The 144,179-nt window shown below is 38.5% G+C and overlaps 6 protein-coding genes and 1 long non-coding RNA gene across 9 annotated transcripts; 5 read left to right on the forward strand and 2 right to left on the reverse strand.

Moving 5' to 3' along the window:
- The first annotated feature begins 3,693 nt into the window (after positions 1-3,693).
- On the forward strand, positions 3,694-14,214 carry LOC594804 (ileal sodium/bile acid cotransporter). The gene is made up of 6 exons (XM_030987279.1): positions 3,694-4,153; positions 9,176-9,452; positions 9,787-9,980; positions 10,619-10,823; positions 11,329-11,684; positions 12,257-14,214. The coding sequence occupies exons 2-6, from the start codon at positions 9,183-9,185 to the stop codon at positions 12,408-12,410; spliced, it is 1,179 nt and encodes a 392-aa protein (XP_030843139.1). The 5' UTR covers positions 3,694-4,153; positions 9,176-9,182; the 3' UTR covers positions 12,411-14,214.
- A 2,118-nt stretch (positions 14,215-16,332) lies between these two features.
- LOC594805 lies at positions 16,333-30,686 on the forward strand. The gene is made up of 10 exons (XM_030987280.1): positions 16,333-16,442; positions 17,628-17,988; positions 18,646-18,769; positions 19,141-19,246; positions 20,838-21,070; positions 21,412-21,554; positions 23,861-24,032; positions 26,742-27,008; positions 29,656-29,891; positions 30,352-30,686. The coding sequence occupies exons 2-10, from the start codon at positions 17,641-17,643 to the stop codon at positions 30,619-30,621; spliced, it is 1,899 nt and encodes a 632-aa protein (XP_030843140.1). The 5' UTR covers positions 16,333-16,442; positions 17,628-17,640; the 3' UTR covers positions 30,622-30,686.
- Positions 30,687-34,246: 3,560 nt separating this feature from the next.
- LOC100889665 lies at positions 34,247-54,130 on the forward strand. 2 transcript variants are annotated; one of them, XM_030987281.1, is made up of 8 exons: positions 34,247-35,222; positions 43,781-43,940; positions 44,531-44,670; positions 45,851-46,036; positions 46,681-46,797; positions 47,801-47,887; positions 49,223-49,379; positions 52,457-54,130. In XM_030987281.1, exons 1-8 carry the CDS (start codon positions 35,016-35,018, stop codon positions 52,651-52,653), a joined length of 1,251 nt encoding a protein of 416 aa, XP_030843141.1. In that variant the 5' UTR covers positions 34,247-35,015; the 3' UTR covers positions 52,654-54,130. The 2 variants fall into 2 exon arrangements, with proteins under 2 accessions (XP_030843141.1, XP_030843142.1); XM_030987282.1 differs by lacking the exon at positions 46,681-46,797.
- Positions 54,131-54,373: 243 nt separating this feature from the next.
- On the reverse strand, positions 54,374-58,260 carry LOC100889596 (leucine-rich repeat and immunoglobulin-like domain-containing nogo receptor-interacting protein 1). Its single transcript, XM_003730678.3, has 2 exons — positions 57,880-58,260; positions 54,374-57,204 (listed from the first exon to the last, which is right to left on the reverse strand). Exon 2 carries the CDS (start codon positions 57,195-57,197, stop codon positions 55,278-55,280), a length of 1,920 nt encoding a protein of 639 aa, XP_003730726.2. The 5' UTR covers positions 57,198-57,204; positions 57,880-58,260; the 3' UTR covers positions 54,374-55,277.
- A 7,088-nt stretch (positions 58,261-65,348) lies between these two features.
- LOC587186 (kelch-like protein 14) lies at positions 65,349-78,480 on the reverse strand. Of its 2 annotated transcripts, none has more exons than XM_030987283.1 (3): positions 78,374-78,480; positions 67,122-67,894; positions 65,349-66,661 (listed from the first exon to the last, which is right to left on the reverse strand). In XM_030987283.1, exons 2-3 carry the CDS (start codon positions 67,823-67,825, stop codon positions 65,434-65,436), a joined length of 1,932 nt encoding a protein of 643 aa, XP_030843143.1. In that variant the 5' UTR covers positions 67,826-67,894; positions 78,374-78,480; the 3' UTR covers positions 65,349-65,433. The 2 variants fall into 2 exon arrangements, with proteins under 2 accessions (XP_030843143.1, XP_030843144.1); XM_030987284.1 differs by having other exon boundaries at positions 78,410-78,437.
- Positions 68,547-72,569, forward strand: LOC105443205 (uncharacterized protein K02A2.6-like). Its single transcript, XM_011676134.2, has one exon. It carries the CDS (start codon positions 68,547-68,549, stop codon positions 72,567-72,569), a length of 4,023 nt encoding a protein of 1,340 aa, XP_011674436.2.
- Positions 78,481-83,167: 4,687 nt separating the features above from the next.
- Positions 83,168-103,047, forward strand: LOC115924789. The gene is made up of 3 exons (XR_004064440.1): positions 83,168-83,201; positions 94,014-94,181; positions 102,729-103,047. It is a non-coding gene; the product is annotated as an uncharacterized LOC115924789 (long non-coding RNA).
- The last annotated feature ends 41,132 nt before the right edge of the window (positions 103,048-144,179 follow it).

Genomic DNA, 144,179 nt, shown 5'->3' on the forward strand with positions numbered 1-144,179 from the left:
AGAAATTTGGCCCATTCTTCGTAAAGTTACAAGCACTATACACAGAAAGATGTATATGGGACTACCCTATCTCTCTCACACGACCATGAGAGAAATAAATTTACCAAATATATGAATTAGTAGGCGGTTTCCCGGCAATTTTTTTATTATCATGTATTAGTCAAAACATATTCTTTCACATGATTGGTAATGAGAGCTTCCATTTCATTTTTTGAAATTGGGGCGTTACCAATACTGGTCTTTACCTTTAATGATTTTAACTCTTAAAATAATGGGTCTGTATGGGCTATAAACAAAAAAGAGATCCAGTGCAAATACACAGGGCCCTTTTTTGTAATAAAAGAATCGAACCAAGTTTGGTTACACCACAATTTGCCCAATCAATATTACAGTATGTTAAATATGGAAGTACTAGTGTGTTGTACAATAAAAAATAACGCAGTATGGGGCAAAAGAAATTTCAACTTATTTATGATTCCAACACTTTTGGTTATACACAAGTCACATAACGTAAGTGATCATCCCATGTTAAATGTTTATCAATAAATATTCCCAAAAACGTTGATTTCTTTTTTGTTCGATTGGCATGTTATCAATGTTAAGATTAATTCAGAAATTGGTTAAATGAGAATTGGACGATAATAACTAATTTCATGCGAGTCGTCTTTTTTAATGATCGGAATTACCTCCGCTATCTTAAGTAAATCTGGAAAAAAAACCTTGCAATAAAGCCTGATTAATGGGTTAGTGGATGAGCAATAATATGTATTATTTGTTTTAAAAGTGATGTACTAATTTTATCACAACCTTGAGCTTTAGACATGATTAATGTTTTAGTAACGTTCATTTCATTTGGGTTCGTGGAACTTTAAAAAAATGATTGTTGGATTCGACTTGATAAAAAGTCACTATAATGAATGTTAGGCCGGACTATCAATTTTACTTGCAAGTCGGGACCCAATTTTAGTGAAAAATGAATTTAAATGAATTAAAATGATTAGCATAAATACTAGAGTCTTCAATTATAACATTAAGGTAAGCTCATCTTTTGGTAAAGGTTTTTAATAACTTTCCAAGTGGCAAAAGTGTTACAACTAGATCTCTTTAATGTATTTGAAAAGTGTAAATTCCGGGATAGTCGAATTAGTTCCGTTAATTTGTTACGGAATTTTGTATAAGTTGTAAATTTACATCAGTTGGATAACGTATATATGTTTTATACATACGATTTCTAGTTTGTATTGATTTAAGTACACCTTTCGTTATCCAATGGTTATTTGGTTTATTATGTTTACGTTTAACTTTTGCTAGAGGAATATTTCTATCATAATAATTTTGTAATTTATTATTAAAATTTTCATAGGCAATATTCACATCATTTACATTATATACGTCTACTCATTCCTCTACAGCTAAATTTTGCTTTAATAATTCAATATTACGAGGGGTTTCTTTTCTATACATAATATTAATATGTGGTTTGGAAATTTCATGTTCACATATTAAAAAAATAGGTTAATGGTCAGAAACTTCTTGGGCATAATAATCCCCAAGTTATTTCTTTTGTAAATGCATTTGAATTTTTGTTAATCAATACCCGTTGAGGAGTGTACATTGATTCTGGTGGGCTCATTTATATATGAACAAAATCTCTATCTATACATCAAATGAGTAAGCCTGTCAGAATGTCTACTATTAGGGGTAATTTTCAATTACTTAAAATAACTTTGTGTGAATTGTTATAATGACAAAATTAGGCCTATATACGTAAGACGCGTGCAGATTGCATGACATGTATTACAGTCTGAGGAGTAGCTACTTCTGCATGGGCACATAACCCACCCCATATGATTGAGAGAGAGAGAGAGAGAGAGAGAGATAGGGGACAGTCTATCTAATATTTCCAATGCCCCCCCCCCCGTATGACGTCATCAAAAATCTATTTTTAGAATTTCTCCATTTTTTCCCCTTCATTTTCCGAAAGAGTATCAAAAATATAGTCCAAATGTTGAAAGCCAGTTGAATATGTTAAGTATTGGCTGAGATATGACCATCTGAATAAAAAGATTCCCTATATAATAGGAGTTCAGTGTTATATTGCTCTGGTTTATAACTTTACGAGCCACATCAATATAACACTGAGCTCCTATAGGAAATCTTTTTATTCAGATGGTCATATCTCAGCCAATACTTAACATATTCGATTGGCTTTCGACATTTGGATGTTATTTTTATGCTCTTTCGGAAAATGAAAAAAAATTGGGAAATTCTCTAAAAAAAAATGTTATGATGTCATAGCTTCGGTACTCTATATGATACATCCCAACGGCTTTTAAAGGGCAAGTCCATCCTGATGTAAAGGTCGGTTATAATAGAAGCAGAACAAATAAGAGGAACAGGTCAGCTAGTGAAAGTTTTGGGCAAATAAACGACTCTCTCTCTCTCTCTCTCTCTCTCTCCCCTCTCTCTTTTCTCTCTCTCTCTCTCTTCTCTCTCTCTCTCTCTCTGTCTCCCTCTCTCTTTTCTCTCTCTCTTCTCTCTCTCTCTCTCTCTCTCTCCCTCACATCTTTCTCTTTGTCTCTCTCTCTCTCTATATAATATTTCTCCCTCTCTGTTATGCCTCTTGTTCGCAATCTGTGCAATATGCTGTGCAATCACAATAGCTGCCTTTTCAATATAGTTATAATCAATGTTTCCTAGTTTGCTCATTTAAATATATTTCAATTCTTAATTGTCAATTCCTAATTTTAACTTCACTTTTACTTTATTTTATTTCATTTTATATATGTTTTTATTAATTATTTATATATTATGTTGTTCATCATGCTCGTTATGATTATTTTCATAATATTTCATTCATTTGATTTCAAATCCGCTCTTCTTTTACTGTTGTAATTGTTTAATTTGTATTGCGTCTTAATTTGAATTGTATATTATTTTGTATGAGATTTTTATTATGTAGGCACGGACTTGCTGAAGAACAGCCATTGGCTAAAGCAAGTGATCCGTGTTGAAATAAAATAAAATAAAATGAAATGAAATGAAATGAAATGAAAATGAAATGAAATAAAAGATAAGAAAGTTATAAAATTTTGAAGGTGCGATCAATCAAACACAAATTGGCAACTCTATGACGTATCTTGCAAGCTCCTCTCCAACTTGCACTGTACTAGAAAAAAAATCAATCATACATTCACCCTAAATATAATTATTACAAATATGTATTTTACACAACCACAGTATGAAACCAATCTATTCCGTCACCAAAGTCTATTAAGAAAATCAAAGTTAATGCAATTTTCTATACAAGGCAAATTTGAGAAGAGCTCGCAAGATAGGCTACGTCACATAGTGTTGACAAGTTTGTATTGTGATATGTTAAAACTTTCACAATCCTCCCCCCCCCCTCCCTTCTCATTCACTGCTTTTAATAAAACCAACTTAATATCTGGGTAGACCGCCCCTTTACCCAACTCTTGAACTATTCTTTATTAAACTACATGTACTCTGTATCACCCCATCACATGAATGGAAACCACATCAGGCGTAAACATAAACAACTCACAATCACGGATTGGTTTTTCAATAGTTTTCTGTCCATTGAAGCTACACTAGGAAGTACAGTGAAAGCAAATCTCTCCATGTACGTGTGTACATAGAGATGATACACATACATTGTAGGCTAAATGACGATGTACATGTAATATATAATTATATGTTAGGCCTAGATACTAATATATGAACTGCTCCTTTTAATACACTTGCCTTTTGCGGAATTCAGTGCTCGTATTTGAAACATTTTATTGTATTTATCAGCTCACAGGAACAAACAATATGAAATATGTCAGATAATTATTAATAACAGCGTGCTGCATAGCGAAAAGTTGTTGACTCTGAAGCCGACAGCGCGTGTATAAAAGTACCAGTGAATCCTTGAGCCTTGCATGCTGTGTATGTGTACGTACTGGACTGGAGTTTAGGATGTCTGCATTATATTAGTTGTGAATTAGCCGTTAATGTGATATTGCAGTACTTTGTCCACTACACGAGTTGACGACTACTACCCACGTGGTAATGCAGATGCAATTTTCCAGTATTTTGCACAACTTTAGAGAAGGATCTACGGATAATTGCAGAAGATTTTGTTAGACAGGTAATCACCTCATTGTATCCTTGTGTACAGTTTTATACAGTAATCTTGTGCTGATATGCTGCATGCAAATATAGATCAGTAGATGTAGATGTCGAGTCTTTGAATGAAGGTTGTGCATGTATCTCGTATATTTTTGCAGTAAATCTTTTCTTCATCTGCACATTAATCGTGTCACCAGACGTAATTCGTATTAATTGCTGCAGACTTTCCCCTCTAAGTCTAATTCAGTCGAATAACAATTGTACATGCACGCAGCACTGCGCTGTAGTCAAAATTGAGTTCATGTATGGTCCTCGGTCGATGCAAGTCCGAAGTCGGGGGAGGGGTCAGGGGGAGAAGGTATATGAATAGACAATGTCGTTGACTATTAGACCTATTTAAAGCTTCCAAGTTGTACAATAATAATTCAATGTATTTTACATGGGTGTCGATACTTACGTAATACCTATTCATCAGGGGGGATGAATGAATAGATCATCCCCCCCTGATGAATAGGTATCAGTTACGGATCGACACCCATGGTATTTTATATCTTTAGCGCAATATTGTTTTCGTACTGCTTTGTCATCCGGGAACTTCAACTGTTGAAACATTAATATAAATTATGGCTTGATTATCGAGACTCAGACAAGTTGTTATTTCTCGCTATATAGATCTCTTGATAATAATAATAAAAATAATAATACTGGTAATAATATAATATTGCATGGCTTTGTTTGCGTGTGACGATACTATATAAATATCGCTCTCGCTATATGATCGAGTATGACAATATTGGACTAGTCTTATACTCTTCCAATATTGTCATGGCCCCAGCAATATATTCTTGTATCACCTCAAAGCCATTCAATATTATATAAATATACCAGTGATGTATCACTAGTCTGCTAGCACAGACTCTAATTTGCTCGAGAAATATAATTCTTGTATCACACTCAAAGGCCAAAGCCATATGAAGCACAGATGTACACTAAATTATCTACAAAAGATCGTGTAGACTCTGCTGCTTGAGTACTGTAACTTTGCTAATCGCTGGCTGAGCCTCAGGTTGTGATCTAGTCAGAGCAAGGCGCTTGGAAGGGGGTGTCCCGGATGTGCAGCTGAAGGCGGAAGCCTCCAAATCCATACCTATGTTTAAAGGTCACTTTCACAGAAAAGAGTACTTAATATAAAGACTTTGGATAAAGAAAGGAGAGATTATTTCAATTATTTCTGCATCTGCATTGGATTTGCACTAGTAACTTATTTTGTAGGCCTTAATTTTTAAACGGTGCTATCTTAAAATTGTGGATTAACCAAACAAAAAAATCATACTCCGATTTTTGAGCTTGTATACCCATGGTATACCAGAGGGTTATTCGAGCTCTGCAACATCCCCCCCCCCCCCCCCCCTGGTTCATTTCGAGTATATTTTTTTATATTCTGTCTCCTGTCAATTACCATGTATTGCTACAGTCACACGGCCATGTTACGGACCTGCGGATGCCTGCGTATATTTGGATAATGAAAATGCGTAATTTTTAACCCCAATACGGAAATTTGAGCAAAAGTTACCTATATTCTGCGGACGATACGGATTAGTTACGGATGTTACGTATGAATTACGGATGTTACGGGTAAAACCTGCGGATGAACCCATCCGCTGCCAACCCGCTGACACATGTTACTGACGACTTACGGATGACTTACGGATTTTACGGATGACTTACGGACGATACGGATGACTTACGGACGATACGGATGACTTACGGACGATACGGATAAGTTACGCTCGTGTCTGCGCATGTCGGCTTCCTCTGGCGTCCGCACCATCCGCATATAAACCCACGTGGATCGGAGCTTGCTTCAGTCGCATTTCATCAAGTCTGAGATCTAGTTCCAGTTATTCAACAGTTTCTTCATAACGCGTTCTATCTCATGCTGATATTTTAATTTCTTTTTAAATGATGAAAACGATAAATAACCATTTAAACACCTAGTTGAAAATATATAATATTTAGCATATAAAATATCAAAATTAAAAGAAGAATAATTTCCACCTGGTATGCCAAATACAAAATCATTAAAAGATAACATTATTTCACTTTTGAGAGTGTATTTTTCAAAATCATCTAAAAATCGACGATTGAAGGGGCATTCCCAAAATAAATGGGCAATAGTTTCAGAGTGTTTTGAACAAAAAGAACACAAATTTAATATACCAACAGTTTTCAGATACTTGTTAACACCAAGGATATTATGAAGAATTGTATATTGTAAATATCTAAGTTTTCTTGATAAAGAACATTTAAAAGGAATCATATAAATTTTGTCCCAAGTAACAATTGGTTTTGAAACAATGTTCCTCCATTTGTTTTGTGAAATAGGAGTTTTAAAGATTTTCTCAACACAGATTTTATAAATAAATTTACATCCTTTCGTTACCTTGTTCAATTTTTTTGTTGTCAAATTTAAGCATCAAGAGTTGCATGATTTGTCTGTTTGTTATGTTTGGCCAACTGCTTAGGCCATGCGCTGCTGCCAGGGAACTGCTCCGGCGGTGCCATTGTAGTAATGCTTGAGGTACAGGCGCTGGCGCTTGGCAATCTTGGTGGTGTAGTTGCCAGCAAGCCTCTGTTGCATGTCATCCAGCACGCCCCCCTCTCTCCATGCACCCGGGATGATGTTGTGCTGGTCGTCCTCTCTGTCCATCATGCCATTCTGCTCAGCGGATGCCTGGTCTCTCAGGAGGTTGTGGATGCACAGGCAGGCGAGGACGATGGTCTCCACTGTGGAAGGCACCTGTGCCATAGCACTCAGAAGACACCGGAATCTGTTTGCAAGAATGCCAAAGGCATTCTCCACACATCTCCTGGCTCTGGAAAGTCTATAGTTAAATATCCTCTCCTCCATGGTCAGTGGCTTGGCACCAAAAGGCTTCATCAGGGTGGTGCGTAGTGCAAATGCAGCGTCAGCAATCACGAAATAAGGGATGTCTCGATCGTCATGAGGCAGTGGCTCATCTGGTGGTATTCCAATGTTCTCATCGTCAATTGCCTCTTTCAGACTGCACGTGTTCCAAATCTGGGCATCAGAACTCGCACCACCTGCTCCCACCTCCACCCACCGGAACTTGTAGTTGCCATCAACCAGGGCAAGGAGTACAATCGAGTTGTACCCCTTATAGTTGTAGAACTGGGAGCCACAGTTCGCGGGTGCCTTGATGCGGATGTGCTTGCCATCTAAGGCTCCCAGGCAATGGTGGAAGTTCCACCGGTCGGAGAAGGTCTGGGCAATGCCCTTCCACCCCTCTGGAGTAGATGGGTTGCTGATGGTCTCCTCGCCATACTCAGCGTAGATGGCCTGACACACGTCCAACACCAAGAGTGAGATGGTGTTGTGGGGTGCATAGAATAGGTACATCAGGCTGTGGTAGGAGTCCCCACTGGCAAGGTAGCGCATGGTGATGGCGACCTTCAAGCCTACTGGAAGGGCCTTCCTGTACCAGGTATCATACTTCTGTAAGCGAGGAGTGAGGCGGGTGACCATTTCGGCAAACATGGCAGGTGTGATGCGGGTGAAGTTGCGGAAGCCCTGAACATCCTCATTGCGTAGCAGGTGCATCAGGTTACCATAGGCACCCTGGTGTGGTCGCAATGTGATCCAGTGACGAACCCAACACATCCTCTCTTTTCTCCTTTCAAGGATGGCTTGCATCTTGGCCATCAGGATCTTCATCTGCATCTGATTGTGTTGGATGGCCATCAAACAATCCAGCAACACAAGGCGGCGTTCTCTCTCCATCTTGAGTGACCTGTGAAAGTCTACAGTTGAAGAACTGACAATGATGAGGATGCTGGCAGCATCCAGGGTTGCATACCCAAGTGAAGACCATTTGGCATGGGCGACATCCGCCGAAATGAAAGAAGACATAGGTAAAAATTCCGCATATTATCCGTATCTCAACCGTAACATACATATCCAATCCGTAACATCCGTATCCCATCCGTAATATTCGTATCACATCCGCAAGCATACGCAATTACCGCAAGTCCTATCGTAAGATCCGCAATATATATGTCAAAAATACGTTAAACATACGTAACTCCTACGTAATAGTGTTTACGTACCCCTATGTATCCGCAGGCATCCGCACACCCGACAAAGTGTGCGGATCAGTTACGTATCTAACGTATCCTGCGGATGAGTTTACGTATCTTACGTATGAGTTACGTATTTTACGTATGGATAACGTATATTCTGCGGATGCTTACGTATATTTCATCCGCAGCAAAATTTTGAGATTTTCAAAATTCCGCTGCGGATCTGCGTATGTCTGCGGATCCTGCGGATTGAATTACGGATGGATACGGATGCTTACGGATGATACGGATCCTTGCGGATGCTTACGGACTTTTATCCGTAAGCATCCGCAGCTACCGTAAGTGGCCGTGTGACTGTGCCATGAACACGTGTGACCGCTGTTTAATATAGAACCTGGTTGAGTTTTGTGACGAGTTTGATTTGCCTTTGGCTAAAAGTTACGTACCAAGAGGGAAATGCCGGGGTATGCGTGTTGTACGTGCCTAAATCGTAATTTAGAAATTCGCCGTTTTTGAATATATATTTAGGCTGCATGTCGAACTAAAGAGAACTCTATAGAACTCTATTCTGCATAATCATAGTAAAACAATATTGTTAAGAAGCATATGAGCTTTGAGGTCTTCAGCCGGGCCATTCTGTTATGTGTACTCGTGTTTTAATTGATGAGCCTTTATGAAATAAAAAAATAAACTATTTTGAATTACTTATCTGCAAAGTTAAACACATCATTCAGAAACAGGACCCTAAATACATATCGGCTGTATCCCGTGTGTGTTTTTTTTAAGGGGGCGTGGATGATGGTGGGGGGAGGGGGGGGGGGGGTCTCATTGTAACTTGATCAGTGGGGCATTGGGGTAAGGTATACATGCATATCAATGATTATTGTTTGAAAACGTCATAGTAGAACCAATCATCGTGTACTGTCACTCTATTTCACAGATATCTAATGGCCTCTACCTCGCCAACGAGAACAGCGGAAGCGATCTACGCCTCCTTGTTGACCTCCTCTCCATCTGACGTCACAGGTCAATACCTTGTCGATGAGGGTGTCACGGCCAACCTAACGGGTTTAGACGATGGTAGCGGTAATGGCACGACGAATGGAAGGGACATTGAGGCCCTGAAGCTTGCAAACCAATGCGTGTTAATGGTCACGCTGGGTCTAACTATGGTCGGGATGGGAGCCGCAATCGAACCCAAAGATTTCAAAATAGTCGTAAGTATTTAAAATAACTAAAAAACAGAACAAAAAGAAATAACCTCAAAACGAGGGGATAATAACGTTCAAGTTGAATGGTCGATGTCGGACCAAATTTACCAACAAGTTAGCCAAATATTTACCGCAGGCAACAAGTTCCTCATCTAAAATTAATTGCCGACAAGGATTAAACTCTTGTTGTTTTCCAACAAGCAGGGAAAAGAAGTTATTTTGAAAGAGATAATCAATATGACCTACAGATCATTATAATAAGTTAAAGTTTGCCGCCTAATATTCATTCAAGGATGTTTCTCTCTTATCTCTTTTTGTTGGTTCTGCAACATACTTGTAGCTTCGCCGACCAGTCGGTGTAGGTATAGGCTTCGTCTGTCAGGTGATTCTGATGCCTTTGATCGGATTCATCCTGGCTCTTGTTCTTCGGATGGAACCGCCTCATGCTCTAGGTGTACTCATAGCAGCCTCAAGTCCAGGGGGAACAACCTCAAACCTCTTCACCTACTGGACGGATGGTGACGTTTGTCTGAGGTGAGACTGACATGTATTGGGATGTCTTTACTACTACAAGAATTCTGGAAAGCAATGACGACTCTGTTAATAGTAGAGATGTCTTCGAAAGTTGAGATTTAGTTAGGAGCTATGTGACATACGTCTTGACAGTATAGTTAATGGCAAGAATTTATGCTCCTTCATTCTCTTTCGAAACTTATTTTGATATGTTAGGTGAAAAGGAAAGAGGTTATATATTTACATAAATCCGTTGTGAGATATTTGAAGGTTTCATTTCCAAGCGATTTGAATACTAGTGTTTACGGTATTAAAAATGTGGGGCAAACGTGAAAGTACGGCAAATGCTACTTGGTCCAGTGCTGAGCTTCTAACATCATGGGGCATGTCAAAACCTTGGATCCGACACTCATCTAAACTCTTCAAAACCCTAAGTCTGACCTAGAAACCAGTCTCTACCGAACTGATAATCGTAGCAAATTTTGAATCACAGCAAACGCATGTCAACAAAAGTTCCTCTAATTATCACCAAATTGACTTTTGAAAAAAGTTGTTACTCAATGTTTTAATGTATTTGTTATATGTAAATCTGACATTTGCATCATAGCCCCGATCATGTTAACTCGTACCTTAACTTTTCTATTCTTGTCCAATAAAAGCGTGGTGATGACAACGATCTCGACAGTGATCACGCTGGGCTCGATGCCCCTCAATCTCTTCATCTACGGTCGACGATGGACGGATAGAGGAGCTGTCATCCCGTACAAGGACATCATCATCGCACTCGTTGCGTTCATTGGCCCCGTCGGTCTCGGCATGCTGCTGAGATGGAGGTCGAAGAAGTGGGGCATCTTCGTCGGCAAGGTGATTTGATTAGAATGATGCTAAGTCAGGTGCCCTGTTGCGCGATGTTTGAACATAATTATGAATTATCGTAATTGGATTCACAGGCATGTTTCGATCAGGGCCCCCATTTTAATTTAGAGTTTTGATTGATCTGGATCAACATCAAGTCATCAATCAATCGCAAACTTACTTCTCTTTAGTTACTATTGATATCAAGTTACGATCAATTTGATTCAATAGCAAATGATTATGACAGGGAGCCCAAGCAGATCCGAAGTTTGCGGACCGACCTTTAACATCACCATCCGAAAGGCTCAATTGAAAATTGACAAAATAAAGTCAAATGTTACCTCGACTGATGAATATTTTGCGTATTCCTAGTTAACATCTTTTGCAGTTTCCATTTCTGGTTATACTTTGATCTCCAATAATAAGCGAAATCATGTATGCCTTTTCATCCTAATGTAATTTTGATGCGGACGGTATTCAAACTGAAATAACGTCCTCACATCTCTCTCTACAGCCTCTGGGAGTCATCGGTATGCTCGGTATCATCACCAGCATCATCATCACCGTGTTCATCAACCCCAACATCTGGGCGTCATCGTGGAAACTCTACGTCGCCTCTCTCCTACACATGTGGATCGGCTGGTCACTCGGCTACACCCTCGCCAGACTTCTCCGACAACCGCACAAGCAGTCCCGTACCATCGCCTTCGAGACGGGCCTCCAGCAGATCGGTATAGCGATGACGCTGATTTCGTTCTCGTATAAGGACGACACGGAGCTATTCCTTGGAGTCATCGTCTATCCGATGTTCTTTGGACCGTTCAGTATCATCAGTTTTGGCTCGTGGACGTTAGCCTACAAGATATTCAGGTACAGTTAAATGGTAGCTATTTGTGTAATGTTTGAATCGTCTTTAGCGCACCGCAGACCTTACGACCCGAACATGCCAAATGCGACTCGATTATGAAAGAAACTGAAGTAGAATATGGACTTTCAAAAAACGTAGCCTGGCTTGAAATACAGACATACAGAAGTTTTTCTTCTTGTTCTCATCAGAGTTAAAGGCTAGAAAGAACAGAGAGCCGAATTCTAGCAATATGAACGGAACTAAGGAGCATCGATCGCTTTAAATTTCAAAACTGCAAATCACGTCCAGTTAAGGTCCCAGATGGTCATACTAATATCATTGCTGCTACCTTGTTTGGCGTTCAACAATAAGGGATAGAGCAACGTCGATCTGGCGCTGCTCAGTGGCTGCCGGGCTCACGATCAATCGGGCAAAAAGAAGTTCCATTTATGTTTAACTTATTAAAATTTGGAATGGACTTTAAAAGAATATTATTATTACTATTATTAATATCATTTGAAATCATCATGATTCCATTCGTCTCAATTCAAATGTTCAGCTTTTCTCTTCCTTTTTTTGTTTTTCTTTTCTTCAGACATTTCCGACCCGAAACGGAGAGCGAGGTCGGAGATGACGTCGGAAGTGATCATGGAGAAGATAAGGTGGTCGAGCTCCAAGGAAATCGTGATGAAGAGAAGAGTGAAATGCAGAACCTAGAGCAACAAGAGACGAAACAACCTTTTCTCTAACCCTTGTAGTTCTGCTGTTGAGCCCTTTACTTACGAAGCGTCATGGCGATTACGATATTACCTGCGCTAATCTAGACTACTACATGCGCCATTAATATCAACGCAGTGTCTGCACTTTTCATGAAATATTCATATTTTTATATATGATACTCACACGGGCGGGCGACAAAGACTCCGCTTGACAGTACCTGACGGAGTCCTGCGTCAGGAAAATGACGCCTGGTAAACAACAGCATTGCGTTCTGTCTAACGCAGGCCCATAGAGATGTGGTGTTGAAACAGATTGTATTGAAAGGAGTAAGGATCTTCTTTCTCTATTGGTTGAATTTTTGGATGTGTCTCAGTGGAATGGTTTCGACACTGTCTTGACTGAGGTTGCGAAGCCTGGTGTTCAAGCCCCGGCCCGGCACTAATGTCTTTCGACATAACACTGTAATAACTACATTCCTCACTTGATGACTAGTAGAGAAATGGGGACCTATTAAAGATGTGTGTGTGTGTGTGTGTGTGTGTGTGTGTGTGTGTGTGTGTGTGTTTGTAATTGTGTTTTTACAGAAGTGTATTAATCAGATATGATTATTTACGTCTGGGGGCCGACCTTTAAACTTCACCATCCGAAAGACGTGACTCAGTTTCGAACCTGCGTGCTCGGCTGAATCTAAAGATGATGGCGAGCGCTGTTTTAAAGTATCGTGGTGTGTGTGTGTGTGTGTGTCTCTCTCTCTCTCTCTCTCTCTCTCTCTATCTCTCTCCATCTCTCTAACTCTCACTCTCGAATTCACCCTTTCTCTCTCTCTCTCTGTATTTTTGTAAATTAGCTACTGGCTAAAATTGACGACTGGGCGTAGATATTTCGTACTCATTATGGCAGTCATTAAACAGGGTATAGATGCATCTTGAAGCTACCTCACTGAATTCATTCTAAACCTTGCGGTAGTTTATCATCTCGGAGTTCAGGAACGTACTTAGGTTTTTAGATATAAGTACTGATAAGTGAGGAACGATGTTGTATAATGATGGCCCCGTCCTATAAAGAGTTGCGATTGTTTCGAATCAATGGCAACACGGAATTGATCGCAACACCTATCTCTTAAGTACACAGTTGCGATTAATTTCAGGTTGCGATTGATTTGAATCTATCGCAACTCTGTCAAATGCAGGGCTCTGAATAGCTTTTGTAATATCAGACGGGTTAGACTGAATACCATAACAATATTCATAATTCTACTATTATTACAAAAAAACCTGGTTGGAAGGAAACAACTGTAGATTATCATACATGTATTCTGTTATCGAATACATCTACGATTATTTGAACTATGCTGTCTTTGAGATGTCCATGTGCCTTGCAAATAATCACTTGATTTTTTTTCTCTCACTCTATCATACTCACTATTTGGTGCTATAGTGGTTACATCATGTCGAAGGTTTATCTGTCTTGTTTTGTTTTGTTTGGGTTTTGGGTGATGCTAATCTTTTTTGTATGACTATGCAACTTTCTATATTTTTTTGTCAGCTCAGATACCTATGGACGTATAAAAGTACGCATACCTTTTATAACTTTTTCATCTTTTTTCATGTGCTTTGCAAATAATCATGTAATTCTTTTCTCTCACTCTGTCATACTCGATATTTGGTGCTATAGTGGTCACATTATGTCGAAGGTTTATCAGTCCTTTTTTGTTTGGTTTTGGTTTTGGGTGATGCGACTCATTTTTTATGACTATGCAATTTTCTATTCTTTTTTTTTTCAGCTCAGATACCAATGGACGTATAAAAGTATGCTACCTCTTATATACACGAATGATTGACACTGCGTGTTTATTTCGTCTCTGATAATTTTATACTGACGGCATGATTGTCATCATGTAATTTGAACTAGATATAGATACCCGTCAGATGCATCTTCAAACATAGCATATAATTTATCCTTGTGACGAATAATCTACAAGTCCCAACTTAATTATAATCAATAAAAACGGTGCTTATAAAGCGCTTACCACCGAAGTCTCTAAGCGCTATTAAACTTGCCTTGGCCCTTGCTTTCTCCTACACAAATCATGCACCTCTCCCGATATTTCTGCAAATCCAATGCAGCGTACCCGTACAGTAAAGGTGACCCGACCTTTACATTAGACTCCAAGCACAACAACGAGACAGACAACACTGAACAGACTAAACTAAAGTGACATTATATTACACCGGATGGTCTTTTTTACCATTGACGTCGCTTTAGAGTTGAAGTCGGTTCGGCATGTTGACTGGGGTGTCCGTATATGTTGGGTTGTCATTTTGCGTTAGGTTAGGGATTGGAATTAGATATATGTTTGGTTCCGGGTCAAGTTAGATATTCGATTATTGTAGGAATTCACCACCAAGCTACATGTACTGTGATATCGTAGAGGTGTCGTGGTCGAGTGGATACGTCGCCGGACTGTCGATCGCAAGATCCGCGGTTCGAGTCCCGCCGCGACACTAATGTCCTTTGGCAAGACATTGATCTACATTTGCCACACTCCACCCAGGTGAAGTAAATGGGGACCTGGTAGGAATGGTAGGAAATTATTCCTTGAAACGCAGCGCGTGACAGCTGCACTGCTAAAGCCAGGGTTATGCTGCATTATTGTAAAGCGCTTTTAGAGACTTCTGATAAAGTAAGTGTTAGGCGCTATGTAAGCAAATATAATTATTATATTGCCGGAGTATGTGTCTTAGAACTCTATTTTGTAAAACAAGAATTTAGGGGCGCCCCATATTTTCATTATTCTGTATCCGCCACTGTATGCAATCAAAGAAACAAAGGACGAAACCCCCGACTTAAGAAAATTAAATTAATTAAAACGATGGATTGATGACTAAAATCATTAGCAATAGGTGAGGCTTAAGAGAGTCGGCGTAAATACGCTGTAATGATAATTGAGGTTGCATTAGGGATAATTATCCTGCATATAAGATGTTGCATTATTTTCTCCATCTCATTAAGCGGGGTAAACGGAGAGTGTCTCATTAAATGACGGTACATCGTATCATTAATTCCAGTGCGTTCTCGTTACTATAGAGATACACAAGATTACCCTTATATTAGCAGTGTTGCATATATTTAGAATCACTTTGCTATAAGCATAATTTCTTAGAAGAGTGTGAGAAAGAGAGGGAGAAGAGAGAGAGAGAGAGAGAAGGAGGAAATGAAAAGAGAGAGGGGGATAGAGAGGATGGGGGATAAGTCCGGTATAGTGGACAAGGAGTTGCTGTCGTGAGATGTAAGTTACAGAGAAAGAAGAGGAGACAGAGAGAGAGAGAATAACAACAACAAAATAGTGTTATAAAGAGGGAAGAAGAACACGTGACTGAGGTTAATAAAGGGCGGGAAGGAAAGGGAGAACTTAAAATTTAACACCGTGGAGTGAAGAAAAAAAAGTGACAAATGACACATGGCTTAAATGATAACAATATTAATGAAGAAAAAAAACTGGTGCAAATGCGAACTTGCGAAGATATTCGACAACAGAGGGAGTTTTCCAGATCCATTTCCGAGGGAAGATCAATATTATTTTATACAACTAAAGGTAGAATTTTCATCGATTTTCGATGTCAACTTTCTCACCTTCGCCTGCCCCTCCCTAAATAGACACCCTCCCCGTTCATTCCCTTTATACCAATACCAAGTGAGAGTGGAGCACTGTGTTCGGCCCACAAATCATCTTAATCAATAATGAGAGAAAAGGAAAGTCGATAAGAAGGGCTCTAGACTGATGCAACTTTTGAGTCTTTAGAATAGCACAACCAAATGAAATCAATACCACGAATGCGTACTACATTTCTACGAGTATGTATACCAAACATCAAACAAACTTGTGACGTGAGCGTGCAGGAGGCCATGATGGAAAATAGCCTCAACTCCTGATCTGCTTTAAAGTAGATTTTTATTCTGGATCTGGATGATAATATTCCATCTTGGGCCGTGGATGACCTCCCACGTTGATTCTTGATATTTTATATTTTTAATCCGAATCGCAAGACGTCTTCTAAAAGGTGAGTTCTTACATCAAGTACGGTGTTAAGGTAGCCTGACTTACACTTGTTTAAGATTTCTTGTGCACATTATCCATTCTAGTTTTGTCATGAATTATAATTAGCAATCATCAATATTTAGTATTATTTTGATTACAATTACATGCAACTTAAAGGTAATACAAAGTTTTGGTATAGGGCCATGAATTTGATTCAAATGAACATATTGGAAGCATATGCGATCCTACAATATTCAGTGATCGCTGTCGTGGTTGAAATCTAGTCTAAAGTTATGATATTGTAAATAATAAACTCTTTATGTTGTATAGCTCCCTCTCAAGGTCAAGATATTAATTAAGCTATAAAACAATGTTTCTCGACTAAAATCGACCGATTAGCTTTTCCCGTTTGGAAATTATATATCCCAACTACATATTTTGAGATTCTCATGGTCGAAGCTACCATTGTACGGCCGTAGGCGCTATTTAAAATTTACCGGGAGCACCGGTAAATTTTTATATTCAATTTTTCTCAAAAGCAGAAGTGTTTTAGGAGCTAAATTTTCGAGTCCTTATAATACATCCACAGGGGCATCCAAAATATCAAAATTGTAAAGAATCACTATTCACCCAATTTTTCAAAATTTCTCAAAACTTTGTATTACCTTTAACAAAACAAACAGATATTATATCATATTTGTCAAATGTTTGCATAATTATTCGTGAAACAGATCGGTACCATTCGGCAAAGATTTGTTTTTCTTATGTTAAAAGGTTATTGTACAATCATAAGAATGTTATCCTACTTTATGTGATTAATACTCCAAATCTAGAGAATTACAATTCACTTATCGTCTACACTGATTTCAGCGGCTTTATAATCATTACATTTGAATAGGTAATCACACACCCATCATCCTCGAAACATCGATTTCTGAATTAAATTACAATCTGCTTTGAATGGACATCAACCTCTATTTCTCCACCCCCTCTCTCTCGCTCTCTCTATCTCTCTCTCTCTCTCTCTCTCTCTCTCTCATTCTGTCTCAGTTTACCATCCTCATTACAATCATCATGCACCATCACAAACATTTTGTTTAACCCCATCATCGTCGTTATCGTTGCCATCACCATCTCATCGTCGTCATCAACATGATCTTTCTTATCATCACCATCCAATTGTCTTATTGTCAACGAAACCCTATAGAAATCTCACGAGCATGCCTCTTCGCGGCGCCCTCCTCCTCTGCCTCCTGGCTCTCCTCCTCCCCGTCTCATGGGGGCAGCTTCAGCGCATCGAGTGCCCCAAGAAAAGCGGCAAGTCGGCGCATTTTTACGCCATCGCCGACACGGCCATGGAGATCCCATACAGCGAGGAGGTCAACGTCACCGTCTTCGACTGCTCGAGACGATGCCGAGACGATCACGGCTGCATGAGCTATGGATACTCTAAGCGGCTCGAGTCCTGTCAGCTTTACGACTACGACAGAGAGACAGGACCCGGGTTCTTGGTGACGTCATCAGATTACATCTACTACGACACGGTGGATACGAAAACCTCGAAACCGGTAGGTCATCCCCCTCCCACCCCCCCCCCCCCCCCCTCCTCCCCCATCCACCCCCATAAATCCCTCCGTGCTTCAACCATTTCTTTTTAGTGGAGCGCTTTATTATACAAATGTAAAATTATAATGTCGTTCTCTTCTACAATCTACATTCAGCGTTTTTCGTGCCAACCCCCCTTCTTCTTCATGCCAATATTGCCTTTGTTTGATTTTTTAATTGTAGTACTAGTTCTCGTTCAGCTTTTTACCCTTTTCGCTGTATTTTCTTGTTGTTGTCCTTTGTAAAATCATCTTACTTTTCAGAGTGCTTTCTTGTTATCCTAAATACTTCCTTGCTGTAATTTTGAAAGTGTAGGGCTGTAGCAGGCGCGTACACAGGGGGGGGGGGGTTAACCCCCCCCCCCCCTTTGGTAATTTTCTGTGTGTAAACCCCCCCCCCCCTTCGGAAAAAAAATATTCAGCGGCTGGCTGAGTCGTTGCGAAATTTTCGGCCTGATTTATAAATGTTAAACCCCCCCCCCCCTTGAAAAAATCCTGCGTACGCGCCTGGGCTAGGCTATGTTTTACCATTTGTATTTATATCTTCTTCTTTATTTTCTATTGTCTAATCATTTGTTGTTATTTCTTACTCACTATTTTTATATTTGGGGTTGGATTTAGCACTACATGGGATCATGTAAGCACCACCGGTGTGAGAACGGGGCAGCCTGTAGGATGGATTGCTCCGAGAGGGGCTACTATTGCGAGTGCACAGAGGGGTACAGAGAAGAGTTCTGCCAAACGGGTAAGGGAGGAGAGACAGAGGGAGAGAGAGAGAGGGGAGAGAGAGAGAGAGAGAGAGAGAAGAAGAAACATTTAAAGAGAGAGGAGAGGGAGAAAGGGGAGATATAAATAGAGAGTGAGTTAGTGAGAGAAAGTGAGAGAAAGTGAAAGAGAGTGAGAGAGAATGATAGAGTGATAATAAAATATTTATGTGAGAGAGGATAAGAGGAGAGATTGACAGAGAGACCATAGGAAATGGGAATGTGAGAGGGGGGAAAGATGTTTAAAAAAACAGATGGGAGAGAGAAAAAGAGAAGGAACAATCTATCTATTTGAAAATCAAAACTATCTTTTTGGAAAATACTGTGTTTTTTGTTCATATTTGTCTCAAAGCTTACATAAACGAGCCTCGTTTGGTAGAAGAAATCATTTCTGATCGAGGGAGAGATGGCGTCGGATTCACTTTCAACAACATGCATTTCCTGGCAATTTCATCTCTGTAAGTTTTCTTCTCACAAGACAGTGTTCATTTAGTCTAAAGCCTCGGTCACAAATGCCATTATGAACTGCTACGAACGCCATCCGAACGATTTTCAGACAATGGAAATTCGGGAAGACAATGAAAAAGCAGGGAGATTCGTACGAACGATGCGTTCGTACGAACCTTTGTGACCATATCTTTAGGCTCAACATATTCAAATATAATGTAGCAAGTAGACATGTTATCATTAACCTTTGTAAAGATTTATTGTAGCATTTTTTTTATTTTCTAGGCCATTATGGCTGGCATATCCGCTAATTAACTGCATAGGGTTATACCTCAGTCACACCGCCAAACCGACTCCGAACCGACTCTATACCTACCCAAAACCGACTCTAAAACGATTCCAAACCAACCCAAACCGTCTCCGAACGTACCCCTAACCGACTCTAAAGCGAAACAAACCCCAAACCGACTCTGGCTTTCGTTTTACAGATACAGGGGAGCGTTTCACAAAACTTGTCATCAGTGACAAATGACAGTTTTTGTTATAAGCTACTGACATCCTTGCTTCTGATTGGTTATCAGCAGATTTGTCACTGACTTTTGTCATTTGTCATTGAAAAAAGGCTTTGTGAAACGGGTCCCTGGTATACAATTTGGGGAAGAGGTCGGTGGACTCTGCATTTTCGATGAAAATTGTATTCAGGATTTACAAAATTAGCAAATTTGAGCAAAGAAATGCAAAATATATCGTGGTTGGCGAACCTACTTGCGTAAAGAAACTACTGCACTGTCCAATAATTAATAGTGTGTAGTCCACAATCTGTCAGATTCGAGTTTTAATAATTTCTATAAACGCAGGGGCGGATCAAGTTTTTTTGCCAAGGAGGGGGGGGTGGACCCAGTGGCGGATCCTGAGGATTTTCCAAAAATCGCGCCATTTTACTGTTTTCCTTTTCTTTTTTTTTTTTTCCTTTTTTCTTCTTTTCCCCCCTTTTTTTTATAGTTTTTTTTTTTCACTTGGCCGCTCAAGGGGGGGGGGGGGGGGTTAAACAGCCGAAACCCCCCTCCCCTAGATCCGCCCCTGAAACGCGATCTCCCCCTACATCCTGAAAACCGAAGATGACGTGATCCCTGCACTTCTACGCCCGTGGAAGAAAAAAAAATCTTAGGCTAGGCGTACGAGTTCAATTTTATTTTTATAACGCCATCTTCGGCGGCTTACAGCATGTGTAGGGAGTATTATAGAGATTAAGTATAAGAACCGGCCAGTTTCTGGACAAGGTAGTGTGATGGAGTGCAACGAAGTGCTACACCAGCGCACCGCAATCATTGATGAAAGTAATGCTGGGAGGAGAGACCTGGGGGAGGGGGGGCGTTTCACAAAGTTTTTTTTCAATGACAAAAAAACACAAAAATCAGTGACAAATCTGTTGATAACCAATCAGAAGCAAGGATTTCAGTAGCTTATAACACAAATTGTAATTTGTCACTGATGACAAGTTTTGCGAAACGCCCCCCCCCCCCCCCCCGGGCCTACATCTCATTTTGTCCCTCCCAGGCACAAATGACTCATGCAGTTTATTTGACAATCTTGATCTTACAGAAACACAATGGATCCTTCGGGAAATTCCGCCCAGGCTGATCAAGTAATTCTTCGTTATGATTACACCACGGAACAGTATGAACCGATGCAGACTCTAGCTGGGTTAGGGATGGGTTACTTCATGGCTGATTTTCAGCTCACTGGGAAACAGTACTTGTTCTTATGTAACTACAAGGCATGGGGCGGGACACAAGACACCGATTCCTTTTTGTGGGTCTACGATAATAGTTCCGGTAAGTATTGTGTCCTGGTGTTTTGTTTTTATTTTTATTTCTTTTCTTCTTCTTCCTCGATATGTTCCGTTCTTTCTTCCTTCCTTTCTTTCTTTCTTTCTTTCTTTCCTTGTTTTTGTCTTTTTTTGTGTGTGTGTTTGTGTGTGTGTGTGTGTTTGTTATGTTGTTGTTTTGTTTTTGTTGATTCTGTGAAATATCTCCCGTACGATATTTTTATTTCAACATTTATCAAAAAAATACTAGCAATATCCCACGATCTGACAAAATAATGACTGATGCTTCTTTCTGGAATATTTTATGAAATCTTTTTCTTCCCCCCCCCCCCCCCCCCCCCCGTTCAGATTCATTCACTGTCCATCAGACCATTGCTACCAAAGGATGTTTAGCACCAGCTAGCGTCAGGTCCTCAGATGGTGGGTTCTATCTTTTCCTGGCTTTCTATTATGCGCCATCCACGTACAGCCAAGAATCCCCGGTCTTCAAGGTGAATTTCATAGACAGTATAGCCCGAATTCACAAAGGAGGTTTGTCGACAAACCTAGGTTTATCTACGTCATAATTTATGACGCGTTATGACGCGTTTTTTACAAACGTGGTAAAAACGCGTCAAAACGCGTCATAATGACGCACGAATATGTCGACGAACCTCCTTTGTGAATTCGGGCCTATGTTATTTTTTAGTACCACAGCGAGCCCAGATTCCAGTATGAACTCATTTACATACATAACAAGCTACGAAAGCTTGCAAAGAAGTCACAAACAATTAGTCTTTGATTATTTATTGCTTTGCCTCACTATTTATAAAGGAAAAAAAATACTAAGAGACTCGAACCCTCATATCCAACGATTTATTACGCTATCTATACCGATTGAGCTAACGATGGGTTGCTGAAATGTGAGTTTGCCTAATTATTTCAATCCTATTAACAACATTACCGGTTTCCATGTGCGCACGCGCAGGTTTCCTTCGTGAGCTCAATCTGGGCTCGCTGTGGTACGAAAAAAATAAGACGCAGGAAATAAGACGCAGACAGTATAGTGAACGGGCGGATGTCGGGAGGGGTGCACGTCCATCCTGTAACCCCTCCCTTGAAACGTGGCACATTTTGATACCAAACTCCTAGTATGTGCTCCCCCTTGAGGTGATGAGAAGCCTTTTTTTTTTTTCCTTGTCGGAAAAAATATTGAATTTGTGCCCCCTCTTTTTAAAGGTTCTGGGATCCGCCCCTGCAATAGTACGTGAGTTCAAAGAAGATCAAAAAGTTATAATTTCCCATACGAAAAATATCAATACATCATCAGCATCTTCCTGGGCGACCTGTAATTTGTCACGAATTATAATTAGCAAGCATCAATATTTAGTATTATTTTGATTACAATTACATGCAACTTAAAGGTAATACAAAGTTTTGGTATGGGGTCATGTATTCGGTTCAAATGAACATATTGGAAACATATGCGATCCTACAATACTCATTGATCGTTGTCGCGGTTGAAATCGAGTCTAAAGTTATGAAATTGTAGATAATAAACTCTTTATGTTGTATAGCTCCCTCTCAAGGTCAAGATATTAATTAAGCTATAAAACAATTTTTCTTTACCGAAATCGACCGATTAGCTATTCCCGTTTGGAAATTATATATCACAACTACTTATTCTGAGAATTTCATGGTCGCAGCTACCATCGTACGGCCGTAGGCGCCATTTGAAATTTATCAAAATTTACCGGGAGCACCGGTAAATTTTTATATTCAATTTTACTCGAAAACAAAAGTGTTTCAGGGGCTAAATTTTCTAGTGCTTATAATACACCCACAGGGGCATCCAAATATATAAAAATTGTAAAGAATCATTGTCCACCCAATTTTCAAAATTTCCCAAAACTTTGTATTACCTTTAACCTAGCCGATTTCCAGGTACCCAAATACACCTGGGTGGAGAGTTGTAAATTTGATTTTATTTTATTTATTCATCATCAATAACATCAGTGATTAAACATTTGAATACATCGTGAATGGTACATGTTCATAAATGAATATTATAGATCATATTAAAGAAAAACCTAACAAAGTATTGATATGCTAGACATATGCCTTTTCTCATAGAATATAGAAGGTGATGAAAAGGAGCCAAATAATAGCACATGTGCTAGTCGAGTCTGGCCCCTGTTCTTAGCACACACTTGGCAAAAATAAATATATCATTATCAAAAAATAAACTTGACAGTAGAAGTATACATGTTGAGTAATACCGTAGCACAATTTCTACACTCCAAATATAATTATGAAGAGGATATACCAGGTTAAAAAGTCATAGATACATGTATCTACAGATTATTTATACAAAAATTAAATGTGGATTAATATCTTGTCAAAGGACGTTAGTGCCGGGCTTAGATTGAATTCTTAACCTTAACATTGCGAGAGTCAAATTAATGAACCACTATGGGTGGTATTCTCGAAAGCGGACTAACTTTAGTCCATGGTTTAATCCAACGACTAACTATGGAATGCCAAGTGTCCATATGAATATGTTTTTGAATAATTTAATCTGTCACTAAATTAAAATAAAATGTAATAACATATTAAATAAACAACAATATAACTATGATATAATGAAGTTATCATGGTAATTTAGGGACATATCAAATTATTCAAAAGTATATTCATATGGACACTTGGCATTCCATACTTAGTCGGTGGATTAAACCATGGACTAAAGTTAGTCCGCTTTCGAGAATACTACCCTATGGATTTATATGATTGTTTTGTGTTTTTTGTTTGTTAACAGTGGTACCCCCGTTACGAGCGCTTTGTGGAAGTGGAGACCATAGCTACGACGGGGGTGTTCATACCAGACATGTTCGAGATGGAAGGAACGGTTTATGTCGGTATACCGAATTGGCGAGATAGTTCGGGTTTTACGACTGCAGCCGAAGTATGGGAACGTTCGGACTCGTATGGTAAGTCTATGCATTCATCATCGTTAACATTGAGAAAATACATGAATACAAGCAAACATGAGTACATGAGAGGGGGAAAAGCCCAATTCAATCAAACAGGTTTTTGAGTTATCAAGAAGCATTTTTTTTAAAAGATAAACGAGAAGTCATTGTCATTTTTTGTTGTTGGACGTCTTGCTTTAAAGATACTATGTCCCTTTTGCAGCCAACATCAAATTTTGCAGAACTTTGCAGGAATTATGAATATGTCATGTATGTCCTATCTGTGAAATTTAAACGTTAGCAGTGTCCTAATATTCAAATTATGCAAGGAAACCCGTTTACTTGCTAGACTTCACAGTCAGACACTATAAAGTGACTGACTGGCTTTTTTCTGAGCTGTAAAGGGTACATGAGCATTTGTCTACATCAATCAGGTATGACATCAATAACCCACTTCTTGTCATGGCCAAAATTAAACTGATTGAATCTTTGCGCAGCATAAAACGTACGACTATTCGGTACAATGGTCTGAAAATCCGACTATTACTTACTGGCTCTATAGCTCTTAAGTCGATTCGACAACTAATAGTCGTTATTTTCACACTAATAAATAATAATGATAATAATAATAATAATAATAACGTTTTATTTACCCAGGGTAGCCACTTCAGTTATGAAACTGCTCTCCCAGCGGGCCCTGCATAACATAACATGTTACTATTACCCTTCTCCAATCTAATATGCTGAGCGCCTAGCTAGAAGGCAGAAGGTCCCATTGTTATAATAAGTCTTTGGTATGACTCGGCCGGGGATCGAACCCACGACCTCCCGTTCATGAGGCGGACGCTCTAACCATTGAGCCACCATGCCATTTTAATGACATTTTAAAGCTTTTTTTTTTTAGGGAAGTTCTAAATTAGTATTATCTTTCAAATGCCGTTGGAATTTAACCTTTTCATTTTTTGGGCCTGCGAATGGGAAGGATCCGGTAACTTTGTCTCTGATCCTGAAACAAAGTCCTAGATTTAGCTCATGCTGCAATGATAATTATTAACCTTTAGGTCAGTCAGGAACCCCATGATTTTTACAAGCCGATCGCCTGTCTGATTATCAAGATATTTATGAATGGAATTACAAACGGTTTTCATAACACTACAGTCTATTGGGGGGAAACGAGTATGCACTGTAAACAAAATAATAGTCGAAATAACTCAATAAAATTGAGGAAAAGAATTGCCTTATTTTTATTAAGTAAATATTACCTACGGCATCTTAAGTAGAATTTACTTATTTTGCTGAATAAATTTTTACTCAGTTAAATCGAGTTACATTAACGTAAATAATTTAAGTATTGTAATCATTTTAGATAATTAAAAAAAAGCTATGATAGGATTACATATTGCACGATTTGGTACCCATCTAATCTAACAAGTAACATCCACTAATCACTAACACTACTTCTATTTAAGATTTAACCGTATATATATATATATATATATATATATATATATATATCTACCACCATCACAAACTATTACATACGCTTCAATTCGACACATAATTGAAAGGCTCCAAATTTTATATATACTTGATCGTAGCATCTTAAAAGGAAAATTGGTTGACAATTTCCTGAAATATCAAGTTTTGATTTGTTTTTAACTGGGTAACAATTAAAAATTGTCTTGTCTTTGCTTAGCCATGTTAAATGAATTAGTAAATGTTTTAAAGTCCTTAAATTTTCATTCAACCACAAAAAAGAATTGTTTTATTTAAAAAAAGAGTTTAATTTGGTCTTAAAGGTAAAGACCAGTATTGGAAACGCCCCAATTTCAAAAAATGAAATGGAAGCTCTCATTACCAATCATGTGAAAGAATATGTTTTGACTAATACATGCTGATAAAAAAAATTGCCGGGAAACCGCCTACTAATTCATATATTTGGTAAATTTGTTTCTCTCATGGTCTGTGAGAGATATAGGGTAGTCCCATATACATCTTTCTGTGTATAGTGCTTGTAACTTTACGAAGAATGGGCCAAATTTCTTATCATTTTGATGATTCCAGAACCTTGCAGATGCTAGATGCTAGATGATCAACCTTTTCTGATCGATTCCACAACGTTTCTTTCACAATGCATTCGCATGACCATAACTGGTCTTTACCTTTAATGAATATTCATAAATTATGTAAATATTTCTATTACGCACTGCATCGGTCCTTACTTTAAAAAGATAAGAATAATCAACATAAATTGTTTGAGTAATACGTATAACTTCTGATTTTGAGTTAAAATTACTAAATTAATACAAGCTGAAATTGGTTAAAGTTCTTATGTATTTGATTTTACTTAAATATTCCACGTATGTTCTACTACATTAAAAGTTTGAGTTAGCAAGACTTAAATTTAGTGCGTAAGTGGCAAAACTAATGTTTTCAAGTAAATTCTACATGGAGAAAATACGTAAAAATTACCAATGAACAAATTCTTTTTTAAAGTGTGGTAAAACCGGTCACTCAAAGATTTTTACTTTTTTGAGGCACTTCTTGATCATTTTGGAGCGCAATTTTTTTAGGGCTTCAATATTACACCATGTCAAAGACACTGATAACACGTAGGGCCGTGTATCTCAGATTTAACATTGTTAAAATATAAGACCGATATTTCATTTTGATTAATGGTCTGTCTAGTTTATTTATCGGTATTTATTATCTTGTGTTTAATTACAGATCTCTACCGCGGTTGTTACATCGATGGAACCAACCGAGCTTTGGACGGTGAAAATTTTTCTTCGGACTCGATGACGGTCACGATGTGCATCGCGTTCTGTCGAGATCGTGGCTACCCCTACGCTGGACTCCAGGCGCAATCACAATGTTTCTGCGGCGACGAGAACTATGACGAGCACGGCAGCGCCAGCGACTGCAATCAGCAGTGCGCGGGGGATAGTTCAGAATACTGCGGGGCTTCATGGCGAAATAGCATCTATATGACAGGTGAAAGCAATGGATGGGGTTCTAGGCATATAAACAGTCAAACCTGTCTATAGCGACCGCCCAAGGGAAACACGAAAATTGGTCTTTGTAGACAGGGGGCACTGAATATAACGCAGGTTTGACTTTAATAGGAACCCAGGGCAGAAATCTCCCGCCTTGAAAACAAATGCAACAAAGCAAGCGTTTAAAGGGCTAGAAACAAAATAATAGTAGCTCATATTTAATCCAACACCACCCCGCCGGGAGGCGAATTTGCGATTCCCAAACCATTCAGCTATGGGAAACATTTTGAGCAACGTGATTGGTTAAAAAAGTTATAAAGACACGCCCACATCGACGCGAGCCATCTCATCATGGCGGTGCGAATGTGTCTGGGGCCAAGTCAGAGTGAACCATCAAATCTTCAAAATGATTTTCCAAATCTGCATGTAGATCTAAGTCATAGAGATATATACTTATATCTCTATGATCTAAGTAGATATTTAGACCCTGTATTTAATTATTTTATTATAAAGTCGCCATGATCAGATCCGTGTCTATGACTTTTGGAATGATGTTTGCATGAATGGGCTTGCACATAAACAATGGATAACAGTGGGCCTGTGTGTGCCTGTAGCTAGCTCGCGTGTGAAGTGCATTGTACCTAACAACATATAGCGTATGTGCAGTCCTGAGTGTTTTGTTGAGCCTAGCCATGCATTGTTTGAACATAGACAATAACACAAGTTACATGTAGATGTAGATGATAGATCTTTTGAGTTAGATACAAGTATGTTCTAATGAAATATAGATATCGATTGGATGATTTTTTTATTTTTTTATTTTTTTAGATCTAGACCCTAGATCTATAGACCTATGATAAAAAATAAAAAATGGAACATTATTTATTGGGGGAAGAGGGGGGGGGGGCGAGTCTAACTTTACTAGTCTAGATGTCTTTGTATAAATGAGAGCTTGAGTCTGAGGGGAAAAAGGGGTTGCAGAGAGGCCCAGCAGTTGTTCTAATAATCAGAGTTTGATAAAAGGATTAGGCATTACAAAATTTCCAGTTCAGAAATCCTCAAACAGATTAAAATGGTAAAACTAGAGAAAGTTTCCAAAATTAAATTAATTAATCTCGACCCATCTCACTGACCTATCTCTCTCTATGTGTTACTGATACACACCTTCAGTAGCAGAATTCTAAGGCATGTGAGTAGTTTGCAGGCACATAACTGTGCAAAATACAGAGTCTGAATCGTGAGACTACAATAGGCCATTTCATGTAGATAGACTTCCCTCAGACATGATATCTTTCGTAAAGTGTCAAATTAAAGTCTGTGCTTGCAGACTAACATTGTGAGTGTTTGCGTGTCTGTGTCAGCTGTGAGCGAGCCCGAGCGTGCAGTAAAAGAAGTAATATTTATTTCTTCTCTCGACCAATCACGTTACTCATAAAGTCTCCCAAAGCTGAATGGTTTGGGAATCGCAAATTCGCCGCCGGGAGAGGGTCAATGTGATCCTCCAACTCTTGTTCTCATTAACAGTTAATATCGGGGGTGGGGGTGAACCTTGGACCCTTGGCCAATGTTATTTTAGATCCACCCCGGTTATATGCTATAGACATTGGTTTGACCGTTTTGGACGGGCAAACCTTGTCAAAGTTTAAAAGGTTATTTTTCTCCTTCTTCTGCTGCTTCTTCTTCCTTTTCTTCTTCTTCGTCTTCTTCTTCTTCTTATTTTTTCTTCTTCTTCTTCGTCTTATTCTTCTTCTTCTTCTTTTTCCTCTTCTTTCTTTCTTTCTTTTATTATGTTCATGAATTTTGAGGAAATATTTTCAAGATCGCAAACAACATCAGAAAGCTTAGAGGAAACGGAAAAGTATACTTCAATACTTTTCTTATGTTTATAATCACTACGCATATAATTCGATTAGGTCAATAATACCAATAAAGTAACTGTTAGAAGGGGGCCGATGTAGTGGTTTACCTGTGCATCCCCAATCAGTTATCATATAAAGGGGGACCCGAGTGTGAGAGTCCTCGAGGGTCACATCCGGGGTCACATCAGTTGACTTTACCCCTCCAAGGCACCCCTGACGCCAAACTTGAGTTCTGGTAAAAAAAATATAAAAAAAATAAGAAAATGAATTCTCACAGAATCAAACGAAACTTACACTGAATGTTTAAGATTAGAAATAAATGTCATTTGCCAAACAATGTTGGTAGAAATGTATATTGGCTGAGTAATAAGCATAGAAAGATAAGGAAATCAAGGTAAGTAGGCCCGACACAGTGTAGTCCCATATACATCTTTCTGTCTACAGTGCTTGTTACTTTACCAAGACTGGGCCAAATTTATTATGATGTTGATGACTCCAGAACCTTGCGGTGCACACCAATACTTACATGCTACATGATCAACTTTTTCTGATCCATTCCACGTCTTTTCTTTTACAATGCAATCGCATGACCAGGGACCCGTCTCACAAAGCCTTTTTTCAATGACAAAAATCATTGACCAATCTGCTGATTAACCAATCAGAAGCAAGGATTTTAGTAGCTCATAACAAAAACTGTCATTAATGTCACTGATGACAAGTTTTGTGAAACGCCCTCCAGAACTCAACTTTATCTTTAATGTCAGAATACTATTTCCATCATTTCAGAGCCATCGTGGAGCCAGACCCAAGTCTTCTCCGATTCGCCAGCCCCCGGTCCCATGAATCTTCATTACTACTCGCACGATGGATCGCACTACCTCGTAGCGACTCGCCATCATGACGGCACTAGCTGCGACCAGAACACGGAGGTCTATGTATGGAACGCCGGCTTGAAAGAATTTGAGGATCACCAGACTATTGCATTCGTCGACAGCTGCCCGATAGGGGTTCATGTATTCGAGGTGGGTTTTCCCATTTCTTCGAAAATAAAAAAGGAACACCCCTCCCAATTAAGACTCTGACAAGCAACAATTAAACAACCCCGCCCAACCCCCCCCCCCCCCCCACCCCCCAAAAAAGCGGATTATCGCTCTTGGGCGGGGGCACACAGTCATATTCATGCATATTGCACCTTTTTAAATATAAATGTCTGATATTGTTTTTGTAACCACTGTTTAAGCATTAAAAATCGCTTAATCTTTCTCAAGTTTCTTGGTACGCCTAGTAATTTTATCCTTTAGAAATGAAACCGCGGCATCCACTATTCTTAGTAGGTCTAATACACATGTGATTTTGTAAAATAATTTTATTCTATATGTATTTTAATTTTGTCTCAATATGCACAATTTTCATTGTTCTATTTCTTGTACATGTATATACTACAACAAAATAATTCTTCGATCACTCTCACTTGAATTTCAGAGAGGCGGTGAGAAGTTCATGTTGAGTGAGAATGCACGCAAATTCTTTTCTACGACGGAGGACGATCACTGGGCCGTGGCGTGTCGAGTCTTCCGTCTGGTTGATACGATGTGGGTGGACTACACGACCGTCGATGGATTCAACGTCTTGTCCTTCACAACCTTTGAGCGCGATGGCGAACTCTATATCTTTCAGAGTGGCGGACGAAACGAGACCAATCCTTACGAGAATTACAGCGAGTGTACCAATAAGATTTATAAATGGGTTTAAAGATAAAGTTAAGTTCTGGTCATGCGATTGCATTGTGAAAGAAACGGTGTGGAATCGATCAGAAATAGTTGATCATGTAGCATATATATGTAAATATTAGTGTGTACTTCAAGGTTCTGGAATCATCAAAATGATAAGAAATTTGGCCCAGTCTTGGTAAAGTAACAAGCACTGTACACAGAAAGGTGGATATGGGACTATACAAACATGTGGCATAGAAATGAGGCCCACAATATGAAGGCATTTTAAGAGCCATGCTTTTCAGGGAACATTTTTTTCTCTGATGTTCTTCCACAATGTTTATTGCATAATAACAATGAAAAAGCTCACAGATTATTTTCCCCCCGGAACTCAACCTTCTCTTTAAAAGGTAACACGGTTGCAAATACTTTCGAAAAAATAATCCTAAGGCAATTTCAATAGCCATTCGCGCCTCCTCTTGAATATCCAATGACGTAATCCCATGATTTAATAGGACGTACACGATGTTTTGAAATTGCTCTTGAGTTGATACATGTATTTTTAAAACAGTTGTGATCGTGTATGATAATGAGCAAGACAAAGATTATTCTCGTAATTACGAGAATAATGGATTTTTTAAAACCCAGTTTGTGTACAAAATCTAACGCACATAACTTTGAATGAAAATTTGCTAATCACAAGTCATGTATAATTAAAACATTAACGCTACATTGGAAGGGGATATTACATCAATGCAAAAGAGTCTTGAAGAACAAAAATTCAGTGGCTCTTCACCGCAGATGGCGTTTTACACTAAACCTGTGCAGAGCCATTGGCATTTATTTTGTAAATGGAATTGAACTAAATTTATTTTCTTCTGCAACGTTTAAATTCAATTACATTTCAGCAATATAAAATATGCCAATTATAACCAGTTTTTTTAATGTGTCTACAATATAATAATAATAAATGATGACATTAAAACAAATTTTAACTGATAACACAATACCAAGAATTATTTATTAAGAAAGTTTCAGAAGACCATTAGGAAAGTTTGGCCAAGGAGATTATTACAGCGAGCGCTCTACTGCTTTGTTGGGCAAGCACAAAACAAATTAATATACGACATACTGTGACTATTAAAGTCGAGTTGGCCAAACTCGATGGCCCGAATTCACAAAGGAGATTTGTCGATAAACCTAGGTTTATGTGCGTCATAATTATGACGCCTTTCGACGCGTTTTTACAGACCAAGGTTTGCAAAAACGCGCCGAAACCGTCATAATGACGCACATAAACCTAAATTTGTCGACAAACCTTCTTTGTGAATTCGGGCCTTTGTATTTATGACTCTGATCCCGTTTTGTCCATACACGCGTGTATTACTGAGTGTACTAAATTAGCATTATTTTTGTTTTCTTCAATCGAATAGATAGCGTGTCGTTTTCTAGTAGATTGTAGCATGCAGTGTATATTTAGCTCAATTACGGTGGTTATGCTGTTGTATGTCACACAAATCTAAAAATGCCCTACTTCAAAAATGAGATGCGATTCATTTTGTTGGCCTGAAAATCAGCTGTATATGTTGATGTCGCAAAGAAATACCAATGAATTTAAAGATCATCCATGATCATACATCATCATAAAAGTATTTTGATATAATAATTTTTTCAACGTACTACATCCATTCAACATTTATATTCACATGTTTTCGACAGTGGCATCGGTAATGGATTTTGAATGGGAAGAAAACAGTTTGCCAAAAGGTTTCGCACAGAAAAAAGAAGAAAGGAAAATGAGCTAAAGACAAGGATGTAAAAAGATCCTCCAATATTTGTCGACAACAACAACAACAACAACTGAGCGAGATTATGATTGTACAGAGTATTTGAAATTAGCTTATAGAAGAATGATATACGGAACTGTAAATAAATAAAACTTCCATACATTATATCGCAATCGATTCTTATCATTTTCATTTTGAGTGATGGTGTGACTTATTAAATTTGAGATCGCCAAAAGTTTAAGGCATTGTTATGTCAAGCTATCCAAGACTAGTATCAGAAACAAGACAAAGGGGCAACATTTAGATACATGACTTTCCTCATTCCCCCCCCCCCCCCACTCCGTGAACGGAGGGATACCATGAGTGTACCCAAAATGTCCGGTAAAGGGGTACTTTTCACGCACCAAAGTCCGGCTCGTAGTACACAAAATTCCGGCCCGTATTGACTTTACACACCGGACCTTAGGGGGGGGGGGGTTCAAAAGGAGGGAACAATGCGTACCCTAAACGGAATGGGGGGGAAGTGGGCCTTATTCGATATTACTTTGGTGTGCTATTTAAATACCTGAAATCGTTGTGAAACCATGTAAAATCACAAAACAAGTCATGTTGGGGTGACATGACCCCCGCCCCCCCCCCTCCCAACACAAAACTCTCTGTCCCCCCCCCCCCTTGTATTTCATCCACCTGATGCGACTTGTGTATACACCCCTCTCTCTCTCTCTCTCTCTCTCTCTCTCTATCTCTCCACACGACGGGAACACACTTGGCTACGCGTAGTTTCTGTTATAAATGCCTAGCCCCTGAAACGACCCCTACCCCCTCCTCAACACACACACACAGACGAAAATCATTCACTCCCTCACATTTCATCCACGTGCCCCACCCCAGCCAACCCTCAAAGAAAAATGAGAAAGAGAGATAGAGAGAGAGAGAGAGAGATAAAAGAGGGGGAAGAGGAAGGAAGAAAAGATGGGCTGATGTCCTTGTGTTCTTTTCTTTTGTTCTTCTCTTTTGTTCTTCTCTGTTGTTCTTCTCTTTGTTCTTTTCTTTTGTTCTTCTCTTTGTTCTTTTCCTTTGTTCTTTTCTTTCTGTTATTTTCCTTGTCAGACAAGTTTATACCAGCAAAGACCTGATGACCCCTCCCTTTTTTCTTCTTTTTCTTCTTTTGCTTGTCACAGAAGTTTAGAACTTGTCCCCCCCCCCCCCTCTAGATAATTCTGTATCCGCCACTGTCTTTGATCCAATCCCTAACTGTACAGCTGATCAATAACATAACTCCCTGCTCCTAACTCGATCTCACAAGACCGGAAAAGAGCTCCCGTTCATGAGCGATGCTGAATTAGGTCACACTTTACATAGGTGTTATCCATGGAGAATCCAGGATTTTCGGCTATTGGGGGGGGGGGGGGCACGCCTAAAAGCTCTGTGACAAGGGGGGGGGGTCATAGTAATTTGGTATCCCTTTTTCCAAAACAATTCTCTGACAAGCACATAAGTAAGTATATAAATAAATAAATTTGTAAATAAATATTTTAAATAATAATTAGATAAAAAAGATCAATCAACAGATAAATTTATATACTTGGGGTTATATGTTTTCACCCCCCCCCCCCCCAAAAAAAAAGAAGTTTCATGACAAGCACAAGAAGAAGAAAAGGGTTTTCACATTTCAGGAGCCAATGGACTTTAGGTTACCCACTGGCGGCACAAGTGGGGGTGTATTGTCTTTTTATACTCGATGTGTACTTGAGATATGCCGGGTTTGAATTAGCAGGGGCATTTGCCCCACGCCTCACCCCCCCCCCCTCCCCCACACTCCCTTCCTCTTGATCTGCCATTGATTATAATCAAGCTAATTAGGTATGATTAGTCCAACACGGCTAGCTTGCATACCCGTGAGTTTATCATCAAGCTATTACTGACCTGTACATTGTTTTACTTTTTTAATTACTAGAAGATACACAGACGATTCTCAACTCACACCAGCCGTCTGATTTCAAACGCTTTGCCAGAAAGTGGGATTTGGAGTGTGGTGGATATAAAGGCACTCTTTAAAATTATATGTAAAACGCCGGTTAAAAAAAAAAATTCAAGAGAATAACAAGATTGGTTTCAGATGTTTAGGTTAAGACTAGATTTAACGAACTTGACGCGAATCTTGATAGTTTGGACGATTAGACTTGCAATTGTTCGCTGTCTTTCGAAGAACACGTTGTGATAGCTTCTAGCGGGTGTGCCGTGGTGCTCTTTTGCGGGTAAAGAGTCTGGATCACGGAGGCTAATTGGGACTACCGGGGAAGGGGACCAGTGCGGAAGAGGGTACTTTTCAAGTCACAATCGAACAAGGGGCGGTGGCAATGACTTGCCAATAGATACAACATAACCGCATAAACCTGGGGCAAACTTTTTCTTCTTCTTCCTAGTGCACCGTGCATGCATCTAAAGCATGTGATATGAGAGGCATCCCTGCTTGTGTGTATAGCCATGCATCCCTATACACACATACACACACAGTCGGGCTACATTAACTTGCTACGTACGTGTGTGAACTTTTCCCCCTTCTCATGTGCAGCAGGCGACTCAACTCAAAAGTAAAGCGCGTGTACATAGATCTATCTCTACCGAGTTGATTCGGGGAATCAAAATGGCGGCGGTGGAAACTAGAAGAGTTAAAAATGGCGGCGAAGGTTCGCATAGAAGACAAGAAAGACCAGTAACTTTCGCCGAGTTTGGATTGGATTTAAAACCTTACTTCACCGAATTCAAAGACCATGATAGACCTTCAACCTTCGCCGAATTCGGTGTTGACGTCGAGAGAGATAGACCTACAGTTGATACCTTAGTCGGACCGGTAAATTTATTTTTTATTTCTTCCAACGTTAACTTTCATTATTACATGTATTAGTAACATTGTAAAACTCCTTTTTCAGAAGGTTTGTTCATTTTGTACAGTTATAAATTATATATCGGCATTTCTTTTTTTCTTTTTCTTTTTTACTTTGATTACATAATAACTATGTTAGATTCGTTCACTTATTTTGACCAATAACGAGACCCTTTGTTTAAACGGTCCGTGATATGTAATCTCTAGCAGTCTAGCACTTTTGTTGTAGTTGCTGTTAACAAAAATTAGAAAACATGGTTTACTGTCATACCTTGCGTGTAATATAATTGCATGGAGCTGTAAACCCCATTATAATATTTATAGGCGTCTTCCTTCTTCTTATATTTCTGCTTCTTCTCCTTCTTCTCCGTCTTCTTCTTCCTCTTCTTCATCTTCTACTTCTTCTTTTGTTAAACTTAAAATCTCAACAATTTTTTTTATGTTGTATAATTATGGCACATCATATTTTGATGCATACATCATGTACATGTGTATGGTGATAGATCAGATACATGCTAATATATCAATCATTTGATGAAATTTGTCGGACTCTACTGAGCTTATGTAGTTTCAGTGTGTAGGCATATGATACACGAGTCAAACCATTCAAATATCCAAAGAGATTTGTACAGTGGGTCACCCTGAGATATATACGAATATGGCACGATGAGTTCAATGCTCACTGATAAAGTTGAGCTCTGGCCGTGCGATCACATTGTGAAAGAAACGGTGTAGAATCGATCCGAAAAGGTTGATCATCTAGCATATAAGAATTTGTGTGTATTGCAAGGTTCTGGAATCATCAAAATGATCAGAAATTTGGCCCAGTCTTGGTAAAAGTAACAAGCACTGTACACAGAAAGATATATGGGACTACACAAACATATGGCATAAAATGAGGCCCACATTTTTAAGGTATTACTGTTACATGTCATATTTAGAATATGAAGGCATTTGAAGAGCCATGCTTTTCAGGGAACATTTCTATCTGATATTCTTCCACGTTTGTAGAAGTGTTGAAGTCGAGTGGTTTGAGCACTTGACTTGAAATTCGAAGGTCGTGGTTTGATCCCCGACACGGTACTAATTTCCTTTGGCAAGATGTTAACCTATATTTGCCACTCTCCATCCAGGTGTTAAATGGGTAACCGGTACCTAGGATGCGAAAGTTAATGTGGTTGGATGAGCAAGTGGTGCTTGTAATGCTCCCCAGGGAGTGGAGAATGTGCATACAATGTGTGCGGGTAAGCCTGAATCCGATGACCGGGGTAATACTGCGCCTAGAAACAAAGTATAAGGCGCAATATAAATAATATGAGCTATTATTGTTATTATTATTTGCATAATAACAATGAAAACGCTCACAAATTATTTTTCACCTCTCCCCAGAATTAATTGCTACAAAAAAGGGGGAGTAGGGGTGGATGGCGCACTCATATACAGCCCCGCGTACTGTAGACCCATTGCAAGTATTTATTTTCCCCTAGGCCTTCAAACTGGGGACTTACACCGGTTTTTATCCTAAGATGTACACGCCACTTTTATCTTGTTTATATTTCCATTATATCTTCGTCTCTCGGAAATCCATGTTTATGCCATAGTATGCTACCATGCATCAAAACATACTTTTAAAGTTGGACTCTGGATTTCGGAAGTAATTACTTAAAACCATTGGACTGGTTCGATTACACTGATCATATCAGTATTCATACACTATTCGATGGTAATATCTTACCCCTATAGGAATTAGGAAATCACCATCGTTAAATACATTCGAATATATTTTTAAATGTTAAAACTTTTCATTTTAAGCACAACAGGGGCCCGTCTTAAAAAGAGTTGATATCAATCGCAACTTTGTACATAAGAGAAAGGGGACTGCAAACTTACGACTGATTGGAGGATTTACGACTGATTCGGATCAATCGCAACTATTTATAAGACGGGGCCTAGAACCTCTTGCAGCACAGTAAAATATAATAGTTTACATAGTTTCTTCGTTTTTTAGGATTTAAATTTTACTTTTGTAGTTCATGAAGATTGTTGTTTCATCATGATGACACAATCATCTTCATTATCATATATTATTTAAAAAATAAAAAATAGGGTTTGAAAATACGAAAATGATTTATTCTCGGTGATTTTTAAAAATATATGCAGTAACATGAATTAGATGAATAATGATACCCAGAGGTTATGATTATTGCTTCGGTTTGGTTTCTAACAAGCGACAAGGCAGTGAACGATTAATTTCTCGCTACCACAACCGGGATCTACCAAAATAGATTTACCCTGTTCTTTATTGTCTGTAGCTAAGCCCATCTTCCTCTGTCTTTGTCAGCTGCTAAGTATAATAGTATATCAAACCCTGATGGAGATAAAGGTATCTGAGATAGCTTAGGGTATGGTTTTCAGTCGTCATCATGATTTATGGATGCTCATGTGCTAAAAATCACAATTACTAATGATCAAGATTAAAATGAAATATATCTGAAAAAGGTCCTTGTACTACAACAACTACTACTACTACTACTACTACTACTACTACTCCTCCTACTACTACTACTACTACTACTACTACTACTCCTACTACTACTACGTACTACTACTACTCCTACTACTAATACATTAAATCCTGCTTTATTGACCACCTGTCTACAAAGACCACATTTTTTGTTTCCCTTGAAAATGGTTTCTCATTGAAACATGTAATAAAGGACCCTGTACATAAAGACCATCTGCCTATACAGACCAGTTTTCTTGTCTCCCTTGGGTGGTCTTTATAGACAGGTTTCACTGTACTGCTGCTGCTACTACTACTACTACTAGTAGTAGTACTACTACTACTACCACCACTACCACCGCCACTAATACCACTTCTACCACCACTACTATACCACTACTATACTACTATTATTACCGGTAGCAGCTTCACCGTTATTCTTGTTCTGTAAAAATTGTTATTACTAACATTATTAGCACCATTATTTTCAATACTTTTTGTAATGTTATTATTATTATACCTATCTTACAATATAATGCCAATAGTTTTCACACAATAGTATACAATGCAAGAAACGTTAAATAATGTGCATAAATGTGTTGTTCAAACTTTTTGTAGCGCAAAATATCAACCAGTTCCCTATAGGTCATCCAATCAGTGAAAACAGCATAATCCAGATGAGAATTATGAACACATGTGGTTCCACCTTCTAAGGGTGCGTTTATGCTTGATTTTGAAGGTAGAATGAGCGATCGTAAACGCTCATCGTAAACGCTCATCGTAAACGCTCATCGTAATCGCAGATCCACGGTGTACTGTTAATGCTCACTTCTCTGGCTCCTCCAGGCAAATCTGGCTGGGTGGCCTTGCAGGTGGATTCGCAAACCTGCACTGCGCATGCTACGTAGACCCACTAGAGGTGAGTGCGTTGACCCCGTTTAAACGCGTTTACAAAATGATTGTGCGTTTATGCTTCCCAGAATCGCCGATTTTGCAGCATCGCCGATCGTAAACGCACCTTTTTGTGAGTTTACGATCGGCGATCGTGATCGCCGTTTTTCAGTGATTCTACAAAAATGAGAAAGGACGCAACCGTGTTTTGAACTAAACGCGTAACAGATGCCTGATTCTGGCCAGAAAAAGTTGAGCATAAACATACCCTATGAAGGCTGTGCCAAGTTTGTGCGAACTTTTTCTTCGGAAAGGGAGCTCCCTTAAAGCCGCAAAAATGAGTAATATTTCATCCAAGGTCGCAATGACGGTTTCAGGTTTATGAAGATCATGTAGTAAAACCCTCTCTATCACTTAAAATAGCAGGTTTCATTTTTTCGAAGAAATTTACATCGGTAACGTGATCAGGTTCCTAGATGCCATCTGACCTATAACCCTAGACAAAGATAAAAAGTCTATTTCATTCACGGATTACAGTAAAGTTTATTTTTAAATAGTAAATCCCACGTTTGTGAAGTTTGTTTCGTTTTGACTAAGTATTACTTTGGATTAACTATTTGAAAATAAACTTTACTATGGGTCAAGGTTATTCTAATGACTATCAGTATCTAAAGTTGGGTGTTTTTTCGTGGGTTTTCACAGGAACCAAAACCATAAGTATGATTATCTTTTTAAATACAGGCCAAAGACTGAAAGCAACCGTGACAATACTGTCAAATTTGGGGCCTAAATGCTTTTATTATTGTTTTTTTTTTTTAATTATTTTTGAGAACGCCAAATCGTCACCATACTTGAAAATTTCACAATGATGGTGCATAAATTATCTGACATTATTCTACACTTTTTATAATGATGACAATAATCTTATATGGCACACAATCCGTCACGACGTGACGCTAATGGCACTCCAACACATAATCATTGATGACTTTTCTTTTTTTAAAAGAGAAACGTTTCGTGAGCAAATGAATGGGCTTTTGTTGAGGCTTTGGGCTAAAAAAAAATCTACCCTCATACGGCTACAAATTCTTAATCATATATTTGTTTGAATTGCACACGAATTTCATAACACATTGACTTGCTAAATTTTCAAATGATCCTAGTTTGTGTTTAGCTTACTTAACTCCATAACAAATCATGAAGGTTTATCATTAGGATGCAGTCGCGGTGGAAATACATTTCTAAAACATCTCGCTTTGTCTTCGCTTTGTCTTACTCATTTTGAATAATAATAAATTCTCTGTTCTATTTTTATTCTGAATTTTACCTTGAAGTCTCGACGCAGCTTAATTAGTGTGTGTATGATTTCCTTTATTTATGGCAGCTTAAAAGTGCCACCCAGATGTCGAGATAATTCATCTCATCATGTCGACATACTGTACAAAAGATGATCAGATGTCAAGATCTAGGATCTCATCATGTCGACATCCTTCAAAACAGATGATCTGATGACAAGATCTATATGATCTCATCATGTCAACATCCTTCAAAACAGATAATCAGATGACAAGATCTATATGATCTCATCATGTCAACATCCTTCAAAACAGATAATCAGATGACAAGATCTAGGATCTCATCATGTCGACATCCTTCAAAACAGATGATCTGATGACAAGATCTAGGATCTCATCATGTCGACATCCTTTTAGAACAGATGATCAGATGACAAGATCTAGGATCTCATCATGTCGACATCCTTTAGAAGAGATGATCAGATGACAAGATCCCGGATCTCATCATGTCCACATCCTTCAGAATAGATGGTCAGATGACAAGATCCCGGATCTCATCATGTCGATATCCTTTAGAACAGATGATCAGATGACAAGGTCCAAGATCACATCATGTCGACATCCTTCAGGACAGATGACCAGATGACAAGATCCAAGATCACATCATGTCGAGATCTGATGTTTGAAAACGAACATGCGCGCACATCGTGCACGTGCGCATGCATGCAATAATGCACTAGCTATAGCGCATGGCACTGCATCTGATCATCTCTTCTAAAAGATGTCGACATGATGAGATCCTAAATCTTGTCATCTGATTATCTGTTTTGAAGGATGTCGACATGATGTGATCCGGGATCTTGTCATCTGATAATCTGTTCTAAAGGATGTCGACATGATGAGATCCTAGATCTTGTCATGTGATCATCTGTTCTAAAGGATGTCGACATGATGAGATCCTAGATCTTGTCATCTGATCATCTGTTCTAAAGGATGTGGACATGAAGAGAACCGGGATCTCGTCATCTTATTATCTCTTCTAAAGGATGTCGACATGATGAGATCCTAGATCTTGTCATCTGATCATCTGTTTTGAAGGATGTTGACATGATGAGATCCTAGATCTTGTCATCTGATCATCTGTTTTGAAGGATGTCGACATGGTGAGATCCGGGATCTTGTCATCTGATCATCTCTTCTAAAGGATGTGGACATGAAGAGATCCGGGATCTTGTCATCTTATTATCTCTTCTAAAGGATGTCGACATGATGAGATCCTAGATCTTGTCATCTAATCATCTGTTCTAAGAAATGTCGACATGATGAGATCCTAGATCTTGTCATCTGGTCATCTGTTCTAAAAGATGTCGACATGATAAGATCTTGGATCTTGTCATATGATCATCTGAATGGCACTTTTAAGCTTCCATATTTATTCGTTTAGTTCGAAATCAAGATTATGATGTACGCGACTTCTTACATACGCCCAACTTCATGACTTAATTGCACAAATATAAAATTATGAGGGGAATTTCTTGCTTATATCAAACACACATTCTCAATGTAGATGATGTAATGTGTCGTCGCTTCTGAAACGATTAATAAGTCAAGATGGATTAAAGGAAATGTGGATATCCTGAATCTGCACTGTCTCTTATTCCTCGTTTGGCTCTATCCGTTGAGCTATAACATTATGAATGTGGTGTATCCAGCATACAGGATGAAGCCGGCGTACGCCCCCGTCGTTTGAAAGGCCATGTTTAAAGGGAGTGTAGCTTGGCAAATACTGGTTAACGCCATCTACGTCTTATTTTGGACAACTGCACGTAAAGGAATGGACTTGATTAACGGTAGTCAGCGACTTAATCTCTGCATGGTCAGCGTTCGCGAAACAGACCGAAGTTCTCATCACGCTTCGGTTTCGCGTATGTTGCATGAACGTGATTACTGCGGTCGAGTCGTACCCGATTGGCCCCGAGTCAGGCCATGGGAAAGACACGTAGTCTCGTCAGGTTCCACTTCCTTTAAGTAAATCTTTACTAGCACTTTAACTCACAATGACTATGCAAATATTTGCTTTTATGAATGTTTAGCCCTCATGCTCTCTTCATAATTTTACCTCAACCCTTCCGTATCGAATACATGAATGATTACGTAAGGGGGTATAGATCCAAGCCGGCAAGCTACTTTTACTCGTTGGAGAACATGCATAAAATGTTTTTAAGTTTGTGATGTTATTAGTCTATATTTCATAATGATTATGAATATTATATGTTAATATTTACTTCAAATTATTCTTATTCTTTTCATTGAATACTGTTTGTGTCTTTGTATCATTATATGGGCTTATGGCAATCCCCTTTAATAACAAATTCCTGTGGCCTGCAAAATGGAATTGTTCGTCTAATACAACATATAAAATGACTCCTTATCACCCATAAATTATGAACCATATTGTAAATTAACAATTAATCGATTTGGTGCTGTATTTTCAAGGATGTATGAGGTAGGGAAGGGGTGGTATGGTGCAGCAGCCCCCTAGTACCACTGGGAATGTGTAAGTTAGGAAGAAAGCGTAAATATTCGGGCAAAAGGCATCACCCCCCCCCCCCCTCCCCCTCATCATGAAAATGTTTCGCCTACGTGTGTTTTTATGTTTAGAATTATAATGCTGAGTTTAATATACAGCACTACTACAGAACTTTTGTTTGTAAATCATTTTATTGTAACTAACAGTACTGTTCCCCCTATTAAGCCTCAGTGTGAGGGAGGGGGGGGGGTGTCATGTACAAATTATCAATACACTATGAATAGTTAGTATGTGTCATTCGTGCGCTATTTAAACATCTGCCTTCAAATACATTGATGTCTTGTAATGTGCCCGTCTGGACAAATTACCGTAGTTTGCCAACAAACATTATAGTGTGGTGCTAATTACCAAGTCCGGCCGCGAGCTATGTGTGTCTTAATATAGAAGTGTCTCGTCCTTTTACTCACCGCGAGGGAAAACCCCTTGAAAGAACCCTCCTGCCTCCACCTCCTCAAATTAATAAGGAAACTATCCAATTGATAGACGTCAAGGACGGTCGTTTTCTCAATGACAACGATCTGCGAATGATAATGATTGTAAAATATATCTTTCTACAGTTCCGTTTGATAATATAAATACTAATTTTATAAAAAATTGAAGTGGAAATTGAAAAGTAGCAAGTGATGATATGAATCAGGGGAAATGTGATAATTCATCCATATATATATATATACTACACATATTTTTGTATCCAAAAGTCAGTAGCAATATTACAAATGAATTTGATTATTTGTGTCAATATAGGCAGTACTAATAGTGGTAGAACAGTAGTAGTAGTAGCAGTAGTGTATTAGTAGTATAAGAAGGAGTGTATTAGTATTAGTATTAGTATTAGTATTATTATTAGTAGTAGTAGTAGTAGTAGTAGTAGTAGTAGTAGTAGTAGTAGTAGTAGTATTAGTGGTAATAGTAGTAGTGGCAGTAGTAGTAGTAGTAGTAGTAGTAGTAGTAGTAGTAGTTGTAGTAGTGGTAGTAGTAGTAGTAGTAGTAGTAATTATGGTAGTAGTAGTAGTAGTAGTAATTATGATAGTAGTAGTAGTAGTAATTATGATAGTAGTATTAGTAGTAGAAGAAGTAGTATAGCAGTAGAAGTAGTAGTAGTAGTATTAGTTGTAGTAGTAGTAGTAGTAGTAGTAGAAGTAGTAGTAGTAGTACACTGTAGTAGTAGCATATCATCATTTTAATAAGCATCATTATTACTTATTATCATCAATATTAATCAACCTGTTCCTATCATCTATTGCAGTACCGGAAGTTTTCAAAGCTGAATCGTGAAGAGAAGATTTTTTTGACCACCTGTCTACTGACCATTTTAGCCACCCTTGGATTGACCGCTGACCGAGTGGCCATCGTAGAGGCGGCTTCAGATGATTTCACATTCGCCATCTTACTTCTTATTAATATATGTGAGTAGATCGGAAGTTCAAGTTCTTTTATTTCATATCCATTAAAACATACATGTATATATTACGCAATGAGCATAAAGTGAACTCCCCCCCCCAAAAAAAAAAATGTTCAGGCGAGAATTCCGCCGGTCCTAAGGAGGAGGGGGGAGAGACGGGCCCCTTTTACCAAAGAGACCCCCCCCCCCCTCCCTTGATCTTTTTCTCTCTTTCTCTCTCTCTCTCTCTCTCTCTCTCTTTCTCTCTCTTTCTCTCTTTTTTTTTTCTCTCTCTCTTTCTCCCTTTCTCTCTCTCTCTCTCTCTCTCTCTCTCTCTCTCTTGTATCGAAGGGGGATGCCGCAACCCTTCCCACCTCCCCCAGTATCTGCCCATTGTCTTGACATCCATACACTGACTTTTGTGAGGCATATTTTTTTCTGATATAATGACAGGTTTAAACATTTTCTTGCTCGCTCTGGGTAACAGATACAAGGGAAATGTAAATTCACAAATTGAGGCTTAATTCATAGTCCATGTCATGTTCTTGTTCACGTTATTTTCGATATGCCGATGTCAGTTCTAAGATTGTTCACGTTTTTCTTCTTCTTTTCTAGTGTTCTGTTTATTCTACGTGGTCAATGGAGTCCTGGGCGAGCACGCCTACGAGCTCTTCGTCTTTGCCTTCAGTATGTCTGTCATTTTCGTCTACTGTATCACAAACTTCTTAGAAACATCAGATGATTCGGTTGAGTTGGTGAGTAGAGCGATTATGCTCTTTTAGAAAGGTTGTATTTCACGAAGGGGTCCTGCCCTGAGTGGGGACTTCGCTGGAGTATCTTAAATGAGGAATGTTGGATGAAATTTTGCCGAATTTACAAGCAAATTTATACCCTGCGTAAATGCATGTGTACAGTACAAATGCTAACAGGAGTGGATATGGTGCACACTTACGTGCGAATTGAAACTCATTGATCTTGTGCGATAATTGTTTTTGTAGTTCTCTTGATATTAATACCGATATCATATTGATGGTAGTTTACGTTTATATGACACATTACGTTGATACTCAAATGCACAGACAAGGTGTGAGATTACCGCTGATCACTAGATTTCACTGGATTACACTTGTTTGTTTGTTAATTTGATTTGATTTCTTCATTTTTCAACATAATAAAAAGTAATAAACAAACTAGGTACATATATATTGCTAAAAATATGACTCATTGCGGATGTAGTATCGAAAATAATATCGCTAGCGATATACGTTTGACGAAGTGTTGCAGCGGCGCACGAAACGTCGTGATCTTTTGACCATACATTGCGAGAAAAACGAATATTACTATTTTTGCGATATTATTTTCGATCCATATTATTGTTAACAAAAGTCAAAATACATATATAATCATATCATGACATAAATCGATTAAATAATTATACCTTTGAAAAACACATAGGTGACCAATCATTTCAATATTGAAACATTTAGGAGACCGCCATAATAGCTTGAACGTGATGGCGGCCTCAGGAAAGGAACCTTCATGGGCGACCAAACTTGTAATATAATATAACCCGAAAGAAATCGGTTGCAACAGACATAATGATCATGATTATAATTATTAGAACATCCACTCTAAAATGAACACAAATGTGCACCATCTCCACTCCTTAGAGCGCCTTCCTACCATGTGCATGCATTTAGGGTATTGCCATACGTCACAGTGGCTTTTGACGATCCTCACCGGTACACGTTCACTCGTGGTTTAGAGTCGGGTGGCAAAGAACGTAGGTGCCGCGGTTGGGTCTCGAACCATAAACCCTTTGTTCCACAACCGGGTGACTGATAAATGAGACCACTCGACCACAACGCATCGATTGAGATAATTCAGTAATAACGAAGTGACTTTAATATTATTTTTCTTTGTTTTATTCTACAGGCTCGCCTGATAATCGTCTGCATATTCTTCCCGTTCCAAATTGGTTACAGTATCACTATGGGAGTGAAATACAAGCGAGCCAAGAATCTTATCTTCAGAACCGTGGGCGCCAATCTTTACCTACAGGACCTGTGCGGGAATATGTACCTTTTTGTTGATCTATTAAAAGTTGACTTACAGCTAGAGGTAAGGATGTATACATTTTTCCATTAATTTCTCTCTTTCATATCAAACTGGTTCCCGATCGCCGCTGCATGGGGCGTTCAAAGGGGGGATCGGGGTGTGGGGGATTAGGGTGTGAGGAAACGTTTTTTTTTTTTTTGTCGCTTAATAAATTTCGCTCAAAAATGTCACTCAAAATAAATAACTCAATAATATTTTTTTTTGGCAAAGTATATATGTTTATTACATCCCGTCCCTTGTCAGAACATTTTAGATTCTGAATGCCCGATTAATTTCTGACAATTTTGTGTTTGCTTTGAAATGCATGTGAAACTTGTCAGCCCGTCCGTTCTGTGTAGTCCGCCCATCTCCGCCTTCATAGTGAATTCTGTCACCCTGGTTGTACTCATTGAGGCGGCGAATCAGTGTTTTTAATTCATCTTTAGCTGTCCGTTTTGTTATGAATTGCATGTAACAACTGTAAAAAGCACAACATGATTTCCTAACCTTCAAACATGACTTAAAATCTTTATCATTATTACTCTGTGGGGTCACATCTCCAATTCACATAAAAGTTACAGGATCAAAAGCTTGTTTTGACTTTAATATCATTACAATTCTTTCACTCAATTTCGTTTAACTTTCTTTCACTCAATTTCTTTTAAAAGACCAGCATGGTCATCCTCGTCCTCGATGACGGGATCAACATAAATGGTTTTGAGAAGATCGTCCTAAGTCTGGGACTGCCTCTAGGATTAATGTGGAACATTCTCGGCTTTCTGGCAGTGAGTATATATAGACCAGGGGGGTGTTTCACAAAGACTAAGATCGACTTTAAGTTGGACTTAACTATGGCAGGCCATTTATGCCACTGGCCGCTCTCACCATTGGTCTCTCAATTATGATCTTTAGATAATATTTTTTCCTTCAACAATGAACTATCAACAAAGGTAAGTTCTGTAGATTTGGGACCACAAATTGTACGTTCCTTAAGAAGCCAATGCCAGGAATGGTTAAAGGGAACTAGTGGCATGAACGGCTTGCCATAGTTAAGTCCAACTTAAAGACGATATTAGTCTCTGTGAAACACTCCCCAGGACCCTGTTTCATAAAACTTGATAACAATAACAATTAACAAGCTACTGTTATAAGCTGAAATCGTGGCATCTCATTGGCTTAGAGCAAATTTGTCATAGCAATTTAGCATTTGTCATTGGTAACAAGTTTTATGAAACGGCCCATTTCTATCCCTGTTGGCATAAACAATGAATGGGCGTCCCCCCCCCCCATTAAATTTAGAGTCCCTGATCTACACGCTTTGTATATGTTTACCAATGATAGCAACAACAAAATGTTCATCTCTGAATTGAATACGTCATCCTTAGACTAGTTGTAGGTAGGTCAGGCAAGCCTCAGACAAACTTTCTGGTCGTCAAGAAAAGCATTACATCGTCTTCGAATGTCTTGTTTTTCCGTTCAGATGCACACTATGAAAAGAGTCGAGTATTATGGCACTTTGAACTTGGTATTCTAATGTCCTTTGGCAAGGCATTGATCTGCATTTGCCACACTCAACCCAGGTGATGTAAATGGGTACCTGGCAGGAATTAATTCCTTGAAATGCTAGAGCGCCGTAGTGGCTGCCTTGCTAAAGCCAGGGTAATAATCGGGGCAGCGCCAGGAGCGTCACAACGTGACGGACATGTGCGCTATATAAGAAGCCACCACCGTTATTATTATTATTAACCATCTCTTTATTATATTTCGTGTTTTCTTATTCTTTTGCAGTTACGATTTGAAAATAGAATATTGGTTGTGCTCTTTCTCGCGACGGGTTGGATTTTACCCGCCTTCATCACCTACAAGTTCATCGACGTAAGAAGCCTTTATAATCAATATCTGGAAATATTGTTGTTTTGTTGTTGTTGTTTTTGACGATGATGTTGTTGATGATGTTACTGATGATGATGATGATGATGAGGATGATGATGATGATGTTGTTGATGATGATGATGATGATGATGATGTTGTTGATGATGATGTTGTTGTTGATGATGTTACTGATGATGATAATCATGAGGTTGTTGACGATGATGATGATGATGATCATGATCATGAAGTTGTTGATGATGATCATGTTGTTGTTGATGATTTTGATGACGATGATGATGTTGATGAGGATGATGATAATGATGCTCATGATGATCATGAAGTTTTAGATGATGATATTTTTGTTATGATGTTGAAGTTGTTGATGATGTTGTTGATGATGATTATGATGTTCATGATGATCATGATGATGATGATGTTGATAATGATGTTGATGATGTTGTTGTGTAATCGCTGTTGTTATTGTTGTTTTGTTATTGTTATGGAGAGGGTGGGTGCAATGAGGTCAATAGTAATACTTTCACAGCTAATGCCTTTCTCACTAAATGCTTAATTGAATGTCTTTTATTGTTAGAAAGTAACTTTTATTTACAATTGGTGCAATATCATGTTTAGAGTGTTTTTATTAAAACGGCAGCGAGGGAGTGTCGTCAATCATCGCTCTTATTGTAGTGTGTATTTTGGGGGGTAACGAAGACATTTCTCTACCCCAAAATCGATGGCGTATTCAGGAAATAGAATTAAAGGGGTGCCTCCAGGGGCCAAACTTTGACTTTCATTGAAAGGGATGCAACCAAAGGACTCAACGCCCCCTGTGCATTGACACACAACTGCAAACAAAGGAACTAAACATTTTCATATGGAAACTGATAGTTTTTTTTTTTTTTTTTTTTTTTTTAGTTTTTTTTTTTTTTTTGGGGGGGGGGGGGGGAGGGTGTTTTGCGTTCCATGTGATTTCAGCAATGGACAATCAAAGCCGATAAGCTAATCCCTATATACAGTGTTGCCCATAAAGTTGGAATATTTTTCTAACCTCTTTTCATGATAATTATGATTGTGACGATTATGGTTTATTCTCGATAGATAAGTTTCTCGGAACTTTATTGACCAATCTCCATGAATTTCTAGGTTACTTAATAGTGTTCTGAGAGGATATAAACTCTGTCTATTAAGAACACATCATATTTTAACAGTCACTTCATGATAAGAGGTCAACAAAAAATTATCCAATTTTTTTTGGCAACAATGTAGTTATCATCGTATATTCCTGGCGTTACCATTAGTGTAAATTCTTGGTTCGCTTGTTTGGTATTCCCTTAGTTATCGATGCGATGGGAGGAATGGCCGACCAAAGCTGACAAGCTTCTGCCTACATGTATCATTGTCTGTGGTATACTGGGTCTCATCATCCGGGTCTTTCTGGTCGTCGTCTGTGTTCATCTCACTATGAACTTTGGTCATGGACTCGGAGAGAAAGGTACGTAAGAAATCTGTTAAAGGGATTGGATAACTTTGTCTCAGATTCTGAAACAAAATCCTGGATTTAGCTTATACTGCCATGATAATTATAAACCTTTAGGTCAGTCAGGAACCCGTGACTTTTACAAGCCGATCGCCTGTCTGATTATCATATTTATGATTGAAAATCGAAATTTAAAAATTCGTTTTCTTAACGGTTTTTATAGCACTGCAGTCTATTGGGGGAAATGAGTATGGCAAAACCGGTCACTCAAAGATTTTTACTTTTTTGGATGCATTCATGGTCATTTTGAAGCACAATGTGTTTAGGGCTACAATATTGCACCATATCACAGACACTGATAACACGCAGGGCCATGCATCTCAGATTTAACATTGTTAAACGATCCCTTTAAGTATCTTGTCAGCTCCTCTTAAAGGAAACCAAAACCTTCATACTAAATTACAGTTTATTGCAAAGTTTAAGATATTTGAAAAATATCAGTGAAAATTTGAACAAAATCGGGCAAGGAATGAGGAAGTAAGAGCTTTTTAAAATTACTAGTCACTAGAGGGCGGTATTCAATTTGATGACATCATCTGTGGACAACTCTCCATGCCTTTTGTACATCAAATTTCATGTTTTTCCTTCTTTCTTGTGATTGAGATAATGTACTCCCCTGAAAGCAAGATATAGAATGCAAAATGATATTCTACTTCACATGTTATGAAGTCGGATCTAGAACACAAATAAATACGAAGAAAACAAAAAAATTGTGAAATGTTATGTACAAAAGGCATGGAGAGTTGTTCACAGATGATGTCATCAAATTGAATACCGCCCTCTAGTGACTAGTCATTTCAAAAAGCTCATTTCAAAAAGCTCAAAAAGCCCATATCTGTATTATGAGAGCAGAACTAGTGGCCATACTAATGGCACTAGAGTGGATTAATACATTTATTGAATCCTCTTCGGTGGTAATTTTTAGCGACGCTTTGTCAGCTTTACAAATGATTGATTCATACTTTATTAGATGTGCTATTGTAAATGAAATTTTATCCATAATTAATATTTTGCAGTTTAAGGATGTTTGTGTTGCTTTTGAATGGATTCCGTCACATTGCGATATTAGGGGCAATGAGATCGTAGATCGGGCTGCCAAAAAAGGAGCCATGAAAAGGTGTATAGACATAGTTATACCAAATACAAGAAGTGAATTGGCAGCCTCTCGTTTGATCCATTATAACAAATTATGGCAAGCAGAATGGGACAATGCAGAACACGGTAGATTTTTATATGCTTTGCATAGCGACGTTTCAAAGCCCATACATAGACAAGGCCTATCTCGCAGAGAAGAATGCTTGATACAACAACTAAGAGTAGGTAACTGTAGTTTAAATTATTACCTTTTTCAAATTAACCAACACGATACTGGTCTTTGTGAAGTTTGTCAAGAAGATGAAACAATTAAACATTTTATTTTCTATTGTACAAAATACGACAAAGATAGACGTCTCTTAAAAGAAAGGATTAAATTGAACAACCCCAATCTGAAACAATTATTGATGTCTAACCCAATTTTTACTCGTGAATTATTGGGTTACATATACGATACTAATCGTTTTAGATAGCTTTTAAAGCTATCAGGGATCCCCTTAACTTATGTCGATCCTGTAATAATATATAAAATGAAGTATTTGCGGTTTTTCCATGAACAATTGCAACTAACTCCCATCTCGCCTTTTATGTGCATTTTATGCAATTTTAATATTGCAGCTTTTTTTTTTTTTTTTTTTTTTTATTTTTTTTTTTATTTTTATATAAAACCATATCACTATTAATTTCATTTCACCAAGGAAAGTCGCTCGTGGGCTTGATTTCCGAAGCCCACGCCAAAGCTATACACGAAATTGACTGGCGCAAATAATCTTTGAGATTGAAGAGCGCCATCTAAACGAAGAACCAACCATCTAACTTTCTTATTCCTTGCCCGATTTTGTTCAAATTTTCACTGATTTTCTTAAAATCTTTTAAACTTTACAATAAAAGTAACTTAGTATGAAGGTTTTGGTTTCCTTTAAATTGTTCAATTTTCTCCGTAAATACAATTTTATCAACTTTCATTTTCTTCGTTATTGATGACGATTTGATTTTTTTCAATACAGGGATTGCATAGAAAAGTATTTGCAATGACTTTATTTAGGGTGCATTTTTTTTTCTTTAGGGAAAATGAAAATTCTGATTTTTTTTTAGTTCAGAGGAGCTTGTTAGTTGAGGGGGAGCTTGCAAGATACGTCATAGAGCTGCAAATTTGTATTTGATTGGTCGCAACTTTATAAATTCACAACTTTCTTATTTTCTCAAACTTCCACTGACCTGCTTCTCTCATGTTCTGCTTCTTTGCAAGAAACCGTTATCACCCCCTCCCTCTCTCTCTCTATCTCTCTCTTTCTCTCTCTCTCTCTCTCTCTCTCTCTCTAAATTGTATGGGGGAGTTAGGGCACGATGTTTTAGTAGGAAATGAAAAGGGGCTCCTGTCCCTTAAAGGGACTTGGTAACATTGTTCAGATGAGAGATAGGGTTGCTAAGGTAGTGACTTCAATGCTAGATGTACAATTAAAGATATTCTTAAAATTTGAGTGAAAACGGACCATTATTCATGGTACAAATTGGGAAAAACTTATCTCATCGATTCCTTAATTCTCCCAAAAATTCCTCCCAACTATACTATTACAATTTAATTACATTTTATGTGAATGGAAAATCTCACAAAGCAATAAAAAGGCTCTACATTCCATTCCAGACATTTAAGTGATGACAGATTTTTAATAGCCTGTTTTATGTCTTTTTTCATGGAAAACGGTTGGTAAAATTCAAAAATGGTTGGGAGAATTTACTGTTATCACTGTTAGAGGGTGTCATACATCGACGCCTGCAAAGAAAACCATATATATCTTCGTGGTTTGAGAATTTTTTCAGGATTTTTTGCATGTCAGAGGGTTAGTACAGTAGAAGGAATATATAGTATAGATTTATATCCATTACCTAGTTCATACCTTTATATTATCTTGTGTAATTCTTTTTTTTTAAATCAGTGTATGGTGCCAGGAAGCGAACCGACACAACGGATAACCTGACGACCCCACCGGTTCGAAGACGGACTCGATCACGGCGGTATCTCCCTAGCCGGCCTTTCAGCTGGCCTCAGTTCTCTCTCAGCAGTAGCAGACAACAACCCAAACCTTTCCCTCTCGATCGGCTGGCCGAGAGGTCCCTCAGTGGCGTCGGCTGATGATGTCACAAAAGTGCATAATATTTTATTTCACCTACTGAGAGTCATAAGGGCGTTAACTCTTTATAAAGTTTTATTAGATAATGCCTTCTGACTCTCAGCAGACACTTTTTCGTGATATTTGAGGGAAACGAACGGTTATCCGTCGATTTATTTGACATCCGCGGATATCAGTAGATTTGGTGGATGAAATGTCAAGCCCATATGACGTCCTATATTGTCTTTCATTAGAGTGCCTTACGTTAATATTTCGCAAGATCTATATAATTTATCAATGATGGATATTTCGGTATACTATATGTCATGTACACATTTTGAAGTATTTTGAGATGAACTCATAAAATATTGCTTGCTTTATGTCAGCTTCATGTCAAAGAAATAAAAAGGAGTACATACTATGGTAGATCCAAGGACGGTTTGAATTGAATAAATGCTGAATTCGTCCAGAGACCAGTGTGTTTACATTTTATCAAAGCCTATATCAGGGGCGGATCAATGATCGTCTGAAGGGGTGGTCAAGTTTCCTAAGGAACAAATTTAAATTCAGAATGTTACTGATTAAAATCCAAACAAATATGATTCTCATTTTTTCAAAGAAAGAATAACAATAATAAAAATGATAGTGTACAAGAACAAAATTTCGGGAATCCATGTCGCCCTCGCAAGACTCTAAAATATTGGGGGGGGGGGGGGGGGGAGGGGGGTGCGAGGTAAAAGTACAAAGTTATCTTCGGTTCATTTTCCTCCGGGAACCTCTTTTTCCTTCTCTCCACAGGTATGATAGCGGGCCGCAGCTATCCCATTCCCATCCCCACCCCCTCCCCCTCCCCCAATACTGTGTAGAATTGACAACTTATCAAACTAGCTGAAGTGACCTTACTGGTGAAAATATATCTTATTTATGACATTTTGTTGATACATCCAGTTTCGAGTTCAAATAGACAGTTACAATAATTCAATTCGAGTTAATTTACATTGGTTTATATTATTACGGATGATTTACGTTGTTTTATCATGATTTTCTTGCAGATTCTTAATTTCATTCATATACTTTTTAATATTCGTGTAGAAAAGTTGGGATTTTCAATAAGATCTTGAATTTCATTGGTTGTTCTCCACCTTACATAACGTTGCTGTTATTCGACCTTAAATTACTACGACAAAGAACAGTAACACAATTAATACCATTATTAATAAAAGTAAAATCACAACATTTAATTTCCTTTTGCATGAAAAGAAACAAAACACAAACCACATATCACAAAATCATGTATTCCTTTTATCTGTACCAACAAAATCAGAAAACCACATGTATCCGTTCTAAAACAATTTTAATATTTTTTTTTGGTATTTTATACTTTCAGAAAGTGTGTGAATATTTTTCCAAATAATCCTGTAAATTTACTCTAATTGTAAAAATTTGAATCAACTAATGTACATTTGGGTCCATCTTCTATTAAATTGCGCCCTCTAGTCTTTCTCTATGTACAGTTAAAACAGTGTGTATCACTATGAATATGACGGACAAAGAAAGAGGACAAAATATACAGTTCCTCATTCTACCTTCAACAATTGCTGTGGTAGACAAAGGAACATCCCTTAACGGCTATTATGTAAAAGCGTGTAGAACAGGTGAATATGCATGTGACACCTGTTCTACACATTTTTACATAATAGCAGTGAAGAGATGTTCCTTTGTCTACCACGGCAATTGTTGAGGGTAGAATGAGGAACTGTATTTTTTGTCCTCTTTCTTTGTCCGTCATATTCATAGTGTATTATGAGGATTTATTGTTATTGTACTAAGATAATACCAGAAACGAGGCAATATGTGATTTATGTGCATAATATCAATAAAATAGAGCAATGTAAATACAGCTCAGATCTTTAATGAGTCATAGTTTAGCACTGTGTATGCGTATTGTGTGAGTATTTTCGTGGTACATTTAGTATGGTTCACTTACTTTGATTCGCCTAAACGAGGACATTTTACAAATTAAATGGAAATGCGGTCTTTTGTTTACTGATTAGAAATAGGGCGTTTCTGTATTTGACACGGTTTATCAAAACAAACCAAAAATTGGTAGAGATTAGACATGGACTTAATATGGCAGTATTATAAAAGTGACATGTTTGATAGGCTAGAAGATTTTAAAACATTTTTGGGGGAAGGGTCGAATACGGAATCGCCTTTAGTGACAACTTGGGTTTCTAGTTGGAAGAACAAAATCTGACAGAAGTACATAATATTTATCACAAGCTACGTGATACTGGTTCTAAACTAGTATAGTTGTTACTGCAATTTCTAGGCTTGATATTTCAGCGAACATGTTGACATCCAGGGGCGGACCAAGGGGCTCATGGGAATCTGGTTCCTTTACACCCAGGGCCCCTGTTTCATATAAATTGTTGTCAATAAAAGGTGACAAAATTCAAAAACAAACTCACGCACAGCCAATCAAATGCAAACATTAATAACACGTACGTTTTCTTAAACATGGTTGTATATACAGTCCTTCTTGCTCCAGTCATTTCGAGCGTGTTTAGTCTTTAAGGAGAATTTTTTTTTGAAGGAGTTACAATACAAACATAATACAATCTATTTGAATATTACAGTTGATTCATCATAGTTCATCGGTTTCATTGCCTTCAGCTATGGGGCTAAGTGGACCGTAGCGCGGATCAACTCTACGAGCTGGTGTCCGAGTTAGCTCTCTTCTGCGCCTCCGACGCCGCCATGGCGCAAGGAAGGTCACCAGGAGACAGATAGCACAGCTGACGAAGAGGACTATCATCACGACAAGGAAAGCTGTCATCCAGCTGTTGGATATCTGAACGACCTGCACCTCAATCTGCACGGATATATGTCCCAGATTATTCCTGGCCTCACATGTAAACTCCCCCTCAACTGCTGATGATATATCCCTGATGACGAGGGTGTCGTTTTCACGGACGCGATACAAGCCGTTTGGGTACTCAGGGACCGTTTTCTTAGACATTGTTTCTCCATTCGGGACCGTCCACGTAATCGTAGGGGGCGGTTTGCCACTAACAGGACAGACTATCTCGAACCGTTTGTCTCCCGGTGTTGCGTTGTAGATGTGTGGAAGATCGTTGACTATGTATGGTGTGCAGTGGAAATCATCATAGGGGACACGATCGAGATGGATTCCGTGAAGGGCAGGTGGCTGATCACATTCGCACCTGTCCAGAGTTCCTCCATTCCTCACCAACCACCCTGGGATCCAATCTAGTTGACAATCACAGACCAAGGGGTTCCCCTTCAGTGACAGATTCAGAGGACCAGAAACACCGTTAAAGATATCCTCTGGCAAGCTTTTGATTTGATTATTCTGTAAGCGGAGCGTTCTGATATTACGAGTTCCATCGAAGAGACTTGTGTTGAAACTCTTTATGCCATTGTCATTCAGATCTATCCGAGTCAGTCTAGATTTATTCTGGAAAGCATCGCCGGCTATTTCAACAATACCGCTACTGCTCAGGGAGATCACGGCCAGTTCATTTAGCTCTTTGAAAAACCCCTCTCCAATGCGATTAAATTCAGTATGGTTAAGATTCAAATAACCAAGCCGGTACAGACACCTAAATGAACCGGCTTCAAGATTCTCTAGTGGGTTTCCATCAAGTTCAAGTAGTACCAGATTCAGTGATTCGCAGAAGGTTCCCTCATCTATACCACGCAATTGATTCACCGAAAGGTACAGTTGTTTGAGTGAAGTTAAACCCTTGAAGATATTTCTGTTGATGGCTTTCAAAGAGCACGAGCTCATGTTCAGGTCGACGAGGCTTTTGAGATCCGCAAAGGTCCCCTCTGCAAGCGTCGTCAGCTCCGTGTGGGAGTCTCGCTTACCTTTAAGGTGTTGCAGATCTTTCCTGACGTCCGTTGTGAAAGAACCAAAGGTATTTAAGCTGAGATCTAGGCGGGCTAGATTCAGGAGACCACTAAACATGCCATGTGAAAGCCTCTGGATCCGACTTGACCGAAGCGACAGTTCCATCAGGTTTCCTAGTCCATCAAAAGCTTCGGACTCGATGGTTAGATTCACTTGGTTACCTTCAACAAACAAGCGTTCAAGCGAAGGCATCGACCCAAACAGGTTTCGAGGAATCACCGGGAAGCGATTGCCACCTAGGTGGAGCTCGGTCAGCCTGACCAATGGAGCAAAGATCCCTGGAGGCAATATTGTAATCGAATTCTCCTCCAAGAAGAGTTTGTCCAAATTGGACAACCCGGTGAAAGCTCCACTCTCTATTTCGTAAAGTTTGTTCTGCGCAAGGACAAGTTCTTCAAGATGGTGTAAGCTTGAGAAAGTATTCTCTCGGATGAGTTCAATATTGTTCCTCTCAAGGTATAGGAATCTTGTCGAGTTTTGGAGGTCACCCGGTATGACCGTTTGATTACTTCCGGCACATGAGACCATCTGGTTGGTGTCACACTGACATCTAGGTGGACACGGAGAAGCAGATATAATGAATTTGAAGAAGATGCATGCCATCAGTATACCTCTTACAGGACCGTCCATTGTTCTCCTGCGTATAGAATAAAAGAAAACCATAAGTTAAATAATCATTGGCGCAATCACGATTCTTAGAACGTATGGGGGGGGGGGGTCACAAAATTGGTCTAATTTTGCAACGGTAAAATATTGTTTTCAGTGTTCCACCGAGTTTAAAGTCACGGCCACAAATTTTAAAAGAAACCATTAGTATCCATCTGTTAAAAAAGTTCGAGTAAGGTGTCACCCCCCCCCCCCCCCCACTCCCGAACATGAAAAAATGTCAATCCAAACATCATAATTTAATTACACATAATTTGTATTGAAGTCTAAAGAAAATAAATTTTGAACTATAGTTCAACTATGCAGCTATTTTGTTTTGTTAGAAATATTCAATTTTTTCATCTTCTGGAATTGTCCTATAACTATATAGTAATGCCGGCAACCTTGGTAAATCTACCCCCCCCCCCCTCCTCTGTTTATCTAGACCTGTATACTTAAAGAGTCAAAATATATGCCTATAATTATTGATACATGTACTTATATAATACATAAATATAGGCCTATAATGATAAGCCACCATCCAATGTAAGATGTGGTTTATTACAGGCGGAAAACACCCTGTAGTGAATTAAGCTTATCAAAGCTACGTACACAAGCAATAGGCAAAATCAAAACCCTCCTACCAGATTACAATGTAATCACTTACTTGGACTTAGGATGTAGGCTGCAGACAAAAATAAAATATGACTTCAGGCGTGAGGGACTACCTATTTAGCTGCTCCTTTGGTCTGTTTATTACAAAAGCTCCTCGATGACTTCCTCAATAATAGACAATAAACGTGATTGGCTGTAACACAGTATGTAGACTAATCTAATGCACTGCGATGGCAAATGTTTCGGAAAAGGCCTTCGCTCATTAATATCATAACAATATTTGTATTTGTAGATCGCAAATAGATAAGCGATATCTTTGGCAGGACACGCGGTTAGCTAGGAACCGCGGAAACGTTCGTGGTTTGATTAATAGGCAAAGTCCAAAGTCCGGTCGATCAATATTTACGTGCTTTAAAATCTGCTCGTTTTACCACTTTAGCAGTTTAGTGTAACATGAGTCATGTGATTCAAGGTGAATGGATGCTTCTTCCCGGATCCCCCGGGAAAGATTCTCTTAAGTCCACCTGTTACATATGATAAGATTTCTTTGAAATTCTACTTATTGTTATGTCGGGTAAGCCTCAATCAATCTCTCGGGTCGTCAGTAGCAACTATTAATGTTACCAATGCATGAAATACCCGTCAGAATGCGATCTACAAATAAAAGCAGGGCTAAGATTACAATACCCACCAGATGGTGGTACTATACACAATTATGTTATTAATAAGTACATACACATTCGAACACGTTGCCATTAGGAACACCTACTAGTAAATGTGGTCTATCCTGGCGAATAAACATTTTCTAACATATTCGTTAACGAGTAAACGGGGGAGGCGCCAGGTTATTTTCTTAGGTGGGGGCCAATGGGCGCGCCAGCGACCCTCCCCCCCCCCCTTCAGCAAAAGTCCGGTGTGTAAAGTCAATACGGGTAGACCTTTTTCTTTTGTTACGAGCCGGAGAGTTTGGGAACACGCATGGTATACCTCCGTTCACGGAGTGGGGGGGGGGGGGGCCGGGTGCCCCCCTCAGAAGTTGAAGATTCTTTTGAAAATTGATGCCCAATGGCTCAATTTGGTGCATTCCTTTTGCCAAATTAAAAAGAAAACAGTCTTAAGTTTAACTAACAAGAACAAGCTCAATTCAAATGTAGGCTGGCTTACCTTTAATGATGGGAAATACTACTTACAGCATCACGAACATGCACTACTTTTAATTTTCTTCTGTCAAAAGGAACTCCAATTTACAGGTATGTTTTCGGGCAAATGCGTCAATCACTTTGCTTATATCTATATCAACATCTCTGTTTAAATTGATGACCAGAAGTGAAGACAAACAATCTTGGGTCATTGTTGACACCCCCCCCCCCCCCACTCCGTGAACGGAGGGATACCATGCGTGTTCCCAAACTCTCCGGCTCGTAACACAAGAAAAAGGTCTACCCGTATTGACTTTACACACCGGATTTTTGCTGAAAGGGGGGGGGGGGGTGTGCTGAAAAAGGCTCGTACAACAAAAGAAAATGGTCGACCTGTATTGTATATAATCTATGTAATGAAAATGTTTTGAATTCATGTCAAAGAAAAACGACTGGTTTTTATTTCTAAAATTAATTTGTATTGTTTGAAATAAAATTTAAAAACTATTGAAAAAAAATATATATTGACTTTACACACCGGACTTTTGCTGAAAAAAGGGGGGGTCGCTGGAAACACGCATATGCGTATCCTAAATACTGTAACACTGGGTGGGGGGGGGGGGGTGTTGATCTCAATCCAAGAACGTTTTCAGCAATCGAAGCTCACTAAATGAATGCTTAGCAGAAACACTCGTAAGTGTGAATGTGACCATAATTTTTAGAAGGGTTGTTATAGATGAATATGTCGTTTCCATTGAACAATAGGCCATGCAGTTTAGGAGATGCAAGGGATTAATTTGATTTTTGTTTCAGTTGGTGGAAGGTTCTTCGTCGTCAACCAATGTTTGAACTGCCGGTAATGTGAATGTAATAATGACGCTTCTGTATCTGGATTAGGATGACTTCCATAGATCCTTGCTAGTATTCCATTTCTTGATATCAAGAATTACCATTGCCATACAACAGAAAATCATTTCTTGATATCAAGGAATATATAGGAATATATGTTAAAACGACTTGCCATGACACGCATGGTCAGTGGACGTTCACGCCGTTCTCGTCCACTCAATCTAAAAGTACCTATTGCATTGTCTCAAGGTGAACCCTCGTGTTCGGATTGTCATGAAATAAACATTGTGAAGAATGAAGAAAAACTCCAAATGTTTCCGTCAATTACTGTACATTTTGTGCTTTTTCTCTCTTTTTCTTTATTTTTTTCTTTTCCCTCTCCCCCGCCATCCCTTACGTCATACATATTTACATATTATAGTTCTCTTCTCCTGACCTTCCCCCTTCTCTTCCCCTTCCTTTTCTTTTCTTCTCCTTTTTCTCTTTCTCCTTCTCTTCCTTTTTTTGAAAATGATAGGGGCGGCCGCCCCTGCGATTAAATGGGTTGTGAGTAATAAATCCATGTAAATATAATTTAGTATTCTTGAATTTTGTCTAAGAATGTATGAACAAAGCATAGCCCTGAAAATAGAAGGGTAGGCCTCCATTGTAAAAGCCCGTCATTTAGCAAAGGCACATTTATTTTAATATTACATTTTTTTTTTAATTACGAGTAGTTAAATTCGTATCAGTGAACGAATTAACTGAAAAATCATAGATTCACTAGGGGAGTAATCGAAAATAAATAGACGATATTCGTAATTATTTCATTCAAAAAGACTTGTGCATTTTAATTTTGATTACATTACGAAATTGGTTTATTCTATCCAGTTATCATAATCCCGGCATAATTATATCATTATTTGTAATGACCTTTCGGATTGACATTTCAACATGAACTCTTAAAATTCAAATAACTGCTTTAACTGAGGTGTTGCAATATTAATGATCGTTGAGTCCTGACTCGCAGATTTAAAGCAAAAGTTAATCTTTATTCCCTACATTTTGTTTAATGTTTCATTCATCCATTCATTCTTTCTTTCCTTATTGTAGTTGTTATTGGCGGTGGTGGTGGTATTTTTACATTACCTCAATATGAACTATGCTTGCATTAATTCAAATTAAATAAACTTAATTCAAATGACTTGAGAAACAAAAGTGAAATGGACTTTGCGTAATTTCAATGTTAATATAGAAATAATTTGCCGTTATTGCTACATAGAAGACATAAGTGTTGTAATGTTATGAATAAAAGTTGGATATGTACATAATTCGTATGACATAAAGACTGCGTACAAATAAAGTGATTTCCGTAATAACTACAATCAATGTTCAGCCATATTCATATTTTATTTAATTCAAATCATTGGATGTTTATTTACATAATTCTTTTTGAAAATCAATCGTAACATCTTGACCATATCATGTTAACATATCAAACATAACATGTATCTATATTTTACAAATAATGAACACCAATCAAAACAAGGGAAACGTTTTTTGTTCATTAAAAGAGACAAAGAAACAAAAATAAAAGAGGTAAAAAGATGACAAAAAGAAGAAAGGCAAATTCTTTTTAGAACAGGAAATAATGACTGGAAGAAAAATAATAATCACGAGAAAAAATATGAAAGAAAAAGAGAAAGGGAACAATGACATTTACATGTAAATGTACATGTACGCTATCCCATAATTGTGTCATTTATACGATTATTACTACAAGGATTATGTGGGGGGGGGGGGGGGGGGGGTAAACGAGCCTGATAACATTTCATCGTTTTATCCTACGTTGCATCATCAAAACACCTTTCCCTCATTTATCAGAGGCCTTGGACTTTCATATATTCGATATATAAATCATTAGCGCACAAACATTGATGCATCAATATTCAATTATTGAGAATGTTATGTTGGGATGCTTAAACAATACAGCCCTGGCTTTTAATTTGTTTGAAATTACACTCAACATGATTTTTCATGTACATCATCTACATGCACCGTAATTACATAAAATCCACTCTCTCTCTCTCTCTCTCTCTCTCTCTCTCTCTCACAGTAAGCAGATAAGAACAATGGATAGAATATTTCCTGCTTAATTTCTAATTGCTATCACAACAAAAACAAACAAACAATAGATCCAATGTAGATCTACAGTATACTACATATATTTGTTTAACACAACACAAACACAAACTTGTATACCTAAACACAGGATCTGGCTCTGAACATACAATATTTTGTTTAACTATAAAGACCAATTATGGTCATGCGATTGCATTAATTGTGAAAGAAACGTTGTGGAATCAATCAGAAAAGGTTGATCATCTAGCATATAAGTATTGGTGTGTACAGCAAGGTTCTGGAATCATCAAAATGATAAGAAATTTGGCCCAGTCTTGGTAAAATTATAAGCACTGTAGCCAGAAAGATGTATATGGGACTAAGCGCAACACGTGCACGATATCTATCAGGTCCAAATAGATATAATAATTGACCAAATATGTCAATTAGTGGGCAGTTTCTAGGCAAAAATTGTATCATCACATATTAGTCAAAACATATTCTTTCACATGATTAGTAATGAGAGCTTTTATTTCATTTTTTGAGAGGGGGGGGGGGCGTTTCCAAAACTGGTCTTTACCTTTAACAATAGTGGGTACCTACGGTTACATGTAGTTCAGCCATTTACATGTAAGTAGTGAGCTCTTGTGAAACAAGTATGTCAGCCTGATAATACTGACACCACAACACAGTACTGGTAGTACACACATTGTACTGTAGGAAAGAATATAAAATAATTCGTGAAAGCACAAACGTCTCATCAAATGCAAAGAAAATTTACACAATTTGAAATGTACAACAGTAATTGGAATATACAGGCCTACATGTACATGTACAGTAATTCTTTAAAATAATGATCTAGCGGTAGATATATCAGGCATGCACATGTAGAAGATTTTAGATATAATATAAGTTACCCAGTTGCACTCGAATTATAAGAAAGAACACACTATTGCAACACACTTTAATGCACAAATATTTAGTAGAGAAAGACAAGGTTAATACAAAGTCAAGGTGTTATATTTCAAATTCATAACTATATTATTAGAATGTACCTGTATAGCCCATGTTAATGTATGCTAAACATGTGTTTTAGGAACACAAATGTCAGCTTCTTGCATTATTACTTTTGCAGAAAGTTTTCTTCAAAGTCAGGTTCTGAAAGTCATAATCATGGGAGAACATACACAATGTCAAAATGTCTTTTGCAACATATACCTGTACATGTACATTAAATGTCTGTACTTCATCACATGTATATATTTGTTGGCTTTTTAACGGAAATAAAGTCTTCTGAATTGAATTGAAAAATATTTATTAAAAAAAAAAAAAAAAAAAAAAAAATGACAAAGGAAAATCTTTGCACTTGTATCAGCCGTAACCAGGTCCTCATTTCATTTACCGGTATTTGCATTTGAACTACACTAGGTAGAATGGGAATTAAGGAGAAAAGCCTCATGTTGTTAAAAACATAATTTGCTGGCTGATGACTTTGGGGATAATCATTTTGCATGACTTGTATTGCAAGAAAAATTACTTAAATTAAACTTATGCAAATATTGCAATATTCAGTAATAATTTTCGACTTGAGTTTTACATGATATTATGCATGAATTCATGTAAACCGCACACAAACATATACAACAGAGACATTCTCTAATCATAAATACACACATACAGTCAAACCTGTCTACAGTGACCGCCCAATGGAAACACAAAAAGTGGTCTTTGTAGACAGCTGGTCTTTGTAGACAGGTTCCTTTAATACATGTTTCAATGAGAAACCATTTTCAAGGGAAACAACAAATGTAGTATTTTTAAACAAAAAATGTGGTATTCGTAGACAGGTGGTCTTTGAAGACAGTTGGTCACTTAAAAACAGGTTAGACTGTATATCATATTCACCCAAAGGTACAAGTATAATGTACAGTACATGTAATACACAGGGTTGGTGAAAGACAAAGATTTAATTAACATATCATCCATTGCAAGACATATGAGAATCAACTCTATCTTAAAAGGAGTGTATAATGGCATATACTGGTTATATGCCTTTCACCAACACTGTGCATTATTTTAAGGAAAATACACTTCTATATTTAAAACAAAATTGAGATGACTTAACAGTTAACACTCACATCCACGTCAAACTTATACATTTACAAGATACAATGTACAATGTAAAGTATACAAACTTCAATTCATAATATTCTATAACATCAGTCATTAGCTGGAAAGTAAAAATGAAATGAAACCCCAACCAGTCCTCCCATAGAACAGCAATGCTACAACATAACTCATCATGTGTACCTGTGAGGTGTTTCACAAAGATCCTCAGTCAAACTGAACTCTAAGTTGGACTTAAAAATTATGGAGAGCTATTTGTAGCCTTAAAATAAAATATATTCAATAGTGAAAATTCAAATATTTTTGAATTTTAACAAATTCCACATCAAGACCATTAAATATCCTTGATAATAGAAAATATGAATGATTTGAATTCACATTTTATGCCTTTTAAAATAACTTTTACAAAACATTTTCATAGAATAATGGCTTTCCATAATTGTTAAGTCCAACTTAGAGATAAGTTCAACTAAGGATCTTGTGAAACACCCCCTGCACATTATCCTGACTACCCGGTACTAGAATATTTCTTATTATGTGGCAGTCAATTCAATTTATATTTGTTCTTTTTTTTTATGAGAGAACCACCTTGCAACCACCTAAGTCAAAAGTATGTTACTTTAAGATTGCTTCTTTGTTATTTTGACTTCATTCTATAAAGTAGCCTTTGGAGGGCTAAATATTATCTTCTTTTTTTGTAAATTATCCTGACTACCATAATGTGATATGAGTGTAATACAAGAACAGAGTAACAGAATTATTATTATTATTTTTTTTTTTACAGGCTTGCATTTGCAGATAATTTTAGTTACTGTTGTCAAGCTTATTATGATAATCGTAAAGCTGGAAATGTTTTTCATCAAATGTAAGTTTCCCAACACCTAAAGCTACTGAATACTGAATGCTGCCAACATCCATGATGTACAATGTACTTGTACAGACAAAAACCCAATTAGAGATGGTTTATTCACATCCACTGAATTCATATTATAATAATAGTGGGTTCTTGTTCTTGTATAGCACTCATGTCTGTCAGACTTGACACTCTTGGCGCTCTGCAATTATTACCCGGCTTTAGCATGGCTGCCATGATGGTGCTCTGACATTTCAAAGAATTAATTCCTGCCAGGTACTCACTTACATCGCCTGGGTGATTTGAACTGTGAACCTTCTGGTCCACAGTCCGGTGACGTATCCACTCTACCACGACACCTCCATGGCATACTCGTCATTCTGACCCTCCAGGTCCTGACTTATGGTATCGTGGTGTCAAACTTGCATACTGATTACTTCTTTTGAAATCATGATACTCTTCTCTACAACTGAGTACTGATGGGCTAATGGAATGTTTAATTGGCTGACCATCGTCAGTATTCACCTAGATGTTTGTGTTACCTCATAAAGACAGTGCTTGCACTGGTACTGATGGCAGAGAAGTTCTCATTTAGCTGTGAGACAGATGTGAAATGGGAGTCTGAAGTGGACAAGGAGTCACCGTTAGGAGGTGATGCGTTAAAGAAGCTATTAGGAAGAGTCAGCGTACAGCAGGACATCCTTAAACTTGAATCCGGAAGCTCTGCGACAACATCCCACTCGTCAGCATCTACATTGTAGCAATGAATGTCCTTCTCACGCTGCCGGCCCAGACCATTGTAGCCCCCAACCACGTAGATCTTCTTGTCCTCTGTCGTCGTGCAGCCTGCCATACTCAGACCTGTCAGCATCGGTGACATGGTGATCCATGTGTCTTCCCGAGGGTTGTATTGCTCCACTCCCATGACATCCACCCGATCTCCGTAGGAATTCAGATGGTTCCCACCCATAACATACATCATGTCACGTAGGGTGCAACTCATGTGGAACCCCCGAGCAATGTTCATTTGGCATTTAGGAATCCAGTGGTCAATCTCATGGTTGTACATGTAGCACATCTGACTGAAGTTGTGCGTGGCGAATCCTCCGGTGATAAACAGGTTGCCATCTACCACAGTTCCAGACATGGCATACGTTGGTTCATCCAAGCGATGCACATACTTCCAACTGTTCTCAGTTGGGTTGAACATCTCGACTGAAGCCAAAGCACCCTGTTCATTCTTTCCCCCAACAGCTACCAAGCTGCTTCCAAGCCCTGCCAGATAGAAGAAAGCTCTTCTCTGTTGCATAGGACACATCTGGAGCCACTTGTTGAACCTTGGGTCGTACCGGTGAACCGTTCCGATGCTCTCCTTGCCATTAGAGTTCAAGGTTACCTGCCCACCTACGACATAGACGAAGTGATTGAGCACCACCACGCAATGATCGACCCTCTTCAGAGGCATCCTAGAGAGTTCCTTCCAGCCACTGTGGAGTTCATCCATAGCCAGGACCTGGTTACTCACCTTGTGATGTGGCAGTTCACCCCCGATGGACACTATTGCTTCCTTGGTCGACCTGATGCGGGTGCGAGGGGTCTGCAAGGCAGGCTGGCGATGAGGCACCAGGTGGTAGTTCAAGGCCTCTATCAGGAACCTATGGCATGACTGATCTTGCATCATGAAGCCATGTGACTGGACATGCTCCACCAAGTCGTCGCTTGAGATCAACGGGAAGCGAATGTGCTTCATCAGCTGAGCTGCATGTCTGTCACATAAGCAATATTGGATATGAATTGAAAAAAATTGAATTAATTACACAATCTTTAACACCTCAATCATTTTGTACAGAAAATCCAGAAAGCAAGAGGAAAATATGTAAGGCTTACAATATCTGTTTACCTGTAGAAATACACTCTTTTTTTTGTTATTTGAAATTCAGGTGCATGTTTGCCATGAATAGTAATTCTTTATAAAAACAATTTTACACAGAAACTAAATTTGTATCAGTGAATTAGCCACAACACGATAATTTTTGGAAAATCATCAATAAACTTGCGCTTTCTCAAACACGCAGGCATTTCAATACTAACTTTAATCAGTTGTATTCTATGCTCATACTGTATGTGTAGCCAAATTGAAAAGTTACTTAAATCCATGCTTGTTGACCTTTTACTTTAACTAAACCCTCCATTACACTTAAATCCTATACATTTGAATATATGTACCTGAATCTTGTCTGCTTGTCATGATTGATCCACCTGGCTGCGATTCCAAACAACTCAAATTCAGATCCGATGGCCATGCGATCTTGCTTCAGGAAAAAGCACATATCATCATACTTGAGGGACTGGAACTCTGGTCTCTCAGCTACAATCAAGAAATTATCCACAATAAACTCATGCACATCCTGCTCCAGCTCCTTGAACCCAAACTTCCTGGAGAGGTGGAGGATCCCGATGCAGTTCTCCACGGCCAGGACCGACGTCAGGTACTGGCTGCAGATGTTGATGACACGCTTCATCTTCAACTGGACGGCTCCGCTCACAACCTTGTGGACATTCTCCAGGGTGAGCTCTATCTGGGATGTGTAAGCGTAGTGCAGGAGCAGCTCCAGGCTCTCCTTGGAGATGTTACTGTGGAGTTGGACGTCACGGACATTGTCGTTCTCAAGGTATATGGCCCTGAAGTACTCGCTGCAGGATGCAAGGACGGCGCGGTGGACGGCAAAGTGGTTCCCATTGGCTATGATGTTCCCGTCGCACAGGATACGTTGCTTCCACAGCTGATGGAGTTGGTTGAGAATGTCATTACTGTGCTCAGAACATTGATACTGTCTGCTTGGCGCTGGAGCTTGACTTCGATGAGGCTCTGGTCTAATGGGCTTCTGCATGCTGAAATTGTTGTTCATCGCAACACGTGCAGCGGCCATTTTGTGGTTCTTGAAAAGTGAACGGCTACTTCCTGTACTTCATAACAACTTGAAGGATGATTTCAAGACCTGGAGAAATAAAATAAATATAGAAACAATGTATACTTAAATGTACTCAGGAATTATGGTAAACAAACAAGGGAAACGCTCTCGGCGGTCTCACCTGCATTACGCAATTCAATATGATGAAAAATTAAGAGCGTTTTGCCATAAAAGCATGTTGAGATAATGGTATGATACCATACATATTAGAATGTTTAAGTAGATGGGAAGCAACAATTCTTTCCAACATTTTGCAAGGCACTGAACATAAATGTGACAATATCTTGTTTATGAGACTTACAAGTTATAACACTGTACTGCCTATTCAGATAGAGGGCGACAGGACTGAATAAAGACACACACTTCATGTCAGCCATCTTTGTACACATGTGAGTTATTCCAGCCTTTGTAATTAGGGACAAACCATAACCTGGTGGCAGCTGGTGTTTGTAACCCACTCATTGGAAGTCTTGCCATGATTTACCAAGGACTTCACACAATTTGTTAGCTTATCTAAGCTGTACTTGGAAGGTCAAATGTGCAAATCGAACTGAAGTTTTCTACGGTGGCCCCACATGCTTAACTTTGTGTGAGTGACTGCACAGCTGTTGTCACTGTTCTACGACTACGGTAAGCTTGTGATTTTCTCTACTGTGCTTGTGCTTATATAATAGTCAAGATGCCTGATGAGCGAAGTGATAGTAGTGATGTGGCCAGTAATGTGTTCAAAAGGCCGAACATAAACCCTCCTGCTCACCTGAGGGTATCTGATGGAGATGCGATTGAGGGATGGAAGATGTGGAAACAGATGTGGGACAACTACTGTGTGCTCACAAATCTATCTTCTCAACCTGAGGAATACCAAACTGCTCTGCTCCTTCATAGTATTGGACCGGATGGAGTAAGAATCTACAATGGCATGAAGTTTGCCAGTGATGAAGACAGCAAAAAGTGTCATCTTATCCTGGAGAAGCTGGATTCCCACTTTCTTGGAGAAAGAAAGGAATTTTTTGAGCGGTTCAAATTTAATCGCAGGAATCAGGAAGGGGAGAACATTGAACAATACGTCACTGTGCTGAGAACCATGAGCAAGTCATGTGGTTTTTGTGAATGTATGAAGGACAAGCTACTGATGGACAGACTGTTATTAGGTGTGTCAGATGACAGCATGCGGGAGAAAATGATGGGAATCCCAGACCTCACTCTGTCCAAAGCCATTGACATATGCAAAGCTGTAGAAGCGGCGTCATTGCAGATGAAAGCTCTCAAGAATGAGGAGGTAGTCTACAAGGTCTACAAGAAGGTCAGCACTGGTGCATCTCATTACTCTAAAAGGCCTGGCAAGAGCAGTGGTAAACTGAAGGATGCAACTGACCCAAAACGTTGCAAATTTTGCTGCAAAATGCATGAAATGAAGAAGGAGAAGTGCCCTGCTTGGGGCCGCACATGCATGGCATGCAAGCAAAAGAACCATTTCAAAGGATCTGAGGTTTGCAGAGCTTCAACCATACACTGCGTGGATGATGATTCTAGCTCGTCGTCAGGTGAGAGCATTAGCTCTGTCACCGTACAGAATATCAATGCGGTTGATGCCAACAATCGTCCTGTTTTCTGCAAAATGCTGCTCAACGACACAGAGGTTGAATTCCAAGTGGACTGTGGTGCTACAGTGAGTCTACTCCCACAGAAGTATGTTGTTGCTCACAACGACATAAGAAAGGAAGCAGTGCAGCTTCAAATGTGGAACAAATCAACAGTCACTGCAGTAGGAAAGTGCAAGATTAAGACGAGGAATCCTGTTAATAACAAGAAATATGTTGTTGATTACGTGGTGGTTAAAGAGAACCTGACTCCTCTCCTGAGCAAGAAGGCAGCAGAGAAGATGAACCTCATCACAATCAATTATGATAACTTTGAACAGATATATGTTGCGACTTCAAAGGATCTTGCAGAGTATCCCGACGTCTTCTCATCCTCCAAGATTGGCACACTCCCGGGAGACCCAGTCCATCTCTACCTTGACGACAATGTAAAGCCCAGTATTCGACCTGCTAGGACCATTCCTGAATCCTTGAAAGATACTGTCAAGGCTGAACTGGATGAGCTAGAGAGAAAAGGGGTCATAGACGTCATCACTGATCCTACGGACTGGGTGAGCCAACTTTCGGTAGCGACACGGAAATCGGGCAAGGTTCGTCTGTGCCTGGACCCACGACCTTTGAATGTGGCATTGAAAAGGGAACACTTCCCCCTTCCAGTGCTAGATGACATTCTACCCTCACTAACTGATGCCTCTACCTTTTCTGTGTGTGACCTGCGTAATGGCTATCTTCATTGTCCCTTAGATGAGGAATCCAGCCTGCTCACAACATTTGCTACACCGTGGGGTAGGTACAAATGGAAGAGGCTTCCTTTTGGACTAAAGGCGAGCAGCGAGATCTTTCAGAGACGTCTACACCAAGCGCTAGATGGCCTAGATGGAGTCCGCTGTGTGGCCGACGACATCATTATCTGGGGTTCTAGTGAACGGGAGCATGATGATCGACTGGAAAGCCTGCTCAAGAGATGCCAGGAATTGGGCATCGTTCTCAATGCGGAGAAATGCCAGTTCAAAGTCACAGAACTTACCTTCCTCGGACATGTTGTGTCCAACAGAGGAATGAAAGTGGACCCCTCAAAAGTCAAGGCGATCCGTGAAATGGATCCTCCCAAGTGTAGAGATGACGTACATCGACTCCGTGGCATGGTGAACTACTTATCTCGGTACTTACCACATCTCACAGAAGTTCTGCAGCCAATCAATGACCTGACCCACAAAGATGTTGCATGGACATGGGATGAAATCCATGAGCAATCATTCAAGAAGGTGAAAGAACTCTTGACCCAAGCACCTCTGCTCAAGTACTATGACCAAAAGAAGCCCTTGGTCATCCACGCCGATGCAAGCGCTCATGGAATTGGGGCTGCTATGATGCAAGATGGTCAGCCTGTTGCTTATGCTAGTCGTGCGTTGAGTGATGCAGAGTCGAGATACGCAGTTATCGAAAAGGAGATGCTCGCCATCGTGTTTGCTCTAGAAAAGTGGCACCAGTTCACATTTGCACGAGAGGTGACTGTCTACAGCGATCATAAGCCACTAGAATGCATCGTGAAGAAACCCCTTGATAGGGCGCCGAAGAGGCTTCAAGGCATGCTCCTCCGTGCCATGGCATACAACATCGAGGTGAAGTATCTGAAAGGAAAGGAGAACCACTTGGCCGACCCCCTTAGTCGTTCATGTCTACCGTATGAAGGAGGACAAGAGGAGTTTGAAGTGGTCAACTCGATCACACACCTGATGCTCCCCGATGACAGGGTTCAGGAGATAAGGAGACACACAGCTGCTGATGAGACTCTAAGAATGTTGAAAGACACCATACTCGAAGGATGGCCTGATCACAAGTCTCAGCTTTCATTGCAACTCACACCATACTTCAACATCAGAGATGAACTGACTGTCAGTGATGGTGTTATCTTCCGTGGTGAACGTCTCGTAATACCTAAGCAGATGAGGGCTGAAATCAAACATGATCTACATGTTGGTCACAGTGGTATCGAAGGAACCCTCAGAAGAGCAAGAGAACTTGTCTACTGGCCTAGAATGAATCAAGAGATCTCAGAGTACATTCAGACATGTGAGACATGCCAGGAACATTCAATCTCCCAAGCAGCGCTCCCTTTGATGTCTCACGAAATACCTGATAGACCCTGGGAAAAGATTGGAATGGATCTCTTTCACTACGACGGTGACACATACCTTATCACTGTGTGCTATCACTCAAACTTTTGGGAGATAGACAAGCTTTACAAAAGCACTGCAACATCTGTGATAAACAAACTGAAGGTCCACTTTGGGAGATATGGCATTCCAGATATCATCATCAGTGACAATGGTCCTCCGTTCTCATCACGGGAATTTGGCACCTTCATCAAGGAATGGGGAATCACATACAATCCGATCTCCCCATACAACAGCAAGAGTAATGGCAAAGTTGAATCTGCCGTCAAGTCTGCCAAGAAGATGATGAAGAAATGTAAACAGACAGGAGACAGCAGGAATCTAGCCCTCTTGAACATCAGGAATACACCAACGCAGGGTATGGACAGCAGTCCAGCACAGAGGTTTCTGGGACGACGCACAAAGACCCTGACACCTACCATGCGCCCACTCCTTCAGCCCAGAGGAAGCAGCAAGAATGAGATGAAACAAATGAAACTCATTCAAGCAAAACAGGCAAAATACTACAACAGGCGAACCAAGGAGCTGCCTGTTCTTGAGGATGGTGATACAGTACGCATGAAACCATTCCAGCCAGGACGCGACATTTGGCAGAAGGCCAAAGTCCTACAGAAACTAGACGAGAGATCTTATGAGGTGATCTCTGGTGGACATACATACCGGAGAAACCGAGAGCACCTTAGAGCAACAAGGGAATCCCCAGACAGTGAGATTTCCATCCCTACGCTACCCGATATTGAGACGGATGTCAACGATGACGCGGCTCGTTCTAGACCTGATGACACCAAGGACCTACAACCAGCTGCTTTGCCTGATCAACCTCAGACATCAAGCCGCCTACATGACCAAGAGCCAACAGAGCTGAGAAGATCATCTCGTCGACGTCATGAACCAAGCAGCATGAAAGACTTTGTTAGATATTAAAGATAAACAAAGCAACGAGAAAAAAAAAAAAACAAAACAAAACAAAACAAAACAAAACAAAACAAACTTTGTTTGAAACTTTTTGAAAACTTGACTTTGGAAAATTTTTGGTTAAGATTTTGCTTTTTTGGACTTGAAATTTTTGATAAGGCAATTATAAAACCACATGATGTTTTTTTTTTTGGTGTTAGTACCGTGGTACACCGTTGCTATGGACTATCATTTAGACTTTCGTATTAGAATGAGAGCTGCTTTGGAAAGCTGAACACTTTTGGACTCATTCTACTCAAAAAAAAGGATCAAGTAGTGATTCTTAAAGGACTTTGTTTTGTTAACATTCTTTTTTATATTCATGCATGCTGATACATTTTGTAAAAGTCTCACAAACAGTTTTTTGGGGCAAACCTTTAAAAAAAAAAAAAAAAAAAAAAAAAAAAAAAAAAAAAAAAACAGGCAACATTTATATTTTGGCTAATGTTGGCCATCCATCTCTCCCAGTAAAAACCACAATGGGGAGGATGTGACAATATCTTGTTTATGAGACTTACAAGTTATAACACTGTACTGCCTATTCAGATAGAGGGCGACAGGACTGAATAAAGACACACACTTCATGTCAGCCATCTTTGTACACATGTGAGTTATTCCAGCCTTTGTAATTAGGGACAAACCATAACAATAAAGAAATTGGTTGTGGATGAAAAGACTTGATTTGTTGTGCAGTCTTGAACTATAATGGAGCTATCAAAATCTCTTCTATTCAGGATGAAGGCTATTAGCCCAAGAATAAAGAGCTTAGTATAAAGTGCCTCCATTATGCTTCTTGCATAATATTCGATTGAAGAGCAGTGGTCAGTTCACAGATGGATGACCGCAAGACAATATGGCTTCCACCTTGTTGAACATTCCCCCAAACAAGTTAAGGGTTGTTTTACGATCAGGGTACACAATAGAAAAACTCACTTTGATGGCCCTTAAGAAAACCGCAATGAACAGCCAAGGAAAATCTTCCTTGGTCAACTATTTGGCACTGTTAGATCAACCTACAACAGCGAAGAAATTGTTTGAAACAAGCAACTACCTTTCAAAACGTTATAATTTAAAGTAAGACCGCACTCAATGAATTATTTTTTCCTCCTTGAAAAGAGTCACTAATATCCTACAAAATTATGATATTAACTTTTCCCACACTTACTCAGTTTTGGTAAATGCGCGTTTCAAATTTGTTTGTCAGGGGTGTGTCAAAAAGTGTCCTCTCCGAAAAAGTGACATTTTTTATCAGCACTCCTTCAAGAAGAGCCACATTTTGAAACCAACCTATGTTATTAGTAGACCTAACATTGTTTTATCATGTGCAATAGATAATGTGCTTTTTTTGTTTAATATTCACACTGATTTTGAAGGTGTCAAACAAAATATCCTCTCCGACCCATAATCAGTAGATGGATATATGACTGTAATAACAGTCTACAAAGTGCATGGATTTACAAAAGCTAGCCTAATTTTAATTCATCATGAGGTGGGTATTACAATCTAACATCTTCCTGTTATTTGATGGGAGGTTTTTTAATTCTATCCATTCACAACCTACTTTCACCCCCTATAATTCCATGATGTAATGTATATGTGGAAGAATTAAGACTTGCCATCCATTAAATTGCATTTACTGTGTGTTTATACCTTTCCACGTTATCAGTACTGTTAATCAACTATACAATGATGAAATGATACTATGATTACCATCTACATCCTCTCCGAAACCAAAGAGACTATATATAGTCTCTTTGGTTTCGGAGAGGACAGCAGTTTTTTTGACATATTTACATACTTCCATCAAAAGTCTTCATATTCAGGTTAATCACATAGATCAAGTGGGTAATGTGTTGCTGTTATACTATTGGGTGTGGCAATGCTTTGTCCTACATGTAGTCCTAAACATTTCTGGTGGAAGAGATTGATACATCAAGTGAAGATGCAGTGAAATCTGGTCCACTTTAAATCATCAATTTCATGAATAATAACTAGATTTTAATTTGTCACTTTGACGAATAAGGTGGTCTGTCTTCAATCTTATAGACTTGAATATTTACTATATAGAGAAAGAGAGAAGTTATATAGACATGTAAACAATGATGATGATGATGATGATGAACATGATGGTGATCATGATAGTGTAATGGTGATGATGATGACGATGATGATAATGATAATGTTAGATGATGATATTAATGATAATGTTAATGATGATGATGATGACGATGATGATGATCATGATGATGATGATGATGATGATGATGATGATGATGTTGATCATCATCATCAACAGACCATCATGACATCATATTGAAAAATGAGAGGACATTGAGATAGCATATAGTCTCAGCTACCAACATACTAAAAAATCAACAAAAATCAAGCAGAAATAACGGCGATATTGCTCGCAAAAGACAGGAATGTAGAATCCAGATTTGAGAAAAAGTCATCTCCTATAGGGATTACACGCAAAAAGTAATGGATTAAGTGAAAATAGGGATACAATAAAGTAAATAGGGTTGTTTATTACATTATTTGCGATTCTACATGATTTAATATTCAAAGGAGACGGTACAGTGAAAGGTCAAAAAGACAAAAAAAGTGAAGAATAAAATTGTTGGAGATGCCCAGACTCGAACCAGGGGTCTCGAGGACGGAAGTCAAGTGCGTTACCGATATACCAAAACATTTCCAACAGCGATTAAACGTAAAGGGAAAATTGAATTCTCAAATCCCACTTTGCAAGTGAAATATGAGCATGATCCCGGCATCTGATCGAAAAATAAAGGGCACACTTGTGATAGCTTATTGTCTCAGCTACAACATCCTTAAAGCTCAGCGTAAACAAAGATAAAACGATTGAGATATATTGCTCGCGAAAGACGGGAATGTAGAATCCAGTTTTGAGAAAAAGTCATGTCCAATAGAGAATACACGCAAAATGTGAAAAATGTACATGCTTCCTCTAATCGCAAAAATACGCCATGATGCCATTGTCAAAATAGAAAATAATCTCAGCTAGAACATATCAAATTTGAAAGAAAATTGATCAATATTTACAGAGATACAATCAATTTTCCAAAAATCTGCTGACGTCAAATTCAAAATATGCATTACTCATGTAATACCGTGTAATATCGGGTCAAGTCGACCGAGATACGGATTATCAGATCCACCTCTGGAGGTAGATCTTGACGTGTCGATCCCAACGAACTCCCTGTGAATTCGCTGTGGAAACACGCAGCGACAAACCGTGTCTGGCGGGTCATCAGAGCGTACGAAGCCCCATCACCACTGCAGCGTGATTGGTGAAAAATACTTTGAAATACGCGTACATACTGTACAATTAATATCGCTGTATGTAACAATGAAAAATGTACATCACACTAGAATAGCATGGAATCCTGTGTAGATCTGAATCCACGATCGAGGTCAAAGGTTGAATCTTGACTTCCGATTGACACAGCATTTGCCTGACTTGGAACACGAAATTGGGGCGATTCGGAATGCTGCGCTCTGTGAAAACAGATTGTTTTAATACCGTGTCGCCGCGACACAGTATTTCAATTCCGGAAAAGATAATCCGTGTTCCACTTTTTTTCTGTGGAAACACGCTTAATGAATTTTGTATCTCATGTTTTTGCACATGTATTGTGGATAAGGATAGCGCAGGTCCGCTGCTGTTAACTTTGACGGATGCTAATTGCGTTATTACTGGTCAGAACCTGATTGGTGTAATCAACTCAATTATCTCAGCTTAAATATTTCTCAGGCATGAGTTGTTGGAATAATCATTGTCAAGTTAACCTGGGTATAACTTCATGCTGTACACAAATAAACATGTATATTACTATGCCCCTCCGTACGGCACTAATCAATGTGCACTGTAGATTTGATATTAGAACTATAAAGCTAAGTCACTCAAGAGTCTATATGGTACTACAACCATTATGACTACTGAACTAGAAAGGGAAAAAAGTGAAACAACATTTATTTACAAGTTGAGGATGATTTTAATGTAAGTATTGGTGTGCACTGCAAGGTTCTGGAGTCATCAAAATCATTATAAATTTGGCCGAGTCTTGGTAAAGTAACAAGCACTGTACACAGAAATCTATATATGGGACAACACACATGGTGTCGGGGCTAGTACTACCTTGAATTCCTTGTCTTTCTATGCTCATTACTCAGCCAGTATACATTTTATTCCAAAATTGTTTGGCACATATCATTTATTTGTAATCTTGAACATTCAGTGTAAGTTTTGTTTGATTCTGTGAGAATTAATTTTCTGTTTTTTAACAGAACTAGACTTTATCTTTAAAAAAGTAAACTATTTGGGCAGCATCTCACAAAACCGTCATAAAAGACCCTTAAACGTGTCATTCATTCAATCTGGTAAGTGAAACCAATGTATTATTAGCCGAAGCACGTAGAACTTAATTAGCGCACGCGCAAATCGTTCATCCGATCTCTGCAAATTGCAGCCTCACTTTTATTAAATTGGCACCGACAAGGGCCCTTCTTAATGGCTTTTGCTGCCTTGCTATAAGATATTTGTGCGAGGAGGAAGCTTGCGATTTTCTGTTTTTTTCGATACCAAAATTATGATTTTTAATTAAGTATTTCACTTAAGTTTAAGTCTTACTTTAAAGTTTGAACCATTCTCATTTTCGTCATATCTAAGGTACAAAGTGTAGTGGAAATTTATTCTGAGATGTTCGTTAATTTTTCTATTTTATGTGTTTGCAATGCCGAGTGTGCGTCACCTACATGTACATGTACATGTATATGTGAAGTGCGTCACCTGTTTAAAGCAGGACATGTCAAAATCTCTGTGGTATGACGTAATATTACATATTGACATTGCCATTGAGGCGGCACCAATCTAAAGAAACCTTGTGTGCACTGCATTCACCACTAACGAACGCTGGGCCGCACGTTATTTGTATATGGTGATGTGACCATAGTTTGCATGTGACCTAAGTTTGCTCTCTAAAAAAAATCATAAAGATTTCTAAAAACTGATATCACCAATAGGAAGAGGAACATAAAAATACCCAGAGATGAAATTTTCTTTGGAATTGGGTTCGAAATTGTGAAAATATTGACAAAAGATCTCAAAATTTTGCAATCGTTTTCGTCAGTTCCGAAATATCAACTTACCAATAAGGGTCTGAAAATCTTCAATTTCAGAGCAGATTTCCTCAAAATTGTAAATAAAAAGTGGTACCAACTGATTGTATGATATCTTGACTTGCAAATTATGATATATTACCTTATTTTTGATGGATCACATTTTTGGATAAATCAACTGTAAATCCCTGTGCGTGAAGTTAGGTCGCGTTGTTTTTATTACTTTTTTTACTTTAGATGCAGCATGGACTAGATCTAAATCTGTGCGTCGACCGATCATACAAGCAAAACTAGACCCTAGTTCAGGTTAGAAATAGAATGAAGCACCACTCGATGAAACGACAGGAAGTTCAAACAGGATCACCTCACACTTCCATGGTAAACTGATCCTGATGCAGATAAAGTGCCCCACCCCCGCAATCCGAATGAGTCATGAAATCGAAAGTGAACGGCATCGATTGACAAACAATACACTGAATGTAACGTGTCGGGCACACGCCCTAACAACTAATGCCAATGCGTACAAGTAGATACGATAGATTTTGAAGGCCTCCCTCCCATTTTAACAAAATATTAACTGTATGAATTCATTTGAATTTTACTAAATATCATTACTTTTTTATAAGAATACTTACAGATGAGCTGCAATGGGTGAAAAGCGTAAAACATACCCGCTCAATGAAACATTCCAACGGAAAGCGTCATCCGTTGCTATTATTATAAGCTACACTGAATTACGTCGAGAGAGGGCGACTTACAATTTGGGGGCCTGTAAAACAGGATGAATAACCACCCCAATTTTTGTTTGTTAACTTGTTCGGTTCAAGATGTTAACACTTTCTGATGTTAATGACGTTAAAAAATATGCTGATAAACTACCTGTACTCCTTTTTTGAGGAGGAGGGGGTGTCCGCTAAAGAAAAAAAAAGAGATGAAGAAAAAAAAACGCGAGGTAGAAAGGCGTAGCCGGGAATCAAACCGAGTACATCTGCATTGTGAAGCGATGTCTTATCCACATGACCACTGTGCTTCGCTGTTATTAACTTGTTCGGTTCAAGATGTTAACACATTCTGATGTTAATTACTTAAAAAAAATATGCTGATAAACTAATTTTTCTCCTTTTTTGAGGAAGAGGGGGTGTCCCCTAAACAAAAAAAAAGAGAAGGACAAATCAATATGAAGAAGAAAAAAATATTAAAAATACGAGGAGAAAGGCATAGCCGGGAATCGAACTGGATACATCTGCATTGTGAAGAGATGTCTTATCGACATGACCACTGTGCTTCACTTTTATTAACTTGTTCGGTTTAAGATGTTAACACTTTCTAATGTTAATGACTTTAAAAAAAATGCTGATCAACTAATTTTTTTCATTTTTTGAGGAAGAGGGGGTGTCCCCTTAACAAAAAAAAAAGAGAAGGACAAATTAATATGAAGAAAAAAATGACCAAAAAAAAGGAGGTAGAAAGGCACAGCCGGGAATCGAACCGAGTACATCTGCATTGTGAAGCGATGTCTTATCCACATGACCACTGTGCTTCACTGTTATTATCTTGTTCAGTTCATGATGTTAACACTTTCTGATGTTAATGACTTTTAAAAAATGCTGATATACTACTTGTACTCCTTTGTTGAGAAGGAGGGGGTGTCCCCTAAACAAAAAGTAGAAAAGGGCAAATCAATATAAAAAAAAAAAAGATTAAAAAAAAAACGAGGTAGAAAGGCATAGCCTGGAATCAAACCGAGTAAATCTGCATTGTGAAGCGATGTCTTATCCACATGACCACTGTGCTTCGCTGTTATTAACTTGTTCGGTTCAAGATGTTAACACAATCTGATGTTAATGACTTTTAAAAAATGCTGATATACTACTTGTACTCCTTTGTTGAGAAGGAGGGGGTGTCACCTAAACAAAAAAAAAAAAAAAAGACAAATCAATATGAAGACAAAATGACAACAAAAAAAAACGAGGTAGAAAGGCGTAGCCGGGAATCAAACCGAGTAAATCTGCATTGTGAAGCGATGTCTTATCCACATGACCACTGTGCTTCACTGTTATTAACTTGTTCGGTTCAAGATGTTAACACTTTCTGATGTTAATGACTTTAAAAAAATGCTGATATACTACTTGTACTCCTTTGTTGAGGAGGAGGGTGTGTCCCCTAAACAAACAAAAAGAGAAGGACAAATCAATATGAAGAAAAAAATGATTAAAAAAAAACGAGGTAGAAAGGCATAGCTGGGATTCGAACCGAGTACATTCTGCATTGTGAAGCGATGTCTTATCCACATGACCACTGTGCTTCACTGTTAGTAAAGTGTAACTCCATGATTAATGCTAGTATCGGATTCAGGGGGGCCAAAGGGGGTACGTGCCCCCCCCCCCTCGTCAAAAAGGGGGTAAGGGGGAAGGGGAAAGAAAACGGGAGAAAAGGAGAAAAAGGAGGGGGAAAAGATAGAAAGAAGAAGAAAAGAGGTAGGAGAGAAAAGGGAAGAGGGGAAACAGGAGGGGTAAAGAAACAAAGAGAAAGAGAGAGGAATAAAAGGCGGAGAAGGAAGAAAGGGGGAAAGACGGAGCAGACAAAAGGGGGAAAAGGAGAATAATGAGAGGGGAAAAGAAAGTAAGGGGGATGACGATAAGAAGGCTTTTTTTTTTTTACCGGTAAAGGGGCGGTGGGGGAGGGGGGCACGCAATTTTTGCAGTGCATAATATGGGGTCCCCCTCCAACTGAAGAAAAAAAAGAGATGGAAAAAAGGGGGAAAGAGAGAATGAGAAGGGAAACAAAATCAAAAAGAATTAAACAATGAGAGAAGAGAGGTGCGAGAGCATGAGGAATTGCATTTCTTAAAGAATAACGGAATAACAACCAGGGGCGTCGCTAAATGGGGAGGGGGCCTGGGGTGCGACACCGCCCCTTCCCCACCTGTCAGGATACTGTCAGTAAAATTTCGCTGCCATCGGGAAAAAATGAGAAAAGGGGGAGGGAAAAATGAGAGGGAAGGGAAAGAAAAGAAAAATAGATAAGTAGAAGAAAGGAAAGAAAGGAAAGAGAAGAGAAGAAAGATATGCAACATTAACGTGCAAGTCTTCAGTTCAGTATGCTGTACAAATACAAGTATAGCGATAATGATTATTCTCTTTATCTCACTGCTTACTTTATTATCGGATGTGAGCCAGAAGGGTGATTTACTCAACCTTAAACTATATGAGTTAATGTCCTTCTGGTTCTGAGCAGAAGATACAATAGTCATTGAGACAAACGGAATAATCAGTCTTGCTGTATGATAAACATTCATGTAGACTAAAAATGGAAAATAATTGTTGTTGTGAATCTCAGTATTATGATGAGAAAAAGCAGATTCAAATCTGATTTACAATATTAAAACATGCAAATCAACATTAAGCCTATGATAGATGGCCTACTAACAATAGAACCAGGAAATTAAATTGAAATAGATTTAAGTTTTGAACCTGATACAGCAGAAAACGGCAAGGTTAATGAGAAGATGTAATTCCGGGGGGGGGGGGGGGGGGGGGGGGGTACTCAGATTTGGTTTTAACGGGGGTATGTGCCGCTAAAGCCTCCAAATCCCTATTCCGTTTTTTAAGGGTCATTTTGGCGGATTTTTTTTACGAAGTAAAGCCCAAGTTCAAAATTTTAGGGTGTTTGCATTGCAAAAACCCTGATTTTTTTTGAGAACTTTGAAAAAGCGGATCCATAATTAGGGATTTTTTTGTCAAAAAGTTACCCATTAGAGCGGCACACCCCCGTATGTGAGTACCCCCCCCCCCCGGATGTAATGAATAGGAACGAAAATTGAAACATAATTGCTTATTGCACAAAAAAGCGCCTGGAATAAAGCAGGATCATGCTTTATGCTCTAGCGCCATCTTGAAATACTTTTGTACATTTATTTTGAACCTCGAAAAATACACGTGCACTACATTCAGATCAGGATTAGTAGACGAAAACTTAATTGCTTGAGCTGAGCGCACCGTACCGCGTACCTCCGGAGTTCGATCAACGTTTTATTTTCAAGGATAGAACTGATGTAGACCGAATTTTCCGTCTCTTTCGTTCGTTAGCCTCTTATTGGGGTAGGGTCGGCTCTCTCTTTAGAGACGGAAGCCGTTTATACACATGTCCTTGCTAACGCCACGGCCAGTCCTGGTCGTAGCGTTTTGCCCCCAAAATCCCCCAAAATGTCATTTTACCTCGAGCATGTTATATTGTAAATTAGGCCTAGGCTATAATAAATCAGTTCCACTTACCAACTTGACTGAAATAATCAGTTTAATAGAGTAAAGTACCCGGTAATCGGTCAGCTCCGGTTTTCGGCCAATTGGTTGGATACATGGTAAAATCACTTTAAAATACATCGCATAATAGCATAACACATATCCCACACATACCATACCATGCCAGTGTCACTGAAGAACCACATTTGCAATGAAAAATATATCCTAAAATATCACATTTTAGCGATGTAATCGGCGGTCCCGCTACCCAAATCTGAAAAATCGAGTTTCTTACGCGTGTATGTAAGAAATATGGGTACCATAAAATGAGCTTTATTTCAAGTATTTTTCAGATATAGAGCCCGATTTTGTGCTGGTCGCAAGCTCAAAAGTATCTCATCGCATGTATTAAATCAATGCAGCCGCACACCGCGACGCACACACGATATGTCCGTCTAATTCAGATTCCAACTTCCGATCACCGCTGTGCCTGTATTCGGTCAGGCGAGCACCCGGGAGCTCCGGCGTGGGATACCTGCTCCGCCCGCGTGTGCTATACATCAGCGCAGAAACGCACGGCGCGCGCGAGCGCTTCCGATTGACTTTGTACATGCGGCCGTAAACTGAAACGCTCGGCCGATAACCGGCTCCAAAACAGTGAAAATTGAAATGAATATTGTCATGGCAATTCGTGATTTTTTTTGGGGATTCTTTTTTGTTTAAATAATAATAATATTTGCTTCATGATTTGAACAAGAAATGATAATAAATAGGAAGTAAAGAGTCCAATAAATAGGATTTTGTCTTAAGTGGCCGAAAACCGGGTACTTTACTCTAGTCCCTTTTTAGGAAATTATGGGTCAAAATCGAAATCCATTTTGAAAATCTTTTTCAACATGGATTCCGATTTTGACCCATAATTTCCTAAAAAGGGACTATTAAACTGATTATTTCAGTCAAGTTGGTAAGTGGAACTGATTTATTATAGCCTAGGCCTAATTTACAATATAACATGCTCGAGGTAAAATGACATTTTGGGGGATTTTGGGGGCAAAACGCTACGACCAGAACTGGCCGTGGCGTTAGCAAGGACATGTGTATAAACGGCTTCCGTCTCTAAAGAGAGAGCCGACCCTACCCCAATAAGAGGCTAACGAACGAAAGAGACGGAAAATTCGGTCTAGAACTGATGCAGCCGCCTAATCTACACTGGAAATACAACGTAAGTTGCGCATGAAAACTAATAAACTTATTTGTCGGTCTAACAAGATAGAGATTTTGCCCAATGAATGACCAAGTAGGTCTAGATCTAGACAAAAGTCATCAGTTGCAGTCCCAGACAAATATGATAACAAAGTTCTGGCGTTACTGCACTGGATACAGCGCTACTACTACTAAAAGGTCTGTTATTTAAACAGGGCCAGGGAGTTGAGAGGGACAACTCACCCGGGCAACTCACTCGTCTAACTTTAGATTTAATGTGCAGCGCCATTGGGTGGTATTCTCATAAGTTAAGCCGGGACTAAGTCCAGACTAAACAAGAATTTTAGTTCACACTTCTATGGAATGCTAGGTTTCATCTTCCTCCTTCAATATTCATGACAAAGATAATCTACTAAAGACTTTTTGGAAATTCAGTTCATACTCATCTTTTCTTCCCATTTCATTGCAAAATTTATTTTTTGGAGACTTTTCATTGAAGGATTAAAATAATCTGTACAGGATAAATGAGTTGACAACAGGCACTCCATAAAAGGGTGGACTAACTTAGTGCGCGCTAACTTAGTACGCGCTACCAGAATACCACCCATATTCTTTATATTGATTCTGCATTGTCTATTGATGATGATAAAAAGCTAAGGGGGTAAATTACTAGACTAAATTATTTCCTTTATTTTCTTTACCCCCCCCCCCCCCCCCCCCCCCCCCCCCCGTTTTTGTTTAGAATTATGAGGGTTAGGATACTGTAATCCCTGGAAAGGATGCTCTGTCACTTTCTGTAATAAAAAACTAATATTTTTGTTTATTTGATTTAAAAAAGAAAAGAAATTGGATTTACATCTACTGCAGGACTAGTCTAGGACTAGGAGTAGATCTAGGACAAGGTTAATTTTTTGTTTTGTTTCAGAAACCATGATTCACAATCGTTATCAGTTTTATGGGTAGGCCTAATCTGCATGTTGAAAGTTGAAATTGTGTCCATAACATCAGACTGAGAAGAAGGTGAGAAGAGGATAATGAGAGTAAATAAATGGAAGAAAATGGAAAGGAGGGGAGAAAGCTTAAAGACTGGAGGATGGGAAAAGGATGAGAGTGGGGAATTAAAAGGTAGAGGACTGGAGTAAGAACTAGAAGTGAATAAAAAGAGGATGAGGGATCATATTGGGATTAGATAGAGATGACAAGTTAAAAAAAAGAAAATGGTGAGATTTGGGAATCAATGAGGAGAAGAGGAGAAGAGGATGGTGGGATGAGAATCTTAAAAACGAGATGATGATACTTGGAAGAATACTGAGAGGAGGATGGAAGGAAAGAGAGCATGAAAAAGAGGATGATAAGATTTGAAAATAAATGATGAGAAAGGGAGGAGGGAGGAAGAGAATAATTCTTAGTGTATCATGGGATTTGGGAGGATAACAGAGTGGGGTAGGATGTGTGTGTGTGGGGGGGGGGGGTAAAAGATGGGAAGATGAAATTTGAAAATGAGTGGATGAGTGATGAGGAGAAGAGGATGATTGAAGGAGAATCTTAAAGATGAGAATGATGGGATGAAAGTGGATGTTGATTAAAAGAAGAGGATGATGTAAGTTTGAATTGCATGATGATGAGAAGAGGAGGAATGCATAGGAAGATCAAAATACTTGAGAAACTAAACAGAGATTGGGAGGAAGGGGGGGGGGGGGGATAGGATAGACGGACGGAGGGGTAAACAATGAAAATGTGTGAAAGAGAATTTGTATTATTTGGTGAGTCAAACTTGAGATTGATGCGGTAATAAACCCTCCATTGTATCGGTATTAAATGAAGATGGAGATGATTCATACATAATGAGAGGAAATTTAAGCAAATAAAATGCATCGTGACACCCTGCAATATTCATGTATCACAGAACGTCACTTTAATGCCAAAGAGCAGATCACATTGATCTCAAACTGATTTAGTGTCAAGTATGAAGTACAGTGTACATTAATCAGAAGTAGGGCTATAGTTTATGTGAACAGCAGCATTTGAAAGTGAAACATGGAGATCTATGGTCTATAAAGCCTGGCATAATAAGTTTACAAAATGTGATGAAATATTTTTATTAGAACATCAATATTTTTGACTGTTGTCAAAAACACTGTAGGTGCTTTTGTTATTTTGATTTTTCAAAAAATCCACTCAGAGATTAAAAAGATGTACAAAGTTCTGAATACAGTTAACTCATTACCAACTCAATCTTTCATTAAATCTATGGGACAGAAAGCATTCAGTAGACCATGAGTTAAATGGTACCATTACTACATGTAGCTTGTTCAAGCTTTAAGCAAGACATTTTCCCATCTCACAGCTGTAAATTAATTGTTGCATTTTTTAAGCACTCAGCTGTAATAAAGTTATCCTAAAAAACTTGTATACATTACTGCCCAAGATTTAATACAGAGCTAGCATGAAATATCAGGGAACAGGTTTGTAAGCTATTTTTAAGGGCGAGTGAAACGGTTGATTTCCTGAGCGTCTCTGGATGCAACAGTGATATCTTGCAGGCGTCAGGCAGATGGCCAAACAGACGCACTATTAGGGAGAATCCTTCCTTTCCTTAGTCCCATTAATAGGTTTATGAGTGTGTGTGTGTTCACAACCCCTAACAGACAAACATGAGATCTGCATAGGAACCAGAGAGACATCACAGGGGCCTTAATTTCCTGTTCCTGATCAGATCCAGTCGTTTAAGTGGAATGTTTTCTGACAAGTTTCCTTTTTCTTAGTACTCCTTTTTTCACCACTCAGGGCCTGAACAGTCATTTAATCCGTAAAACTCTTTATGTCATTTGTTACTGTTTGACTCAGGTTCGGTTGCACTTTGTAGAGAAATTGCAACATTTCTATTATTCTCGTTTCATTTTTAGTTATGAATTTTTTTTAGGGTCTTTCCTCTTGTTCATTATGATTTGTTCAAAGCAAGATGGGGTATATAGAGCCATTGAGGCACATTTAACACCTGGGTGATGAGTGGCAAATGTGAATTAATGTTTACCAAAGGATGATGCCAGGCTAGGATTTGAACCCCCAACCCTTAGATTCAGACTAAGAGTCAACTGAATGAACTACTACGCTATGAATGAAAAGGGACTTATGAGACAAAAACTTGCTTAATTGTTTTTAGGTTGGTACAGTGTGTAGTGTATTGTTTTTAAATTAAGCCATCTATAGTATTTCTATCGAGGAAATGAGAGGGACGAGGCCCGGGGAGGTGGGGGAGGCTCTTTAAATTCTTCCATAATTTGCACTGCGTAGAACCAGCATTTTCCTGAGAAATTGTTTAATTGTTAAATCAATAAATAAGAATATTAACCTTGAACCTGCAAAATAAGTTGGCTATGAAACCCACTTTTCCTTTTTATTTTTCTTTACCCCATAGAGCTATTAATGAACCCCATTGACGACTGAATTCTCATATTCCCCGTGGGGTTAATACAGTAACCACCTGGTACCAGCAAGTAATGGGTTGACTTAATACAGTTTATATTTTTGTATTCACATGAGCTTTTTCTCTTTCATTTTTGAAATATCATTCGTGCCCTTGAGTAAATTGAATTGATTAGCATTGTTAAAGCAGTCTTTCAGGGAAAACATGCGGGCAGAGTTGTATTGTTTTATTTCCTGTTTTTGTTATTTTTGAAATGTACATGTAGGGTTATGAATCATGTGATCTGTGTGTATGGAATTGTGGAACCCACAAGCCAGCTGTAGGATACATTACAATTGAAATTAAAAAACAAAAGCAAGAAGAAATGAGGGGAAAAAAAGTTGAAAGAACGTGATTAACACTATCATTATAAGCCTCCCTTCAGTGATTACCTAATTAATAGAGATAAAATTTACAGCATGTGGATTTAGTGCTTGTGAGAGACTTACACTGAATGTTTATCATTTACACTTTATTTTTAAACTTAAAAAAGAGAGAATAAAGATCGACGGTATGATGGCTAGAGTAAAACAGAAATGGATGACTTTCAAGAAGAAAGAAGGAATGAAGTAGTGAAAAGGATAAATTTGAAAGAGAGGGAGGGAGGGAGGGAGGGAGGGAGGGAGGGAGGGAGGGAGGGAGGGTGGGAGGGTGGGTGGAAGAGAAAAGAAAAGAAAAAGGAAGGAAGGGCGGGAGGGTAGAAGGGGGGGGGGGGGGTATTCCAGAATCTGCCCGGTTCTTTATATTTCCCAAACTTTATTTAAGCCGCCAAAGTTGGCTCAACGAACTTAAGAACTTTGGCTAGCAGCGAGTCAGAAGGGGGAGGTTGAATTGCGTTAGTGTGGTGGAGATCAAAATTAAATCGGCCAGATTCTGCACTAAGAGAAAGGGGGTGTAGAGATCGGGAGCTTGAAAGATTAGAAAAAGGTAAATCCTGGAAGACCAGAAAGATTGAGAGAAAGAAATAAAGACAAATTGTACCCCTCTCCCTGAAAATTCACCTCTACCTAAAAATGATCCACAATGAAATCTGCATGATAAGGAAGTAGCAAAATTTGATAAAGGACAATTGCATTACCCCCTCTTGCCCCATGTCATAGTTTCTAGATCATTTTTGAGATATAAATAAATGCCTTGTGGATATACTGTCCAAAATGCAGACAATGGCTGTCATCACCGTATCAAATCTTCCCAAGGTTTTATTTTGTGCTGTATGTGTGGTCTGGTAGCTAAGAGGAAGTGTATGAATTAGGACTGATATATAAAAGAAAAGAAAGGCAAATAAAAATCAGTCCAGGAACTGCTGTTAGGATCTAACCTAACCGGTGTTGATGTATTAAAATAGAGACATGGAAATGTCATAAAATAGATAGCAAGAAGAACCTTATATTTGCATCACTTTGGAAAGCTGGTCGTTTATTGGGCTCTTGAAATCTCTAGAAGAAATCTTATATATTTCAAGGCTTAATTTTTTGTTCCATCGTTGAATTGGACATATGAAAAAAAATTCATGAAAGAAACTTCACAGTGCACTTACCTTTTTTCTTTATTGCGAGAAAAGTGAATAAAATTATTCTGAGTCCTAACATAACTTGACCTGCAATATCTTGAATGGAACTCACCCACTGCATAAGAAAGGTTTTGATCAAAATCAAAGACTTTTTTTTGGATCTTTACCCAATAGCATTAGACAATAGTAAACAAATGGATCAACAAGATAAAAGATTTAAAGGAAAGTCATTTTTATTTCACAATGATGTTCATAAATGAAATTAAGCATTGTAGGAATATTAAGTATCATCTGAAAGGATATTAAATATCCTTCCACTTTTTCACACAATTTGTTTATGTTAGTCATGCATGGTTAAAGTAGTGCAGGCATTTTGAAAAGAAAGCATTGTTCATATGTTCCGGTAAAATCCTGAAACAAGGAAAACCTCTTGAGTCAAAAGAATGTAAGTCTGACAGAAAGTGAATGACATTCATGAAGCTGAAGTGCTGAACATATATCGCAAACGAAGAACAGACACGGATTATTAAAAATTAAAAACAGAAAACTTGTGACCATTACCCATGTCTGGACATTTCCTCTAAATCATGAACAACTTCTTCCCCTTCTTTGGAAACATTGTCTGGACTTATATCAGGCCGACAAAACTGATCAGAACTTCTTGAGATTACTCATACGTGGACCTAGCAAAATAAAAGGGCTATTTATATACACTGTGTAGACATGCTTGTTTACTTTTCAATTTAATGTGATTTTTGAATAATTTGATTTGAATCATTGTTGCTGTGATTTGTGTATCATGCCCTGTAAAAACATATTTCCTAATACAATGAAACCTGCTTTAGTGACCACCTGTATAGAAAGACCATATTCACTGTTTCCCAAGCATATTGTTCCTCATTGAAACATGTACTACTGAACGTAATATAAAGACCACCTGCCTGTCAAGACCACTTTTGAAAAATTGACATTTTATAGTTATTTTGTGTGTCACGGTTGTAACAATGGGAAAGTTGTCCACAACTACCTGTACATCATGGAGATATTACCAATTCAGACAATTTGAAGAGCCCATACCTATAGTGATTACAACTTTTAAAAAATCAGAATTTTCTCATTCTTTGTCCAATTTCATTCAAACTTTCATCGGTTATTAACTTCTCTGATTTGTTTCTGCTTTCCTTTAGAGTACAGTATGTATTTTGATATCAAGGTGAGGTTTTCCTTTAAACCGATGCGTTCAAAGCAATGCAAATCTCATGTTAGGATTGGCAAATGTAACCTGTGATTTAAAACTCACTCGTCATTTTGTTTCATTAAGACACATGTTTAAGGTTGAATCCTATCCTAAACTATTATTCAGAATCTTGACAGAGTGACTTGGAATTGTCCTCACTCGTTGATGAAAGAGAGAGTCTTTACCAACAATTACTGGTGACAATGCGTGGTTACCTCGTACGGTTTCACATCCAGATTGAATGCCGAGCAGCTGTGACAATAGAAATGTGTTTTTGGTATTAAAGGTATCGCTTAACAATGTTAAATCTGAGATGCACGACCCTACATGTTATCAGTGTCTGTGATATGGTGTTAAATTGTGCTTCAAAATGATCAAGAAGTACCTCAAAAAAGTAAAAACTTTTGAGTTGTGCCGTACTCGTTTTCCCCCAATAGACTGTAGTGTTATGAAAATCGTTTGGCAAATGCAAAATTTGATTTCGATTTTCAATCATAAATATCTTGATAATCAGACAGGCGATCGGCTTGTAAAAGTCATGGGGTTCCTGACTGACCTAAAGGTTTATAATTATCATTGCAGCATGAGCTTAGTCAAGGATTTTTTGAAAGGATCTAAGACAAAGTTATCGGATCCCTTTAAATGTCTGTCTGCACATGTCCCCATGTGATCCTTCCAACTTGTCAACTTTGAGATGTGGTCTAGAGGATGAGTCATCAGACATGGTAATGAAAAAGCCCATTTTCATAATGAAATCAAATTTAATGGTCAAATCATTGTTAAGTGAATACAATTATTTGTAACAGGTGTATATGAAATATAATTTGTATTAAACGAGGCACTTATCAAAGATTTGTGCATTAAATGTTATTACATTACAAAGATTGTCTATTGTGTGCATGGTCCAGGTTCAAATCAGGACCATGTACTAGTATATGCAGGACATTGATCAATGTTTGCCACTCCAGACCCAGGAGAGATATGGGAGGTTGTGGACAGACAGACAGGTGTATGTATGTATGGTGTGCAATACTGTGCATACTATACATGCATTCAGATTACCCTATTGTAAAGTGAGTTTAAAGTGCAAGTCCAGAAAACAATTATTACCAATTTCATGATTATCATTCTCATGGCCATTTCATAGATTTTTAGGCTGATGTGCATCTGTAAATTTGAGGTTATTGGAAAATGCTAGTCCTAGAATGTTGTAGCCCTTAAGTGTAAAAAGAAATAGGCATTCTGTTGTCAAAAGCATTATAGATCAGTAGTTTAATCTTATTTGAGTCGCAAAGTACAGGAAAAAAAAGCATTCATTTTAACCCTGATTCTATCCTGAGAATTTACACAGATGGAGAGAAACATGATTTGATGAACGTATACCCACCAGACGTTGTGTGTCTGGACAGTTGATTAAACGGCAATTTGTAGAAGTTTACAAGCAATATTTCATAAATCTTCTAAGAGTTATGTAGGACAATTATGATAAAAATTAAATTTTCATGAACAGTTAATAGTGCTATTTGATAAAAGAATTTCTGTTGAATCCAAAGGCAAATAAGTTTTATGTTTGTTCAGTGCCTGGATACCCGACCCCCTATCATACAAGCGTTAGGCTTAGCTAGTACAAAAGGCATTATTAAAATACGCCATTAAAAAACTGGTTGCTTTATGTAATTTGAACAGTATGACTTGATTCTGGTGTGTATGAACATGCCTCTTATGCTGAGTGAGAACAGGACACGGGATTGGAGATCTAATTAGCTGGAATTAATAACGCCAATATTAAGATCCCAATCTAGGTCAGGGTCACATGGTGGAAAAGCACTATCGTTAGGAAAAATATGTCCCCCTAATGCCCGCCATCAAAAGTTTAATATCTGATCCTTGGGATTTACAATCAGGGAGTGTGTGACTGACACTTCTTCTGTAAAGCTGCAAAGAATTAGGACGACTTTGTAGAATTGTAGATATATCTGTCCCAGTGTGCAGTGGAATCATTTTTTGGGGGCTAGAGATGGGGAGCTTGAAATGATGGCTCGAGAACAAGCCATAGAGCAAATAACACTGAGTTCCTATATGAAATCTTTTTATTCAGATGGCCATATCTCGGCCAATACTTAACATATTCAATTGGTTTTCGACATTTGGACATTATTTTTTATGCTAGTTTCTTTTGGAAAATGGAAGAAAAAATTGAGAAATCCTAAAAGTAGATTTTTATGACGTCACAGCTTTGGTACTCTATACTTTGCTATATATTAATGACCAGTCTTTGCTTTAGGTACAACAATGGGCATCTAGAAGAGAGACTCGTTGAACTTTTTTTTAATTCAAGTTTGTTTATACAATCAACATGTGTGTATGTATACAACAAAGATTAAAAAAGAAACATGTTCTACTCGTAATGAAGTGGGAAAAGCAAAGGCCAACGTACAGGCCTGTAAAGGTAATTACCAGACAAAATCAAATTACATGAAATGTATAGTATTATTGATTAAATATCTACTAAAAACAAGTTCAGAAATGAAATGTATTTCATTTTTTATTGCTGGGCATGCTCCTGCAGCTATATCCCTATTCCCGTGTGATTTTGTGACTTTATGCCACTTTATGCCACTAAAATTCTGAAGTCAGTGATAAATCTGCTAGCTGTCCATCTTTCAATCGTTGCTTGTGTTTATTTAGGCGTCTGTTATAAAATAACCTGTCATCCAAGAAGCAGATGACGCGAACCCCAAAACATGACCTATTAGAAATGAGGCCTATATATTCTGCTCCCTTACATGGATTGTGTTGTTCATTTCCATTTTATGGCGATCCATAAGGGGAGGGTGGTTTCCTCTGTTTAATAGAAAGAGGAAGATTCAAGTACCGATTTGGACGTTTGGAACAATCGGTCTGTCATTAACTGACCAAACTCTTGTCTGAACCTACGGTCATCAGACGATGAAGCAGACGTCTGCAAGCCAGGGTTGCATGCGTGTTCTCATTTCTCTAATCGAAAGCATGGACCTACAGTACTCAAATATAAGTTAATCTTACCCCTTGTTTAGACTGCAGAAATTAATCATCATGCCATACAAAAGCATCATATCTTTTGAAATAAGAATACATTTTTTTTTGTCAGAATGTTTCATGATTGAATGCATTTTTTTTAAACATCATTTCAAATGAAAGCTTGATTATGAAGAATCAGGGTTTTGTTCCTATCAAATCATCTTGGCATTCAAAAACTTTATAACTAGGCGGGGCTTATGTCGAGCGTGCAACTGCATGCACTGATAATTGGCTAGCGGTCACGTCAACTTCAAAACTAGTTCTTTGATACAATGTTTCTTTGTACAATGTGTATTCTTTGGTTTATGATGATTCTTTATACAACTTTTCTTTATACAACGTCTCCTACTTTCTTTATTATGAGTTCCATATGAATGACCACTAGTCTGAACAGACTAGAAGTTACTTTTAGAGGGATGCATTGAGCGGAGTTACTCCAAACCTGATTATTCTCATCATTTTATTCTTATTCCTGATGCAAGTCTAAGGGGTGAATGGCCTAGAGGTCTCGGCTAGTTATAGATCGAGCCCCTCTATTTTATCCCTGCCCCCTATCCTCCCCCTCCTCTCTTCCTTTTGCACACCTGTTGCAAATTGTTAAGCAACCAGTGTACAGGCAGTTTCAGTTTGGGTTTTATTTTTTTTAACCCATATTTCTTTTACCCATTTTGTACTTTCACTAGATGACTTCACTTTTTTTCTTTTCAATAAACGAACTATAATGAACAAAATAGATTGTAGATTTAGTTTGATGTTGGTGAAATGAGAATGAACGGGCAATTTTCTTTCATTAAGGAAATGTATTAATGATTAATGATAATGATAATGGTATTGAATATTTAGGAGCACTAAAAACGTATCATAGCGCTTACAAATTATTACAAATATATGAAAAGCGGACAAAAAATGTCTCACAGGAAGTAGATCACACATATCACAGGGGGAAAGGAAGTTTTGAGGGAATCTTTTGAAGGTGGCAAGACAGGTAATTTCCCTTATGGAAAGAGGGATGCTTTTCAAGTTAAAATTAACTTTAAGTTAACTTGTCGAGTACTGAATTCTGAAATGCTCAGAGGCTTGATGGAGGAACCACTCTATTCCCGTAGGCAGCAACTTATAGTGTAACCATGAATATTAAAAGTATTAATCACCCCTTTTTTGGTTTTGAATTTCTTCTGTTACAATTCTGCATTTTTCGCTTGAATTTTTTTATGAAGTTGCTATACTTGGAAAACGACTGAGAATGAGATGAACAGAGAGAAAGAGCCAAGCAAATATAGAAATGGGAAGAGAGAAAAATTCTGAAGAGAGAGAGAGAGAGAAAGTGAGAGATAGCGGGAGAAATAATGTGTGTGAGAATTTGTGTGAGAGAGATAGAGAGAGAGAGAGTGAAGCTAGGAGTGAAAAAAAAAAGCATGTGAGAGAAAAAAAGAGAGAGATATATAAACAGAGAGAGAGAGAGAGAGAGAAAGAGTGAGAAATAGCAACCGCACCACAGACAAATACATCAATAAAAAGGTGGATAACAATAGAACTTTCTTTTCTCTTTGAATCCCAGTGGACTAACACCTGAGTAAAAGACTAGGATATTCCTGACCAAATTCTTGCTCTAGTCTGGCCACCTTGCCTTCCTGCACCCTTTCCTTAGCTCTCTCGATCCAACCGCAACCCTTGTCCCTCGGCAGATGTTCTTCCACCTTGCTACCAAGCTGCAGATGCTTTAAAGGTGAAGACTAGTTATGGTCATGCGATTGCATTGTGAAAGAAACGTCGTAAAATCGATCAGAAAAAGTTGATCATCTAGCATATGAGAATTGGTGTGTATTGCAAGGTTCTGGAATCTTCAAAATGATAAGAAATTTGGCCCAGTCTTGATAAAGTTACAAGCACTGTACACAGAAAGATGTACTGGTATATGGGACTACCCCCATACATGCGCGACATGTGCATTATATCTATCACGTCCAAATAAATAATAATGTACCAAATATATCAATTAGTACATGGTTTCTCTGCAAAATTTGTATGATCACGTATTAGTCAAAACATATTCTTTCACATGATTGGTAATAATAGCTTCCATTTCATTTTTTGAGAGGGGGGCGTTTCGAAAACTGGTCTTTACCTTTAACGATATAGTCACAGCCACTGGGAACCTGTTCAGTGGATATTGAAACACAAGTTAGTCTAGACGATTTATAGCCTGGCTGAAAGGCATGTTTGTGCAAATAAAAAAGAACTCTAGAGGGAAAGTGGTCATTTGTAGACCTGTCTCGGAGGCACTAAACTGCTTTATGCATTCCTTTATTGATATGTTTTTGGTAATATTTTCACACATCTTATCTCATTATCTAGCATATGCTTTTGTGATAAAGAACACGAGTGAAATCATTATCTTACACTATATTTCAAATTTTGAGAAACCGCAAAACCAACCAATATATCTTGGACCCTCTAAAGAGACTGAACAGAGTTTTGTGTCTGGAAACTTTCGCAATGGTGCTACAGGGCAAGATCCCAATTTTGCCCACATACCATAAGGGCAATTATTAAATAGATGGAGAAATTGGGGATAATGCTTAGAGTTAAGGGTAAGGTGTTCAGGTTGCAGTTAGGGTTAGTGTTAGGGTTTAGTTATGGTTAGTGTTAGTGTTAAGTTATGGTTAGGCCGGGTTAATTAGGGGTACTGATAATCATGCTATAATATGAGGGGTAGGATTAGAATTATGGCTAGGGTTAGGCTTCAAAAATTTATTATACCTCTCTCTCTGTGTTGGAAAGTTACTTGTGAACAAACAAATTGCAAGGTGTGTATATTATAGTGACCTGGACTTTCCGAGGTAGCTGACCTCCTTCTTCCTGTTGACCATATACCCTGGATAGAAACTGACCCTGGTTCCTTCTCTGTCCCTCACCTGCTTGTTATCTAAAGGAACTATCGGTAGTCTAGCTTTTAAAGATCATCAGAGAGTTTACAGGTTATAGCATACCTGCCAATTAACCCTTCCGAATAATCCAGAATATTCTGATTTTCTGGAATTTTAGGACCTAGATATTCAGTTTTCACTGACGCAGTCACCATAAGCTGCGCACAATTATATTAGCACACTTTTAATGTGACAAGTTATAATTGCGTATTATTGTGGATTGACAACGTGACGTCACAATCAGTTTGTATGTTGCCTTTAAATGCCGGCTTGCTAATGTTAAATACTAAGGTGTTTTCTGAATATGAGTTGAGGCACATTACTTCTAGCCAAGTAAAACGAACTGACTTCATCCGTCTACGGAATTGAATACGGTCCCATGCAGGTGTCGACATATTGGATAAATAGAATTCAAATCAGATGTATTATTTATCTTGACACTCTATCTCTAGTAATAAAGTTAATACAATCATAGAGTATACTAAAATATGTAACCTGATTAAGAGAGTAATTAAAAAAACTGCCCTTGCGTTTTAACAGCCTGTGATGTATCACCCATACGGTGCCTATTAAACATGTTTATAGTTTCAGGGGACGTGCTTTTTTCCCAATTTACAGAGAAAAGTGTTTTGGTTTCTGATCAAATATCCAATTAATATCTTTGTTCTGATGATCTTGAGGTTTGGCTGACCTGGGTAACCTTGTACAATTTTCTTTTAGTTTCTGTACACGTTTTGCACTGTTCAAACAGGACTAATAGGTTCTGAGGAGAGTTTGCACGGCACCATTTTAGTTTTTTGTTTTTAACTATTGCAGTCAGTGGAATCTTAAAGTGAAAATAATAATCGGATCAATTTATATAGCGCAGCTACTGTATAAATATATTCTACTGCGCCGTGATGGAAACAAAACTCCATACAGTGCCTATTTTACAGACACACAATAAAAGACTATTCAAAAGCTCCCAAAAGCAACTGCATCTTCAACAAAACTTTGAAGACAGCAACAAATACCGGTAGTCTTTTCTTATGTCTAGTGGTAGGTTATTCCAAAGCTTTGGAGGGGCGCAACTGAAAGCACAATCTCCGAGAGTTACTTTTTTTGTGTGTTAGGTAGCTTAATTAGAAGCAGCTTGTCCTGTGTGCTTTACGTGCATATGATGTGATTTAAAAGATAATAATTCAGACAAGTAATTTGGGCTTTGACCATTCAATACTTTGTAAACAAGCACAAGTATTTTGAATGCAATTCTATGCCTTATTGGCAATCAATGTAACTTAATTAAAACTACAAGTACAAGGTAGCCAGCCTACGTGCAGTGGTGGGCAAGATATATAAGCAAGGACTAGGTGTTTGTCAAGGAAGAAGGGGGGGATCGAGGGATTGGCCAGCCGTAATGTTGGCTCGTTGACATTGTGTAAGGAGGATTTAAATACATGTACACTTTAGATACAAAAGTACACGGTTGAATAAGGCTAGAAGCGGCCGTGTAGTGTTTGTCTTGTTTTATTTGTTTTGTTTATTTCAAAATGATGATTAAAAATAAATCTGCTTTCAGCAACAAGGCTGTTTTTCAGCGAGTCGATATTCTAAAGAAGACAACGTTACAAAATATATCATCACTAATAATTAAAAATTATTTAAAAATGAATACAAATATTGTACAAATTGGAAAAATAAAATGGAATAGAGATAGTAGGGAAAATAGAAGAATCAGACAAACAGGTTAGGTTTAACAAACAAAAAGTATCATGATTAAAATCTCTGTAACTTTGTAAAAACTCAAGTGTAGAGTGTGGATGGAGATGAGCCTGGTTACATGCAACATCAGACCCATGTATGAGATCAGGTATAGCCTATACTGTCATGATACCTCTTCTATAACGGAGGGGATGGGAGGGAGGGGATGAGAGGGTGGGGTGAGGGGGGGGGGGTGAGAGGATTGGAGAAGGTGTAAGGAGTCATCCAGAGACTTTCCCTGAAGGGGTCTTCCATCCAATGATTTCCTGTGTGGGTTCCATAGGAAGTGGATGACACAGATCAATTTGGTAGGCATGCCGTTTCCTCCCTCGTTCATCCCGCTCTCCCTAAGGAACGCCCTTTAACCCTTTCACTCCCTCAAGCAGATGAAACAAGTGATATAGTGAATGGTAGGTTTTGTGTTGAGGTTTAATACCATTGCCATCTACAGGTAGGTAGGTACAGTAGATCACATGTGGGTCCTTCTATGAGTTGGGCCAAAATAAATTTAGTGATTTTGTGTGTTGGAATAAATGGGAAAGGTGTCCGCCACTACATCACAGAGACATTACTGATTCAGCCAATTTGAAGAGCCCATACCTAATAGTGATTGCAACTTTCAACAATTACTGTCTGATTTCATTCAAACTTTCATCAGGATGCTTCTCTGATTTTTCTTCTTTCTTCTAGAGTAGTTCACTATCAAGGTTCAAGATTCAAGATTTTTTTTTTCTCCACTTTCATAAAGCAATATTTCATTCAGGAACAGTAGCAACAATTTCATCGTCAACTAGCATAAATACATTAACAATGAAACAGTTATAAATTACTTTAACAAATGTGGAAAAGAGGTGGTCTGTAAAAAAGGACAGCTTGTTAAAACACAGATCACCTTTACAGGAACAACCTTTTTTTTTAAAAGAAGTAGATTACAAGGTTGGTTGGATTTCCCTTTAACCCTTTGATCATGGTTTGTATTGTGATTGGGTGTACATGTACATTCCCTGTGATAATGCAGCTGATCTAGAGAAGACATTCTTCCGCTGAATGTACATCACTGAAGAGAGATGGATACATGAGTATGTGACCTTTGTTGATTTCCTATGTGAATTACACTGGAAGTGATCACTTGCCTCTGATTCATGATATTCAGCCTTGTCCTCATTAGCCCGGGTTTGGCGAAAATAGCCTGCTTACTCTGAGTCCTGTTTCATCAAACTTGCTATCAACTAAATTTCTATGGCAAATTTGCTCTCAGTCAATCAAATGCCACAATTTCAGTAGCTTATAACAGTTATTGTAACTTGTCATTGATAACTAGTTTGAGGAAACGGCACCCAGGGTCTGGCGAAATCGCAACTTACTTGAGTTTTGTGATTTGCAGTGAAAATGCAATTACAAGTCAAGTGCTGCTAGCTATCCTAAGTAAATTGGGGCTTGCTTGTGAAATAGTTCATTATTTGGAGACAAAACAGAAGCTAAATCACTGATGGAAACTCATTTGAAATATGCTTTTCCTGTGCCTTGAGACAATTATTTGTGCAAGTCTGGACTGCTCGACTTCAGGGAAACTTCGAACATCAAACTCAAACTTTTTCCTCAGAAGTGCTAATTGGTTTAATATCTCAAGCATGAGGTTGTCTGGACTAATGGGAATGCACCTCTCTAGAGGAGTTTGTTTGGTGAGAGCCAGAAGGCAATAACAGCAAAGAAAATGAGATGATTTAATATCCTTCTGGCTCTGAGAGGCCGATTTGTAGATTGAGACATCCATGAGGAAAGCGGTGTAGGAAGTGATCTATCATGCCCTAATACTCCCCTTAAAATGAAATTAATTAGGAGGAATTCTAAATATTCCTTCCCAATTTGTTTCCAGTTCCTGGCAGCTACAGTATAGGGCTTTAATCACAACTTCAAAAAAAGTGTTGTGTTTATCATATGAAGAGATACCTTTATGAAGAGATTGACTTTAAGAAGAGATACGAGCTTGCGCCTTTCTTACAGAAATTAAACACATACACATGTACATACATGTAGATGCATTATGAAAGTAAGTCCCGTGAAAATTATTCACTGCTCACTGTAACAATGAGACAAATAACTAAAAGTAACAATTCAACACTTGAAAGATCATCTCGAGAAGGGATTAAAATGCAGCTTTTTAAAGTAAAATATAAAACTGGTAAAGTGGGCCGGGAAGCTGGGGTAGAGTTGAAATAAATTTACAAATGTGTGTTAACTCTTTTCCACTAATCCTCCACCCAACAATACTGTTTTGAATAGAAGGTGGTAATGGGTACTTAACAGGCACTTAGGAGGCTGATAAGTCAAGGATGATAATCCTCTTAACTGCCTCTTAACAGGTCTCTAGCCCCTTTGATTTGTTAAAGTCAGGTCAATTGTCCACTCCTGCCTTTCAAGTGGAAGCTAGGTTTGGGATCTCTGTCTCTTCATTAGGAGACTGTGTTTAAGGGTTTGGGGTGCAACTGTGACGTTCTTTCAACAGTCACGTCCTGAAAACCTTTCTTTTTCGGGCATGAAGATTTAAGAAATCAAAGTTTATGCAGTGGTAACTTATTGTTTTGGTTTGTTTGGAGAGCAAGAGAAGAAAGAGTGAAAAAGGTAGAAGGAGAAAGGGAATATTGCTAGAGAGCAAGGTTTTTTTTGAGGGGGGGGGGGGGGGGGGGAAGGGGGAGAGAAAGACTTGGGTTTTTAAATGCATATTTGAACAATTTATTTGCCAAATTTTTTAGATAAGGTCTAAACAAAGAACGTTACAGCATTGTCAATTTGAAGACTCTTCTTGAGATTCCGATTGTGGAGATTGCTATTAAATCTCAGTGCGAACAGTCCCAAAGCCTGCATCCTGTCACCAAGACAAAGAACGTCAGATCGTAGCAGTAAACGATTGTCTTCTGAAACGCGATACATTCATTTTGAAAGTGTCAAAACCTCTAATAGTGGGTATCAACAAAAGAACCACGGTCTTGAAAGTAGGTTTTGGGGTTTTTCGGTCTAATGGCGTCTTGAGGTGTATTCATTATCATGAATACTCGGGAGTTGCTGCATCATTATTCAGGCAGGTTTGACGGATTAATAAGGAAACGTTAGAAAACTGCTGTTAGGCAAGTCAATTTCAGGATTGGAGTGAAAATGTGCGATCTCCATGGTAACGTAGAGTGATGTGGGAGATTGGAAGTACAGGGAAGGAGGAAATTGGGAGGAGGGAAACATGAGAGCAGGCCTTGAAGAGGTTTAATGAAGATTTGTGGGTGAAAATTTACAGAAAAGATGACATTTGAAGCACTTGAGCTTGGATGAAAGAAAGCAGAAATGAAGAAGAAAGACAGAGAGAGAGAGAGAGAGAGAGAGAGAGAGAGAGATTGATGACATGGGGAAATTTTGGATATTTGAATAGCGTTTTAATTAGTTTCTGACAGCAGATCTCAGTAAATTGCCCGCTTTTGTGGGTTTGACGTATATTTAAAATATGAAGACGTGGAAGATGAGGTGTATGAAAAAGAAGTATGGAGGTATATGGCTGGTAGATGTGAAAGTTAAAGAGAGAGAGAGAGAGAGAGAGAGAGAGAGAGAGAGAGAGAGAGAGAGAGAGAGAGAGAGAGAGAAAGAGAGATAGAAAGAAAAGAGAGAGAAAAAAAAGAGAGATGGGGAGAGAGAGAGAGAGAGAGGAGGAGAGGGAGGGGGGGGGGGGAGATGGAGAGAGGAACAAGTGGGAAGGGATGTAGCAAAAGAGGAAATGAAAGACAAAGAGAAAAGGAGAAAGAGGAGAGAGAGAAAGAGAGAGGAGGGAGTGATGGAGGGAAGGGGGGGGGGGGGGAGAGACACAGTCAGACAGACAGAAAGACACAAAGATAAGACAATGTATAGAGATAGAGCAGGGAGCTGAAAGAGTTGGAGTATGAATATGGAGAGAAGAGAGAGAGAGAGAGAGAGAGAGAGAGAGAGAGATGTACATGTACACATAAACTTGAACCTTGTACCTCATCAAAACAATTCTCAACCTTCTGTACACATCACTCATAGAGAATCACTATTCTATTCCTGCTTCATCACCCTGCTAATTAATTGGAAATCAGGATCATGCTGTAACTCCAGCTATCTAACCATCGCTAGGTTACCGTATCTGTTCATCAGCGAGGATAGGAAACTCGCTATTATAGTTGCGTCGAGATCAATTTGGCGTTTGGGAGATGGGCCTCTTAATTGAGATTAATCCTGTCATGGATATATATACTTTATTTTGTTAAAGGCATTGTTGAACAATGTTTCCAGTTTTACAAATCTGAGATGCATGGCCCTACCTGCTACCAGTGTCTGTGATATGGTGTAATATTGAAGCCCTAAACAAAGTGTGCTTCAAAATGATCATGAAGTGCTTCAAAAAAGTAAAAATCATTGAGTGACCGGTTTTACCATACTCATTTTCCCAATACAAGTAAACTGTAGTTTAAAAAAGTGAAATGTCTAATTCCAATCATGAATATCTTGATAATCAGACCAATGATCAGCTTGTAAAAGCCATGGGATTCCTGGCTGACCTTAAGGATTATAATTATGGTTGCAACATGAGCTAAATCCAGGATTTTTAAAGAATCTGAGGCAAAGATACCCAATCCCTTTAAAGCTTAAAATGAGGACTATTAGAATATTCTGATCTAAAATGAGCAGTCATGAAACCAATGTGAAGATGCAAGAGATTTAATGTATAGTAGAGAATTTGTAGAGATTTTTTTTGTTGCATTACCAAAAATGTCTTTCTATTTTCATTGCTTCTTAGTTTTACAAGTTGTAGTTACAACTGATTCATTGCAAACTTTCCTATTTTCAGAGTATTTATTTTCATTAAAATGGAATGAAAAAATTGATTATTGAAAAAACATGCTTTCATAATAAAGTCATTAGGAATGTTTTATAAATGGATGATGAAGTAAAACAGTCATCTGCTACATCATTTTTGTAGATATTTTAACTGGATGAAAAGGGCACAATTTTGTTTTTAGCTGCTAGAATCAGGATTTTATCCTGATTCTCTATTCTCACTTCTCACATAGAACAAAGCAGGAATAGGAAATATTAAAATGGAAAATGTCAAATTTAATCAAATTTCACTTGGCAAATGAGCTGAGGTCTCCTACATAATTTGTCAGAAAATACTTATTTAAAATTGTTTTGACATTAACAAAAATGAGTGTAACATATCACTAGTTCCCAAAGCAGATATCAAGTTTGATAATTTTAGGTTATGATGTGGAATTGCCCTCTGTTTTACATCAAATCTGTCCAAATATCTCTCCTATATCTCCCTTACTGCTTCGTTTAGGAACTGTTAACAATCCTGCTTCACTCCTGAAAATGTGAATGCACGATATATGAATCAGACCAAGCACTTAATGGACAAAAGAGGGTCGCGTGGCATCGCACAATAACAAGCCTAAGGCACCGCCAGGCTGTGCAATTGGCCTTGTCGGTCAGACAGGGGGATGGTAAGAGGGGCAAATATGAAATTGGCTTTGTGAATCGACGTTTATACTGTTATAACTGTGCTACCATAACATTACTTCTTGGTACTCATTGCATACAAACAGGCCTTGCATGGTGAGCTGTGAATTAAGACTGGGAGGTGTATATGGTCCAATGTGTTTTGAGGCTTGTTGTAGCTGCATGTGTTCAGGTATGTACACAAACTGTTATGAATTCGGTATTTGAGTTGTAATATTAATTTATTCTAGGCAATTTACTAATGATAGCTGGCCCTGGAAGGAACATGCACAAGTCTGCATGTATTTTACCTACATGTACCTTAGAAAAGTATGTGTAACAGTAAGCGAAAAATATAAACCATTTTAGAAATATATTCATATTTACAGGTATGTACAATTACAGTAATGAATCTTTTAAAATGTATTCCAAGCTATAGCTCCCCTGGGTCTGAATAATGCAAAAGCCTTATCTCTTGCTAGAAAAAAATGTTTACAACTTTGCAATGTGACTTTTGCAATATTATTTTGTAGCATACTTTGCAAAAGTTATTGAGGGCATTTGTATTTTAGAATGAGCCTGCAGGAGAAAGAATTAAGTCAACACAGTTTTGCCAGTATTGCGATTAATCCAAGGTATAGGTCTATCTCGGGCTTTGTTTGTAATATGGAAAACCTTATAGACATTTGTAATAACACACAGTATGCACTTTAATATGAATGTTATGAATGTTATTCTATACTTCATTCACACACAAACTTGGGCCATTGCCAAAACTTTGTCATCGAAGGTCACCTTTTAATGTGCGTGTCATGCTTCCTATTCTATCCGGCCCAGATCCGTGAGAACCTCAAATAATGTGGTTTCCAACTTCAGCTACTCACTTAAAGATAAACTTGAGTTCTGGATCCCATTTCACAAAGCCTTTTTTCAATCACAAAGCCTTTTTCAATGACAAATGACAAAAATCATTGACAAATCTGCTGATAACCAATCAGAAGCAGGGATTACGGTAGTTTATGTCAAAAACTGTCATTTGTCAGTGATGACAAGTTTTGTGAAACGGGGCCCTGGTAAATACAGAAAATAAATTCTCACAGAATCCAACAAAAGTTATGATGAATGTTTACAAATAAATAACATGTGCCAAACTTTTGGTAGAAAATGTATAGGGCTGATCGAGTAATGAGCAGAGAAGACGAAAGTCTAGGTATAAAAGTAGCCCGACATGCATTATGTGCTCAACACAGGTCTTTATGTGCAGATGGGAGTTGTGGTTTTTATTGAAGATGATGCCCAAAGGTTTTTTATTGTGCGTTTGATCTTATTTCACTGGTTCAAACAACAATGACAGGATAACAATCCAGAACAAATCAAAGTAGTTTTCTCTAAAATTACGATTCCTTTAGTATACCAGAGCTCAAGATTAGCTTTAAGTTATCCTTTTTTCTGTATGAGATTTCCTAATAACCTAATATCCTAATTAACTAATAATCCTTTTGCCAGTCTGAACATAGAATGAAGAAATGTCATATAATAAAATAAATGTTTTGAGTGTCGTTTCAAATTCAAAAATGTATCATACTAAAATGGTACTATAACGGAGCGGGGCTTATGGTGAGCATGCACTAGTGTACCCGACAGCTGTCATTCAAATTTTCTTAACTTGAGACAAGTTTCTTTATATGATGTTTCTTTGCCTTATATATGCCCCTTTTGTTCGATGATGAGTCTGTATACTACGTCACTTTTTACGTTTTGTGTTAATTTCCTGTGGCCTGAACTGATCATCAATGATTATGAGATATCACATGTCAATAGTGGGCTAACCACAAGAAGTTGTAAATGTTGTTCACTTTTGATGCTTTGCGTGTGATGATATTGTACAGCATCCTGTTATCAAGCTCAGTAATGGAGTCCTTTTTTAGATTAGTTTCAGTTGTTATGAATATACAAATACATTTTGCTGAAATATTCAGATATTCAGGTTATTGGAAATTGTCAATGGAGCAAATCAAAAACTGTTGACGTGACATGTAATCAATCGTCTGGTTTTGTTGTAATTTTATTCAATTTATCATGATTTGAGAGTAATTTTTGAAATAATAAACATTGGAGGTTTGTTTGAAAAAGGAAGATTGGGTCATTAAAATGGGAGTTCATATTTCTTTTTCTTTTGACACACATTATTGCATAATTCTGTCTCTTTTTGGGGTCAGAAATAAAAGCTTTCTTGGAATTTAAGGGTCTTTAAAATCTGAATCCTTTGAAACATATTCCATTGTTAAGTTCCATGATGATGTGTTAATACATAGAATTCAATCTTTTCCTCATAAATCTATTGGAAATAGAGAAGTTACCACCTAGAACAAAATTCAACAAATACATTTTTTTGTGGATAGCAAGTAAAATTATCCAACCTTTTGTTAAAAAATGTTTCAGTTGAACAAAAAAATCCAGTCTAAAGAATCCGTCCTGTAGAGAAAATGGTAATTCACACCAAAATTGAATGAAAATGCAACTGCACAATAGGTGTACAGAGGGAGATTTTGTGGTTTTCAGATATTTTATTTGAAAAAGGAAATTTCAATGGTGGTATGTGTGATTTAAAGAGAATACATGAGTGATTCAGATGATCTATTATTGTACATTGTGCATTCAGCTAGATGGTGCACTTTTTCACATGTATGCTTTGTCAACCTCCCCCTCCCTCAAGCAGAATGGAATTATGCATCCCTCTCAAAGAGAATGAAATATTCCTTTTGTTTGTAGTCTTGGCATTTCAAACCATAGTGGCATACATTATTGAAATCTGGACTGAAGAGGCCACTTTCTTTCAGGATAAAAATGTAGAGAAATAAGAAAAAAGTATTGCCAAAGTATTACGTATGTGAAAATGCAATACATGTACATTTATAGGCAAACCGGCTATGTTTAGAAGAATTTGTATGTATGATGTAGTGCTTTTAAATAAATGGTTTAAAGCCTATCTGCACTAGTTTGGCCAGGAGGGATTAGACCTCCCTGCATGGTTACTGGCAGGTGGTTATCTCATCCAATCAGCTCTCAATTAACATAGGAAAAAGGGGACCATGGAGGATCAATGGGTACCGCTTACAGTAGGCATTGTTGGCTTTATAGAAGGCCCAAGTAGCTACAAGAAGTGCAGTCCCGCTTTAAGAGACAGATGATGGCCTACATGTATGTCTACACTCTAGGGTATGAGCAAAATTGAGCTTGTTTCTCAAGACTATTTGATAATACCAATACATTTTGTTTGATAATCTCTTTTGTCAGTATGATTTATTTACATTCCATTTCCCAAAACACATTAAGATATTATTAGTTGAGTCATAATAGAAATGCTCCACTAAAAATGAAATAGCGAAAAAATAATCATTAGTGAAATAGCATGCTAAACCTCCATGGTGCAATGTATGAGGATATGGATACAATAGTAATTGGGATTGATTCATTGAATTTGATTTATGATGCAGGAAAGAAATAGTTCTGAGAATGTAGACTAGTCTAAAATAAACTTCTTGGAGCCCTTCAACCACTTCTCCATTCATTCGTGATGGTGAATAATGCGTTGTCTCGATTAATGCTCGTCTGCTACCTCACACGTGCCAGCTTTTAAAGAAAAAAAAGTGCGATATGGGGAGACGACCGCATTTAGAGTAATATGAGGTGATCTACCAGTAGATTTTTGCCATTTTGCCATTCATTAGAAAAAGTGATGAAATGGATGAAAGCATGAGTGGTTTGAAAATGGCTACGAGCTGATATTTATGGACGGTCTTTCTAATGGATCGTTAAATCCTCTTGTAATTCACCGGTATACGGAGGGAATCTATTTTGGCGGTTAGTTAGTAGCGGAACTGATGGACAGCTGTGGATCGAGCGGAAACTTTGAATTTGGTGTGAATATTTGAGCTTGGATTGTTACTTTTGATTGTCGTCATTTACAGTGCGGAAGGTAGGGTAAAGATGTTCAAAACTTTTCTACTTGCTTCTTGTCGCGAACAAGTCATGTGTTATTACCTTTCAGTTCTCTGCTTAGGGTGCGTTCAAGCAATACTTTTTCACCCTGGAAACATGGTTTTGCAAGATGTTTACTTTAAAACACGGTTGCGTTCAAGAGATTTCAACCAATTTTGTCTCTAAACAGAGGTCTCAATCATGATTCTATAACGCCATTATTGTGGCCTGCTTCCGGTTTGGCCGACAGTTGACTGTAAACATAGTTGACTTATACTTCCTGGGTCAAACTGCGCAGTGTGATGAGCAGTGGCTGGGCTTAAAAATGAGCGAGAATCAGCATTGATGAAAATCGCTTGAATGCTCTCCCGCAGTAACCATATTTTTTAACGGCGTTTTGATTTGTGATTCTAGCGTCAAAAAATCGCTTGAACGCACCCTAAAGCCCCTTTCAAACCGGGCCATGCGTAGAGTTGCGTATTGTCGTACGTACCACCTACGCCGAGTATATGCTACCCTACGCTACCCTAAGCAAAGGGGTACGCAAGATGGACTAAAAAAATTAGAGGCCGACACGCTTAATTTTTTTCAAATATCTTTGGTATAGACACTAGACGCAGAAAGTACGAATTTTTTAGGCAAGTCTACGCAACACTACGCAACACTATTCTACTGTACGCCATACCTACGCTACCCTACGCCAGTCTGACGAAGCAATAAAAGCTTGCGCACACAGAAAGCAACCCTGTGCTACCATAAGCAAACCTGTACGCCAGGCCTAGGTAAACGTATGCAACCCTACGCCTGTTATACGCAATCGTACGGGTAGGGTAGCAAATTGCATACGCCGTAGGTACGCGGTGCCTTTGCACAGGGTATGTAACTACGCTATCGTACGCCAGCCTACGCATAACCTATGCAGGGACTACGCCAAAGCAACATTTTTTTCATGAATACGCAGCCTAATTTTGGCGTAATCGGTACGCAACTCTACGCAGATCCGGTGTGAAAGGGGCTTAAGTCATATGGAATATTGGACTGTATGATAAATCGACTAAGTACAGGTAAATGATGTTCTCTTAATTGGTATGATGTGGTAGCCATGCTGCTAGAAAGAATGTTGTATCTTTAGTAAAGATGGTTAGGTATTCATAATTTGTCTTGATCACATAGAGATATCATTGTATGGTGGTTCATTCACTGGAACCTTTAACCCAGAGGTTGAGGGTTCAAGACATTAATCCACATTTGCCACTCTCCACCCAGGTGTAAATGGGTACCTGGCAATTTATAGGGTATGAGAATTGCAGGGCCCTCGGGAATCACTGATGCCAATTCCCTTGGTAAACATAATTATCAATATTCTTAGTATTACCTCATCAAGTTCAATTTCAAATGTATCATGTTTCTTGTCGTTCTACCAGAGATCGTATTCCAAGCTATGTTTCTATCCTCCTTGCTTTATTGTTTTTCCATGGTTTGAACTTTGTAAGGTCACTTTTGTATATACCAGCATTTATAAGAAAAATAAAACCATATGATGTGATTTTTAATTTGCTTTCACAGCAGGAAAGTAATATTTGCACTTAGGTAGACAGCAGCTACAGTAGTGAAATGGGATATTACACTGGCCTTGGTTCAAGATTTTATGTAATGGGAGGTCAGTGCAGGAGATGTAGCATAGAATATGATACTGTAATAATGATATGATAATGTGTTACAGTGACATCTCTGCTTTATATTTAAAGACACATAAAAGTGGGCTCTCGATCGTGGGTAATTTGACACCATACCGGTGTTCACCTAAAAACATGCGTTGTCAATCACCAGGATAAGCCTTCATTTTTTTATGATACACTGGCCTTATGTAATACTCCGCATTTTCCTCCCATCCCCATATGGTCAAGTTATAATGTTACATTTCCCTCAACCAAAGACTCTCTGAGAGACGAGGGGGTATTTCTTGATGGGACCACAGGTTTGCTGTGTGCAGACTTGTACACCCATTAATGGTATTCCACTGAGTCTGGGTGTTGGCGAATTATGGCCTAATAAGGCCATCTTTTGCTTTACGTTTTTATCTTAGGGTGCATTTAAGCAATTTTTAAAAGCTAGAATCGCAAATCAAAACGCCAAATTTTGGCGACCGTGATTCTGCAGAATCATGTTAAAAATGCATCTTTTTCAGCGTTTCATGTTTTTGTTGTTATAACACGTTTATTTTTACGACCGACGAAAAATCGCTTGAATGCAACCGTGTTTTAAACTAACGTCTTTGAAAACCGTGATTCTAAGGTGAAAAAGTGTTGATTGAATGCACCCCTAATTAGCCAAGTCAGCGGAAACAAAATGATGGGAGTGGTGAGTGAGTAGCTCTCAAAAGCTCTGAATGTGCTCTGGTTAATTGAAGAAGAGCAAAAAACATTTTAATACGGTACATTGAATCACTGATAAAATTGCACTTGTACAATTAACACCAACTCCTAAAACAGCTCCTGTGAACAGAAAAGTATTTTTTTTACACTGCCCCTGGTCACTGCATGGATTTCAAGTCTGTGTAGTCCTTAAGGAGTATTCCTACCATTTTGCACTGTTCACACGGCCAATAATGGTAAAGGCAGCTACATTAACATTACCTTTAATAGTTAGGGCAATACAAAAGATATACTTCACTTGGATGGAAAGTTTCTTCTTTTGTTTTGGAAGAAGACAATAAATGATAAATTCTATTCTATTCTACTCAAATGTAGACATTCTTTCCTGGGTGCTGAGCGGCAAATTAGATTAATGTCATGTCAAAGGACATTGCTAAAGCTTGGACTTGAACCTCAAACCTTATGATTGACAGCTAGTCCAATGATGTCTAGCTAGAACACAACACCCATATTCACAAATTTGCCACTCTCCACCCAGGTGTAAATGGGTACCTGGCAATTGCCGGGGGGAATGAGAATTGCAAAAGTTTCATGCCACAACTTTCAGTTTTCCTGAGTCTATTAATTGCTCCGACTCCCTGCTCGGTTCCAAACATAATGAAAATGAAATATTACATGGAACTGTGTACACTACATGAAGTCACTCATAATTCTGTAATGATGCATGTACACTGTTCAAGAAATAATGAAATATCATGCACATCATAAAAAGTATCAAAACTATACTTTTTAACGGCTACAAAGCGCCAATGAAACATGCTTTTTAGCGGAATTCCCGCTATTCGAATGTTATCCATAGTGGTCAAATAATGCAAGAAAATAGCACAAACAATAGAACAATAGAATCCTTAATGTAACTCGCTGTGAAAAGGTACCATGCCCTGCATATGATGAATGGCTGAAGAGAGCTTGAATTTGTTGCACATTTTAAACGAAACCAGAGCCGTGCACAGTGGAAAGTACATTAAGTTTGTATCAAGTTTCATAGGAGCTGGTTACGGAGAAGCATGTTATGAGAACACTAAACAATAGCATACGGTTCAGGATGTAACAGCAATTTTTCAATGATAAGAACTCATCTGTATGGATTGTGCTTTAACAAGGCATCTGATTTATAACCGCATCATGTGAATACATTGTGAATACATTATATGATTAATTCAGAGCATTAATTTTTTATGCAATCCATGTATACCCCTAGATCTCTGATGAAATGTATTGCTTGCACATTTTATAAAAAGGCCAGTTAGCACTGCCGATGAGTCTGCCAGCGCAGACTCTAATTTGACACTTACCACAATCCCTGAAGCCTTTAGCAGAGCCAAGATGTCATGCAGTCTCTGCCTGTGTCAGAAGTAGCTAAAGTACATCTGGGCCCTTGTTTCATGAAACTTGTTATCACTAACATGTTACAACAACTGTTATAAGCTACTGAAATTGTGGCATTTGATTAGCTAAGAGTAAATTTCTCATAGTAATTCATAATTTAATTGTTATTGATGAGTTTTTATGAAACAGGGCCCAAGAGATGCCTACTGTAGTCTCATAGTGCAGACACTGTGACACAAAACCACTATTAAACAAGGGTTTGTGCATGCAGACTACTTCCCAATCGCCCATATAGGCTAGTGTCCTAAGGCCTGTCATCATCAGCTCGAGTTGGCCAAATAGCATGCTTTTTCTGATCCGGAAAATTAGTCCGATCACGAAATAGCAGTCGATCTATTTGCTCAGGAAATCTTCCCACGATATCTTGGGCTAGTTTGCAAAATGTGGTTCATCTTCACCAGCCTGAAGGGGTAATTTCCCGATCACAAAATAGCGGGCTATTTAGCCAACTTGACTGATGAAGACAGACCTCTTAACACATTAAGGGGTTGTGCACAACATTAATTCTTGATTGAGAGTAAGTGGAAACGGGTCTTTAATTGTTATATTGCTAGTTTCGTTTCCTGACGGGAAGCAGGCCCTTGAATGGTTTATTTTGAAACCTGATCATGCGACACGCTAGCTGCGACCAGGAAGGCAGAAACACGCATTTTAGCCAGATAATGATGATGATTGGAATATAAACTGCGATAAGAAACGGTCATCAGGACCCGTTAATGATTTTGTAGCCTACAGGTAAGACACATTATTGATTGCTAATGATTTTGGTTGTAATCTTTTTCACGTGGCTCTTGAATGTATGTAATATGATAAAAACCAATGCGTGCAGTTGATGTTTTGCCGTATGTTTACGTTTGAATTCGAACGTGGGTGAGTACATTTTATATGTATGGTGACCATTAACTTTAATATTACTTAGAACTTGATATACAGTTATGAGACTGAAGAATCATGGAATAAATAAGTTACAAGTGAGTAACTTATTGTCAGCTGAGAGCCAGAAGGATGTTAACTCATATTATTTAACTTTTTACTTGCTTCAGTCAACTAATTGAACAAATTGTAGATTGCCACATTTAACCTTTGGCACACCTGTGTGTATCATGTACTCAAACGATGTGCCATTTAAACTTTTTACTTGCTTTAGTCAACTAATTGAACAAACAGTGGATTGCCATATTCAACATTTGACACACATACAGTGTAGAGTGTAAGTGTATTATGTACTCAAACAATGTGCCATTAAACATTTTACTTGCTTAGTCAACTAATTGAATAAAAAGTGGATTGCCATATTCAACCTCTGACACACAGAGTGCAGAGTGTATCATGTGGCAATCTAGGGTTTCAATCGGTAGCAAATAAAGTTAACGAAGAGTTAACACCATTCTACATGAAGCTCTCTATTATTTGTATTGATTTTTTTTAAAGAGGACTTACTTCAGACGACAAGGCTCCTGTGGCCTTTCAACGTTTCTCTTTTCCTCATTTTCATAATTTTCATAATTTTCATAATTATTACCTATAGTTACAAATTCATTACCGGTATGTCATAATTGAAAACATATTTCCATGTGTTGCTCTGTACAAGTATTTTTAAATAAAAGTGAAATTAGTGAATTCATGAAAAAATGAAGGAATGAAGCTGAGCAGGCCAGAAGAAGCATTCGTGATGGCAAAAATCTCAGAAGTTTATGACTAATTAAGAACAATTGGATGAAAATATTGGCATAGGTTTGTATCAATCGAAGGAAACCTGAGTGGCCCCTTCAAAATGGTTATACTGACTACCAGGTGATAAATGCACTCATGCTAATGACTGTGGCAGCACATGAAAATTGGATTGTACGTAGATCTGCAGTTTGAGGCCTCCTATACACCACAGGTAGCTATAAATGGTTGAAAGCTTTTTTGAAGTATATTATGATCACATTAGGTAATGACAAAAATCATATTGATTTCAAATAACACCTGTATTGCTTGGAGTGCATTTCTTAGAACCTGTGTCTGGAGTATCTGTAAGTGTAACATAGATTATCCGTTATCTTTAATGTAATTTAATTTAATGAAGGAACTTTACATAACTATCTTGATCTATGGAGACACGAACGAACAATCTTTAATAGCTGACAAATAGTTCACAGTGACTTTTTGGAATCTCTATGGGCATTGTCTAATTTGAAACATACACAACTTGAAAGCAGGTTAACTTTCATGAAAGCCTTGAAACTTGTTTATATACAAAATTAAGTTTTCCATTTGCACATTTTTCTGTTAACCATTTATATGTTTTATAGATTTTGGAGTGATTTAACTTTTTTGAGGATTCAAAATCTTCTACTTTTCCAGTGATTTATTCCTTTTGATTAAAGAGTATGAATATTGATTGAATTTGACTGATATTCTGTCAGCAGTATGACTGGATGGACTTGATTGTGCAATGCACCATAGAGCCCCACCCCCCAACCCCCTTCAATATAAAGACTGTTCATGTCGACTGAGAACGACTTTGAGTTAGGTGAGAGGCCTGGGGGCTGTTCATATTAGAGGCTTTGTGATGATAACCCAATGAAAGGATTATTTTTAGCCAGCTAGGGCATACCTAGTATGATTCACCACATGTCTCCCAGCAATGGATCGCCTGTCTAAACATTCAATGAACGTGTTCACACCGGGGGAAAAACTGATACCTAAATGGGGATTCACTGTTTCATATGAATAGCCAGTATTTTGATGGTTGTGTTCACACAGGGGAAAGTAATTGTTTCTTTGATGTACCTACCCAAAATGATTCATTACATGTGTTCCAGCAATGGGTGTGTTTACACTAGAAATTATTTTTCTTCAAGCTTCATTCAGAATATGACATGGTACACTGCTTTACAAAAAACCTTATTTGCAAATTTAGATCTACTTGAAAGGCAAAAGTCAATATTTTGGTGGTAATTTTTTTTATTCTTGGATAAATGAAACAAAGGCTACTATGTGACAACGGTATGCATACTGATGAATGTGTACCGTATGTTAAAAGATACAGGAATATAGATTGACTGTACTTTTCTCCTTTTAATTTGTTGAGACTCAGTGGTAGAGCAGTGATCTTTGTACATGTAAGGGCGCGTTCATGCTTGATTTTGAAGGCAGAATGAGCGATTTGTAACGCTCATCGTAAACGCTCATCGTAATCGCAGTTCCACGGTGCACTGTTCATGCTCACTTCTCCAGGCAATTCTCCTTGGGTGGCCTTCAGCTGGATTCGCAAACCTGTGTGCGCATGCTACGTAGACCCACTAGAGGTCAGTGCGTTGACCCCATTTAAACGCGTTTACAAATTGTAAACACATCTTTTTGTGAGTTTACGATCGGCGATCGTGATCGCCGTTTTTCGGTGATTCTACAAAAGTGAGCATGAACGCAATCGTGTTTTAAACTAAACGCGTAACAGATGCCTGATTCTGGCCGTCAAAATCAAGCATGAACGCGCCCTAAGTGAGATGTGCAATGCTTCTTGTTATATAACAATGCATTTCCTCAAGTTTAGATGGGAAATTAAAGCAAATTTATTTGATTTTCTGTTTCAAAGTTTATTGGTCTACAATAATTAAAGTATGAGTTATACCTTAAACCACACATTTTAATTTTCCAGTTCATTTGTTCTAGAAACACTTACTGTGAAGCATTTACAAGTACATGTACTACAAACACTTTTGAATAATATATTTTGTATGCAATGTACTGGTTGTTAGGAAGTAGGGTTGCCATCATACATTTATTTTTTGCCTGAAGATTTTCTTGACGAGTTTAATTGTTTACTCATTATTTATGCTTCAGTAACATTGATTAACATCAATGTCATGGAACATGATTTATATTCAGGGAAAGATTACATATTTATGACATGAGTAGACTACAGAATGTGTTTCACTTTCTCTTCAAGAAAACTTCAGTTGGTCGTCTAGGCATAAGAGGACTACATATCTTTTTGTAATGACGGAATACATCATAGGCATCATTTCCCACTGCAAATTTGAAACTTGAACAGACCCAAGTTCTGTTATAAAGAGTTATGGATGATATTTAGCTCAGTTCTACATGTACAGTGTAGCAAATTGGATGAATATAAATTGTATGTATATGTCTATAATAGAAAAAGAGGGAGGGGAGGGAGGGGAGGGAAGAGGGAGGGGAGAGGGAGGGAAGAGGGAGGGGAGAGGGAGAGGGAGGGGATGAGAGGGGAGAGGGGGAGAGGGAGGGGAGGGAGCGGGATTACAGTTGTTTAAGGGAAAGGTTAGATAGGGTTTAATTTGGTCGGGGGAGGGGGGGGGGTGGGGTCTCTTGGACCCACCACTATTTATATGGTGTATCTCTGCTCTTTTATGAGGCATTTTTGTATATGTTACTTTACATTGAGTGATCTATTGATAATTTATCAATGACTATGTTTTGAGTGGGTGCTGGTACATTAACCATCGATTGTATTTCATGTTCCTGTCAGGTAGATTACAGGAGCATCATTATCGTCTTGTCATGGAAGGGTTGTTGAGTTGATGGATTGGTCGTTGGGAGCAGGGTATCCTGGATGCAAGTGATGGTTACCTGGTAACCAACATTAGTTCTTTGGTGGACTGGTGTTTATAGTTTAAGTGGGTAATCAAATGTTTATTCGTATGAAATGAAACTTCCATTAATCAATGTGAATAAGACTATAAATTTTCTGTTGAGACAACTTGAACATGGAGAGGCATTAAATCTTTACTCAAGTGTATTAGTTAAAATGGAGTTTACATCAACTCTTTACCAAGTGCCAGATTTAAAACAGAGATATCATTAACTGTTGATATAACCAGTGTTTTATATTTAAAACAGAATAAAAGATCCAATCAAGTTGAAAAGAGGAAACATCAATTCTTTAACCAGTGCCAGAGTTAAAACAGGGTTTATGTTAATAGAGCCACATTATAAGGGTGTTAACTTGTATACTTTTACATAGAGTTAATTAACATAGGACAGAAACTATAATATGAATTACAAAATCCAATGTATAGCTGTATGACATTATCAAATGACACCTCAGGCAATCAACGATGTGAATAGGAGTGTAAACAGATATTTGAAAGTAAAACAGAAACTAATGTCATTTCATTTTAGAAAAAAAATAAAAATCTGCATATGAACATATCACAGATCTAAAGATAACTACTTAATTATCAAATTTGCCTATGTAAGATAGTCATTATAGATATGAGAAAATTGATGCTGAAGTCTCATTATCATAATGTCTTCTTAGAACCAGAAGGGCATTAACTCATATGCTGTAACACTGAGTTAACGCCCTTCTGGCTCTTAATAGATGGTAAATAAGTGAGTGAGACAAATATCCAGTACCTTTTCTATATAGACCAATTTTAATGTTGCAGATATATGGTAACTGTTATTGGTGATATATGCTCTCTGAACTTTATAAGATGACCTCCATTTTCTTTACCAGGCAAATTTGAAAATCTTTTCATTGCTTGAAATGTATTCTTGTTGCTTTTCCTTGCTACATGTACGATGAAAGTAATTCTCTTTGTTCCGTTTCTCATATCAAGTTAGCCATTTCTAGAGACATTTTCTAGAGACATCCTATACAAAGTATCCAGTAGCATCTCCCAGACAGATGATGCGATCCAGAAAGAACCGTTCTGGATTCTCCTGTTGAGACGTTTCTCCTCCAGCAAAAGTGTAGGGTGGCAACAATTTACACTAGGATCTTGATTGCATGATGGAGGATGATTATACTACACTCTTCCTCTGTTTTTGTTTTAAAGGCATTGTTTAACAATATTTCCAGTTTTATAAATATGAGATGCCTAGCCCTACTTGTTATCAATTTCTGTGATATGGTATAATATTGAAGCCCTAACAAAAAATTGCGCTTCAAAATGATCATGTACTTCAAAAAAGTAAAGAAACGTTGGGAAAACTTTTTTTGAAATTTCGAATTCCAATCATAAATATCTTGATAATCAGACAGGCGATCAGCTTTTTAAAGTCATGGGAATCCTTACTGACCTGAAAGTTTATACTTATGATTACAGCATGAGCTATCTGCCAGATTTTGTTGAGAATCTGAGGCAAAGATGTCTAATCCTTTTAAGTTGAAGATGCAATGTAACTTGAGAAACAACATTTTGAAAAGTAATAGTAATTATATTTTACAATTAAATAGTGCATGACTGGAAAATGTACTTGTACTTTACAAAATTAGTCCAAGATTATTTGGATGGCATAAAAGCAGAAATAATCATTTTTCTCATTTCTATATCACTTCTATAGTTGTGATAATGATTAAAGAATCGTAGGGCATTTTTAGAATTTTTAGCATAATTTTGAAAGACAAATATTGTTTGAAAAGAATGATTGTTCATGTATCATGAGAAATTCTTGCTTATATTGTAAAGGATTGGAAAGTTCAGATATAATGTCAAAAACTGGTCTTCAGAACTCTTCACATGGATTTTTAATTCTGTGCCTTTCCATTTCATTTAATTTCTGGGAAAGGAGGGGGAAGGAGGTGGGGGTGAGGGGGTTGAGGGGTGGTTGCATCTCTATACAGATTAGAGACAACATTCATTCATGAAAATTGAAAAAGAGAATCATCATTCTTTTTTAGTAATCGCCAACAGGAACCAAGATAGAGTCAAATCCATGAAAGGCCGTGATTCAATCAGGGATTGTAGTCGGTTCAGCTGTTTAAAACCTTGCAGACTTTCGCGGCTTGGTCAAATCAGATGAGAGTTAATCGCTGCATTTACGCTCGGTGTCAGCTGTTGAGACAGCTCGAGGCTCCTTAATCTGTGGTTCACATTGACACTGAAGAGATCTACAGTGGAGAAGGGGAAGACAAAGAGGATGAGACAGATTTGAGAAAGATATGGAGGGGGAAGGGGTTGAGGGGAAGGGGAGAGGGGAGAGGGGGAGGGGGAAGGTGGAGGGGGAGAGAGAGAGAGAGAGAGAGGGGGGGGGGGGGGGGGGAGGGAGGGGTGAGGGAGGGAGAAGTGGGGTTGGGGAGGGTAAAGAGGGGGAGAGAAAGGATTGGAGGTGTGGAGCAGAGAGAGGGGAAGGTAGTTTGTAAAGTGATAAGAAGAGAGGGACAGAGGAGAGAAAGGAAGGGAGGGGGCTGATAAAGGAACACAACATGCTTGTTTGATTACCCACAACATCCCTAATATTTTCAAATTGAAAGACTCTTGAACTCTTGATGCTGTTTTGCCTTTGCAATCACCTAAGAGCACTCATTCTTCAGTGGCAATCTGGGTATCAAATCAGTGAGAGCACTCTTGTTTAGTCAAACATACATTTTTTTTGGTCTGTGTTTTCCTCTTTACATCCAGAACTAGAGGTTGAAGAACCCTGTCATGGAACCTTTTATGTTTTTCGTCCTCTATATTGTTGCATCATTGGTATTTCAGTCATTATGATCAAGACATCTTGCACTCCCACTCTGGTTCTTTGATGGATTGACAGATATTATTGAATTGTTGATTAGGCTACTAGCCACCTCTTCCCATCCCATCTCTTCTCTCACTCTCTGATATGCCTTGCCTCCTCCTTGCCCCTTAATAATAATAATAATTTATTCTTATGAAGTGATTTACAGCAAACTTATCATCTACCTGCATCCCCCTACATCTTCCGTCCCTTCTTTCCTTCCCCACCGGCCCTGATTTTCTGAAAAGGATACCATCTTGCCTCCCCCCATTGCTCCACCACCTCCCCCTCCTAATATCTCCCTTCTCTTTGCCTCATCCTTTTTTTTTTGCCCATCTCCTGTGCCCATCTCTTGCACCACTCCCTGCTCTGGTCCTCTGGTAGTGTGATTGGTAATTAATGCATTCTTCCTGATTCCATCCTGCCCCTTCCCCCACCTTCCCCCCATCATCTTACCCCTTCATACTCTGGTCATCTGGTTGTGTGATTGGTAAGTAATGCATTCTTCCTGATTCCATCCTGCCCCCTCCCCCCCCCCCCACCTTCGCCCCATCATCTTACCCCTCCATGCTCTGGTCCTCTGGTAGTGTGATTGGTAATTAATGCATTCTTCCTGATTCCATCCTGCCCCCTCCCCCATGCACCTTCGCCCCATCATCTTACCCCTTTCCTGCCCTGGTCCTCTGGTTGTGTGATTAGTAATTAATACACTCCTCCTGATTCCATCCTGCCCCCCCACCTTCACTCCATCATCTTACCCCTCCATGCTCTGGTCCTCTGGTTGTGTGATTGGTAGGTAATTAATGCATACTTCCTGATTCCATCTTGCCCCCTAGCCCCCCCCCCACCTTCCCCCATCATCTTACCCCTCCACCTTCCCCCATCATCTTACCCCTCCATGCTCTGGTCCTCTGGTTGTGTGATTGGTAATTATCGCATTCTTCCTGATTCCATCCTGCCCCCTAGCTACCCCCAACTTTGCCCCATCATCTTACCCTTCCCCCATCATCTTACCCTTCCCCCATCATCTTACCCTTCCCCCCATCATCTTACCCTTCCCCCCATCATCTTACCCTTCCCCCCCATCATCTTACCCTTCCCCCATCATCTTACCCTTCCCCCATCATCTTACCCTTCCCCCCATCATCTTACCCTTCCCCCCATCATCTTACCCTTCCCCCATCATCTTACCCTTCCCCCATCATCTTACCCTTCCCCCCATCATCTTACCCTTCCCCCATCATCTTACCCTTCCCCCATCATTTTACCCTTCCCAGCTTTAGTCCTCTGGTACTGTGATTGGTAATAAATGCATTCTTCTGTCAGGTCCTATCTCCTCACAGATGAACTGATGCATTGAGAGATGAGGTGTATACATCTTCTTTCATCATCTCATCCTACCAAGGGTGTCAATAAAGGGTTTAATGATCACTCCATTCCATATCAGTCTCTCTGGTAATTGATTGTTTCTTTAGAACCTCGTCTTTTCTTTGCCCAGGCCAGCTTGCTGTAAGACCTTTAAGGGGAAGTCCATCCTGATATCGAGTTGGTTTTAATTAGAGCAACAAAGAAAATGAAATAAAAATGAGAGAAACAAGTTAGTGAAAGTTTGCGTAATATCTAATTAAAAATTGGAAAGTTATTGAATTTTTGAAGTTGTCATTAGTGAAACACAATGTGGCAACACTGTGACGTATCTTGCAAGCTCCTCTAAAGTTGTAAAGTTTTTAGTATTGGGCAAATATAGGAGGGGAGCTCGCAATATATGTCACAGAGTTGCCAATTAGTGTTTGATTAATTCCACCATAAAAAAATCATAACTTTCTTACTTTTAATCATTTTTTTCCCTCGAACTTCCACTGACCTGCTTCTCTCATTTTTCTGCTTCTATTGAAATCAACTAAATATCAGGGTGTACTTCCCCCATAAAGATTGTCTTTGGGTTCCAGTAATGACATATTCTCGCATTCTCTCTGATATCCCAGTCACACCTAAGAGACCGACAAAAGGCCGACAACAAACTAAACAAAAACATGACAATACCCCGGATATAGCCAATAATCAGTTTCATGTAGTTTGGAATCAATGTTGAGGTCGGTTACATATAGGTATGAATAAATCAAAACTTGCATTGAACTTTGAAGACTTCAATTTAAGTTTTCCCATTTTTTACTAATTTGTATCTGGTAGTGAAGAGACATCCCCTGCGGAGAACCAGAATGGCATTAACATTTATGTTTTCTTAAAGATCTGTCTTCATCAGCTTGAGTTTGCCAAATAACCCACTATATTTTCAGACTCGGGGATATTATCCCGAAGCTCGAAATTGCGTCATCACCAGACCGATACGCTCATCACAAACTAGCTTGGACGGATGTGAATTAGCCCGCTTTTTCCAAAATAGCGAGATATTTTCAAAATAGTGAGATATTTTGGAAACAAGACCAAGATTTCTCTGGATATTTTCTCGACCGTATCCCGTCAATTGCAACTGCTGACTGGTTAATTTGTGATCAGGCTATTTAAAATAGCAGGTTATTTGGCAAACTCGAGCTGATGAAAACAGGCCTGTAGTAGAGGACATCTTGGGGTTGATTGCCTTTAGTCTTGTATGACCCATGTCCATTGCTTACGTCATAGATGCAAGCCTCGTATGACGTTTATAAAGAGCAAGCCTGTTTCTTCTTGTGTTAAAGTTGTAAATTTTGTATCATCCAACGACGTTTCCTATCCATAACGCACTTCCTCTCTCTAAAAACAGAGTTAGGTGTTCTATTATTCAAATTATTCAGGCTTTCTTGTCCATCAAAATAAACCTTTGCTGTCCATCTAGTTCTCTATAATTATGGTTTAATGATAAAGTGCACAAGGAAGAAATAAGAAGCTGATTTAGTGAAAAAATTATGAGTTAATTACCCCTGAAAGGCCACTTCCTATCTTTACTAACTTGAAGATCTAATAAATATCATGGGGTAGCCTTAAAATAGACTGAGTGCCGGGTTGGGAGAACTGCCCGCAGAGATCAGGAGGTACTTTCAAAAAATGATGAAAGTAGATGATATTAAAATTGATGTCATCTACATATGCATTGCAAATGTTTCTTTAGTATCTAAGAAACATATTTTGGGGGAACTATGCAAATTTGGCAACACTTCATAGTTATCCTTAGCATCTTTCGAATAAAAATACTTTTTTGAACCCGTGGGCAATATGATGGGTTGGATGTATGGAAACTTAATTAGAAGGATTTTTTTTTTTACTTCTATGAGGCAAAGGTAATCAAACTTTACTCCCACAAACAGATGTTTATATACTTCTGATAAAACGATTCTGTAAAAATTGTTTGATGACTCAAAACGACTCGTGAATGCCCCAGACCGCATTTATATATCCCCAATCTATAACTTTTCCAGAATGTGTAGAAATATTTGTTATCACAAGAAACACAAATATAGAGGTGGAAAAAACAAGTTAACCAACTAGGATCTCATTATATAAATACCAGATGCAAATTGCATGAAACACAAACCCACATAACTTTTCCTCATCATTCGAACCGCTGTTATGACGCCATATTATCGGTGCGCAAGTGCTTGTTGCGGGAAAGAAATTGATGTGCAATCGACTTGCCAAACCCGAAATGCCAGCTCTGTCAGAACCATTACTGCGGATCGAGGGGTTGCCTTGAGTAAGATGATGAAGAAATAATCTTGTTGAGTGGGATATGAGAGTAAATGATGGTGATATATTTGAAGGATACCAGGTAAACATGGAACCTAATTCCAGACTAGCAGCACCTTGTTAGAGGGGCTCTCATACGTTGTTTGATATACATTATCGTGGAAAGTGCGACACATTTCTTTCTTGTGATCCAGAATAATTTGAAGCTTGTACTGTGTAAAAAATAATGTACAACATGAGGGAAGATATCTCCAACCAAATTTCAGGCAACTACAGGCCCAAATTTGTCAATTTTTGCTCAAGATTTTTAGTAAAAAGGTAATTGTGAATGGGCAAAACATTACTCAAGTTATGAAATTGTTCAAACATTGGTCAGACTCAAAACAACCATCCGGTTTGGCAAGTTTTATCTAAACAATTTTTTTTACAGTGCATATATTTTGGTAAACTGTTATTCCTCTTGCATAGTGAACCTCTCTATTTTCCAAGAAGTTCAGCTAAGGTCAGAAATGTCTTTTTCCATCCTGTGTTTTTTCCTACCCTCTCCTTCAATTACCCTCGTCCAAGGGTGCTGTCACCTCCACCCTTCCTCTCAGATCATCCTACCCTCACCTGACCTGAGAAAGATTGATACCCCAGTCACAACGAGACCACCCCGGACCGACTCCAGACAGACTCCAAACCGACTAGAGACCGACTTGAGAGCGACTTGAGAGTCACATGAGACCTACTTCAATTAGCTGATCCAAGGATGCTGTCACCTCCACCCTTACTTTCAGATCATCATACCCTCACCTGACCTGAGAAAGACCGATTCCCCAGTCCGACTCCCAACCATGCATCTCCAGACCGACTCCAAATCGACTCCAAATCGACTTGAGTGGGACATGAGAACAACTCTAGATCAACTCGAGACTGACTTGAGACTGACATGGGACTGACTTCAGACCTACACCAGACCAACACTAGATCAAAAACCAAATTTTACACCACCCCAAAGAATTGGTCACTTGGGGGTTATTGTGGTGCTGGTTGGTTGGTGTGACAAGAGCAGTCAGTGTTGAGCTGGTTGGTTGGTGTGACAAGAGCAGTCAGTGTTGAGCTGGTTGGTCGGTGTGACTAGAGCAGTCAGTGTTGAGTTGGTCGGTCGGTGTGACTAGATCCACTACAAATGTTCACTGGAAAGTGATTGATCTTGCACCCCAAGTCTGGTTGATCTTTTCTCTCACCTCTCTTGTAGAGATCATCCACTTTATCTCTCCTCCTCCTAGAAGTCTTCTCCCTCTTGTCCAGGTAGCTTGATCTGTGAATCATTATTCAAGCTCATTTTGTAATACTTACGAACTTGCCTCGAATTGTCTGCGACTGGTCTGTATCCTTTCTCTCTCCTCCAAGTTTTCTATTTCCACCTCCTTATCCTTCTCATCCCTTTACACCTGATCCCTGGTCTATATCCAGACAGGAGTAATCTCTGAATGTTTACAAATTCATTGGTTAACAAATCTGTAGTCTCTTGCCCCTTGTGTCACTTTATTTCTTCCCCCTGATTCCTATAAAGTCCTGTACAATGTGCTTGATCCCGATCACACCCCCTCTCTCTCCCCACCACCCCTCCCTCTCCCCACCCCCTCTCTCTCTCTCTCTCTTCGCCTTTGTCTCTGCCCTCCCCCATCTCGCTGTCTCCTCTTCTTTCCCCTATCCCTCCCTTCTTTTACACAAGGCTCTTATCCCATATTTTATCCTTCATGTTTGTTGTTTTATAGTCACATTTGGGTGCATGTATTGCATTGATTTGCATTACCTAGGCAATAAAAATAATAAACCGTTCTTATAAAGCGCTTCAAATAAGTTTGGATAATATTACCCTAGCTTTAATTAGCTCAAACACCTAATACTTTACAGAAAATACCATACAGGGACATCAATGCCCTTCTAATATATGCATGTCTCTTCCCCTCAATTATTTGTTATCTTTCTGTTCTTTGCCGTATCTTCCTACCCCATGTAATGATTGAAACTCTACACCAGGCTTTAGCATTCTTCAATGTATACATAATATCCATTCTGAAATTGATCTCTCCCCAAAGAACATTTTCCCCCCTCCCATTCACCCTCTCCCCTGCCCCTGCCAAAAGCCTATCCCACCCCAATCTCTGCTGAAGTTTTACATTGCCCTGTATTTAGTATGCCTTTGCTACATAATCTTAAATTTTAAACTTCGTAGTCTGTTTCAGCCTTCCCCCTCACCACCACAGTCCCCTAGCTACCCTACCTATAGAACCCATCTTACCCTACCCCAATATCCAGAGGTCTTCCCTAGCTAGCTCTGTCCACACATGGCTGACTGCGCTTCATTTTGTTTTGACACCAATCCCTTGAAATTGAATCCCTTCTCTCTTCCCCTATCTCCCACCCTCCCCCCTCTCTCTCTCTCTTCTCTCTATCTCTATTTCTCTCTTTCTATATCTCTCTCTTTCTCTCTCAATCTCTTTCCCTCCCTCCCTCCCTCCCCCTCTCCCCCCCCTCTCTCTCTCTCTCTCTCCCCCCTCTCTCTCCCCCCTCTCTCTCTCTCTCTCTATCTCTATCTCTCTATTTCTCTCTCTCTATTTCTCTATCTCAATCTCTTTCCCTCCCTCAATCTTGTTCCCTCCTGCCCTCTCACCCTCTCTCTACCCCCTCTCACCCTCTCTCTACCCCTCTCTCTACCCCCTCTCTCTACCCCCTCTCTCTACCCCCTCTCTCTACCCCCTCTCTCTACCCTCTCTCTCTCTACCCCCTCTCTCTACCCCCTCTCTCTACCCCCCTCTCTCTACCCCCTCTCTCTACCCCCTCTCTCTACCCCCTCTCTCTACCCCTCTCTCTACCCCCTCTCTCTACCCCCTCTCTCTACCCCCTCTCTCTACCCCCCTCTCTCTACCCCCTCTCTCTACCCCCTCTCTCTGCCCCCTCTCTCTGCCCCCTCTCTCTACCCCCTCTCTCTACCCCCTCTCTCTACCCCCTCTCTCTACCCCCTCTCTCTACCCCCTCTCTCTACCCCCTCTCTCTACCCCCCTCTCTCTACCCCCTCTCTCTACCCCCTCTCTGTACCCCCTCTCTGTACCCCCTCTCTCTACCCCCTCTCTCTACCCCCTCTCTCTACCCCCTCTCTCTACCCCCTCTCTCTACCCCCTCTCTGTACCCCCTCTCTCTACCCCCTCTCTCTACCCCCTCTCTCTACCCCCCTCTCTCTACCCCTCTCATAGTTCACACACAGCTATCCCATTCTAACCTCGTCTGTACTCTTCCGTCTGTCTACATTATATTCTGTAATGCGAATAACTTTTGATCTCCATAATATTTTTGTTGATACACTATTTCAAATTTATCTTCTTCCTCGACTTTCATGGCCCTTTGGCCCCCCTTCTTCACCTATCCCCTCACCACTGCCCCTACCCCTAAAGAAAATCCCATCTTACCCTACCAAATCTCCAAAAGCCTTCCATCGGCTGACTGCTCTTCCCTTCTTCGTGACATCAATCCTGGAATCTGTTCACTCACTCTCTCTTTCTCTTTTGCAGCACACATGGCTATCCCACCCTGATCTCATTGCTCAACATTTAACCCCCTGCATACCGAAACCTGATGGCTCCTTGATTAAAGCTTATGGGAAAGAGAGAGTGCAGTACTAGTAGTCAATGTGTTAATACTCTCTGTTGCTAACTATCTTTTTCTCTTATAGTTTTTCTTACTACCATTAATGATCTATGAAACTTTTGTTTCCTTGTCTGTCTTAAACCTCAACCCTCTACTTTCCTACCCTTACCCCCTGCATTCCTTAACTCCCGCAACCCCCACCCCCATCATACCCTACCCTAATCTCCAAAGGTCTTCCTTCTCTACACTTGACTGTCTTTTGCTCTAATAGTTTTTTTTTTTACTTTTTTTTTTTTTTACTAATGATCTATGAAATTATTTCCCCCTTGTCTGGGCTGTCTTAGACCTCGACTCCCCAACCCCCCCTCTCCCACCCCTAGCTACCCCAGCAACCCTCCCCCTCATCATACCCCCCTCATCATACCCCCTCATAAACCCCCCTCATCATACCCCCTCATAATACCCCCTCACCATACCCCCCCTCATACCCCCCTAACCATACCCCCTCATCATACCCCCTCATAAACCCCCCTCATAAACCCCCCTCATATACCCCCCTCATCATACCCCCCCTCATCTACCCCCCCCCCCCCCTCATCATACCCTACCCTAATCTCCAAAGGTCTTCCCTCTCTACACTTGACTGACTGCTCTAGTCTTTTCTTCCTTGTGACAACAAGATCCCCTGAAAGGCCCAAATCTACTCGCTCACTCACTCTCTCTCACCCCCTCTCTCTCTCCCTCACACACAAGCAGCTCATCATCGCCAGCATGTGACTCACTCACTGCGATCACTCAGTCAGTCCTGCGCTGGTTGTTCGTCAGCCGAGGATCATATTAGCAAGGGCTCCCTAACTCTCGCCAGCTCTACCAGGCCAAGCCACCCTTCTATCTCTCTTGTGATTTCTTTAATTGGATCTATTACGTCTGGAATATTATCCCTTGTTCTGGATTCTTGCTTGAACTGGATGGCCATCAGATACACTTGAAGAATGTAAGTCCTCTTGCTTCATATCTTGTATTTCAACAAGTCTTTCCTACTTACTTTCCTTCTCTCATATTTAAAACAAGGAAACTTTGTTTGGTGTGTGCTATTGTTTATTTTCAATTAGGTCACACTTATCAAAATCTGTATTGTTTTTACACATTCCATCAGCCTTTGTCTCACATTGGACAACAACCACATTGTGCTATGGATTTTCCTTGATTATGACTACTGGTATATATACAGAATTGATTACAACAACAAATATAACAAAACAATAAACAGTACATTTCCCCCTCAAGATACAAACAATTTAAACTGCAAATTAATGTAAGAAAATTCTAAAAGTTTTCTTATCAAAGAGGCTTTACTTCATGTTAATCATAGTTATTTTTAATTAGGACACTTTAGAGAGGAAGCTTGTGTAGAGTATATATTAACATGATGTGCAGTCTTTTCTTCTGATTAAAAGCACGACTATTGACGTTATTAGAATAAAAGTCTGATTGTTTGAAAGTCGATCCCTACCCCCTTCATTAAACTCTTTGTTGGATACATCTGTCGGAGTAATATTGACAGCTGGTAAGAGGCTGATTTCAATAACACAATTATCCATTTAACTACAATTGTGGGGGCTTTATTGCATGAGGAAATGATATTGACTGAACTGTAGGTAACAATGGATAGTAACAAAGAGGAGATAACAATGTATTATTAGATATTGGCTATATATATATATATATATATATATATATATATATATATACATGTATATATATATATATATATATTTGTATTTTTCCATAGAAATCTCACTATTACAAAACTAGAGAATTATTTTTTTTCCAGCTTCATTATCTTTTTTGTTCTCATTTTTTGATATTGGAAAAATGATCTCAATGTATTGGGATATTGTAGAAATGAATTAAACCATATTGGAACTTGAAAATGTAGGTCACAATGATGACTTTGAATGAAATAGTATACCACTGACCTTGTCTAGTGCCATATTCATTACTCAACATTGAAGGTGTGCTAGTTATTTGTGAAATTGGTTGAACATTTGGTCCTTGAATAAGTTTGAGGATTATTATTGACCCAGAGAGAAATGGTGTACTAATTTTCACCCACCACAATTGTATTCCTTCCAGTAACATTTGGTCCATATGGTGGCCCTGAAGGGACATCGCGAATAGACTAAATCGTGAAAAATATGCGATAAAATTCACGATATCGTCAATTTTATCGCATATTTTTCACGAAGAAATTCACGAAATTGACGATATCGTGAACTTTATCGTGAACTTTTCACGATGAAATTGACGATATCGTGAATTTTATCGTGAAAATTTCACGATATAAAGTTCACGATATCGTCAATTTTATCGTGTACTCTATCGTGTACTCTATCGTGTACTCTCCTGACGGGCGCTTCGTAAACAAAACCAGCCCTAGCTGGGGGAGACAGAGAGAAGGAAAAAAGGGAAAGGGAAAGAGAAGATAAAAGGAAAGAAAGAATAATAAGAAGAAAAGAGGGAAACGGGGGGGCGAAGGGCTCTTGCCTCCTCCTCACTCCCCCCCCCCCCCCGCCAAAAAATAAATAAGGAGAGAGAGAAGGGAAAGGGAAAGGGAAAGAAAATATAAAAGGAAAGAAAGAAGAGGAAGAAGGAAAGGGGGAAACGGGGGAAGGGCGAAAGGCTCTTACCTCCCCCCCCCCCCGCCCAAAAAATAAATAAGAGAGAGAGAGAGAGAGAAGGGAAAGGGAAAGAAAGAAGAGGAATAAGAGGGAAACAGGGGAAGGGCGAAAGGCTCTTGCCTCCCCCCCCCCGCCAAAAATAAATAAGAGAGAGAAGGGAAAGGGAAAGAAAATATAAAAGGAAAGAAAGAAGAGGAATAAGAAGGAAAGAGGGAAACGGGGGAAGGGCGAAGGGCTCTTGCCTCCTCCCTCCCCACCCCCCGCCAAAAAAATAAATAAGAGATAGAGAGAGAAGGGAAAGGGAAAGGGAAAGAGAAGATAAAAGGAAAGAAAGAAGAGGAAGAAGAAGAAGAAAAGAGGGAAACGGGGGCGAAGGGCTCTTGCATCCCCCCGCCCAAAAAATGAATAAGAGAGAGAGAGAGAAGGGAAAGGGAAAGAGAATAAAAAAGGAAAGGAAGAAGAATAAGAAGAAAAGAGGGGCTCTTGCGGGAGGACCCCCCTCCCGCGCCAACAAATAAATAGGAGAGAGAGAGAGAGATAGAGAGAAGGGAAAGGGAAAGGGAAAGAAAAAATAAAAGGAAAGAAAGAAGAAGACGGAAAGAGGGAAACGGGGGAAGGGCGAAAGGCTCTTACCTCCCCCTCCCCCCTCCCGCCATAAAGGGAAAGAGAAGGGAGAGGGAAAGAAAATATAAAAGGAAAGAAAGAAGAGGAAAAAGAATAAGAAAAGAGGGAAACAGGGGCGAAGGGCTCTTGCCTCCTTTCTTTTCTTTCTTTTCCTTTCTTTCCTATTCTCCCTCTTTTTCGTTTTTCTTTTTCTTTCTTTCCCTTTCCTTCTCTCTCTCTCTCTTATTTATTTTTTGGCGGGGGGCGGGGGGACGAGGCAAAAGCCCTTTGCTCCCGTTTCCCTCTCTTCTTCTTCTTCCTCTTCTTTCTTTCCTTTTATCTTCTCTTTCCCTTTCCCTTTCCCTTCTCTCTCTCTCTCTGATTTATTTTTTGGCGGGGGGGGGGGGAGGGGGGGGGGCAAGAGTCCTTCGCCCTTCCCCCGTTTTCCTCTTTTCTTTTTCTTCCTCTTCTTTCTTTCCTTTTATCTTCTCTTTCCCTTTCCCTTTCCCTTCTCTCTCTCTCTCTGATTTATTTTTTGGCGGGGAGGGGGGGGGGGGAGTGAGGAGGAGGCAAGAGCCCTTCGCCCGGCCCCCCCCCCCCGTTTCCCTCTTTTCTTCTTATTATTCTTTCTTTCCTTTTATCTTCTCTTTCCCTTTCCCTTTTTTCCTTCTCTCTGTCTCCCCCAGCTAGGGCTGGCTTTGTTTACGAAGCGCCCGTCCGGGAGAGTACACGATAGAGTACACGATAGAGTACACGATAAAATTGACGATATCGTGAACTGTATATCGTGAACTTTTCACGATAAAATTCACGATATCGTCAATTTCATCGTGAAAAGTTCACGATAAAGTTCACGATATCGTCAATTTCGTGAATTTCTTCGTGAAAAATATGCGATAAAATTGACGATATCGTGAATTTTATCGCATATTTTTCACGATTTAGTCTATTCGCGATGTCCCTTCAGGGCCACCATAGGTCCAGGCTCATGTAGTCAAAGATATAGGGTCAGGGTTTGGGGTGCAATCAGGGTTATGGTTATAGGTTTATATCTAGGTTTAGGACTGGTGTTGGAGTTAGGGTTAGGGTTTGGGTTAGGGTGAGGCTTAGGGTTGGGTTAGGGTTAGGGTGAGGGTGAGTGTTAGGGTTAATTTAAGATTAGGGTTTATAATGCTTTTTTGTTTGGGTTAGGGTTTTGGTTAGGGAAACGATTGAGTTTAGGGTTAGGGTTACAAGTAAGTATACATGTAGGTGTACAGTTTGGTCCAAGGTGGAAGTTTGGAATTTGGAAACTGTTTAATCAACGATGGGGCAATTGTTTCTAGAGCATGTTGTACAAGTAAAACTACTTCTCTCAATAAGCAAAGCATCCTATATGGAACCTATTGGCCATGTCCACTTTAATTATTCCAGCAGCATAGGAACAGAGAGAGCGTTCAGCCACTGGAGTAGAACAGACAGGCTGTGTGATAACCAGGTAGTAGAGGGGATGATCAGGGTTAAACTGCGCTTGGCCGGAATGAAAAGAATTGTTAGATCCCTTCTTTAGAGACCATTTAAGATATTCTGTTTACTTTCAAATGATCCAATGTCAAGTACTATAGAATGAGAATAACAAGTCTGTTAATGCCATGATGGACTGCGACTGGAGAGTGGCATTTGTGTTTTGAGAGTTTTATGGGAATTAATAGCTTTTTCAGAATAAAGGGAAATAGTCTGAAATTCATATATGATCTTATAGCAAAAGGACAGAACAGACCGTACTCACTAGAAAACAACATCATACAAAGAAACTTCATGGAAAAGTAAGAGGTCAATTGACATATGACCGGTGGCCGCTGGCCACTGTCAGTGCGTTCTCCTGATAAGCCCCGCCCAGTTATATACGATTTTCGTACATGAGTACGTACAGACTAGAGTGGGATCCTAATTCTTTATTGAGTTTTTGTTTCACATGTAGAATGCCCTTTTGGCTCTGACAAAATGATGATGTGTACCTTTAAAGGAATAGACCAGTTTTGAAAATCCCCCCCCCCCCCTCTCAAAAAATGAAATGGAAGCTCTTATTACCAATCATGTGAAAGAATATGTTTTGACTAATACGTGATGATACCAATTTTTTTGGGGAAACTGCCTACTAATTGATATATTTGTTAAATTATTATATCTATCCGGACTGGATAGATATTGTGTAGTCCCATATGCATCTTTCTGTGTACAGTGCTTGTAACTTTACCAAGACTGGGCCAAATTTATTTATTATCATTTTGATGATTCCAGAACCTTGCACAATACTTATATGATAGATGATCAACCTTTTCTGATTGATTCCACAACGTTTCTTTAAGAATGCAATCGCATGACCAGAACTGGTCTATACCTTTAAAGACAGACTGAAGATCACAAGGGAAGCTTGAACAATTAAACAAAGAAACGTGTCTGCCAACAAATGATAGAGAACTCTTAAGATTTGTCATTCGTCTGGCTGTCGTGCCTTTGTTTGTACTTTGTCTACATGATTTCCTATTTGTAATTAAAAATGAGAGAAAGCTTTGAAAAGAAAGAAAAACACAGAAGGGGGGGGGGGAAGAAAGAATGGAAAAGAAGCCAAAGAAATGGTGAAAAACTGAGGAAAAAAGGAGGATAAGTAAACAAACTCAATTCAAGATTGTTATCAATGTGATGAATGTTATATTTCTAGATTTAAAAGGTTTTTCTGATAAAGTGTTTGTTAATTTTTTTGTTTTCTTGGAAATGATCATTTTCACTATTAATGTTACTCCCATCATATATACAAAAATATTTAATAAAAGGATTACTGTGAATTGTCTTTATACATTTTATTAACAAATTATACCTGAAACTTATTTTTTGATATTTCTTTTGGAAAACTGTAATTCATTTCTGTTTGCAATGCGAACTTCAAAAATCATTGAATATGAGCTCAAATTAGTAGATTAATCCTGGAAAATGCACCAATGTGTTGTTCCAGATTAATTTCTATTTTTGTCTTTTCAATTCATTAGCTAATTGCTAATTGAAGTAATTGAATGATATAGCTACTGATCAATTGAATTGGAACACTCAGCTAATAAAAAGCTTTAATAATTTATTAATCTTTTTTGTAATAAGCAACCATAGTGTTGTGGTTTCTGCTATACATGTTGCAGTGTCATGGAGATAGTTATTCATCCTTCGATACAGATACATGAAAATATCAGCTTGCTTATTTGCCAAAAGAGAAATTATTTTTCCCCCTGTTGATTACCTGGTACATACTGCTATTAATATACCTGTCATGATAAGGGAATTAACTAACTGAAAATGTTTTTTTGTTAAATAATTTTAATTGTCATTGCCAGGGTAACAAATAGCTTTGGTTTGTTTTTGTATTCACCTGTACATTGCCGTGCCACGTGCCATTTTAAATTTTGCCTGTTTGAAATTTCCCGGAAGCTAGCTGATGACTTTTTAAAGGGAATCATTAAGTTGTTTGTCAACAGGCTTTCTTATTTATCTTTATTGTGTTAGAAATATCTGTAGGTGTAAACTCTACTTTCCATACAGTATGGTAGCTTTATCATCATTGATAATGGTGTCAATTTCAGGGAGTTGATAAATCTGTTGGATGTTTAAAGGGAAACATGGAGCTCCTTGTATGTAAAATTACCTTCAATTAACTTTCAATCGGTTTGTTTCATGACTCATGACATTGCTACTCGCCCTTCAAGGAGAAATCAAGGCCCATGTTGAAATATCATTCTCAACGGTTTTGTCTATTCCAGGGAGTTGATAGGTGATTGGTTTTTAAAGGGAAACGTCGTCAAGCTTGCTAGTTTGTTAATTACCTTCTTTCAATTGGTTTGTTTTATGACATTGTGTCTTGCCCTTCAGAAGGATATCTAACCCCATATTTAAATATCATTATCAACAGATTTGTCCATCTCAAATAGTTGATAGATGGACGATTGGTTTTTAAAGGGAAACATCAAGCAAGCTAGTTTGTTAAATTACCTTTAATTAACTTTCAATTGGTTTGTTTCATGACTTTGCCACTTGCCCTTCAGAAGGATATCTAACCCCATATTTAAATATCATTCTCAACAGATTTGTTCTTCCCAGGGAGTTGATAGACGATTGGATTTTAAAGGGAAACGTCAAGCGATCTAGTTTGTCAAATTACTTTTAATGATTAACTTTGTTTCATGACATCGCCACTTGCCCTTCAGAAGGATATCTAGACCCATGTTTAAATATCATTCTGAATGGTTTTGTTCTTCCCAGGGAGTTGATAGACGATTGGTTTTTAAAGGGAAACGTCGTCAAGCTTGCTAGTTTGTTAATTACCTTTTTTCAATTGGTTTGTTTTATGACATTGTGTCTTGCCCTTCAGAAGGATATCTAGCCCCATGTTTAAATATCATTCTCAACTGATTTGTCCATCTCAAATAGTTGATAGACGGACGATTGGTTTTGTAAAGGGAAACATCAAGCAAGCTAGTTTGTTAAATTACCTTTAATTAACTTTCAATCGGTTTGTTTCATGACATTGCGACTTGCCCTTCAGAAGGATATCTAACCCCATATTTAAATATCATTCTCAACAGATTTGTTCTTCCCAGGGAGTTGATAGACAATTGGTTGTTAAAGGGAAACGTCAAGCGATCTAGTTTGTCAAATTACCTTTAATGATTAACTTTGTTTCATGACATTGCCACTTGCCCTTCAGAAGGATATCTAGACCCATGTTTAAATATCATTCTGAATGGTTTTGTTCTTCCCAGGGAGTTGATAGACGATTGGTTTTTAAAGGGAAACGTCAAGCTAGCTAGTTTGTCAACATACCGGATCACTCATGTTATCCCTTGACCTAATTAGTTTACGGCAGTGAGTAACGAGGTTGAACTTCCTTCCTCATCCCTCTCAAGAGAGAGAGAGAGCTAGACTATTTAGGTCCTTACGGCACTTTCGTATGTAACATAAGCCTTGTTTGGGGTCGGAGAGCCCCTCACTTCGCGACTAATTCGGTGAACGATGATGGGTTTAATTAATCAGCTAAAATGTGCATCCTTATACAAACAAATTATTAGTAAATTATAACTGCAAGTTTTGTACCTCATTAATAGCTCTGCAATTAGTTGGAGATAATGTGTCGGTTTTAAACAATCTTTATGTGGGTCCATTAATCTAGAAAAAAGTCAGAGTACTTCATACCTTGTACCGGTAATCTAGTTATATTTAAAGACATTAAAGGTAATACAAAGTTTTGGGACATTTTGAAATTGGGTGGATAGTGATTCTTTACAATTTTGATTTATTTGGTGCCCCTGTGGATGTATTATAAGCACTAGAAAATTTAGCCCCTAAAACACTTCTGCTTTCGAGAAAAATAGAATGTCAACATTTACCGGTTCTCCCGGGAAATTTTGATGAATTTGAAATAGAGCCTACGGCCGTACAATGGTAGCTGCAACTATGAAATCTCAGGATCTGTATTTGTGATATATAATTACCAAATGGGAATAGCAAATCAGTAGATTTTAGTCAAGAAACATCGTTTTATAGCTTAATTGATATCTTGACCTTGAGAGGGAGCTCTACCACATAAAGAGTTTATCATTTACAATTTCATAACTTTAGACTCGATTTCAACCGCGAAAACGATCGTTGAATATTGTAGGATCGCATATGCTTCCAATGTGTTCATTTGAACCAAAGTCATGACCCCATACCAAAACTTTGTATTACCTTTAAGCTGTATGTTGTACTTAGAAAAGTATACAAACAAACTACTGTATACTTCATCAGCCAAATTTTGTGCTTAAAATAGCATCCGTAAAATTGGTGATTGGTGTTTTATTTCATTCAAGGTGTAGTCAAGGCTAATATTAATATTAATTCAATAACATGTTTAGAGCCAATGTACTTTTATATTCTGCATAAAATTAATGAAGTATAATTTGACTGGTAGGCCTAGTTATTCTGATTTTTTCCATCCATTCTGCTGGTCCTTTTTCAATGTCAGATATGGAACTGAAGAGTTTTGTTTGTAACAAGGATAATGTTCCCTGCATGATTTCAGTAATCTGGTTATTTGACAGCTGCAGGTAAGAACCACTTCATGTGATTTTAAAGAGATAAAACAGAATACATATTAAAGAGGCCTGTCTTCATCAGCTCCAGTTTGCCAAATAACCCACTATTTTCAAGCTCAAAATTGCGTCCTCACCAGACCGATATGCTCATCACAAACTAGTTTGGACGTGCGCAAATTAGCTCGCTATTTCCCACAAATAGCGGGATATTTTGGAAACAAGACCAAGATCTCTCAGAATATTTTCTTGACCAAATATCCCGCTAATTGCAACTGAGGGCTGATGAAAACGCAAATTAACTGGCTAATTTGCGATCGGGATAGTTAAAATAATGGATAATTTGGCAAACTCGAGCTGATGATGGCAGGCCTTATGCATGTGTTGCCTGCCTGCCCAAAGGCCTTAACAACATTTGTTGATGGTATAGTTATTGCCTTCTTGCTGGCAGCTAACAGCATGCCCCATCATTTCTTTAATTTTTTCTCACTGTCTTTCGATCTTCAAACAATCACTGCATCAAAGAAAAAGGCATTGAAGCTGGAAGGGCATGGTATCAGTGAATGAATCATCTTGTTTTGAGTATACAAATAACTTAGTCTAGGTGTGAATAATAATTGAATAAGTGTGGATGTATCCAGGAAACTCTTGGATCGCACGGTTTTCTTGTCATAGACACAAAAAGAAACCACAAGAATAATTGTTACCGCGTTACTTTAATATAGGTGTGACTCATATTATGTGGGGGTAATCAAGGTGCGGTGAAATTGTATAGTTTTATTGAGTAAACATACATTTCTCATTTCGCTGATGACAAAAAACAATCCCAAACTTGTTTGCCACCAAAGTAACCAAGGAAAATAAACAATGAGCATACTTTTTCTCCATATATGAGCATTATATCTAATGTTGAAGTTGTGTCAAATCTTTTCCTCCCAGACAAATAATATTTCATTTCAATTACAATGGAATTAAGAACTGAAAATTTCTTTTTCTTATTTGTTCATACTGTTACCAATAATATCCTTGATGTTTTAAAGCATATTTTCACTCAAGGGTTCAGGAACGGATTTTCTAAATATTCTAAAACATTCTCATCATTACTTGAAGTTGAACCTTCACTAACTCACTGTAAATAGTCTTTAAAAAAGTATGAATCAAGATGATATGAAGCTTAGCACAGGGTTTACGTTGTAACATTGACGTATGGAAGTGACAGGATTTTCAACAGTTGTTCTCTGTTACTCTATGACTCGACCTGTAATGAGAGAGAGAGAGAGAGAGAGAGAGAGAAAGAGAGAGAGAGAGAGAGAAAGAGACAGACATATATATATATATAGAGAGAGAGAGAGGGAAGGGGAGAGAGAGGGAGATACAGAGAGAGAGAGAGCGAGAGCGAGAGAGAGACAAGACAGAAAGACAGACAGAGAGAGACAGACAGAGAGAGAGAGAGAGAGAGAGAGGGGCCTGGTATTAGTGGTGAAGCGTTCTATTCTTAGGTTTGGTTTATTTTGCGGTGTGGAAGAAGGCAATAATCTGCATGAATCAATGTAATGCGACGATGACGGGGTTTGATCGAGTAGCGGGGGAAAAAGTGTAGACCTTTTTCCATTTCCCAGAATCCCACTCTCATTCTCTGCCAAGTCTCAATTTTCTGAACCCTTTTTTCCCCTTCATTTCAAACTTTCCTGATGATTGTTTTTAATTCAACAACAATCCATCTTTATCCTTGCAAACATTACAATCATTACAATCAGACGTGCTATTTTGGCACCCCGTATATGAAATTTTTCTTCAATGTTCTTCATGATATTTCACAATTGGTATTTCTAACAAAATGAATCTGAATCTTTAGCATCTCCTTCAGTACAGAAGGAAAATTGGTGGTGGGTTTAATAATGACTTCGATTTCAAGAGAAAATAGCAGCCACAATTTAGACAAGGGCTGACATTTGTTTGCTAGACTTTCCAGGTAGAGCCTTATAAATGGGAGAAAGGTTGACTCCAAAAAAAAAGTCTGTGTTTGGGTTGTAATGTTTTTATCTTGCAACATGATACATTGACTTGTGTGTGTGCCCTTGTGAATAAAATCAATTTTTAAACCTTGGTAAACAGGTATGGCAGACCTAGACCTGTTTCATGATGTCTAATCAATTTCTGGTGAATTACCATGGTTGAAATACTCGGCACGAGTAATAAAAAAGCCACATTTGACATTCTGTGAATGTGTCTAGTGCCATTGATCTATATTCCAGTGAAATATGTCTTTTTTTGTCAATTCAGGTACATGTACATGTACTTGTCTATCGTACATCGTCTACAGATGGAATGGCATGAACTTATGTTATTTTAACACCGTATAAATGGCATTCTGGCTCGTAACAGATGATGTTACCCATTCCTGACTTTGAATCGTTGATTACTAGGAATTAATTTCTATCAGAGGTGATCATATAATTTGAATAAGCCGTATTGAGAATTGATAAGGAACAAGCGTGATGCTGCCATTTTCTTGCGACGATCATTTATCATTTTCCAAGTAGTGAATTAATCACACCAGGAAACAGCCATTGCAGCAGAGACCGAATTTAGCCCCTTTAATTCTTTCGCGCTGTTGGCCTACGTCACAGAAGACAGCTCGTGACCTCAGCTTGTCCTTTACCTTATCAAACATTAGTGCAAAGTGACACGGAGAGGATACACATCGTGATCTCCGAGATCCAACATAGGGGTGTGAGATGGAGGGCGTGAGGGGGGCAGCAGACAGCCCTTGAAATAAGATGCTTCCTGTCAACTGGAAGAAGGATCATCGATCCCCCGTCAATGGCGTAGCAAGCTAGGCTCATGACCGGAGAGATGTAAGAATGGAAGAATTCTTGCCCCCCTTTTTGATCCTCAAATTCGTAAATAGAATGTCACTTGTACCCTATCCCTCCTCCCCCTCTCAACTCTAAGTAATGGTAGTCATGCTATTCATGAACAGGGGAACTGTATACTATCTCTTCCCCTGTCAAAATGTATTCATACATGTAGGATTATAATTATATGAGAGATACCATCAATCATGGATAGACTTGTACCCCGTCCCTCCTCCCCCATAAATACTGATCACCAGTAGTCTCCCCCACCCAATGCACTTCCCCCACCCTCTCCCCTTCCTATACCCTGAGATGTGTGCAAAGGGTGATGTATGTCTTGTCCCATTAATCATAAATAGACTGATACCTGTACCCCATCCCTCCTATCCTTATAATACTGACCACTGGTAGATATATTTGTTAAGAGCACACCTGCTCCCGGCCTCCCCCCTTCCCCAAGATAAATACAGGAAGATAGGCTTATCCATTAATCATAAAGATGATTTAATCTTGTACCCTATTCCTTACCCCCTTCCCCCCTCCTTGGAATACTACCGTTTCTCAGAAGCTGCATTATTCATAAATAGAGCAACAGTACCCCTACCCCCTACCCCTTTCCCTTCGCCCCTTTCCCTGTCACCCCTTCCCCAAATCCTAAGATACATACAAAGGATGATATATGACTTGTCCCAATAATCATAAATAGACTGATACTTGTACCCCGTCCCTCCTCCTTCATTAACAGAACATAAATACCCCTACCCCCTTCCCCCTTCCCCCTCCCCCATCCCCATCCCCATATCCTAAGATGCATACACAGGATATATGACTTGTCCCATTAATCGTAAATAGAATGACACTCAACGCTGATCGACTATAGACATCACATCATGCTCTCCGTAATGAAGCGTGACGGAATGACATTTAGATGAATTACTTGTGTCTGTCTGTCTGTCTCTCTGCACAATGTGCCTGGATTTCTTTTCTCCTTCACATTGTATAAAGCCCCCAGTGCAACCTTTTCCATTAAGTGATAGCTTTGACTATGTAATGATGACTGTATAATGTCTAGAGGATCATATAGATTGGTTGAACAACACATCCTCTCATGGTCAGCGTCCTTCACGAAGAGAATTCCTTCAACCCTGGATCGAACACTATATAACTAACTCTAAACCAAACCTAAAATCCCATTGCAAGTACCCTAACCCTATTAAAGACTAACCATTCTAAACTCCAATGGTAAAACCATGGACCTACTTCTTAGTAGGTCCATGGTGACACTGTCCATAAGCCTATAATTAAAAGTTTCCTTGTGACGCTTAACTAAACTAACCCAATACCTTTGACAAAATAAAGACCGGAGCAATTTTTTGCCAGATGCCATAACATGTCGGAGCGCTGCTATGACCGCATGTTATTTATAATGATGACTGTAAGCTGCATCTCTATAAGATGATATTAGTATCATTGCAGAGGAGGGATATACAACACCAATAACCTATTACACATGGTTGATTGACAGTCACGGTGGTGAAGGTACAGGGAGGGGGAGGGGCAAATGCCCCCTTGATCAATTGAATAAAGGAAAGAAACAGGTAGAGAAAGAGGAATATACATGTAGAGAAAATGATATGACCCATCCCTGCCCTCCATACTTGATGGTCTTGTTCTTTTGAATGTTAACCATTCCCCAATGTAAGACCCCTCAAAACCCCCTCCCTCTCAAAAGCCCCTCCCCCTCAATATCCCCCTCAATACCCCCTCCCTTCAATACACCCTTCCCATGGTACTAGTACTCCCTCAGTGGCTGGATCCAAACTTGGTGTCTAAATAATTAGAGAATGGCTATGTAAATCATTGATAGAGAATGGGACTTTGCCTCTATACCTTGAGTTGAGCTTCATTGAAACTGGTACACTCTGGTAAAATTGGTTTTGAACTGGTCTAGTTATGTATATATATGAAGTTATATCCATTTTGAGGATATTCGTCTCACAAGGACTGTACTGGGTAGATTTCATCATGGTTTACCTGCTGCAAGGACCAATGATTAAACACAATATTCAATGACTTGGAGATAAAGATGACACGTATTGCAAGGTTCTGATCACCTCTAGCTGAATATCTTATCCATGTGTTTAAATTTTATTAATAACTGTGCATGGTCAAACTTTTGAGTTGAACCCATCCAAAATTACACTTTTTAAGTGATTTTGTTTGGGTGTGAAAACTCCCCCCCCCCCCACCTCCCCCTCCCCCCCCACCTCCCCCTCCCCACCCCCACCTCCCCCTCCCCACCAAACTTCTGTCCTCTGTTTTACCCAGGAAAACTACATGCAAAGCTATGATACATGGAGCCTTGCAAACTGAAGTTCAAGTATTATAAGAATGCTCTATTGATTGTTGAAGATAACATGTAACACCCCCTCACACATTCAAAACACTGTTCCTGATAACACGCAGCTGTTCACAGAATGGAATTGTTAGCAAACTTATGTTTAATTATCAGATTGAGAGAGGGGATGATATATGACAGGGTCATCAGATCAAAGTGAGAAACTCATTCATTATTTCTTAACTGTCAGCAGGAATTGTGATGCGGAAGAGAGAAGAATCTTTTCTTTTCTTATTCCTATAATATAGTCACAAATCTTTTCCTCTGTATTTCGTTTGAATGTACTTTTCACTCCAGTGGCATATTTCACTTACAGTTAAAAACATAAATGAACCTGCTTAAAAGCTAGGCTTGTTGCATTTAGGTTCACTGAAAAAATTATTTAAGTATTTTTTTTTTATTTTTTAAAATAATATTTATTGTCATCTATTCCTTGAAGAAATTTTAAAATAAGTAAACACTTCCTGTATTTGTTTGGTTGTTTGTTATCAGTCTGTCCACATGTCTCTTCATTTCTACTCCCATTTATTGCTTCTTTTATCATTCCAAATCATTTCTAATCTTTCACCATGACAATCTGTCCCATTTTCCTCTTTCTACTTTAATATCTTTTCATCAAATCTATCACATCCTTCATCTTCCTATTCCTATGTTTCATCAGTCCATCCACCCATTTCCTCATTCAGCCTATCTTCTCATCAATTCAAATCATCACTCTTCCCTTCTACCATAACGTTGTCCTTCATCAGTGCCCCCCCCCTCCCCCATAGAAATATTCATCTTCTGCATATTTTCTAATTTTTCACATTCCTTTCTTATCTTTCATCAGTCCGTCCACCCATTTCCTCATTCAGCCTATCTTCTCATCACTTTAAGTCATTACTCTTTCCTTCTATTATAACTTGTCTTTCATCAGTGCCACCACCTTAAAATATTCATATTCTGCATATTTTCTCAATTTTCCCATTCCTTTCTTATCATTCATCAATCTATCCACCCATTTTCTCATTCAGCCTATCTTCTGATCGATTCAAGTCATCACTTCCCTTCTATCACAACCTTGTCTTTCATTAGTGTCCCCCATAGAAATATTCATCTTCCGCATATTTTCTAATTTTTCACATTCCTTTCTTATCTTTTATCAGTTCATCCACCCATTTCCTCATTCAGCCTATCTTTCCATCAATTCAATCATTACTCTTTCCTTTTATTATAACCTTGTCTTTCATCAGTGCCTCCAACTAAAAAAAAAAAAAAAAAAATTCTGCATATTTTTTATTGAACACTTTCCTTTCTTATCTTTCATCACATGGTTGACTAAAATGTCTTATTTTCTGTTTTTTTCCTTCAAATCTTATTTGTAAACATTATGTTTCAGTCATATTTCCTGTTCCATTTCTCACGTTTTCCATTTGCATTAGAAGTCGGTCATTATTAAAGTTGTTCTTTAATTATTTCCTTCCTTCCTTCCTTCCTTTCTTCTCTCTCTCAGCTCTTCCTCGTTCCTTCTCTCATCTGTATCCCCATGTTCTTTCGCACTCAGTATATTCCAGCTATCATTATTAAAGAAGGTTGGCCTTAATTGGGTTTGTTGATGACATCTCCTTTCCTTTCATCCTCCCTTCCATTCTTTCCTTCCATCCTCCCTTCCATCCTCCCTTCCATCCTTCCTTCCTTCTCTCTCAGCTCTTTCTCGTTCCTTCTTTCATCTGTATCCCCCATGTTCTTTCGCCCTCAGTATATTCCAGCTATCATTAAACAAGGTTGACCTTAATTGGGTTTGCTGATGACCTTTAGATGAATTCATTTATGTCTGATCGCTTTCCGTTCTTGGTTATGTTTTAATGCAGTATGTCCCTCCATTATGCAGATTAATAAATTGACAGATTCAAAAGTTCATGACCACCGCAAGCAGTGATTAGCATTTCCTTCTGTTCATACACAGAGCAAACATTGTTTTGAAACGTTGTTTGGTTCTCTATTGACAATTGTTCTGTGCTTTATTTCATCAAAGATATAGTGTTAGGGTTCCGTACATGTCTTCCAGTTTGTTAAATGTTTTTTTTACATGTAAATTGTAAAAGCCTAGATGTAGTTTACAAATAACTTCAGTTTATTACATTGCAGAATAATGCACTAAATAATTCATGTCAATCTAAAAAAGAAGATCATATTTAGTTTATATTTATCCTACAGATCAGATTTTAATTGGATTCTATTTTTAGCCAATGCACAATACTATGTTCATTCTTAGTGTCATGTTTGCAATAACTTGAGGAAAAAAATGTTTCTAGGTTTGAAGAAAAAAAAAATTGTAACTTGTGTTACACCTTCAAAAATCATTTGTACACATTGAATGACCTTGGGTTGGGATAAAAGTGTAAAGCATAATTGACCCTCAAAATCACGTGCAATAAATTCAAATGCAATAAATTTGTCACTATACCAATTTGTGTTTAAGGAGATTGATGATTTTATCCCATAACCATTTAATTAAAGAAGCATTCAAAATGTGGATGTCAACATTCTGTGTTCACACAAGTACACACTTCCATTACATTTGCCTCATTGTATTGACTTTGTGCGAACGTGCCTGTAATGATACAAGTACATGTGAGGTGGAGAAATACTTTGAATTGTGTGATGACCGTGTTCACAGTACATCAAGTATAATTTGTATTGACATTGTGTGAACACCTCCATGATTTCTGTTTCAGGAGATGTGTTTTTACCTTTTGTTCACACTGTTTTTAAAACAACTCTTATTTTCATGATATCACTTTGAGTGTTGTTATAAATTGACTTTGCGTAAACACACACCTACATGTACAAGATTGCTGTTTCAGGTGATAGATGTACTTTGAATTGTGGGTTGACACTGTTCACACAACTCCTATCAAATTAAATTAGTTTAAGTATTATTTTTATTGACTTTGTGTAAACACAACCCCAAGAACATGATTGCTGGATGAGATGATAATGAGTTTTGCATTGTGGGTTGACACCTTTCACACAACTCCTATCAACATTAGATTAGTTTAATCATTGTTTTTATTGACTTTGTGTAAACACAACCCCAAGAACATGATTGCTGGATGAGATGATAATGAGTTTTGCATTGTGGGTTGACACCTTTCACACAACTCCTATCAACATTAGATTAGTTTAATCATTGTTTTTATTGACTTTGTGTAAACACAACCCCAAGAACATGATTGCTGGATGAGATGATAATGAGTTTTGCATTGTGGGTTGACACCTTTCACACAACTCCTATCAACATTAGATTAGTTTAATCATTGTTTTTATTGACTTAGTGTAAACACAACTGCAAGAACATGATTGCTGGATGAGATGATAATGGGTTTTGTATTGTGTGAAGTGTCATGTGCTTGGTCTATACTGAGTGATGGTTGCATCTGTGGGCATGTGCGATACATCATCTAAGAATGTTACAATGTATGTGATGAGCGAATGTTGTATTAGAACAATGCTCCAACAATATGCTCTGGCAACAACTGCTCAAGGCTTTAAATGTCATCAAAGGGTTGCTTTTGTGTTTTGTGTTTTGGGTTAGGTTTAGGATTTTCTGTTTTTTTCGGTTTGACAGTTATAATTCAGTTGGTGTACACATCGTCCCAACAACAAACTCTGGGACTCAAGACCCTTTGGCACTGTAGTCTTGCTCTCGCTGCCCAAGAAAATTACAAACCTGATTGAACAAATAATGAAAATAGTCATCTTCTCTTGTGAGAAGCACGTATCACACAGTGTACATTGATGTACAGTGTAGAGCAAGAGTACATGTATGTGTTGCACAACTCATCTGAACAGAAACTTGGTGATTAGTTGACTGCCTTTTTCTGGGCAAACGCTTGATGAGATTTTCGACAATTCTGTTTTGTGGTAATTAAAATACAATGTCATAATTTTGTGGCATTAAACTTTGATGATGAGAATTTCCACAATACTGTTTTGTGGTAAATGCAATTTCATAATTTTGTTTTGTGGTAAATGTAATTTCATGATTTTGCAGCATAAAACCTCATCGAATCATGACCACTAGCAGACTTTGCAAGTTTTATGTACAGCATAGTTTTATGTTCTACGGTATGTGTTTACACAAAGTTCACATCTTCATGAGATACACTCATGTTGAAGAAACGTTAGCTAAACTTTGTCTAAACACACCTTCATTAAATACACTTTGATGTATAATGATGATATGACAACATCTTTGCTACAGTGTACACAAAATAGTTCACCTAGTTTATAGACAACATGTTTTTTGATCATTGTTCATGAGCTGCAGAGCGTTTTTTAAATTAAAAGGG

This window comes from Strongylocentrotus purpuratus, unplaced genomic scaffold (assembly GCF_000002235.5).
Source record: "Strongylocentrotus purpuratus isolate Spur 01 unplaced genomic scaffold, Spur_5.0 spur5_scaffold_16, whole genome shotgun sequence".
Classification (NCBI taxonomy): Eukaryota; Metazoa; Echinodermata; class Echinoidea; order Camarodonta; family Strongylocentrotidae; genus Strongylocentrotus; species Strongylocentrotus purpuratus.

What these genes read in the sequence shown, in the direction of transcription:
- LOC100889596 (XM_003730678.3), bottom strand. Translation starts at nt 57,197, where the DNA reads ATGGACGGTCCTGTAAGAGGTATACTGATGGCATGCATCTTCTTCAAA.
- LOC594805 (XM_030987280.1), top strand. Translation starts at nt 17,641, where the DNA reads ATGCCTCTTCGCGGCGCCCTCCTCCTCTGCCTCCTGGCTCTCCTCCTC. An exon ending in GGAACGTTCGGACTCGTATG is followed by an intron (nt 24,033 to 26,741) that starts GTAAGTCTATGC and finishes GTTTAATTACAG; the next exon opens with ATCTCTACCGCGGTTGTTAC. An exon ending in TAGGGGTTCATGTATTCGAG is followed by an intron (nt 29,892 to 30,351) that starts GTGGGTTTTCCC and finishes CTTGAATTTCAG; the next exon opens with AGAGGCGGTGAGAAGTTCAT.
- LOC594804 (XM_030987279.1), top strand. Translation starts at nt 9,183, where the DNA reads ATGGCCTCTACCTCGCCAACGAGAACAGCGGAAGCGATCTACGCCTCC. An exon ending in CCAAAGATTTCAAAATAGTC is followed by an intron (nt 9,453 to 9,786) that starts GTAAGTATTTAA and finishes ACATACTTGTAG; the next exon opens with CTTCGCCGACCAGTCGGTGT. An exon ending in GATGGTGACGTTTGTCTGAG is followed by an intron (nt 9,981 to 10,618) that starts GTGAGACTGACA and finishes GTCCAATAAAAG; the next exon opens with CGTGGTGATGACAACGATCT.
- LOC587186 (XM_030987283.1), bottom strand. Translation starts at nt 67,825, where the DNA reads ATGGCCGCTGCACGTGTTGCGATGAACAACAATTTCAGCATGCAGAAG. An exon ending in GACAAGCAGACAAGATTCAG is followed by an intron (nt 66,662 to 67,121) that starts GTACATATATTC and finishes CTTATGTGACAG; the next exon opens with ACATGCAGCTCAGCTGATGA.
- LOC100889665 (XM_030987281.1), top strand. Translation starts at nt 35,016, where the DNA reads ATGGCGGCGGTGGAAACTAGAAGAGTTAAAAATGGCGGCGAAGGTTCG. An exon ending in TTGATACCTTAGTCGGACCG is followed by an intron (nt 35,223 to 43,780) that starts GTAAATTTATTT and finishes CATCTATTGCAG; the next exon opens with TACCGGAAGTTTTCAAAGCT. An exon ending in AAGTTGACTTACAGCTAGAG is followed by an intron (nt 46,037 to 46,680) that starts GTAAGGATGTAT and finishes TTCTTTTAAAAG; the next exon opens with ACCAGCATGGTCATCCTCGT.
- LOC105443205 (XM_011676134.2), top strand. Translation starts at nt 68,547, where the DNA reads ATGCCTGATGAGCGAAGTGATAGTAGTGATGTGGCCAGTAATGTGTTC.